We start from the raw sequence: 113085 nt of genomic DNA, 5'->3' as shown, positions 1-113085 counted from the left end.
ACAGACTTATATGAAGAATTTTAATCAGACACCAAACAATTCCATATATGCAACTTTATCGTGGAGTAGTTTGTTATTATTCTGCAAATGATACAATGTGGCTTATTGGTTAGGAAACATTAATAATTTATTAATTAATTACAGATCATTAATGCAATTAATTAGTGACAGATAGTGTTTGTGTTGTGAAAAAGTGAGGTGTGAAGAAGATCCCATAGCAAATCAAACTGGTCAAGAACAGGGGGAAAAATATGGAGATGAATATATGGGAAAACTCATGAAATTGTGAAAAATTAAAACAAGAAAAGAACATGTGAAAAAATAAAGAGATGAGTTTGAGCATGAACATGAACATGAACATGAACAAAGGAACAAGAAACTAATTTGAGGACACATGCACAAATTAAAATCTCCATCACACACATCAAATTTGGACAACAAAAGGGGGTAACTATAGGAATTTCAAATCAACACAAGACACCATGTATAATAAAATTGAAAATTATTGGGTATGTATGTTTGGTAAATGTTGAAAATTAAAATAACATAACATCATGCATGTTTTATAAGTGTTGAAAATTAAAATAACAGAACATGTAGTATGTATGTTGGGAACTGATTAAGTTTATATATTCAATCCAATCCACTCCACGGTATCCACCAAACGATTCATTCTCACTCTCCTAATAGTCCTCAAATGTCATCATTCAACAACAGTGATAACAAAAATTTCAGGGAAAAACTTACAATGAAAATAGTTCAATCACAAATTTTTTTAGCTATTATTTCAAAACAAAAAAATGTTAAAACAATTATTATAGTAATTTATGCATCGATTCCCATTTCACTTATCCAGATACATATAATCATCTACTAACTACTTTCAATTTAGGTGTCAAAGACTTATTGGAACATATTCACAATTTACTAGTAATAGTACTAACATATAGAGAATAGGTGTCAAGACTTATTAGGTACTTTACTACACGAAACAAGACACCCATGTAACAAAAATGAAGGACATGCAAATTAATAAAAACAGACATCTTAAACAGTAGTAATAAGTGTATGCATAATCTGAAAAATGCAATGCAAATTATGCTATATTGCCAGTTGAATGACAATACAATTATAAAAACAATTGACACTTTTTTAAAAACTATGTTTCCAAAGAAAACATTAGAGCGAGCATCCACATCCGTGCTATTGCCAACGAGCATGGATGTGGGCCCGACCCCACTTTTACTCCCTGCTCTTAGGCAAGAGCACAACACCCACATCCATTCTCTTCCGCAAGGACAAGCACAAGGGTCCCACCATTCTATTATTCAATTTAAATAAAAACATTTCCACAAAATTAAAATACACTAAAATTACACGAAATAATATTACAAATTATAAAAAAATAAAAATTACATAATTAAAATCATAAAATTTAAAAACTACATAATTAAAATCCTAAAAATTAAAAATTACATAATTATAATCCTAAAAATATAAATTATATAATTAAGCCTAAAAATATCCCCGTGGAAGACTATTCATCCGACTCTACCCCCAATATTCTTTGGAGACCCCGTATCATTGCCACATGCGATCGAAGTTGCTCGGGGGTCATATTTGACCTATCGGCCAAATTGAATTGAGCCAAAATCTCCCACAACGAGTTGGTGGGGGGTTGAGGTGGCACATAGGGAGCGGGAGCGGGAGAGGGGGCGGATTGAGTCACGGCGCGACGGCGGTTGGCCGCCGCCTTCTTCCTTCCTTGCGGCCGGCGTTGGGAACCGCTCGGGCCGGCGTCGGGGCCACCTAGCTCCGGCAAGTTGGCTAGCCACATCTTCGGAGCCGGCGTCGGATAGGGATATCGACCTCGACCGTTTGGAGGAGGAGATAGAGGAGGATGATACGCCTCCCCTATACTTCGGATGCGACCGCATCTTTTGTCAAATGTTGAGGTACTTGAACGGCTTGTAGTTGATGGATTGGTAGGTAGCCAACGCGACACTGATGATGTCGACCTCGCTTCGGCCGCTCCCCGCCGACCGCTCTTCCTGGAGGTAATACCCTTGGAACTTTTGGATTTCTTCGTTGGCTCTATATATGGCATTGCACACCATACTCTCGTTGTGCTTGATTGTTCCAGCCGGCCGGTTTTGATTGTAACGGCGACAGATGCGCCACCAATAATGGTCACCGAATTGGTTCGTGCCAACCTCCGGATCTTCGGAGATTGACAAGAACGCTTTGAATAATTGCTACATCTCCCCCGGAGTGTACGGGGTGCAGACACCGCGAGGAGGAAGAGGAGGAGTTTGAGAGTGGCCGCTCCCACCCGCTCTAGGCATGGATGGCTCGGGTGTCCACCCATATTGCCCTTCGGGGGCATCTTGGTCATCGATCGGGTAAGGCCGGTAGCCACCCGGAACTTGCGAACATTGGGTTTGATGAGGGGCCGAATATTCAGCTTCCGCACTAGGAAATGGTTGTGAACCGAACCAATCGGAGTTCCAACCGTGGGAGCCAGAGGGGTTGATCGTCGGGGCCAGACATTGTTTTGTTTTAAGAGTGAAAGAAAGATTGAGAATTGAGAATGGAAATGAGAGAATTTAGATGAGAATTGTGTAGTGTGGTGTGAATTTTTTGGTGTGGAAGCGAGGGTATTCATAGATGAAAATGTGTATTTGGGGGGGGGAATTGAAAAATAAATCAAAAGTGGGTAGAAAACGGATATAATTTTTTGGGAAGTGGAAAAATATTTTTTTATTTTTAATCGGATTTTTTAATTAAAATCCGATTTTTTAAAAAAATTCAAATTGCCAACGGATATGCAGTTGGCCAATGGAAGGTTGCCACGTACGCTGCTCACTGGCACGGACGTGCTCGATGCATCGAGCAGCGCCGCGCCAGCGGCAAGAGCGCAGCGGCGGACAGCGGTGCCGTGCCGCAGGCACGGACGGACGTCGTCCTGCTCACCACTGCGGATGCTCTTAGTACAAGACCAAAGCATACATATTTCCATTGACATGAAATTTTGAATACAGCTTCTAAGACTGCATATCAAAATAGGATTTTGAATTACTACTTATTTGTTAATATGACTGTTACCTAATTGTAGGATTTTAATGAATGCTATCAAAATAGGACATACACAAATAAAGTGAATGAAAAATACAGTCTTCTTATTTTAGGCCTTTAGAGCATCCACATTCGTGCTCTTGCCAACGAGCACTGATGTGGGCCCGGACCCACTTTTACTCCGTGCTCTTAGGCAAGAGCACAACACCCACATCCGTGCTCTTGCGCAAGGACGAGCTCAAGGGTCCCACCATTCTATTACTCAATTTAAATAAAAATGTTTACACAATATTAAAATGCATTAAAAATAACCGGAATAATATTACAAATTACAAAAAATTAAAAATTACATAATTAAAATCCTAAAAATTAAAAAAAAAACCCCACTACTCGTGGCCGAATTTTGCCCAAATATGTTTGATTAGGTCTTCTTGTAGCTCAATATGGGCTCGGGTATCGCGCATTGTTTTTCTTATTTCGATCCTCTCGCTCACCGTAGTATGCACACCTCGGCGTGGGGAGACCTCGCAGTTGAGCTTCCGGCTTCATTCTCGTCGTAAAAATTAACCGTCATCGGTCCTTCGTCAGCTATAATCATGTTGTACAAGATAATACACGTGTACATGATGTCGGCAATATTCTGGTTCTTCGCGCTCCGCTTCCGCAATGAGATTGGTGAAATCCATTTGAGGGTTTGAGTGAGAGAGGAAGATGTAGATAAATTGTATGAAAAAATATGAATGAGAGATGATTTGATGTGAAAAATGGATGATGAATGTGTGTATTTATAGATAATTTTGGGAATAAAAAATTTTTAAAAAATCAAAAAATTCCAAAAAACGGTAATAAAACGGCAATATTTTTTGGAATCTGAAAATATATTTTTTACTATTTTTTATTTTTTTTTAAATTGAATTTCCAACGGATAAATCTGTTGGCCAATCAGAAAGTGCCACGTCAGCTGCTCGCTGGCACGGACGTGCTCGATGCATCGAGCAGCGCCGTGCCAGCGGCTAGAGCGCAGCGGCACGGATGGACGGACGCTCGCTACTCACCGCTGCGGATGCTGTTACCATTTTGGAATATGATTATATGAAGTAATTTGAATTTTAGTTTACTATATCTATGAATCACTTTGAAATATTTACATATATTAATTCGTGGGAATATTTTGCCAATGAAAATACAAATCATATTTAAATATTTAAATCAATGCATACATACCTTAAGAAAAAACAAGTGCCTTTAATTCGTTACTATAATAAGCAAGCATTCTATGGTCACCAAAGTGTGTATTACTTTCTAATGTAATTTCAATTCTATTGGAGTAGTACTATTTGTAGATAGTTGTATAGAGTCTTGTGACTTTTCTGACAATATTTATCATGATTTAAAAATGTAATATTAATTTTTTTTACTAATAGTCTTTTTTACTCGTAGATATAGATCTAGTATTGTAAATCAGACCCGGTTTGACCAGTAATGCCGTTCGTCTATACGAATCAAAAGTTGTCAATTCTTATTGGAGAAATGAATACAAAGAGCAGAAAATAAGAGAGAAGAGCAAATTATATATGATTTCTAACAGGAGAAGGTGAGAAATAGGAATTAAAATATGGAGAAGAACAGAAAATAAGAGAGAAGAGCAAAATATATATGATTTCTAACAGGAGAAGGTGAGAAATAGGAATTAAAATATGGAGTAGAAAAATAAAAGACAAGACTAACATCTATCAATGTGAAGTAGAGAACATTTCTATGCGAAACTAAAAAGTGTAGGTGTATTAATTTTGATTTTCTTGAACTTTACAGTTTCATTGTAAAATGAAAAAGTGGTGCACTAGAATTATTGATTATGATAGGGTCGTCCTATCACAAAATAAAACAGACCACTACATTCCCTTAACTTAAATCACATGAATTAGGTTTGTAATCTACTGAAATAATGTTAGGATATTGAGCAAATGGAAAAGGAAAACCCCTATAGGAAAATAAGAAATATAGTATATATATGAGTCATATTATATATAGTGGATTTATACAAACACATATTTCTATATTGGGAGATACGGAGTACTGATCATTAATTCAATAGCTAAAATGAAACACGAATAAATCAGTTTGAAATTCAGTATACCAAACTTGTTCTCACTTTTCCACATCTTTCTATATGTTAATTTAAACACTAGAGGACACATAATTTGATTCGATTAATTTTGCAATATTAAAAGTATCTTATACAAATACATGACAGAATTAAACTATGAAAACATATTAAGTACTGCATAAAGCTAAAGATCCATTTTTCATGGTGTGAGCCAAAATATCCCAACGTTTACTTAATTAACTCCAGAAATTTATTCAAGTACTCCACTCATTCCTAAAAAACAAACAATTGAAACGTTACAAGTTTAAATGCACAATTTATAAAGTTAGAAAGAGATTCAAAGAAAAAGTGATTAGAATATTATTACCGGAGAATGAACCCATCTCATTAGAGATAAAACAATTTTCTTAAATAGATTGGTCAATTCTTAAGGGAAATCCCAAAATGACAAATGCAGTTTATTTTTTGAGGGAACATCTTTTTAGGTCCATGAACTCTGTCAAAGTATCATTTTAGGTCCGTGAACTTTGAAAATATCATTTTAGGTCCGTCAACTATAAGTTAATATCATTTGAGGTATTTTGAATTTTTTCCAGACAAAAATGCCTTTAAGGCCTTCAAAGGGTAATTTGGACAATTCTTTCGCCACTCATCTTGCATCAGAGACCTTGAGTCCAACAATTTTTAATGGCAAATTTTTATATTTAAATTCAATTTGGATGTTATTGATCTCCATTCTGAAATTCATATAAATAATACTCTGAATGACAATCCAAATTAATAGTTGTCTAATTTCAAAACAAATAAACTAAATATAATTCACAAATCACCTATAGTGAGTTCTTAAATTGTAGTTTAGATTGAAAAAATAAAATAAAGTATCAAGTCTCAAGTCTCAATTTCACTATCCCTAAATAATTGGTCATCTAATAATTTAAATATTAACACATATTTTTTACGGAAAATTATAATTATATTTAAATTCAATTTGGATGGTAATTGAATTAAATAGTAGTAAAAAAATTGTTGGACTCTAGGTCTTTGACACAAGATAAGTGGCGAAAGAATTGTCCAAATTGCCCTTTGAAGACCTTAAGGGCATTTTGGTCCAAAAAATGTTCAAAATACCCCAAATCATATTAACTTGTAGTTGACGGACCTAAAATGATACTTTGTCAAAGTTCGTGGACCTAAAAAGATGTTTTTTTGGGGGGTTGGAGGGGTATACATCAAATAATGAAGTAAATTAAGTTGAATAGTGTTCATTTATTATTTAATTTAGTAATATCTAGCTATAATTCAAAATATATTTCAATGAGTCACACCATTTTACTCTAGTAATATCCAAACATTTACTCTAGTGTAAAGGTTTGGTGGTCCAGACATATATCTTAACGAGATCCATAATTGATAAATCTCTAAATTGGACCTGCTAACAATGTTGCTTCTTCTGGGCTAACGTTGCAAGATTTTCCAATATCAATGGCCATTCTATTGGCGAAACAATCGCCATCAACTTCAAATAAAAGTGAATTCCGACATTCGATTATTTCTTCAATTGGAGTATTCTCTCCGGCACATATGGCCTCGAGAACCTCATCAACACAATACTTTGGAATGTTTTTGTAGCCATCGGGTCCTGCGGGAGTATATGACTTCGATTCATCGATGATTGTTGTACATATTACAAGGAATATCACCAACTTAAACATGGATCGCAACTCTGGCAGTTAGTGGACCGCTACATCTATCTATTATTTCTTCGTATGGACCGTTTGGTCCTGCACATATCACCTCACGAACCGTATCAACACAATACTGCAACAAGTTTTTGTAGCAATCGGGTCCGGGCGGAGTATATGAGTTCGATTCATGTATAATTGTTGCACATATTAGAAGGACAGTCACTATCTTGATCATGGATTTGAACTTCATTATAAATCTTTCCTTTTCACAATTGTTCAACTATAATTTTTATTAATCTTTATATGAACATACTAGTTTAGATGGATCTGTTACTATATTAATGTTAGATACATAAATTTTTTTATGTTACTAAATCAATATTAAAAATTAAATATGAATTTAAGTTTGCAGTCAAGAAGACATAACGTTTAGCGTCGTTACAATTAACGCAAACTAGAAAGTTTCAATAGTTATCATAATAAGCATACACATAATATTTTACAAGTAAAAAATCAAACAAATTAAAGTCCGTCAATATACGAGATAGGCTCACATTCATTTCCCAATTTAGAATTTCATAAATAAAGTAGTACTTTTTGTTTTTTGTCTGAGATTGGTAAATGTTTAAATTATACTACTTAAATTCAGTCACATGTCTACCTAATAATTTGAACACAAAAATTGATCCGATGCAAAATATCAAATGAAAATTTGAACTCAAAATGAAAAAGTGGTCCACTCAAAAAATGGTGGAGTGAGAGAATTTCGCTACATAAAATTTGCCAATTAGTGACGGATATTTCCATCACTAAACAGTGAAATTCCTTCACTTTACAAATTAGTGTCAGATCAAGTTCAGCAGATCCGTCACTAATAAATTGTCAGCAAAAAACTTTAGTGACGGATTTTCCGTCACTAAATTTACAGTGACGGAAACCGTAGGTGACTACTTCGCATTAGTGACGGAAAATCTGTCACTAATTATTGACTGACACTTTTTCGTCACTAACTCTGTCACTAGTTGTTCAGCTATTGAATGTTGTCACTAATTCCGTCACTATTTTGAGCTTTGTTCTTTAGTGTAATTTAGTAGTAACTCTTCCACAAGGGATGATTTTGTTAGAACCAAGAAATAGGTCATTAGCCATCCTACTTATAATTCGTTAACCCATGCCTAATAATGTACTTATAAACCTAACTTTACTAAAAGTGAGATAAACTACACATTTGGATACCTCATTCTCCAAATTCAAATGCCCTGCTCAATACATATATTCACCTAATCACCCATGCCTAATAATTATAAACCTAATCACCGTAATAATTAAATTAATTGTAGTTTGGTAAATAGAATTTTTTTATGAAATGTGAAAACATAAATTTCAATGTACATAGAATACATGATTATCATATCATGTAAGACAATTATTAGTCCAAGAACAAAACACACATAATTCCATTGACATGAAATTTTGAATACAGCTGCTGAGACTGCATAACGAATTTCAAATTGATCATCTCTTCAAATTGATCATCAACAAGATGTCTTAAATAACAAGAAAATGAATAGGTGGAGATTTCAATGTTTATATGCCATGAACCTAAGAAAGTTCCATCATGTGCATTTTATTAGACACTATATGCGTATGCTATCAATACTGAATGTCGAGCTCATTTATGTTATTTAATATTTATAATCAATTTAGCTCCTAATCAAACATCATTGATTAAGTTAAGTAGACGTGACACACTGACACTCCTGGTTAATTTATGCCATAATTGCAATAAATACCTATCTTTTCTAATGAATATATATGTGCACGTCAGTATCACAGAAAAAATAATCAATTTTTTATTATAAAAAGCTAGCATAGAAATTATTTATATGAGTCTTACCTAATCGTAGGGTTTTAATTAATGTTATCTAAATAAGACATCACGCAAATAAAATGAATGGAAAATACAGTCTTCTTATTTTAGGCATTAATTTACCCTTTCGGAATATGATTATATGAAGTAATTTGAATTTTAGTTTACTATATCTATGAATCATTGATAAGTGGTATTCTAGGCCTTGGTTACGGGTCAGTATAAGGTGCAAAATTGATTATATCTGTAAAACAGTTGCTCAAAGTGTGCAGGTTAAGTGTTCTACCCAGTAGGGAAGTTTCGGAATGTTCAGGTGAAAAAGGGAGCCAGCATGATCTCATACTGATCAGTATTTGTGCTGAAACGGCTTGAGATGGAGAAGACGGATAGCTTGGACGGATTACCCACAATTAAGGGCAAAGAAGTCAACTTGCAATGAGGATTTACCCTAAAATCAAGGGTAAGCCTTCCTATAAAAAGAAGCCAAGAATGAGAGAGAAGGGATTCACTCATTCACCACCATTTTTAGGTAGAGAGTTCTCTCGGTAATTCCAGTCTTTCAGCCGTGTCCCGCTTCTTACCTGCCGCAGCCATGATCACCTGACGCCCAGATGTTCCCAGAGTTCCAGTCATCGTCCGTTCCAGCCAGCAAGACCGTAGCTTAGAGATTCCATCGCCCGGAGTGGCAAAACACTTTTATTTGCTTTCGCAGTTTAATTTTCCTTGTTTTCCTTACGTTGGATCTTTGTTGCTTTTGGATATTTTCTGCTTTTGAAGTACTTGTTGAAGATCCGAACGTGTTTATGCTATGAAGTTGATTTCCGTCCCGTTTATTGTGTTGCTTTCTTTTCCTTCCTTGTCTAGTTAGCTTAGATCTAAAGTTTCTCGGTGTTTTAAGTGTTGAATCTCTCATTTCTGTTTTACGTAGCAAGTTTCTCTAGGATAGTATAAGCTGGTATTGTTTGATTGGGAAGTGGATCGTTGCATGCAAAGCTTAGTTCTAATTTCCGAATCGTTCTTCCATGTTGACCAGTATGCAGAAGTCCAGTTCCAGTGTTTGATTTCAGAATTTGATTTCGTGGTTTTAGATCTGTGTTCGTGAGTTGATAATCAGTGTTTTCCGTGTTGAATCTGGAATTGTTATCTGAATTTTGGATGTGTTTGTTGAAGAAGATGGTGTCTATTTCAATTGGAGGGGACCACTTTTGCTTTTTAGATGCTTTTTACCTTTTGTCCTTCACCTTCAGTTTGTACTATGCAGACCTGTCAGCCTAGTCATCACAACTTCCACTACCCTCTGAATATTCCGTTTAGCCCAAAATAGAAACCCGGTACTTTTCGAATATTTTCTGTTACAAAAATGTCTCCCCATTTCACGTACACAGTTACATTCAAAATGTCTTTCGCACCGTCTGACCAGTAAAACACCACCTTTAAGTTCTCGCCTAGGTAGAGACTCAACCCAAGCGTGGTAGCTAACCACACCTTTCCAAATATCACCGCGGTAGTTTTAAACGCACCATCTCTGTGGGATTCGACCCTTATCACCACTATACTGATCAGTAGGAGTGGGTTGAGGAATCTTTGAAACCAGGGTCTAGGCTTAGTTAGGATCTCTATCCTGACCAGTAGAATATATCCTTGCTTGAACGACACCTACGCACCCTTTGGTCCTTTTTCAATCATTTTAAAATATTTACACATATTGTCACGACCGCATTTTCTAAGGATAGAAAACACGGTTGATCGCGACTAGGGGAGGACTAAAGAAGCGGGGGAAGAAAGGGGAAAAACAACACAACTCGACCATAGCTCCAAACAAATGTGAAAAGCTCGAAATAAAATCAGAGTTTTGAATAAAATAGACCTGAGTCTTTTAAGATGCACAACGAAAGCAAATGAACGCGGTTCCATGTATGAAGACATGAACCTCCGAGAGTCAAAATCTGACTGAATTAAATGTCTTGCCTCAATAGCACTTTCTTCACCACTTCGCTGCTCATCCTGCACATTTAGAAATATATGCAGAGCTGAGTACAAAAGTACTCAGTGAACACATTGCCGAAATACAAATATACTTTTGAAAATATTGTCAAGCCATCATCACAGTAACACCCAGGGGTTTTATTTAAAAGACCTGAGCTTACTAAAAATCTTTATTCGACTGCGCAGTCTAAGTTCTTTCCATTCTTTGCCATATCTAATCACATTGTGCCGTGGAGATGGTGTTCTCCCACGGTCACCTTACATTCATGTGCCGGGAAGGTGGCCACCTTCCTCGGTCACCTGCTCTGCCCAACATGTCAGAGGTAGCTTGTGTACACTAGTCCGAGCGGGGACACCACCCTCACTGGGACCCGAATTCGACTTATATCATCATTCATAATTCCTTTGGCCTTAGCCAAACAGATAGGCATCATACACAAAACATTTATGGCAAGACAACATCTTTAAAAATCACGAACATGTGTTCGTGTTTTCATATAATACGATTTGTATTTTTAGTATAAGAAAGCTCACCTTGAATGTTTAGTTCCCTTAGCTTGAATCTTTCGTTCCGACTTTACTTGTGGACGTACCCTTTTGAAAATATCACAATATAATAATACACTAATTAGACTCAAGGACAAAACTACTTAAATTAGAATGCATGCACCCTCATTAAAGTCTTTTATCTCGTTTCTCGATTTTCACATATTTTCGATTATTCGGCGGCCGCCCAAGGCGTCGCTTGAGACTCCGGTCGGCCGCTTACGCCCATAATTCCTCCGTTGGCTCCTCGTATTTCCCTCCATGATGTCGAATTAAAATCCCAAAATTATATAAGCGCTTAACCGAATTATCGCAAGTATTCCCCTTTGTTAAGAAAAATTTATATATTCCGGACTTGGGATAAACTATTCATACTTCAAAATTATTTCGGGATTTAATTAAATAATTCGTCACGATTAATTATCAGCCCAAAGATTTATTTAAAAGGCTCAAGACTTAATTATTTTCCCACCTTATATCTCCAACTTAAAATTTTAAAGCCCAAACAATTATTAACTCATCCTTATCTCTCCATTTTATTTAGTAATGCCTAACTAAAAAGAATGGCCCAAATCAAATAAATCATCTTATTTGCTTTATAAGGCCCGATTTTTTTTTAAAACAAACAAAGGCCCAATTCTTAAAAAAAAACAAAAGAGGCCCACTTATACTCCCACCTTCTCCTTCTTCCCTCACACTCTCTCTCTATCTCTATTCACTCTTTTTCCCCAAATTTCACAAAATAGGGAAGACTCCTTCTCTAATTTAGAGTTTCAGCTTCCTCCCCTCCATCATCTTCTCCTTTCCTCTCTCCCCCTTTCTCGGTTCTCCCTCTTCCTCTCTTTCTCCTCTCCATTTTTCATCTCTTTCTCTCTTCTCTTTCTCGGCTATGCTCACGCCGGCGCTACCGCCACCGCTGCTGTACGCGTGGCGGCTCGACGTCGCAGCCCTCCACCTCCCTCTCTCGATTTCCACCGCCATCACATCATCGCTGCTCCACCGCCTCAGCCCCCCTTCTCTCTCCCGAATCTGTCGCCTCCTCGCCGGACTCCCGAAAGGTAAGGGTTGATTTATTGTTCTTCCCTTTTATTTCAATTTCTAAAAGTTTATAATCTTAGATCTAAGAGTTTTGGAAATTAATTTGTGAAGGTTGTGAAATTAGTGACGTATCGAGGTGGGGGCTGTCCTTGGTTGTCTCCAGGCTGCAGAGAATCTGTCTCCGGCAGATTTATATTTTAGTCTAAGATAAGTACCTGAGTTCTTTGCTAGAAATTGCTTTCTATATTCTTTGCTATAGTTGTTAAGTTCGTATTTGGCAGAGGCTAAATCTTGCCTATATGCATATGTTGAAAGAAGAAAAAAATATGTTGTTGTTACTTACCTTCATATGTGATGCATAAACTTTGCTGAAATTTCCACTACGATGTGAACGTCCTCTTCCTTTGCCTTCCTGCTTTGTTGGAAGTATTTTGGGAGGAGGGTATTGTTTGGTACTTGGCGGGGTAGTGAAAGTGATGAACAATATGTTCTTGCTGGTATGTATATGTGAGTAGCAAGTGGTCTGACATGATCCTCCAAATATTCTCTTGTCGGAGAATTGATGATTGTTCTGACATTTCATTTAATGCCGTATCAATTGTTGCTGAAAATTTGATCCTCAGGATCGGATCTGCCTACCCCTTTCTTTTATATTTATTTGTTTTATTAAATTTTATTATTTGTATATTTATTTACTTATTTGTTTAACTTGGTGTAGGAAAAACCCCGTTTAAGCTCGTGGCTTTGGTGTAGGAAAACAAATAACATCCATAGTCTTCCCTGATGATGTACCGGACTTTCTTGGAGTACGAGCACGACCGTTGAACGGGCTGCGTGAACTTTTCCCCAATTGTAAGGATTTGATAAATTTGTATAATAGTAATTTAGCGGACTTCGAAGAAATGTCGGACATTATAATTTTTTTTTTTTTGGTGTTACTTTTTTTTTTACTTGAAATATTCGTTCGAGAACGAAGCAACGATTATTTATAATTCCAAGATCAATTATTATACATGAAAACGGCAGATTTCGAATACTACAACGATTACTTATTATTTATCTTTAGGCTAATAATAATAAGGTACGAAAGTTCGAGTTGTTACACATATCGACAATGAAAATACAAACCACATTTAAATATTTAAATCTATGCCTGCATACTTAAGAAATAAAAAAAAGGTGCATTTAATTCGTTACTATAATAAGCAAGCATTCATTTGATCTGTATACCTAGGTCACCAAAGTGGGTATCACTTTCTAGTGTAATTTCAGTTCTATTGGAGTAGTACTATTATTTGTAGATGGTTGTATAGTTTCTTGTGATTTTTCTGACAATTTATATCATGATTTAGAAATTTAATCTTAAATTTTTTTTACCAATGGTCTTTTCTACTATGTGTGTGCCCTTGTAGATATAGACTATTTACTGTGTTGCTAAAGTCCAGTTTTGTAAATCGGACCCGGTTTGACAGGTAATGCAGTTCGTCTAGAAATCAAAAGTTGTCGATTCTAACATGAGAAATTACTACGAAGGACATAAAATAAGAGAGAAGAAGAAATTATATGAGAAATGGGAATAAAAAATTGAGTAGAAAAAGTAATAGACAAGACTACATCTATCAATATGAAGTAGTAGAACATTTCTATGCGAAACTAAAAAGTGTAGGTGTATAAATGTTGATTTTCTTGAACTTTAAGTTTCATTGTAAAATGAAAAAGTAGTGCACTGGATTTATTGATTATGATAATAAAGCAAACGACTACATTCCCTTAACTAAAATCACATTAATTGGTTTGTAGTGTTCTGAAATAATGTTACAATATTAAGCAAATAAAGTGAAAATGAAAAACCCCTATATTATACGTATATGTATAGTGGATTTATACAAACACATATTTCTATATTGGGAGATATAATTCAATAGCTAAAATGAAACACGAATAAATCAATTTGAAATTCAGTATACCGACCTTGCCCCACTTTAATTTTTTAGTGAACTACGTCAAAAGTCCCTAACGTTTTCAGAAGTTGCGTTGCATGCCCCTAACAAAAAAAATATCGACATTCAACCCTAACCTTAAACGTAATCACATATCGTGTATTTGTAGCCATTTTTCGGACCAAAAAGTCAAAATCCCTTCAGGGGCATTTTAGTAACCTTACCTTTAACGTGGGGACATCCACTGTAGACCTACTCTGGCATCACGCACAGTAAGGTTGGTTGAATTGTTTGCCCAATTCCTCCATTTAGCATTTTTTTCGATGTATCATACATAGTGAGCTATTGGAAATTTAACAATATTTTGTGGTATACATCACAATCTTAAAAACTTATCAAGTCTCTATAGATCATTTTAATTTGTATTGACTGTGTACCATGTAAAGATGATTTCATGGGCATTTTGGTCATTTTACATATGTACAATGAATACCTTATATAGTTGGAGTTGGTAATAGTAGTATTTTAATATAGGCAATAGGAGATCTTGAGCCAAGGATTTAATTTGGTTCCAGTCTTAATAATACAGTATTAATCAGGATTGGACCACCATCCACATTTTCTCTACCTTTCCCTTTAATGCCTTATTCTGTTTCCTAAAGAAGTTTCTGATAAGAAATAAATAAGGGGGAAGAAAAGAAAAATGTTTTGAATTTTCTAAATTTAAGGCCTCTTTTAATCAAGAAAAGGATTTTACAAAATGAAAAAATATTGTCCGTTGGAACCTAATTAATCACACAAGAGTTTAGAAAAAAATCATATCCAACCATATGGTTATAAGCTTTATCAAATTTTCATATGTGAAACAATCTGAAATGAAATTTTACCCTCTCTATTTGAAATTTAGGAGGTATTGTTTAGTTGTGTAAGTGGAGTTGGTAATAAAGTAGATTTTTACCATAAATAGAAATGACTCAGGTATGTTGAGACACCCCAAAGTGGTATACAAGTCTAATATTTTGGGACGGAGTAACATGGACAAAAGGGAATATTCTCTTTTCTAGGCAGTGAGCGAATTAAAATTCTCCCTATATCTATATGATAGTGTCATGTAAATAAATAAGTATATCTAGCATTATTATATGAATATAATAATTTTTAAAATAAGAAACTTGACTTATTATTTTTATGGTAGGCCAAATGTTGATGAATAAATAGCTTTTTTGACCTTTATAAATAGGTTTCAAATTAATTATCGAACTGATCTCTAACAAAATATTGTTATTTTAATTCACTAAATACCGTCAATAAAATATTTCAGATTTTTCATGAAAAATATATAAATATAAATTTGAAATATCACAAGAATCAAATATTTAAAATAATAGTATCTTAAAAATATGATTTTAGTAAACATACCTGTATAAGAAACATGATTCTAAAAAAATAAAAACATAGCCCCAAAAATTAAGGTGGAAGCATAATGACATCAATGACATCATGCACAGTAACCGCGACAGCATGCAGGGCAGGGCCAACGTCAAATAGTTCATGGAACTGACTGAAATGCCCTTTTAGGGCTAAAGGGCAATATAGTCAAGAAAAACACGATAGGTGATTACGTTTAAGGTTAGGGTTGTCTGACGATATTTTTTTGTTAGGGGCCTGCAACGCAACTTCTGGAAACGTTAGGGACTTTTGGCGTAGTTCACTCTTAATTTTTTTCCCCGTCTTTCTATACGTTAATTTGAATTTTCAGACATAGTTAATTGAAGTACTCTATCCATTCCTAAAAAATAGACAACAATTGAAACGATACGAGTTTTAATGCACAATTGATAAAGTAAGAGATTGATTGAAAGAAAAAAATGATTAAAATATTGTTAGTGGAGAATGAGACTCATTTCATTATATATATTTCCAATTGACAATTTTGTTCAACTATAATTTTTTATTACTCTTTGGCCATGTTTGGTTGGTGGGAAAGTAAAGTTGGCAAGGAAAATGATTCTTGGGAAAATGAATCCCGGGAATATGATTCCTGATAACTTTACTTTCTTGTGTTTGGAAAATATCAAGATTTTAAAGTTTATATTTGATTTAAACACTAAACTAAAAATATACTTATCAGTTTTTATTTATAAAAAATAATAATACATATTATTTAATAAATTTTTAATTACAAATGATAATAATTATATTATTTTATTTATTATTACGATGGATAGTTTAAATATGGATTATACATCATAATATATAATAATATAATAATAAATAAGATTATTATTATTATTATTATTATTATTATTATTATATTTACTAAATTTTTAATTGAATAAATTTTATAATTTAAAATTTTATTACAATTTATTGTTAATTACTAATTTATAGAGTAATAATTATTATATAATTATATAATTATAATTATATTTAATTATTAAATAAATTATTATTATTATGATAATAAAATTAAATATAAATATTAATAATATAGTTATAATTATGATAATTTGAATTATAGTTATTTATTATCCTGAAATTAAGTATGATTTATATTTTTAAATTATTTTTAAAATATTGTAATAAATGATCATGATGATGAAACTATACTATATTGCATTAAATATGTAAGAATCCTAAAACTGGGAAAAAGAATAACTAAGAAAGGTTAGGATTCAGAATCCTGGAAAGTTGTACTAACTTTCCTTGTTTCAGGATTTTGATTACTTTCCCTGTTTGATTAAAAATGGAAACAAACACTGGAATTTAAAATTTAAGGAATCAGATTACTTTCCCAGACAGAATCCTGGTAACCAAACATGGCGTTTAGGTAAACATACTGTTTTAGATGGATTTGTTACTAAATTAATATTAATGTATAAATTTTATCGGTTACTAAATTAATGCTGAAAATTAAATATGCATTTAAGTTTGCATTCAAGACATAACGATTGGAGTCATTACAATTAACACAAACTAAAAATATTTCTTTAAATTGTGTTTTGCCATTAAAGTGTTCAAACATTTTTCTGCCAAACTCAATTGGAGTAGTTGTGTTTTGGGGTATAATACAGCTCATTTCTCTGCCAAACTCCAATCAGTTTTTTGCAGTAATTGTATTTTGGAGTATATCACACTAGCTTTTACTGTCATCGTTCTTTTCAAGAAAACTAACAAAGACATCGGCATCTTTTAACTTTTATAAAATGGAAAAACAGACATATATGAAGAATTTTAATCAGACACCAAACAATTCCATATACTGCAAATGATACAATGTGGGCTTATTGAAAATATGTGGATCATGTTCAACAAAAAGAAAAATGGTCTTGGTATAGTCATAAAAAATTCCACAATTATTCATGTTAAGATAGAATTAATTTGGAGAAAAGCCATCCCAATTCACAAAACTGGACAGCTCTCAGTATTTCCCTCTCCATGAAAACCACTTGAGTTTCAACTGATACCACAAAGGAGAAACCCCCAACACACCTTGTGCCAATCTTGGATCAAACACATCAAACTGCACACGGCTTAAAGAATCGAGGATCACCTGCGTTGGCACAGCAGGAAGCAGTACCGGATGAGCCTCACGGGGCACTGTCTTAGCCAACGCACGAGCTTTCTGCATATGCGCATTGGCTACAGATGCCATCTCAAAGACAGCATTGCACAGCTCCTCGCGAGAATCCATACGGATTTCGGATTGTCCACTCTGATTCACCAGCAACCCATGTTTCTCTGCTATCTCAGCGGGTATGTAAGAAAAGTGGCGGTTCCGGCTGGCATGATACGGCAAGGATTTGATAAGCAATGCGAGGCCACTTGCCTTGCCGATGTGTGACGCAGCATGGTCTGCTGCAGTGGACTTAATACCGCTTGCTTCGAGCGTCGAGTATAAGATGGTTGACATGGTGTCCTCGCCATATCTTTCTAATTCTTCCATGGTTTGTGGAATATCAGCAGGCTCTCTTCGGGCATCAGTGATCCTAGCTTCGACTGATCTCTTCAACCAGATCTTGCTAGCTTTGTTTTGGGATGCCATGGAAGCAAGCGCCTGCGCTACTGGATGCTCGATTAACTTGTTGGAGAAGATCTTGTCGATGGCTTCTTGCCACCAAAGCAACCGCATCAGCCCAATTCTGGGGTCAGAAGCCACATCCATTGCTCTCGCTGTCTCAACATTAAACGCCCGGAGGGCGAAGGCGGATTTACGCACATTTGGTGGAAGCTCGAGAAGGCACAGGTAGTGGTGGTAATCATAGTTTCGTACTTGTTGAACGCAGTAGGAGAGAGCTGCTCGTACACCACTTGAACTGGAAGCACTGCTCATTGATGTCTGATGTCAGATGTCAAGTTCTCATCAGGGGGTGCTTTACAGAAGCTGTTACGCTGAAGGCATTCAAGCAAATTATTATTGAATATTAAGAAATGATAGGTTTCATTGACAATCAAAGGCAGTCATGAGATTTCGGTTTAGAAAGATACGAGGCAGGGCAAGAAGCAGTCAGGACTATTAGACAGCCGAACCCCTAGCAAGAAATATCACCTTCTTTTCAGTATTGCAATGTTAGGAGGAATTTTTCAGAATTTTAACACTTAATTAGTAATTTCACATGACTTTTAAAATGATGCAAGTGCAATTTCGAATTTCGATTTTTTGCTGGAGTTTCACATGCAATTGTTCATTTTTCATATATGTCAACATACAACTACTATGTGGAATTCTAACTTGCAAAAGTAGTCAGCAATTTTTATGACTCCATACAATATACAACAAAAAATGACATGATCCATATAACATTCAAAATCATATAACTAATACAAAAGGCACATGATACTTAAATGATCACAAAAATAGTTGCAGATTGTTATGAAAAAAGACAAGTATACACAAACAACAAGATGAACACACAGATTTTCATAGAAACCAAGATTGATAAAAGTCACCGGCAAAGGAGAGTTTCACCATGAGTCGAAAAACAAGACATAAATCATCAAATAATGTATAATGCTAGAACCTAGATTAAGTCCTGGTCTATTTATACAGGTCCATAACGCAGGGGCCTTCCCCAACCGCGTTGCAGAAAAAGGTCTCTCGGACTCAATCCAAACAAATCGGGTCAGTAACAACAACAATAATCCTTCTACAGCTACTACCACACTTACAAATTCAACATAACAGGGCATTTATTCAACAGTTAAAGGGGGGAAATGCTACCAAAAGCTTAAATTAGATTAAGACTTCATGGATCTTCAAAAGCAACCAAGTAAAATGTCAAGCAAAGACATGTTATCTACAGGAACAACTCTGAATAAAAAATGGGCATTTAGGCAACAAATATATTTGCTGCATAACAATTACTACAAAATTGCAGTTTTTTCTCCAATAAATGTGAATTCAGCTATAGTAATTTCTTTGTTCTGGTATCATTTTGGGTGAAAGGTCAGCTAATCCATTTTCCTCTACAAATTCATATAGAAAAACCTAAAATGCAGTAACAATTTTGCTCCAAACCAGTCATGCTTGCGTTTTTGAGCTAGTTTTGAATAGTAGAATCGCATATTGGGGTTTCTTTGTTCCAAACGCAGTCAATTTGCTTAGTTTTTGAATTATTGAATACAAGTCCCAAATGCTTTGTGGATAAAAAGATAAGAGAAGGAAAGAGAAATACCGTATTGAAGAAGACGAGGAGAAATCTGGTTTAGAAGAAGAGCGGCGGCGCTGCTCGGATCCGATTTTAAGGACTATTTTCTGACTTGCTCAAAGAAGACGAAAGCTTTAATTGCAAATTTCTTTAGTTTTTCTTTTCGAAGCAAAATTGTGATTTAGGTTAAAATGTTAAATAATATCGTAATCAACTAATCATTAACTCATTTAATCTCGATTTTTTAGCGTAGGGGTAAGGTGGAATCCAAAATTCAGGGTAAGAGTACCGTATGTTTTTCAAAAAATTAAATTAAATTAAATTAAATTCAAATATACAATGAGCATATAAAATTCATTAACTGTAAATTTAAATAGACTAAATAGTGGTAACACAAGTTTTAAAATATAATTAGTAAAATAAAGAGATTAAGAGAACAAGTAGTTCATGTATTATTATTAAAAAATTAGACTATCTCACTAAAAAATATAATGATTAAAAAATAGACAGAAACTAATTTTGATGAACGACCTAAAATAGAAAAAATGACTATTTTTTATGAACGGAGTTAGTAATAAGGTGGAACGTGTATTAGGAGGAAAGTTATGCACTTGAAGTTGATTGTATTAAATTAGGGGTTAATTTTCAACAAGATACTAAATTTGGCAGAACACGAATATAAACAAAAATTAATGGTTTGGGTCAAGCTTTATTAGGTTTGTATCCTCGTTGAATTGAGTCGTTAAAAATCGGATAATTTTGGGTTTCGGGTAACTCCTTAAAAATAATGTTACTATCATTATTTTTAATTTAAAAAAATACTTATATGTTAGTGTTTTCTCTATGTTCTTGTAAATCAGTTTTAAAACTATGTAGATCAGTTTTTATCGTAGAATATGAGGTTTTAATCATATAATCATGTTCATATCATTTCGTATTGGTATTGTGTCATGTCAATTCATATTATTTCGTATTGTTAATGTGCATCGTGTGTTATTGTGGCATGTCAATCCATATTATTTCGTATTGCTAATGTGTATCGTGTGTTATTATGGCATGTCAATTCATATTATTTGGTATTGCTAATGTGAATATGTGTCTTACTTAAATTGATGATGTAATGGATTAGTGATATTATTGTTGGTTATACGGTATAATTACACTATTCATATACAAAATATATAATTAGTGATATTATTTGTTGGTTATACGGTATAATTATACACAAAAAAAAGTAGAATTTGGGTGAGAGAGTTTCTAACTCTCGACCTCGGGATCACTGAAAAAGCTATGAGACCTACGCGCTAGCCAACTGCGCCACCACCCCACGTGTTTATCTTCTGAATAAAACTCTATTTATAAAATACAAACAATATTGTAAAAATAATTAATAACATCATTATACTATTGAAATATGAAATTATTCCGACCTGGTTACTAGCTCGACTAACTTGACATGTTGATTATTTTAATAGACATTATCTTAGTTCTATTTTTCCTCAAAATAATCCTACAACCTTTAGCATTCAAGAGAAGTAGAGAGTTTTTGAAAGTATTAATGACATGAGTGGAACATGATCGATGTGTCCATTTCAGGCAAGAATCCGAAACTATTGAACACATCCTTTTATGCTGCAAAACGTCGAGCAAATTATTATGATATCGTTGTTGTATATATGACATGCTCTCAAGCCTTGGATTGGTACTAAATATTAAATCAATTAAATCAACATCAACTATTAATTTGATGACTATATTTTAAAATTATTATTTGTTTTTCTAAAAGATAATCAATAGTCGTTCTAATTTACTTTTGCATGCGAAGATTTGAAATTCAAACTTATTGAATATAGGAGAAGTATTTTAGTACTAACTAAATTTTGCACCCTCGTCATCGTCGTGGCTATTTTATTTATTGGTCTACTTTTTACTAATATTTATGTTTGTTTTTAACTATTGCAATCGATGTTGCACGTTGACATATGTGTCCTATGAGAATCTTGTAGGTTAGGTTCGATTTTATGATTTTCATTTTTTTTCAAATATAAATAAATTACTAATTAATAAGTCCCTAGATAAATCATGCTAAAATCAAATTTATCCATATAAATTTCAAAATTTAAAGAAAAATTATTTTACAACAAAAAGTTTTTAGCGGCATCTTTCTCTCACAAACAAATAATGACATTTTCTGAGAGCTAACGTCGTATCTGTTCCACTGCAATAAATGAATCAATTGGAAAACTTATCATTTCAAATTCAATATTAAAAATGCAATACTTAAATGATTTCCAAAATTATATAGTAGGATGATTAGTTACAAATTATTTACGAAGTAAATTAAACTACTCCTATTTTTTAAAATTTCAAAACCAGGAGCATTAAATTCGTTAACCTGAAATATATACTACTCCTACATGGGGGACTAGTAAGACACTTTAGACAATAAGAAGCTTTAAGACATATAACATTATAAATTAAAAAATAATGTAAAATGGAAAATACAATTCAATAGTACTAATTACAATATACACCAAGTAAGTCAGATTGTGAAATTAACTACTCTGATTTTAGTCAAACTTTTTTGACAGAAGCAGATTGAAATGTCTCACTTGTCGGTGTTGATCTTTGCTCAAAACTAATTTCGACTACAAACTGCAAATAAAATTTGTGGTAGGCTAAAATTAAGTCCAATGACTTGTCATCAGTTGGCATAGTCATGTCACAATTCATATTGAATTTACAATTGGTAATAAGAATGTACAATATTTATTAAAAATGTTATTGTCACGAATTTACATATATCGCTTTAATCTTTTTTGTAGATGATTCATCTTTACACCAACATGTTTTTATTTTGTGTAAGAGTACTAACCCGATGTTGGATATATAAAATCGTAATAACATGATTATCGTTATACAATGTAATTAGGGTTGATGATTTAGTTAAGTAATCGAGAATCGAACTGAATTGTTTCGCTTATGGTGGGACAAATAACTGATTTAGCGGTTTCAGTTCGGTCTCGGTTCGGCATTTCTGGGTGCATCGGTCATACTCAGAAACAGAAGCTAAATTTTAATTATTTTTATGTTTTTAATTAATTTTAATTTTTAATTATAAATATAATCTTACAAATAAATATCACAAGAATAAGAATGGTCAAACGATATAGTCATTGACGCACTAGCCGTAGACCCGAATTAGACTCTCTCCAATGCATTTTGATTGGAATCAACCTAATACGGAGTATAATTAATTTTTATAATTTAGTTCCTATACCAACCGACCGGCTAGTATAGGAACTAAATTTTAAACGGTTTAGACTCCCTCCGGTTTCATAATTGATGGCTCCAAATTGCCAAGCAAAAAGATTGATCGATTTGGTTAGGAATCTGACCGACAAAATAAGTAGGCCTAAGTGTAATATGTCAAAGTTCGGCCATGAATTATTACTCACTTTAAAAGTAGTTCAAAATATATTAATGTCAATCAGTTTTTATACTTCATTCATCCCACAAAAATACGGACATTTTTTTCACCCGTGCCATAAAACTATCTTATTTTTATTTATAGAAAGTTTTTCCAAATTCGTTACACATATACATGAATTTATTTATCACTTATACCACTAGGGCCAAACACTAATAATAATGTAGGTCTTATTATTCAGAAACACTATTTACTTATCCTTCTTCCATTTTCTTCTTTAACAAATGTGAATTAATTCTCGTGCCCGACCCAGATGTCCTTTTTTTAAGGATGGAGGGGTATAACTTTTCATTTAATGAACATTACCAAAAAAAATTGTAATGTGATCGAATATTTTAGAGATATGAGAAAAAAGGAAATCTAAATTGGACACAAAATTTATTTGTTTCACTTTCTATTAATTGCATATAAAAAGACAATTAACTGTATAGTAGTATGATTCTTTTAGTGATGAGTACGATTTAGGAAATCTAAATTGGACACAAAATTTAATTTTTTCACTTTCTATTAATTGCATATAAAAAGACAATTAACTGTATAGTAGTATGATTCTTTTAGTGATGAGTACGATTTAATTTATGACTGTAATTTAATTTTATTTGAAAATTTTAAAATCAAATATCGACCTTTTAAGTACGATTAAAGGTCATTAATTAGAAATGAATTTTGACAAGAGGAATATGTAGTTAGTCAAGAATAAGGGAACATCATTGAAAATGGCCTTTCACCGGCATTTCTCCATTTAAACTATTTTCCTCAATCTCCCCATCCTAGAATCTCCAATCCCAGCACACACACACGCACACACAGTTTTGACATTTACACACCTTTTGAAAACCAATCAAAATCCAATCTTTCTCTCTCTAGCATTTCAAAGACTAGATTTTTACAGAGTGGAGTGCGAGAGAGAAGGGAAATCTTGAAGCCCATTTGCTGAAAAGGAATGGAAGGTGGTGGTGGTGGTGGGGCGGCGGCGGTTCTTGGGTGGAGGGGGTTGGTGAGGTGGAATGACGAGGTTGCCCTTTTGATGGAAAACTGTAACACTATGAATCTGAGGTGTTTATGGGGTTTTTCATAGGTGATGGAGAAAGAAATGCTTCCTTTTTTTGCTGGTTGAAGGCAAACAGGATGGAGCCAGGCATTTTTACAGTTTTTTGTTCTCTAAAATATTGGAAATTGAAAAAAAGGAGACTCTTTTATGGAGTTTATGTATTATTGGCCCTCTTTCTTCTCTTTTTTTCCTATTTTAAACTTGCTTTTATTGGCTAATCTAATGAGGAGAAAAAGAGTTCATTTGGAAGTTTTAACATTTTCTTGGAGGGTGCTAATGAGGAGATAGAAGGTTTTGCCAATGCAGAGTGGAAGAATTTGGAAATGAAGCATTTTGGGATTTGGTGGTATACATAGATTTTGTGTATTTATCTCAAGAAAAAGGAGAATAGAAAGTACTGTACTTGAATTGAAATGATGGTTATGATTAATTGATGATGATGGTATCTTGTTTATGCTTTCATTTTTCATGTCCCCTTTCCTAATTCATGTTGTTGGTTATTTTAGCTACTTCCTTCTGATAATGTTGGCCTTTGATCATCCAATTTCCTTTTATTTTCTTTGCCTTTTGAGTAAAGGAAGAGTGCTTCTGCTTCTTCAACAAATGCAAATGTAATCTTAGTTTCCAAATGTTTTCATTTAGGCCTCTATGATTTATTGAAAGGCTTCATCTTAATCTTTAGTTTTGATATTTGAAGCAATGGCTGCAACAGATGGTTTTCTGTCAATGAGCAAGGTTTGGATTTATTGTTAAAGAATCAAACCGAAGGATGCTTTAGTTTAAGGGCTTATGAAGGCATAAATTCACTTCTTTCCACTTGAAGGTTGGGAGTCGTTTTTCTCTATGATCGCACGGATAATAGAGGAGAACGAATCTGGCTAATGTCTGTTTTATGCTAATCAGTTGGCCGGGGCATTGTGATGCCGTCTGCAGTCTCCATTGTCGACAACTTCACCTATTAGGTGAAATTCATTTGCCAATCATATTATGTGATGCTCAATCTTGCATATCTTGATCAGATGATTATTAATATTTTGAGCTTGCATTCATATTTCTTGGTTCTATGGCCAAATCAATATCATATGATCTGTTTTGTTCAAGCTGCATCATTGTTTTCTATATACACATCTTAGAAAATGACCAAATCGAACTTGAGTCATCGAGAGTACTTGAATTTTTGCTGCAAATCAAGATCTTTGAACACATATTTCTGGAATTTGGTTACGTTTTGAGGTCTCGAGCTCTCTAGCCGTGCTAGTTGATGATTTGTTTTACTTTCTTGAAATAGCAAGAAACTTGTTCTGCAATAGTAATTTATGATCATAGATTCATACACACACAGAATGTGTATATATTGTGTGTATAGATGGATCAGCAAACATCTGCTTTGTACATGATGCCTCATTAAGGAGTTCTATAAAGGTATCCAACTAAAATTTTACTATGGCATTAATGCAGTGAAAATTTATGAGCTAGTTTTCTACTATGGATCAAAGATGTTTTATCTGCTCATATTTAATTTTTTTTCTGCTGTAATTTGAAGTAGTAACTGTGTACAATTTGGTATCAGTTTTCATCAGCTCTGCCACAAAAAAAAAGGACTCTATTAATTCTTCTGTTATTATAGTTCATTGTTCTGTACAATTGTTACAGCTACGAATAAGAATGCAGGTAAATGTCTAATTCCACTTTTTGCCTCCTGCAGTTTGTGGAATTAATTATTTTTTGTATTCTCTCTTTTTTTATGGTTGTGGGGTAATAAAATAATAATAATAATAATAATAATAATAATAATAATTGTTATTATTATTATTAGTAGTAGTAGTAGTATAATCTTGGAATATGGAATTTTGAAAAGAAGTGTTTTCTTGACCTAAAGTAATTATTGGGATCATGACTTGACAAAGATGAGCTCTTATTTTTCTCCTAAAAATAAACGGGATGTGAGAATCCATAATTTTTAATTTTAGAAATATAAAAACGATTAAATTTATAAAAACTTTGATAGAATTAGTTAGTTAAAAAAAAGGAATAGAATCAATATGATTTATAAAGATAAAGTTGATAAATTTCAAAATTTGGATTAGATTTGATGAAACAATGATGGTCATGATAAATTTGATCATTAACCATTACCAAATACTAAATTTAAGCAGATGAATCCATTTCCAAGACTATATATATTGTACTATTATTATTAAAATAGCAAGAAGTGTGTAAAGAAAAAAAAAGATATACTAATATCTTTAGATTTTCTCCCCAAAAGAAAAGAAAAAACAAAAACAAGATCCAGTTCATTTATCCTCTTATATTTCTTTAGTTTTATTTTTTAAATTCTTTCACAAGTTGAACCTTGGAAATAAACTACAAAAGGATAGATAATAAAGAAAAAAGAAGGTTCAAATCTTCAATTACTAAATGAAGAAATAAACAGCCGTGGTCCAGGAATTTAGGTATACCTTGATTGAATTTATTGTAGGTGTACGTTTTGTGAAAAAAATTAAATTAAATAGATTTAGTTATTTCCAATAATTATATTCAAATAGCAAAGACGAACACAACTAAGTTAGATGGTTTTGAAATTCTATACGCATAATAAATTTATACAACATTATTACATGAAACACAAACATCAAAAATAGATGCAAACAATGGTCATAACAAACTTTGGCAAATGGCAATCAACTTACCTTATCAATCTTCAATCTTTTCAAACGCGTCCTAGTTTACGAACCAGGTCCTTTTCGATTTCGCCTCGTTTCTTCATCATCAACGTGTACTTATCAACGAGTTCTTGATCACCGGCCTGCGCTGAAAGCTTGCAGTTGAGAGAGGTCTGCTCCAATCTGTCTGCATACATGCTTCTGATAGGAACGAAAGCTCCCTTATCGTTGCACAACCATCCGTGCGCAGCCCTCAACGCTGCCCCCAACGAAGCTGAGTCTGCCAGGAACAATGTGATCACCTCAATGTTCAGTTCAGTGCATCTGTCCTAATTAAATCCTAATTGTGAATAATAAAATAATTATTTGTCAGTAAATACATGATCTTTCGATCCGAAAATCCAAATTTCTCTTATTTTTCCTAATTAAATGTAAGCATTACCTGGCCTTTGAACTGTATACACATTGCACCCAAAAAGGGAAGCTATCAAGCTCAGTATGCACTCGTTTGCAGATGCTCCACCGGTGGCGATTATTCTCCTTGGAGGAGAAGGCATCCCGATTCTTTCTGCATGAGCACGCATGGAGAGTAACTGCCCCTCGATCAACGCTCAAACCTGGAAAGTTGTAACTGTAGATATAGAGCTTCTCAGTTAATAGATGCAATCGAATTAGTGTCACCGGATGGATGCCAACCTCGGAAGGAGGATCAAACTCCGCAACACTGAACACCTTTATTCCAGAGAGAGGGTCGTTAATGTTTTCAAGAACGTAACGATGCTCACCAACTGCATTGCAACATGAAAATAGTGAGCAGCAAAAAATTGATAAATATACAGAAAAATAAACTAACTTGGAAGTGGTGGAAGAATTTCATGCTCCTTGTAGTAAAAGCCTATCTTCCCATCTGTAGCTTGAAACGAGATTAGAACTGAAAAAACCGAAACATTGTCACTTTGATATGGTAGTAGCATACTTTACTAACCATTCAGAGGCGGTGTTTGGTTCAGACATGTATTGAAAAGTTCCCATGATTCTTGGGCACACCTATTACGAATGTCTATCAAATCGTAGTCACATTATCAGGACGGACCTCCAACATAGATTTCTCATGAATGTAAGCACCGGATATGAGATTGGTACCTTCACGGGTCAAGGACCCGTTCTTATACACCAACATTACCATATAGTCTTCTGTATCCACCGGATTGGGAAATGTGTGCCCGTCAAGGCTGGGCTTATGTTCTGTGGCTATCCCGAATACCTGACATATTGTTTAATCTATGTTTTAATGTTCATACATATCTAAAAGGAAAAAAAGAGCCCTACGCTCGATGGTTGACTTACAGTATCGCTAGTGCCGAGACTTATAGCCAGATCTCCGGGAGTATTAAGAGTCATCAACCCTAAGGATATAGCAAAAAAAGAAACAATGCATCACACAGAGACAGACAGAAAATTATTATTAGAATTGTTGGAACAATTCTAGAAACAGATTGTTCAATTGAGAAGATATGGAATCATCCCAAATACATTTCTTCAACTTCTTTGGTCATATTATATTACGCAATTATACCATAGAACGGAAATGAAAACAATCAACGAACATATAACAGGAAGCAAAGAGTCCATAGGCATCAATCAGATATTCATTTTCGACGATTCAATATCTTTTGATTACTGTCAGGTAGAAATTAAACACATACTCTGTCAAATGTTTGAAAAGTTGATAAGACTTGAAAACCAACAAATATTTTCACTAAACCTAAAACACATTTAAGAACATAAACACTTGCATTGATTTAGTTATGTTGAGGTAAATATTCGATTTTTCAATGTAGAACATAGAAAGGGATTACTGTGTTACGGTTTGTTAGCATAATTTAATCACGATGATCGTCTCTTTAGCCAAGAAAATTTAAATCAGTTATGGGTAAACCCGCCTGCCAAGCTATTCGGATTGTCCCGGACCATTGAACAGCAATACAACTACTCTTGAAACGATATCTGAAAGCAATACAGAAAATCACCATAATTAAGCCAGTGGATATAAGTATCAAGGCTCGCGAATGCCTCAACCTCTCAAATCAAAATGACTAATTTTATCATTCAGCTTATCACGAGGGATGCTCTTTACACTATGGGAAAGCATATGTATAGCCATATTCAAATTACAAGACCTAAGTAAGCTAAAAATCAATCTTGATTTTAGAAATTGTTGTCTTCAATCTTTATATAGACAAAGTATTAAGGACTATTGAGTAGACTGTGAATAGTAGAGTTTCCAACTTTTGCACGAAATAGTTCGATAAGAAACCAGCAACAGCATGCTGGTGCTAAATCGCCAAGTTTCTTCTCCAAACCCGGGGCTACGGCCTGAAAAATCAAAAAACACCAACATTAACAAACTACCAATAGCTTTAACATCACGAAAATATGATGAGAAATCGATCACATCGTGCATGACACAAACCTCCAACGCTATCTTAGACCAAGACTTTGATTTAATATCTATTAGGTTCATTCCCGCCTCATCCGTATGGTCTATACAAGCATAACCCCCAATCAAAAACGAGGCCATGAAGGAGCTAACAAGCGACACCCTCTCTGTATTCTCATAAACATCAGGCCATGTCTCAACTATCTTCCGAATTTGTGGTCCCGCATACCTCTCATGAGCACACGAACCAGTGAGCTTGGACAGCTTCAATGCACCTCCAACCACTTCCTCAATAGCCCTGCACTGTCGCGTGGTGCTACAGTCCATCCAAACAGGCGATTCCTCAGCCGAAAACGCACCACCAAGCAGCCACAACCCTTCCGAAATCAAACTGTGATTTCTCAAGCTTTTGCAGTATGAGGTCCAACGCCTCCACCCACATCAAAGGAGGCGAAACGATCCTCCCATCGACCACAGGGTCCCGATGAACACCACCCTTAGTTTTGTAATGGGGCAATTCATCATCATAATTCACAACCTCTGTAGCAAATATTTTGAGGTTTTGATCTAATACAGTTTCCTTCAGCGACCTAAACAAGAAATCAACACCATATATTCAACCTTTGCATTCATCATTCCAAATTCATTAACAAAATTGACAACCACTGCAGCAAACATGTTTAAATTTTTGACCTAATAAATGAATTAATGCAACAAATAATCAAAGATTCAATTTTTCCACAAGTTTCTTCATCATCATCAAAGTTTCTGCAATTTTACAAGCAACAGAATATACCGTTTTAAACAGGTGCAAGTGCTAAAGTAGAGATGCATAAACAAATAGTACTAATAAAACTAGTGTAAAGCTGGGAAATCAGTAGCTAAATTTTTCGCTGCATAAATTAGGTGGTGATTAAGATTTTAAGGGAAGAATTGACTCACTGAGTGGAACAGTCAAAACCAAGAAACAGAGAGTGCAGAGGGAGAGAAGAATACTCCATTATAATCTCAGGTGAATCAAATGCTTCAATTTCAATCAAATTCAAATGCATATATTCTCAAAAAAATAAATTAATTGCTGATTACCCTTCTTAATATTTCTACGTATTTGTTGGTTTAATTATTAGATTAGTTTTTTTTTCATGAAATTGTTAGACTAGGTTGTCTATGTACGTATGTTTTTTTTATCAAATTGTTAATATTATTAGGATTTAATAAACTTTAATTAAAAATTACAATATTTTTCAATTACACAATCATCTAATTTGGAATATAATAAATGTGACTGGCATCTGGTTGAAACATGAAAGGAATATGTAGCTTGTTTGAAAGAAAGTTCTAGTAAAAGTAAAATAAATCCTTATTTAACATGACGTACTGTATTTTATTACGGTTTTAGAGCATTTAGTTTTAGATGTACCGAGTAATTTTTTAAAAAAAGTCGAAATATTTGAACACTCATTTTAAAATCAAATTTATACTCTTAACTAAAGTTACCGATGTCCGTAGTCTTAGCGAATGTTTGATAGGATTGATTTCATATTGTAAAAGGTTCAAGAATTTATGTGTAAAAATAGTTAAGTCAACATACGTCGGGACACATTTCAAAAATTCATACACAATGTTAAAATAATTCTAGTGTATTTTAAATATTTATCATAAGACTATATCTGATGTTTGTGTTGCGAGTGAAACAAAGAAATAAGAAAAGGACATAACTGTAACAATAATATCATCATAAAAAAAATCTCTGTTACTGAAATAAATCACAAAGAGAAACCAGCATATATACAAGTAGGATTATCGGAAAAAGTTCATCAAAATCCCAATGTTTTAAAAGAGAAACCAGCATATAACTAACTCACGTGAATCCAATGTTTTAAAAACCGGACCCGCTTTCACAATCGCCCGAGCTTTTGCACAAGGTGATTCTCGATTTCTACTCTCTTCTTCATCAACAAACCATACTTGGAGACGAGGTCGTGGCCACCAGCAGCAACGGCAAGTTGGCAGTTGAGAGAGGTCTTTTCCAACTTGCCCGAATACATGGACGAAATCGGAACAAAACTGCCCTTCTTGCTGCACAACCAACCATGAGCAGCCCTTAAAGCAGCTCCCATAGAAGCTGAATCTGAACAAGACATTCCACAATCGAATATCAACACCCATCACCATAATTCAATATTGATAAAGTGGAAAGAGAAAATTGAACAAGAACTTGCCTGAGCTTTGGATTTTATATACGTTGCACCCGAAAACTGAAGCTACTTCCTTGAGAATGCTGTCATTTGCCGATGCTCCACCAGTTGCAATTATGCATTTCGGAGGTGAAGGTAGTCCGAATCTCTCAGCATGAGCTCTCATAGAGAGGAACTGACCTTCAACTAATGCTCGAACCTGAAAAGAAGCCTCGGTTAAGTGTGTGTTTGCGTGTTACTCCATATGTCTGTTAAGAGGTAGTAGATTTTAATCCACCAACCTCAGAGGCAGCATCAAATTCCGTAACCTCAGTTTCTTTCACCCCGTCTAATGTATCTCCTTTGAAGTTCTCAAGAACATAGCGATGGAACCCAACTGCAATTACAGGCCATCATGTGTGCATGTTTGATGGAAAATATGACACCTATACTAAGTCGAGTATGCTAACCTGGTAACGGGGGAATAATTTCATGGTCTTTGTAATAAAATCCCAACTTTCCACCTGAAAAAAGTAGGCATTATAATCATCTCACTAATACAAAATTTGAGTTAGTAGGCATGAATTAGATGCACTCACCATTTAGAGGTTGTGTCCGCTGCAAATATTCGCTGAAAACATCCCAAGATTTATCCGCACACTTGTTCCTTATCTCTGCCATGGTTAAAGCAAAAAACTCAATGTACGCCTCATTATACTTTCAGGAAAGATAGCATTGTGTTAGTGTTTGTTCTTACCTTCACGGGTCAAGGAGCCATTCTTATAGCATAGCATAACCATGTAGCCTTTTGTATCCACTGGATTAGGAAAAACGTGGCCTTCTAAGCATGCCTTGTGCTCGTTAGTAATGGCAAAAACCTATAGCAAAAGCAGGATCGATCAAGCTCTACCCAAATGCATTCTTGAATGTCATATATCCAAACTCTTTAAAACTCTGCATTCTAATGCCCGATATATAAACACTAAATTGTCGTATGCATGAACAAAACCAAGTCAAAAGGAGTGTGAAGAAGCTTCTGATTTAGATTGGTAAAAAATAGCTTTATCTTTCTTATTCACTAATTTCACAGTATGAAGACCCGAGATAATGGACAAAAACGGAAAAAATCAATGTTAGGAATATCATAAGCGGAAAAGGGAACACGAGCAAGTTAACTTACAGTGTCACTGGTGCCAAGACTGATTGCCAAATCCCCAGGACTGTTGAGAGTCAAACCTGACAGAGTAAACAAACACAATTTGTCGATTAATTCCACAGTTCAACCCACAATAAAACTATAAACTATTATTACTATCAGCTTCATCAATTCATCGGGTAGTACCCTGAAACAAATAGTACAGCTCAACAAATAACTAGGAATCGACAAACTGATGCAGTGTAATCGGGCAAGTAATGAAAGGTCAGAGCAAGTAATATGGAGTATTCATTAGGAGTGACTTATATTTTACAAGGAAGAATACATACACGAAAAAACATATACCTGCTAGGCTGTTAGGATTATCACCAGACCACTGAATGACTAGACAGTTTTTGTCGAAATGATACCTGAAAGAATTTTATGAACAGGCATATCAGATCAAAAATATTGAAAAAGAAATGCATATTAGGCATTGAAATAGCCACCATCGAGATTAGGATTCCACCCACCTCTCCACAAAGTAAGAAGCGATTTGACCAGCAACATCGTATGCAGGCGCCAACTTCCCTAGTTTTTCCTCCAAACTCGGTGCTGTGGCCTAAGAAAATCGAAGATTTAACACTGACTAGAAGCTAGCTGCATAAAATTGACCTGAAAACTTCACAAAATCACATAATGCAGCAAAAGAGACCTCCAAAATTTTCTTCGACCAAGCTCTCTCCTTAATGTCCATCAAATTCATCCCAGCTCCATCAGTGTGATCGATAGCAGCATAGCTCCCAATAAGAAGCGAAGCCATGAAGGAGCTAACCAAAGAGATTCTCTCTGTACTCTTATAAGCCTCAGGCTGCGTCTCAAATATTCTCCTAATCTGTGGGCCGGTGAACCTCTCATAAGCACGCGAGCCAGTGAGGCTCGACAGCTCCATGGCGCCACCCACAGCTTTCTCAATGGCCCTACATTGCTCCGTGGTGCTACTGTCCATCCATATAGGCGACTCCTTCACCGAGAAGGCGTCACCAAGCTGATCCGCCAATTGCTTTTTCGGGTCCAGGGATGACAACACCCTCGAGCTTCCGGTTTTCCAATACACACTGCCGTGCTGCTGCCCACTGCCGGAGACAGCAACGATTTTCCCAAAATCGAGCCCCGATTTGTGGAGCCTCTCAAGGATTAGGTCTAATGCCTCCACCCACATTATGGTGGGAGAAACGATTCTACCATTAACACTAGGGTCTCGATAAACACCATCTTTAGTCTTGTAATGCGATAATTCAGAATCAAAATTGACAATTTCCTGAGCTACAATGTTTAAGCTTGCATCCAAAACGGTTGCTTTCATTGACCTACATGGCACCATGATCATCGATTTCATCTCAATTTTAAATCAACATTTTATATTCAACAACAGCATATCAATTTCAAAGGAAGCCCTATTATTGAAACAATAAGCAATTTTATGATCATCAGAGTGTTAATCACCATATGAAATTCGCTAATTTCAAAAAATTAATGATTCCAGAAGAGAAAATAAAAATATAATTCAGACTTACTGAGTGGAGCTATCGAATCCAAGAGAAAATGAGCCTTGTGGGAGAGAGAAATCGTCCATCACTGAGAGAAGAAGAAGAAGATTGGGAGACTGCCGTCAAACAGAGAGACCAAAAAAAATTTATTTTTGAAATCCGAAAAAAACTTTGAAATGAATAAATATATGTGACATTGATTTTGGATAAGAAATTGATTAGATAAAGATGATGACACGGATTTGCGAGATAATCGGATTTAAATCCTCAAACATCCAAAGGAATTATCTACAATCTCATAAATTATTTGTCATATTATAATAGTATATGTATTTATAAAAATATACTAGATGATTAGAAATTACTACTCATTCATATTTATTTTGTAATTTTGAAATTTATCCAGATGACAACCAAGTGACAAACCTTATTTGACATTTAAAATATTTCATAAATTCATGGATATTTTGATGAATAATTAATGTACAAATCTTGGTATTTACTTTCATTGGAAGTGAAACATATACAAGTCTATCAGGAATAGATGAGTTCATGTATATTATTTATTATTAATATTTCCTTTGTTTTGTCGTTGTGAGAGTACAAATTATAATATATGTTGTTGTGAAACCTCCGCATTTTTATCTTTTAATTGGTTTTTTTATTGGATTGATTATGCATATATGTTGTTGTGAAACCATCATTAACTCTAAACAAAGTATATCACTTAATTTCATGATCGCAATCACCATTTAATTTTTATTATAGTTTAATATTTTAACCCTATATCTCTATTTCACAAATAAGATCGTAATATTGGGCAACTCATTAAAAATGTGACTATCAACAATCTAATGTGACATCCAACAACCTAGGTTTATGAATAAGTGAAAAATTGATTATCCAACAACCTAGGTATATGAATACATGTGAATCATGTCAAATGATTGAAATAATAGAGCTTGCAAACTTCATTCACATATATATAAGGACTTGACAATCAACAAGTAAATCATCCAAAATCTTGAGAGAAAATACATACATATATTTGAAGAATCATGGCAGGCCAACCATGCAAGCTTGTGGCTCAGGTGGCGTTTAAGGCCGGAGGCGATGTGTTTCATCATCTGATGTCGAAAAATCCCAAACACTTCGCCAAAGTCTGCCCTTCCAAGGAGAGTTCGGTACTTGTGGCTCAGTTATTCAATGAAAATACGTCCTTGGTAACTATATGCTTTCTCAAATTTTTGTAATTTATTTGATTCAGTCATATTAATTTCCGTTTTGACAATTATGGGACAACTGAAAAAGATAAACAAATTATGATTTTATATTTTAATTTCAAAATTTATAGTACTAATATCGTTTAAGTGACAATTATTTTTTAAAGAATAAAAACTTATAATCAGTCTTAATCTCGATCGATACACGCAGATGGGAAAGAGCAAAGATCAAAACAAGTTATAGAAGTAAATGATGAGAAGAAACAAGTAAAATTCAAAGTGATTGAAGGAGATGTTTTGGAGCTTTACAAAAACATGGTGATAAGCTATGATGTTGAGACCAAAGGAGGCATAGATTTCGTAACTCGGACTATAGAGTATGAGCTGCTCAAACCAGATAATCCACCTCCAGTAGGGCTCTTGAATTTAGGACTTGAATTATCTAAACAAGTGGAGGTTCATATTTTTGGATAAAGTAATTTCACCAAGTTAATCTATATAAAGTAAAAGTAACAACTATAGATATGTGATGCTAAAAAATGTGTGTGTGTGTGTAGTGAATAAAGCATTAGTGAATGAAATAATTAATATGTGTGTTCTTGAGGTTTTATTGTTCACTCTTTCATATTTGTGACATTATTACTTCAGTTTTTAGTGTATTATAGGAAATTAGGATTTTAAGATGAACTTAACAATTTAAAATGAAATTTTGAAAATGAACTAGGCCAATTTAAAATCCGAACTTTCTATAGTGAAACAACAAAATAACAATGATCTTATGTGTTCTCTTATAATGACCTACTAATTCTTTTTAGTTTTGCATTCTGCGTTTAGAATAAGTTGTGTTGATCACATACCATGTTAACAATCCATAAGCATCACCAAAAATAAAAATACCACTACGTAATATCGTTATTAGAAAAAGTGCCAACGAAAGTTGTAGGGAAATAACACAAGAAAATCACATCGGACAATAATCACCTAGTGCAGTACAACGAAAAGAACACAAGAAAAGCACTGGAAAACGGTTAGAGTGCCTCTTCCAAGGAAAACGATGCAATATGAAACCTCGATGCGATCACGCATGAAAACTTCATCACACAACCTTCAACAAAGAACAAACAATTCAAGCATCACGGGTTCAATGAAGTTTGTTGGTCCATGAAGCTAGATCAAGCACAAATCGGTATCTAACATAGTTTCTCTCCATCCTCTCAAACGTCTCGTTAACATATTTAGCATTCACCACCTCGAAATGTAGAGGTCGAGGGGATGAAGAGCAGGGACCGTGTCAAGGATATAGTCGAGGCTGTCGACAACCATCGCAGCCTCGTCAGAGCTGACTAGGTAGGCGTCGGCGTGCTGATGCTCCATCGCCTCCTCTCTCTTCTTATCGGAGGAGCTTATCACTGTCACGTGATGCCCCATCGCCTTCGCTATCATGACACCGAGGTGACCCACTCCGCCCAGCCCGAGGATTCCTCCTCTCACAATTCCACTGCGGTTCATGAACTGTTTCAGTGGACTGTATGCTGTCACGCCGGCGCATAATAGTGGAGCAACCTGTGCCGGTGATAGCTTTTCAGGTATTTTTATTGCAAATCTGTTGAATGACACGAAATTTTAGATGAATTTAAATGTAATTGAATATTTTAATTAACAGAGAGGAAATAATATTTTATTATATAAAGAAATGATATTGGGTTTAAATGTTCAAATCATTACCTAATAATGATATTTAAATTTTACCGCGCAGCTGGTTCGCGTTCATAGTTATTTTAGGCACCGTCTTTTACTTACTTAATTAATTAATTAAATTAAATTAACTGTTGTCAGTCTCATTTAAGTTAATGCATATTTAATGGTATTTATTATATTGATTAATCTCCTTCACAATTTGGTTTCAGTCTCTTGATAAAAACCAGAACTCATTTTTTGTTCATTTTCACATCATTTCAGTCAAATTCTGAGAAGGAATGGCTTATGCTGCAGTTGTTTCACTCTCACAGACCATAGATATCTTCCTTGATTATCATCAAAATTCCATTTCCCTTCAATTGAAAGACGCAATCACCTCCCTTCATAAACACTCTGTTTTCCTGCAATCGTTTTTCGATGAATTCCCACACAAAACCAACCCCTGGGAAGAAATCATCAGCGAGGCGACATACATGGCAGAAAGGATCATCGAGCTTCAATTATCGGATTCATTGCTCGAATCGAGTGCTGGATCGTCGAGATCTAAGCTTGAACAGAGGAGACATCAACTCCCTTACGGTTTTAATGAGCTGAAAAGAGCAACAGAGCAAATCCAGTCGATCGTTGACGAATTAAAAGGCGAGAGACGCGTGGATGGTCCCGACGACGAGCTAATCGAAATAATTTCTCGACTCCGTGAAGGGTGGACGAAAACGATCGCAATTTACGGAGAGGAAGGCGTGGGGAAAACCACTCTGGCCAGAAGCGCTTACAATGATCCATCAATTGCTGAGCATTTTGACGTCCGTGCTTGGGCCACAGTATCCAGCGAATACGATCGGCCGCGAGTGATTCGAGACCTTCTCCGATCCATGAATGTCGAGAGTTCATCTAATGATGAGGATGAACTGACGCAGACTTTATTGGAGAATGTAAGGGGGAAGAGGTATCTCATTGTGTTTGATGATATTAGGGATTTCAGAGATAGGGAAAAATTAGGGATTTTGCCCAAAGAAGGGAATGGAAGTCGAATATTGTTAACCACGAGATTGTTTATAGGTTCTAAGTTTGTAGATCTTTTTCACAAGATGAGTTTTATGGATGAGGATAATGCTTGGAACCTGCTTGAAGAAAAGATATTCAAAGGGGATCCTTGTCCTTCTCAATTGGTGTCTGCCGGGAAGATGATTGCCAGAAGCTGCAGATGGGTTCTGATGGAGTACGTACTAAACAAGCCCAACAGCAGTAAAGCCCAAGACAGAGTATCAGTTCGGCATGACTAAAGAGTATCAGTCCGGCGTGACTAAAGAGTTCAGTTCGGTACAACCAAAGAGTTCGGCCCCAGCCTACAGCTCGGTGAAAGCCAACTCATCAAGCTCTGCTCTCAGGTCGGCATCAAGCTATACTCTCAGATCGGCAAAAGCTGCTCGGCAATAATTCAGCAGTTCGGTCTCAGTATTCGACCGAACTAGGAGATAGTGGACTCATACAAGATTTCCACCTCCACTACACCGACGATCTATTTAGTGGTGTCAAGCAGTCATTAACTCATGCAGGATAGTGGACCCATGCAAGGTCGCCACGATCTCCACGACATCCACTACCTAATAAATGCTGCATGCCACGATCTTAGTTCACTGTATAAATAGAACCTAGGTCAGATAGATAAGGTCTTCTGCTTCTTCTTTTAAACTCTAAAAAAGCTCTCTAGAGAGAATATCATAAAGCAGGCCAGTGTTGTAAGCTGTAATTCGCAGATCAAGCAATACAAACCTGCCCCCATTTCTCCCCGTGGACGTAGATTTACCTCAGTAAATCGAACCACGTAAAACCTCTGTGTCGTAATTTATTTTTACGTGCATTAATTACCATCGAAAATTCGCCGCTTCATCACTGGCGCCGTCTGTGGGAAACGAAGAACCAAATTTGTGATAAAGCGAGTTTTTGATCCTCTTCTACCAAAAAAAAAAAAAAAAAAAAAAAAAATGCATACCAGATCACATAACACCCGTGCCTCCGTCCGTGATAACCATGAGGAAGCTAATCCAGCAGCCCATAGGCCTGGAAAGCAGCCTCGTGAAAAATCTACTTCCAGTTCTCACGGAGAAGGAGCAAGCCGCTCAAAAGGTCCACACACCGAGTCTTCCCAGCAGCCTGATTTGAACAAGGCTGTCAAGCTGTTCTTGGCCGAGAAGCAGGAGGAGTTCTTAACCTTCCTGCAGAAGAGCCAACAGTCGGAGAAGACAACGGCGGATTCTCCCTCCTCATCCAGACATGAAAGTCACTACCGCAGTAGTGACGTGTCTTCCAGGAGAAAGAATCCTCAACCCCGACATGTTCCTCCTCGGTACCGGAACCACAGGAGAACTCCATCTCCTCCGTACCGAAGAGATGTCGGGTTCGCCATGTACGGAGCATTAAAGACTCCATTCTCGGACGACATCACCCGGACTCCTTTGCCGCGGAACTACCGGACACCGTCAATGACTTATGACGGGCTAGAGGATCCTCATGACTTCTTGGGACGCTATCAATATAATATGGCGAACCAGGGTCTCAATGAGGTCCACATGTGCAAGCTGTTCCCCGAGTTGCTCATCGGGAACGCCAGAAGGTGGTTCGACAGCCTTCCTCAAGGCAGCATCAGATCCTACCGAGATCTCATGGATGCTTTCCACAGGAGGTTCTTTCAGAAAGCGGAAGCCCGAATCACTTCGGCTCAGCTGCTTTCTATACGTCAAGGTCGCGACGAAAAGATCAGCGATTTCCTGACGAGATTCCATAAGGAATGCCTACAAGTAGATAATCTCAATGATCTACTTGTCATCTCGGCATTCCAAAATGGAATCCTGCCCGGAGCTCTCTACAGAAAGCTCGTGGAGTGCGGTCCGCAAACAGCTCAAGAAATGTGGGACATTGCGGACCAGTTTTCTCGTGCGGATGAGGCAGACCGTCGAAAACGGTCGTTAGACAGCTCATCCCAAGGAGACAAAAGGAAGCCCGATCAAAGCGACCAGGTGCTTCCTCGCCGAACTCCTTTTGAAAGAATTCAAAGGGCACCAGTACAAGGCAGATTGGGACCACGTCTCCATCCTGAGAAGCCGCCCGCTCAGTTCGTACCATTAAACAAGTCAAGAGCGGAAATTTTCGAACTACATTCCGATATGTTCGAAAAACCAAAGCGGATGACGAAATCAGCCGCACGGCGACTTCAGGATCAATATTGCTCCTTCCATCAAACCCACGGTCACGATACCGAGGAGTGCCGAGATTTGGCTGCAGGTATTGACGTTCTTGTGAAAACAGGAACGTTAAAAAAATACCAAAGCAAGCAGCCGAAAAAGAACAAAAGGCAGAGAAGTGCGAACTGCAATCCTCAGGATCCGAAAAGACATGAGGATCCCGAAGACGACGACGAGCCGCAATACGATGGAGTAATCCTGACTATTGATGCTCTCCCAGCCGGGAAGACTAAGTCGTCCCTAAAAGCAGAACGCAGAGGTTCCAATCAAGAGGAACCAACACATAAAAGGCTGAAGAAAGACGAAGTGATTACATTTTCAGATGCCGATCCCGTCCCAGCCATCTCTCCTCACCAAGACGCTATTGTCATCCAAGCCGGGGTGGCAAACAAACTGGTCCACAGAGTATTTGTGGATACAGGAGCGTCAGTCAGCATTCTTTTTAAAGAATGTTTCGATAAAATGGAAGTGGATCCAGCTCGGCTCAGTCCGGCTCCACTTCCTCTGAAAAGTTTCGCCCAGGAGGACACCCGCCCTGAAGGTATTATCAGCCTTCCGATCACGGTGGGAAAAGCGCCTACAAGCTCCAATACGATGATCGAGTTCTTTGTGGTGAAAGCTCGGTCTCCGTACAACATCATCCTGGGGAGGGACTGGCTCAAGACAGTTCGGGCCGTTTGCTCTACTTATCACCTCACCATCAAGATTCCCACTAAAAATGGGATAGCGGTCATCCGAGGTGATCAAAAGAGAGCAAAAGAATGTCTGCAGATTGCGCTAAAAAGTGCCGAACAATCAGTTCGGCACCATCAAGCATAGCAATCACAGCAACCGGAGTCGGAGGCAAGCGAGATGACCGAAGTCACTTCAGAGCCGAACTCAATGACCGTTCAGTTATACGAAGATGATCCATCCAGAACGGTCAACGTCGGCTTCGCAGGAACGCCTCTACTCCGGGAAAAGACCATTCAGCTCCTCAAGGAGTACAAAGATGTCTTTGCATGGTCTCCGTTGGACATGACCGGAGTGCCCCCCGAGGTAATCACTCATCGGTTAAATATTGATCCTTCAATCCGGCCAGTAAAACAGAAGCAAAGACTCTTTGCGGCAGAAAGAAGCCAAGTCATCCATGACGAAGTCCGCCAATTACTAAAAGCGGATGTACTATTCGAGGTGAAATATCCTTCTTGGGTGGCCAATCCTGTGATGATCAAGAAAAAAGGAGGAGGATGGCGGATGTGCATAGATTTTACCGATCTAAACAAGCACTGTCCAAAAGATTGCTATCCCCTTCCGAATATAGATAAAAAAGTAGAAGCTTTGATCGGCTTCGAAATTTTCTGTTTTCTTGATTTATACAAAGGATATCACCAAGTGTTGATGGATGAGAGTGACGCTCCGAAAACAGCTTTCATCACCGATTTCGGCATTTTCGCTTATAAAAAGATGCCATTCGGTTTAAAGAATGCCGGAGCCACTTATCAAAGGATGGTAGACAAGCTTTTTCGGCACCTAATCGGGAAACAGGTTGAAGTGTATGTCGACGACATAGTTGTCAAAAGCAAAAGCACTTCGGAGTACGAAGACAACCTCAAATCCACTCTCGACGTGCTCCGGAAAGCCAACCTCAAACTCAACCCCCAAAAATGTACCTTTTTGGTAGATTCAGGAAAATTTCTGGGTTGTTGGGTTTCAAAGGACGGACTCAAGGCAAACCCTTCAAAAGTCCAAGTCATTCAAAACATGGCAATGCCGAAGTCCATACATGACGTGCAAAGGCTAACCGGATGTCTAGCCGCACTGAATCGATTCCTTTCCCAAGCAGCCGAAAAGCAACTGCCGTTCTTCAAAGTGTTGAAAAAAGCACCAAAGTTCGAGTGGGGAGCCGAGCAGAAAAAGGCCTTTGACGAGCTCAAAAGTTATCTAGCCGAGCTTCCTATTCTCTCTGCTCCAACCGAAGCCGAAGTAATATTCTTATACTTAGCGGCATCAGATCAAACCATCAGCGCGGTGCTTGTACGAGAAGAAGGCCTAAAGCAGTTTCCCATCTACTTTACAAGCCGAGCATTAAGAGGTCCAGAAACAAGGTATCAACCTCTGGAAAAAATTGCTCTGGCGTTAGTAAATGCAGCAAGGAGACTGCGGCCATACTTCTATGCTCACAAGGTATGTGTCTTAACCGATCTGCCTCTTCGGCAAGTTTTGACCAAGCCAGAAGCATCAGGCAGAATCGCCAAATGGGCCATAGAGCTGGGAGAACACTCGATCGAGTACCTACCTCGGAAAGCCATCAAGGGACAAGCCTTGGCAGATTTTCTTACAGAGGCCAAGTTCGATCAAGCAATCCCTGTCATTGCCGAACAGAAAAAGTCTGCCAATGCCGAACTTGCACAGCCCTTGGAATCCGAAGTAGAGCCGCCAGACTGCTGGAGCGGATTCGTAGATGGAGCTTCAAACAAGATGGGAAGTGGAGCTGGTATTTTACTCGTCGCTCCCGACGGACACGAGGTAACCTACTCACTTCGGTTCCTATTCCCCACTACTAATAATGAAGCCGAGTACGAAGCCCTCCTGGCCGGACTTCAGTTAGCGCAAAGTCTGCTCGTCAAATCTCTCAAAGTCCATTGTGATTCACAAGTCATAGTAAATCACATGTTGGGTACCAGTGAAGCCCGTGACGAGAGAATGAAGAAGTATTTGGACAAAGCGCAAAGCATCAGCCGAAGTTTCTCCTATTTTCGGATAATCCGCGTTCCCAGAGCGGAAAATAGCCGAGCAGATACCTTAAGTAAGTTGGCCTCAGATCCGAGCTCAAAGGCGGAAGAATTAATGCATCGAAGCATTGATGAAGCCGAGGTACATTCGATATCCAGCTCGCCGAACTGGATGACGCCGATCTTGCAATATCTGGATCAAGGACAATTGCCCGAAGATAAGAGAGAAGCTCGGAAGATCACGTGCCGAGCACTTCGGTACGAACTTCATGAAGGAGTCCTCTTTAGAAAGTCTTACCTCCAGCCGTTATTGCGGTGCGTAGGACCAGAAGAGACGGACTACATCCTCAGAGAAGTTCATGAAGGGTCGTGCGGTAGCCACATCGGAGCTAGAGCTTTAGCTAAAAAAGTTCTAAGATGGGGATATTATTGGCCAACCTTGGTACAAGAAGCAGTGCAGCTCGTCAAGACATGCCCGAAGTGCCAAATCCATGCAAATATCCCAAGAATGCCGCAGACCGATCTATCCACTATGCAAAGCCCTTGGCCTTTCATGCAATGGGGCATAGACATAGTGGGACCACTTCCTCAAGCTCCTCGGCAAATGAAGTTCCTAGTCGTTGCCGTGGATTACTTTACGAAGTGGGTAGAAGCTGAACCATTAGCTACGATAACGAGCTCGAAGGCATTGGATTTCGTCTGGAAGAACATAGTGTGCCGATTTGGCATACCCCACATCCTCATCTCGGATAACGGGACTCAGTTCACCGACAAGACGTTCAAGAATTGGTGCCAAGAGCTGAATATTCAACAGCGGTTCACTTCGGTCTCTCATCCACAAGCAAACGGACAAACGGAGGTAACAAATCGTATCCTGGTGAAAGGGTTAAAAGCTCGGTTAGAACAAGCCAAAGGACAATGGGTAGAAAATCTCCCTCAAGTCCTATGGTCCTACCGAACTACACCCACAACCTCCAATGGTGAAACTCCATACAGTCTGGTGTACGGCACTGAAGCCGTAATTCCGGTGGAGATCGGCGTACCCAGTCCCCGAACTCTAAATTTCTCCTCAGAAATGAATGACGACGGACTGAGAGCCGAGCTAGATCTTGCCGAAGAAAGAAGAGAATTGGCATGCATAAAAGCAGCCAAGTACAAGGAGCAAGTAGCCCGGTATTACAACCAAAGGGTGAAGAAGCTGCAATTTCAAGTGGGAGATCTCGTCCTGAGAAACAACGAAGTAAGCCGAGCAGAAAAGCTGGGCAAACTCGAACCCACATGGGAAGGTCCGTATCGGGTATCAGAAGTCCTCGGCAAAGGGTCTTACAAATTGGCTCACATGTCAGGAGAACAGGTACCCCGAACATGGCACATTTCCAACCTCAAAAAGTTCCATTTGTAAGAGACAGTCCGGTCAGTCAGTCTTGAGTCCTGTTTGCTCAATGTGCTTTATTTGGTTTACTTGGTCTTTATTTGTCTCTGTGCGTTTTGTTTGTGTGTTTTGTCTGTCTCTGTGCGTGTCGTCTCTTACAAATGTTACTGAGGTATCTTGTTCTTCGAAGACTGATCCCCTTCTTAGAACATATACAAGCTAAACAATTGTGAGTCAAAGCTTCTAAAGAGGATACAAGACCACAATTCAGCTTAAACAAGCAGTTCGTCTGAAACGAGCTGCAACAAGCCCACGATTGTGCGTCAAAGCTTCTAAAGAGGATACAAGACCACAATTCAGCTTAAACAAGCACTTCGTCTGAAACGAACTGCAACAAAAGTCCAATTCTCGCGATAAAACTTGCCTGAATTAGGACTAGGGAAAGTCCGATCCACGCGATAAAACTCGCCGAATTAGGACAAGGGAAAGTCCGATCCCCAAATTAGGACAAGGGAAAGTCCGATCCCCAAATTAGGACAACGGAAAGTCCGATCCGAGCGATAAAACTCGCCAAATTAGGACACAAACCAAGTCCGGTCAAAGAAGAGTTCACTTCATGAGACCGTGGACAAACATCAACTTACCCCATACTTTTTTCCAGAATGCCGAAGTGATTCACTTCGCTTTTCGGGGGGGGTAGTGATGGAGTACGTACTAAACAAGCCCAACAGCAGTAAAGCCCAAGACAGAGTATCAGTTCGGCATGACTAAAGAGTATCAGTCCGGCGTGACTAAAGAGTTCAGTTCGGTACAACCAAAGAGTTCGGCCCCAGCCTACAGCTCGGTGAAAGCCAACTCATCAAGCTCTGCTCTCAGGTCGGCATCAAGCTATACTCTCAGATCGGCAAAAGCTGCTCGGCAATAATTCAGCAGTTCGGTCTCAGTATTCGACCGAACTAGGAGATAGTGGACTCATACAAGATTTCCACCTCCACTACACCGACGATCTATTTAGTGGTGTCAAGCAGTCATTAACTCATGCAGGATAGTGGACCCATGCAAGGTCGCCACGATCTCCACGACATCCACTACCTAATAAATGCTGCATGCCACGATCTTAGTTCACTGTATAAATAGAACCTAGGTCAGATAGATAAGGTCTTCTGCTTCTTCTTTTAAACTCTAAAAAAGCTCTCTAGAGAGAATATCATAAAGCAGGCCAGTGTTGTAAGCTGTAATTCGCAGATCAAGCAATACAAACCTGCCCCCATTTCTCCCCGTGGACGTAGATTTACCTCAGTAAATCGAACCACGTAAAACCTCTGTGTCGTAATTTATTTTTACGTGCATTAATTACCATCGAAAATTCGCCGCTTCATCAGGTTCCATGGCTTATTGAGGTGGTTTGTGGAGTACTCGCTGCTGCTGACCAAACTGAAGCTGCGTGGGAAGATATTTCAGAAAACATCAGGTTTGCTGCGTTTGACTATGGTAACAGACATTCTCGTATACGATCCCTAGGTTATACATACTTGCCTCATCATTTAAGGCCGTGTTTGTTATACTTGGGAATCTGTCGGAAGATTCATGTTTCGAAACTTGTTAAAATGTGGGCTGCTGAGGGTTTTCTGAATGAAACTGAATGTAAAAGTGTTGAAGAGACAGGGGAAGAGTATGTGCAGGATCTTGTTCGGAGAAATCTTGTTTCGGTCTGCAGTAGAAAGTCTAATGGCAGAATCAAGAGTATCGAAATAGAAGATTTTTTCATGTTTGATTTGTGCGTAAAGCAAGGCCGTGTAGATAGTTTCAGTTTTCGTGCTGATAGCGGATTTCGCAGTAGTAACTGGCTTAAGGAACTGAAGTCGTGCCGCGGTCGTGTGAGTTGCCGTGTTGATGAGTTCTATAAATGTCCTAATTTCCTGAAAGGTGTGTATGGCTCTACTATCCGAACTTTGATGTTATACATGTCGAAGAGTCAACGAGGGTTTGGATTGTCGATAGGAAATGTTAGACTGCTGAGAATACTGGATTTGTCAAATGCTCGCCACTATGATTTGCCAAAGGGAGTGTTTGAGCTTTTTCATCTCAGATACCTAGCGTTTTATTGTGGGTTCAGTATTTCGAAAGCCATTTCAGACCTTGTGAATCTTCAAACCTTGATTATTTGTCCAAGGGAAAGTGACAGTATCTTTGCCGAATTTCCAGATGGGATTTGGAGAATGCCACAATTGAGGCATCTCCTCGTATCTTCTTTCAAGTTACCCACTCACAAAGACGCGACTTCTGCTCTGGTGAACCTGCAGACGCTCTGTAGAGTAGTAAATTTCATATGCTCGAGAGATAACCTCAAAATGGTACCAAATTTGAAAAAGCTGACTCTGCTCTATAGCTTGAGAGACATGGTGGAGGATTATGAGCTCCACAATCTTATACATCTACAGAAGCTTGAAACTCTCAAGATAGAGATGGATTGGTCTTCTGGAGAACAGCTGAAGAGCATGAGGTGTGCTTTTCCTCCAACATTGCACAAGTTGAGTTTGAGTAGTGTGAGACTTGGCTGGGATGATATAAGAACTGTTGGCTTGTTGCCTAATCTTCAAGTGCTTAAGCTAAGAAAGCACGCTTGCACTGGCGACACGTGGGAAACGAGTGAAGGAGGATTCTCTCAGCTTACCTATCTGCTGATTGACGAATCCAATCTGGAGAATTGGTTAACTCAAACCTCTCATTTCCCAAAACTCAGGTCTTTGTTGTTGCGGTGTTGTTTGCGTTTGTTAGAGGTCCCGAACGATATTGGACAAGTTCCCTCACTCGAATTGATTGAATTGGATGGGCAGAACAACTCTCTATTGCGCTCAGCCAATATGATTCAAAAGGATCGGCATAGTTTGGGAGATGATCGCCTTCAAGTTCATGTTGTTTGAAAGGTACAAAGTCTTCCGTTTTCGAACTATTATTAACACGGGTTTGCTTGCTGTTTTGAAAATCACAAACTTTGGTTGGCCCTGTCAATACTTGAGTTTCAAATTGGGGGAATAAGGCATATCTTTGGATTGTGATTTGTTATGTGATGTTTAATTTTCATCGATGTTGTGTGATATCAAGAGAACCAAAACTCTCTCCTGCTGATTTTTGTATTTAAATAATGTGGTATCAGTTGAAATTCACGTGGTTTTCAATAAGTTAGTACTATCATTTAAATGACAATTAGTAAAGAATAAAAACTTATGATTTGTCTTAATCTCGATACACGCAGATGGGAAAGAGCAAAGATCAAAACAAGTTATAGAAGTAAATGATGAGAAGAAACAAGTAAAATTCAAAGTGATTGAAGGAGATGTTTTGAAGCTTTACAAAAACATGGTGATAAGCTATGATGTTGAGACCAAAGGAGGCATAGATTTCGCAACTCGGACTATAGAGTATGAGCTCCTCAAACCAGATAATCCACATCCAGTGGGGCTCTTGAATTTTGGACTTGAATTATCTATTTATGTAAAGTAAAAGTAACATATAGTATAAATTTGATGATGCTATATTGTATGTGCATGTGTATGTTTGTAGTGAATAAAGCATCGGTGAATGAATTCAAATGAGTGTTTTTGAGGTTTTTATTGTTCACTCTTTATGTATATTATTCTTATTTTGTGTCATTATTACTTTGATCTTAGTTCATTATAAAAAAATTGGATTTTAAGATGAATTAAGCAATCTAAAATTGAACTAGTCAATTTAAAATCCGTATAATGAAACTACGAGGTAACAATGACCTTGGGTGTTCTCTTATAATAACCTACTATTTCTTTTTCGTTTTGCATTGTGCTTTTAAAATTAATTATGTGTTGATCACATATATACCATGTTCTCCCAAAGACTATATTTTAATATTATGATAATAGAAGAAAAGAAACTCTTCATTGCAACATGGATAAAAACTCAAAGAAGAGAAATTGGATTCGGATTCATTCTGATGGAAAAATAAAATTGTACTAGCTGAACCAACGTGATAATTATAATTTGATTTTACTTAGTTTCTCTCTTATTCGCATTTCTTAATTAGATTTGAGATTAAATCAATGTCTCAGCTTAGGCCCAGAAAATCAATATTAATCAAATCACATTATTTATTTATAATATATATCCCAATAGCAAAACAACTAGATATGCTCAAATATATATTTATATTTTAGGAGTATAAGTCTAGGGCACAATTTTTTATAGGCATATATATTTTCCATAGTCATCTTGGAGCTGCCGGCGAGGATCGTTTTTCCCATTCTTCTTGGATAGATCAAAGCCTCGTGGGGTAAGCATTATATGAACTTTAACATGTTGCAATTTTGTAATGATATTACATTGAATATCGAGTGGAAAGATTTATTATCATGTGTGAACTGCAGATGATGCATGAAGATAGAATCACCGATTTGCCGAGTGATATTCTCGTATCTATAATCTCTCGATTAACAATCCATGAAGCGACTTCTACTAGTATACTTTCATCTCGTTGGCGACATCTTCATGCCTACAACACTCATCTCAATTTCACAAAATATGCAATCGGTGAAATGGATCGAATCATTTACAGGAGTCAGTATGACCTAGATAGAGTAGTCAATCATGTCTTGAATTCACATAGAGGCAGTCGGATAAAAGAGTTTACGTTTGACCTTCATAGATGTGGTGTGTTTTATGAGATTGAGAGGTACTTCGAGTTTGCCCTAACTAGGAAAGCCGAAATGATTCATATTTCACCAGGCCGTCTTACATTTCGTAGACTTCCAGATAGGAATGGTCTTGAATGTCTTAAAGATCTATCTCTAATTAGCATTGAAATGAGTGATCAATACTTTCAGTTTGTGGTCTCCAATTGTCCTATTCTAGAATGTTTGACAGTTAAAAATTGTAGCAAGTTGGAAAATGTGGCAATAGTTGGCCCCTCCAAATTGAAGCGTTTGAACTTGTCTTTTCTTTCGGGAATTAGATCCATGGTGATTCGCAACGCTATTAGTTTGGTTTCTCTGACATGCTTTGAATGCAGAAGAGAATGTAGTGTGCAACTAAGTAATATCCCGAAGCTTACGAAACTCAATCTTAGAGACAGTCGTTATAGTCGAACTCAAGTTGAGTTCATTTCCCAAATGCCATATTGCATACGCGACCAACTCCAACTACTGCGCCTCTCATATGCGTACTATTCATCTTCAGATCTGTGCAAGGTAATGATGTTTTTTTTTTTGACGTTTTTTCCAAATATTAATGCATGTGATATTAATTTGCAGTTGAATCTTGAGTTGTTGAATAATTCGTGGCTTCAATTCGTAAATATGAAATATCTAGAATTGGTGATAGATAAGACGACCATACATGACTACTATTATGTTTCACGATATGCTTGTCGTTGGGTTGCAGCATGTACTTCATTAGAAAAACTCGTAATAAAGGTAAGTATTAATTTAGGTATATATATATATATATATGTTGATGCAATAGTCATTATATTTGATCATGTTATAATATTTGTTGGTAGTTTGTACCCTGGAAGATGTCGGACACGACTGGGGAAGTTGAATTCGATGCAAAAACATATGACCATCGTCGTAGGTGTGATTTGTCTGAAAAGTATTTGGAAATTTTGGGATATTCGAAATCTAAGTCAGAACGGGAAATGATTTTATACATCATCGATAATGCTACGTCTCTTCAAAAATTGATCATTGACAAGAATTGTCTCACAAATATTTGCAATATTCGGTTTTTCCGTGGGTACTGGAAATGGGTTGGATCAATTATTCTACTTCTATATTACTTCGACGCTCGTGCGTTCCATCATTGTATTGCATCAGTTGCGCCGCAAATTTTCCTTAATATTTGTTTATTGACCTTTTTTATTGTCGTCATTATATTTCAGTGATAGATATTGATTTTTATTAGTTTTTTTTGTACCTTCATTTAAATGCAATTACATTTGGGATGGTTTGTGTTGGATTATGAGATTTATGCCTTTATATTTTGCATTTTTATTCTAAAACGAGAAAACACACATACAGGGAAAAAAGACATGAAAATATTTGAATGATGTGAGTAATGTTGTTGTTTTGGATATTGTTGTTTTGGATAGACCAAAAGAAAACCGTAGTAATCTTAAATGGGACAGAATTAAAACATTACTTAAATTTATCTCAATATCCAAACAAAATTCAAATAGCTAATCAAATTGAGACAAATGTCTCCAAATCATTGGTAGACAGTAGTGAAGAGGAACGACCTCAATCTCCAATAGACATGGTCGACCAACTCTAGCTATCAAGGTCATTTACAAAAACATTTAATTCATATTTCGTCGTTTTTTATGATTTATCGGTTTTTAACTTATTAGTTTTAACCGTTGATTGGAGTGGTATGCAGCTCAAAGATAGTAGTAAATGCTTTTAATATTTTACTTATTTGTTATTATAAGCACCTATGGAGTTTACTTTTTTGTTCATATAACATTGTTGAATATTAAGTATTTTGTGTGAATCGTTTTGTAAAAATCAATATCATCACAACACAATGAGATATAGGAAAATTATTATTTCAAAATTTCAAACTGGAAATTGATCAAATATAGCTCATATATCCCAAAACAAACTTCTGATTACATCTTGCCTAAAACTCAAGAACACACTCTAGTGAATAATTATCTTACTTTGACTCAACTTGTATGTTGAGATGTAAAAAAAAGCGTACGTGTGCAATAAAATAGTGGAACTCAGGAAATGAATCATATTTTAGTTTCAGAAAAATATAAGTGAATTGAGTTAGTGAAATGTGGTATTCAGTTATCAAAATTACTAAAAGCTTAATTAATGAGACAATTAATTTCAAATAGATGAAAAATAAAATATGAAACAATTATTCTTAAAAATAAATAATTTTGGAAGAATGAATCCATTCCTTAGGTGACAAATAAAACCACCTAAGACATATAAGCATGTGTTTCTCCATTAGTGAAGAGTGAGAAGGTATAATGTGACATTTTCAAACAAGAATGTATGCCAAAATGTGGTGTATGTGATGAAGTGGCATCCCATGATGGGTGGATGGGCATGCCTTGGCCATGACAATGATGATGACAGCACGATTGCGTAGGAGCAAAGAGGCAACATGATTATAGCATCATAATGTGGAAGATGATGCATTGTGATTATGACAATTTCCCAACAAAAGCTAATGTATGTCATATCATTTTTGTTAAGCATCATTTAATGTTCAAGGGTGGGAGCATGCAAGCAATGATGACCGATTCATATACATAAATTATCGTTTTTGTTGCTCAACTTTTTATGTCAAGGGATTATATGAGTTTTAACTTGGCATATTGTAAAAGATTTGAACTTGTCTTGGATTACTAGCTTTTGTTTCCATGGATCCCTCCTAATTATATTGAATGCATATAACCTTATTTACATGTTAGCTAAAAACAATGTCACGTCAAAAAACAAAAATCATGAGTTGAATACAATACGAAATGTTGTCGTCAGTATTACAAGATAGGGGCGATGCGATAATAATAGTTGGGGCCCTAATATTGATATGCATGTATCCTTAATCGTTAACATTCAAAAAAGAACACTGAAAGATTTTTTGATATAATAAAAATACGCTCAATCTATCAAAGATAGTGAGTAATAGTTTAAATATATAAATATATATACCTATAGGATCTTGTTAGGTTGAGATTTTTGGGCCTAATTGAGAACTAAGATGCATTTTCAGCCACTCATTCAGAATTTTCGCGCGATGTCAACTACCGAGACATTATGTCAACTAGGGGGCATAATTGTCATTTTCGCGCGATGTCAACTATAGAGACATTATGTCAACTGCGATGTCAACAACAAACGTTATTTATGTCAACTACGATGTCAACAACAAACGTTATTTATGCCAACTATTATGTCAAAAGCAGCATTTTACAAATAATTAATGTCAACAATAAATATTTTCATGTCGACGACCTATATTATTTATGTCAACAACAACATTTTACATATAATTAATGTCAACAACAATGTTTTACATATAATTTATGTCAACAACATTTTTCATAAAATTTATGTCAACAACAAACGTTATTATGTCAACGGGCTATATAATTCATGTCGAGAATAAATATTTTTATGTCAACGACCTATATAATTAAAGTCAACAGCAACGTTTTACATATAATTAATGTCAACAGCAACATTTTACGTATAAAGTATGTCAATAACAACATTTTACATATAATTGACATTGTATATATGTAGTTGACAATTGTATATATGTAGTTGACATGTATTATATATGTAATTGATACGGATTGTATATATAGTTGACATTACATATGTGTAGTTGTTATAAATTTTATATGTAGTTCACATGGATTATATATATAATTGACATTGTTTTCGTACTCAACAACAAACATTTTCATGTCAACAACTTATATAATTTATGTCAACAATAATATTTTAGGCAATATCACAAGCCCCTTATCTAAACAACTCACAAATTCCAGCAACACAATCGAATTAAAAACTGCATCCATATATTTAACAAATTAATCGTGATTGTTGGACGTCAAATAAATCATGTTCTCAAATTCATCTACATATTTAACAAATTCATCTACAAGTTCAAAGCGGGACCCACAAACCTGAAGAGAATCCATCCCGAATCACGATGAAGATGGAAGCGTAGGCGAATTTGTTGAGCCAAAACAGCAACCCCTTCTCGCCGACATACAGCCCCACCGCTTTCTCACTCAAGCTCATCGATTCCCAATCCTTTGGCGCTTGCTTTTTCGCTGCCGCTCTGCCGCCGCCGCCATCGCCTTCCTCCTTCGCCTTGAGCTGCATTTGAATCGGATTTCTACGATCTCCGCCTTCCAATTCACTGCCGCTCTGCCGCTCATGAACGTATCTAACATGCACTCAAAACACAACCAAGCAAAATCGAACCAGAAAATGCCCAATTAAAACCTCAATTCCCAAAATCGAAATTGAACCGAGCACCGGAGATCGCCAATTTACCTTGTCAAGCCTCTCGCCACCGAGATTCGTGCTTTTGAGCGCCTTCTTCCCGGCAACAATGCAGTACCGCAGGTAATCCTCCAGCCTCCGGTCGCTCTTGTCGTCGATGTAGCCCTCCGCGTGGAAGCCCCTGATCTGGCCGCTGAACCGCGTAGGGAACTTGGAGGCGTCGAAGCGGTCTATGTGGGTAATGCCGCTCTCCGGCCAGCAGCATCTGGGTGAAAATTGGGTGATCATCTGGGTGAAAATTGAGCATTTCAAGTTTGGGTTTTTGGAGATGAACCCCGCTGCATCTGACGGCGATCAAGGGGACCATTCTACCCTTTTGTAATAAATTAATTCAAAAATAAAATCTATGTGGCATTTTCTAGACCACTCATTATGAAAAAATGAGTGGCTGATAATGCATCTTAATTATCTTTTAGGCCCAAAAATCTCAATTGATCACAACCATATACCTATATATATATATAATATTTATGTTATATTTATAGGGTTATTATTATGTATATAAAACCCTTTTATTTATAGCAGGTTGGATCCTCCATTTTCAGTCTCATCTACAAGTAATGTCTTTTGTCAAATTCACCAACAAGGTTCCAAGAAATGAAGATAATGTTGCTCATGATTTTATAATTTGTCTTTGATTTGGTTGTCAATGTGTTATAAATTTGAATATTAGAATGACTGTATGGAGTTTAATTGTTTTATACTCCCTCCGTCCCGCACTACTTGCACTTATTTTCTTTCTGGGCGTCCCAAGTTATTTGCACTCTTTCCATTTTTAGTAACAATTTATACCTACAGCCGTAATTGTTGACTTTTTGAAGTAGTTGAACAATAGAATTATTTTTTTAATATTTTAGGTATAATATATTATTTTTCCGGTATAACGGTATGTCGTATCGAAGTTCGGTATACCGCAAAAGTACGGTATACCGGAATGCGGTACGGTATACCTAAATCATGGTATGGTAACGGTATCAAAAACTATCATACCGAATTTCCGGTATACCGAACTCCGGTCTACCGAAAAATTCGATACGGTATCGGTATGGTGTTTTGTCATACCGTAACTTTCAATACGGTATGACACTCCAAGTACGGTATACCGTACCGGACCACCCCTTCCCCTAGTAGTATATATATTTTTTATGTTAAATATAACTATATTTAGATGTCGCAATCAGAATGCGGCAAAAAGGTTGGAAAAGTAGGTTTATTGTCTCCCAAACTGAGCCGACGACTTCCAACTTTGTCTCCTCTTTGCCTATTTCCACTCTCCCACACCCATTCACCCATCTTTTAATTAATGTTTCAATCGTCTCATTATTTATGATACTTATAATGACTCACTTTTCTTTTTAATAGTGTGTTACAGCAAGCAAGGTGGATTCATTTTTTCAAAAATAGAAATACTATTAAAATAACGTCTTCTATTTATAATTGTGTGAGTAATAAAAGCTTTTAAGAATGAGATGAGTCAATTATACAAGACTGCCTAAAAATAATCGGTTGAAGTATTATATTTTAGTACCCAAACATAACTTGGGTTTTTCCATGTAGTTATGCTTTAAAATGATTGTTCCTTTAATAATTAAAAGTCTCAAATGCAATAAAAACATTTAATGTTTTTAGCAAAAGTGGCAGCAATTATTATTTCACCTGAAGAAAAAAATTGTCTCACTCTTCTTGTCTTCTTCAACAAGTTTATATCATTTTATATATGCTCTTATAAAAATACAACTCATTCGATGAATAAAAGTTAAAAAATTCATAATCATCGCTCTCATTTAAGCCCCATGTTATTATGTTAACCTTTTTTATTTTATATATTATAATATTTCAAGTACATCATTAATTGTACAAATTATATCAGTTTTAATGTGCTAAAATTAAACTGATAGTATAAAACAAAACAAATTTACATAGAGTCATAGATATAATAAGAATGATCTCGTTGACGATATTCACATACAATATGTAACATATTATTCGTGCTCATTAGTTATTTTGTTCGAACTAAGTAGTTCAATTCTCATACCATAGTAACCGTACACGATAATTTCTTTAAAAAACAATTTCCCAAAAAGAATTGATATGGGTACCAATAATAAAGCCAGAGATTAAGGACATTAAAATAAATTCTATAAATAAAAATAATACTACTTGGGTTTTGGTATTTTTTGTAGCGGGTTACAGCATCTGACAGCATTTTTGTGGGCTCCATTACAAATCATATTTTGCTAATTATCATATTATACAGTAGATTATACTAATCATTAAAAAAAATATCATATGCTATTTTTTGTAGAGTTATCATATGCTTTTTAAAATGGGGGAATCATCATTTTGATAATTATGTTTTGTTTGGTACAAATATGATGACGGGATCTGAATAAATTTGTTTTAAAATTTTAATAATGTTGAGTAGTTATATTTGTTTTTATCAGTTTTTATATAATACATATACCATTGAACTAAGTGAATGATAAAATCTTTATTTGAACTAAAAATTAGGTAGTCCTAAATTATTATGAATGTTGTGGTGTAATTTTCCAAGTTAACCGTGACGACACCACTTTCTTAAATCTTAAGCATGTCACAAGAAAAACGTCTTAGTTAAAGTGAGATAAATAGAATATATGAAAGCGAACAGACATTTCACTTTCGTCACACATTTTTTCTACACATTATCTAAATATGCATGGAATCAATACAAGACTTTATATTAATATTACGATTAAATTACGTTATGCAATTATAAAAAGGTAGTTATTAGTATTATTATTATTATTATTATTATTATTATTATGTTAAAGTTTGTCTTTTCCATATTTAGGAAAATTGTATAATTTCACCTTTCCCTCAATTCCCACTTTTTTTCGAAACACATTTGTTAATTTATTAAGCGAAGAGTCTAATTCTGTCTCCCACACCAAAACCAACTTTTCTCTCTCTATCAACCATGGAAGAACCATAGTTTTTCTGCGAATTTCTTCTGCAAATCTCAACTTCGAGCCTCTCTTCCGCTAATTTTCTGGTAAATTCCTTACTTTTGAAGCGACTGAGTACACGAGCTGCTTGAATTTTTGGGGTTTTATCACCTGCTAGCTATGGAACTATGTTACTGCTTGCTATACCACTATTTCTGGAGAAATTTTCTGGATTTTGTGTTATAGCGTGTTGCTAAATATGCTCATTTCTCCAATTTCATGTCTATGTTGTGATTTTTTATTTTTGCGGTTAGTTCATCTCCATGGAATGAGCTCTTAAATATATTTGAATCGTTTAATTGTGAAACTAGTAGTAAAAGCAATTGTTAACAGTTGATAAGATAGCCTCTGCGAGCTTTCGTTGTTCGATTTCTCTAAAGTGTTCGGTTTCCTGCTTAATCTATGTTATGCATGAGGGTGTTGGCATGACTGTAGAGCTAAAATTTTCTGCTATGGTCTCATAGATTGAAATTGTAGGATTAGACTGTGAAATTACTATCATTTTAAGTAAATTCGAGCTTAGGTTATGCCAGGGTTGGATTTAGAGGTTTTGTGTTGCATAATTCAGTGTCTATTTGAGCTTGAATGAATCTAATTCTGATAAAGGCTTGCATTTAGTTTGGTTGCCGGATATGTGTGATACCTACCTAAACAATTTTGTTCTACAAGTTTTCAGATTTTCTTTAAACCAGTTTGGTTTTCATAGCTTTACTGAGTTAAGAACTGGACTGTATCCTAAATCTTGATGTCTGCACCTCTTCTCGGTGTTGGTGGGGACGAGTACCAAAGCAACATTACCCTGCTGGCTTCTCCAACCTCCTTAGAAAGTGTCTGCCAAAATGGATCAGAACTCAAGGAGCGTAACTACATGGGGCTGTCTGACTGTTCATCAGTTGGTAGCTTGGCAATATCCAGCACCTCAGACTACAGTGGCCGTGGTCTGAACTTAAAGGCCACAGAACTAAGGCTTGGGCCCCCGGGATCCCTGTCACTGGGGAGGGGTTCAGAGGGTTGTCCTGAGAGTTCCACAGCAGTCGATGAGAAGCTGCTGTTTCCTCTTCATCCCTTGAAGTCACTGGTTACAGGAAATAAACGAGTGTTTTCTGATGCTATGAATGGAACCTCGAAGGTAAATGGTGAAGCGTTTTACCCTTTTTTTTCTTTTCCTTGATTAGTATTGTAAATCCGAAACATGTCATGTAGGGGAAACATGTCCTCGCTTCGGAATTTGATACTATGCTCTCTCCTAGACCTTCCTCGAACCCAAGTATCAAAGCCTCGAACGAAGTCTCTGCAGCCCAACAAACTAAGGTGAAAGAAGCAGTTTACAAAGCTGCTACAAATAACGATGCTAGTGCCCCTGCTACCAAGTAAGTCCTAATTATAAGCAATTACTGGTTCGTCTCTAATGGTATTCACTAGATGCCTAACAGATGTTAGGAAAAGTACTGGATAATTTGGCTTTAAGATGGTGAATTTTGTGATTTCATTTTCGCGATCTTATACTCACTCGTCTCATGCCAGGGCACAAGTTGTTGGCTGGCCACCTGTCAGACAGTTCAGAAAGAATACTCTGGCAACTACCTCAAAGAACAATGAAGAGGTAGATGGTAATGCACCAAATGGCGCATCCTTTGTGAAAGTGAGTATGGATGGTGCTCCATACCTAAGGAAGGTCGACCTCAGAACTTACTCTGCCTACCAGGGACTCTCATCTGCTCTGGAGAAGATGTTCAGCTGCTTTACGATAGGTGAGTTATGTTGCTGCATACGATTCTTTACTAGTTAAAGATTTAAGTTCTTTCTAGAAGCAAAAGTCACTGCCATTGTATGATGCAGGCCAGTATGGTTCCCATGGTGCTCCTGGGGCGGAGATGATGAGTGAGAGCAAAATGAAGGACTTGCTAAACGGATCTGAATATGTTCTAACTTACGAGGATAAAGATGGCGATTGGATGCTTGTTGGTGATGTTCCATGGGAGTAAGATCCAGTGGCCTTGTTTCTATTCGTTTAATTGGCATTGATCTGCTAATTTTATTAATACTTATATATTGATGATTTTAATTTGATAGTTCTGAACATTATTTCATGACTTTTTACCTTTTAAATCAATTGCACAAGATGCATATTTCATGTTGGTTAGTTATTTTGAATGAATTTCTGAAGTTTGCACTATAATGTTTTTAGTGCTTCTACTCATTGTGTGTCGTAGATTGATAAAAATTGCAATGTCGACGTCATTTAAAGACTAAATAAAAGTTGTGGTCATAAACTACCATTAGCACTTTAGTTTATTACAATTGCTATGGAAGATACTGCAGAAAGTAGGTCTGAAATGCATTTTCCTTTTCGTTTAGTTTCTTACTGGAGCACTGCAGAGTTTAATTACTGAGTATTCCTACAACTATGGTCAGGTAGGTTCAGCTAAGTAAGATTAGCTGAACATCGTTGATAGTTTTTCCATCAGGGGAATGAAAACCTGTGCTGTGGTGAACTTAACGAAGCTTAGGGAGCCATACCATGGATACTGTTCTTGATCATTGATTGGAGAAGCCTAAACTATGATTCTGGTTGTTTGATTGTCGAGACCTAAGATACTGTTCTGGTTATTTTTTGCATTAAGTTTCATGCTTTCCCTATTAATGACATGAAATATGTTTCGAAAGATACTGATATCTTTTAGTAATTTGTGTAATATGGCATCACTCTGCTTTGCTTACAGGATGTTTATTGACACATGTAAGAGGCTGAGGATCATGAAGAGTTCAGATGCAATTGGGCTAGGTGAGTTCATTTCTTGTTCATAGTTTGATAGAATCTTGCTCTGTTCAACTTTTCTCATATTCATGGATGTTTTCAAGATCAATTAGTCATCAATCAGAAATCATGTTGTATTTCTAGATATTCATGCCAATTAGTGTGTATAACTATGAAAATCTGTAGTGGATAGTCCCTCGTGATGAAATTTTAAATATCCGTCAGTGTCTTAGACGAATTATTTTTAAATATCTGATATATGTCCAAATTGTCAGTCAGAAATTTTCTGAGAAATTCACTTGGGGGTGTCTTTATGTTGTATAGTTTGATCTGTTGTGTATAAAATTCTAGTAGTTAGGTTAGTTTTTAAAGGACACATTCGGTTTACTCATTTGCGTATGATTGATCATAAATATTGTTGATTGTCGAAGAAAACATAACCTCAGTAAGAACCAAGTAATGTAATTGAACAAGTAGAAGCATTTTACAGTAGCTCCTCACTTAAACATGATGTTTCTATGACATTGACAAACTTACGTGCAGCTCCGAGGGCGGTCCAAAAAAATCAAGGCAAGAAATGATGCTTGTGGTGCAATGATCTGTTCTGGTTCAGCAGTATGTGATGATATTGGACAAGTTTGTAACTCGTTGTAGGGTTCTTGTCAATGCACGGTGACAACGATATTCAAAGAAGGACTCTTGTTGTAGGGGATCGATTATAATGAGGTTTTTTCCCCGGTTGTAAAGCATAGTGTCTCATGCTCTATGGCAGAAGAAGGACTCTTGTTTATCAGCCTTGCTGCTGTGGCAACAGCTTCTCCCCAGAAGGATTTAGGCATTCCAGAACTGATTAACATGCACCTAACTCTTTCCAATATGGTCCTATTCATTCTCTCTGCAACCCCATTTTGTTGGGGGTTGCTTGGGATCGTTTTGTGCCTTCTTATCCCCTTGCTCCTGCAGTAATCTTCAAATTCATGGCTGAGAAACTCCAGCCCGTTGTCTGTTCTGAGATATTTCAACGAGCTTCCCCTTTCTCTTTCAACTTCAGCATGCCAGAATCTGAAATTCTTGAATGTATCAGACTTTTCTTTGATAACATATACCCACAACTTCCTTGAGAAGTCATCTATGATTGACAAGAAATATCTACCACCTCCCATAGTTGCTGGATTGGCTGGCCCCCAAAGGTCAGAATGGGCATAGTCCAATGGAGCCTTTGAGCAGTGTAGTCCCTTTGAATATGGCAACTTCTTGCTCTTACTCAGGACACATTCTTCACACAGTTGCAATCTTTCTTGATCATTGCTGATGTTGATCAATCCCCTTTTTACAAGCTCTCTAATGCCTCCTTCACTTAGATGACCAAGCCTTGAGTGCCACATTTTCAAATCTGCAGTCTGCACCGAATCTAAGGATCCACTCACCACTTGAGCCTCCATGTAATATAGGTTATTTCTTCTTGTTGCAGTGAAAATGACCACACCATTTCTTGCAATCTTCATCATTCCTCTACTGGAAATGGTAGAGTACCCTTTTGTTTCCAGCATTCCTAGAGAAATTATATTTCTCTTGATCTCTGGGATGAATCTGACTTCCTGCAGAATACTCATACTCCCATCAGCAAGTCTCAATCTGATATTACCCATGCCTTCAATCTTACATGTCTGATTGTTGCCCAGCAATACGGATCCATCCATTTCTTGTAGTTCTTCAAACCATTCTCTGACTGGACATAGGTGAAAAGTGCAACCTGAGTCTATTATCCATGAGCTCCTATCATCCTTATCCATGACATTCATGATGTGAGCTATTTCAATTCCTTCAACACAATCAGAGCTGTGCTGATCCTTCTCTTCCTCAGCTTGCTTCTTCTTCCATGAAAAACAGTTTTTCTTGATATGGCCGGGCTTCTTGCAATAATGACACGATCTGGTTTCTTTTTCCTTAGAATCGTTCGCCATCTTTGCGTGATTATCCTGAAATTTCTGCACTCCAGTTTTCTTCCTTGGAAACTTCTTGCCCTTGAATGACTTTACATTCAAACTTTCTGCCTGCTGCTCATGTGGTCCAGTCTTTTGGTTCAGCCTCTGCAATTCTTTGCATTTCAGTGCCGATTGAACTTCTTCCAACGAAATGGTGGCCTCCCTTCCATAGAGCATGGCATCCTTCAATTGATCAAAACTTCTTGGCAACGCATTCAGTAGGATGATGGCCTTATCCTCATCATCCATCTTTACATCTATGTTTTCAAGATCGTCGATGGCCTTATTGAACTCTTCAATCTGCTCACCGATCCCTCTTTCTTCCACAATTCTGTATGAATATAACCTCTGTTTCATGTATAATCGGTTGGCGAGTGATTTAGTCATGTAGAGCGACTCGAGCTTTAACCACACACCAGCTGCAGTGGTTTCCTTAGCCACCTCTCGAAGCACCTTATCGCCAAGGTTTAAGATAATGGCGCTATGAGCTCGCTCCATCAGATCTGCCTTCTTGGCAGCCTCTTTGATGTCAGCTTCTGCACTCGTCTCTTCTTTAGGATCGGCCTCTGGATCCTTCTTGCAGAAGTCCGCTTTCAAGGCCTCTGCCAACCCTTGTTGAACCAACATGGCTCTCATCTTCAATCTCCACAAACCGAAGTCATTCTTCCCCGAGAATTTCTCTGCTTCATACCGCGAGATGGCCATTCGTCCTCACAAAAGGATTCGATTCCCTTTTCCCACAGACGGCGCCAAGTTGTGAAGACGTAAAGGAGTAAAGAAAACACACGAACAAGAGGATTACGTGGTTCGACGTAAGTCTACATCCACGGACGAAGTTGAGCCGGTTGTGTTATTGATCAAGATCGAAACAGGGTTACAAACTCAAGCTAGAAACTCGACTAGCTAAACAACTCTCAAGACTAAGAATGAAGCTATGAACTCAAGTGAAAACTACACAAGTCTCAAACTCTTTTATCTCTCTTGATTGATTCTCTCTCTGTTTCTGAATGTTGTTATATTCTGAATGCATGAGTGCTCTCCACGGTTTAAGTATGATTAGGCTGACTCGTAGCTGCTCTCCCCATTCTCAACCGACGCGGTTATAACCGCTACGTGAGCTGGCCGCTCATTAACAGAATTTCCAACTACATCTAATTCTTCAACCATACGTAACAAATTCTCCACCTTGGTTGAACGAATCAGACACAAACCAGCTCTCATCATCGATTCATACACCTAATGTCTGCAGAGATTTACCAACTCCAAGCAGTATTTGAACTTGGATGTCGGTAATGCCTTTGTAAGCATGTCCGCCGCATTTTCTTCTGTGCTGACTTTCACTATCTTCACTCCACCCTTTTCAATCTCATCTCGTATGAAATGAAGTTTCACGTCTATGTGCTTTGTTCTCTCGTGAAAGACTTGATGCTTCGTCAAGCAAATAGCACTGCTGCTGTCGCATAACACACTAACGCACCTCTGTTTTATGCCAAACTCCTCAACCATACCCCTCAGCCAATAGCTTTCTTTGACTGCTTCAGTTAAGGCCATATATTCTGCCTCCGTGGTCGAGAGTGCCACTACTGGCTGCAATGTTGATTTCCAGCTCACTGCCGATCCAAATAACGTGAACACATAGCCGGTTTGAGATTTTCTATTATCCAAGTTAGCCGCAAAGTCCGAATCACAATATCCCATTAGAGCATCCTCTCTATCCGACTTCTTTGCCTTGTAAAGAATCCCATATTGCTCAGTACCCTTCAAATACCTCAAGATCCATTTAAGAGCTAACCAATGATCTCTTCCCGGATACGACATGTACCTGCTAGCTACGCTGATCGCATGGGCTACATCAGGCCGAGTACAAACCATTGTGTACATTATGCTTCCTACTATATTTGCATAAGGAATCAAACTCATTTCTTTCTCCTCCTCTGCATTCTTTGGACACTGATCCTTCGAGAGTTTGGAGCTGAGAGATATTGGAGTTGATGCCTCCCTTCCTCTCTCCATTTGAAATTTCTGGACAACTCTTTCAATGTAATCCTGCTGATGCAACCATAATAGCTTCTTCTCTTTATTTCTTACAATATACATACCAAGAATCCGCCTTGCATCTCCAAGATCCTTCATCTCAAAAGCCCTTTTCAGCTCCAGCTTCACCTTCTCAACCTCTGATCTCTTTGGTCCGGCTAAGAGCATATCGTCAACGTACAAAAAGAGATATGTCACTGCATCACTTCCCTTATTTCTGACATAAACACAGTTATCGTACTTACATCTGTTGAATCCCATTCTCTGCATGTTCTGATCAAATTTCTTATACCACTGGCGGCTGCTTTGTTTCAACCCGTATATGCTCTTTTTTAGCAAACATACTCTCTGACTCTGCCTCTTATCCACAAACCCCTCGGGCTGCTGCATATAGATCCGTTCCTCCAAATCCCCATGTAGGAAAGCGGTCTTAACATCCAATTGCTGCAATTCCCATCCATTCTGATTGGCCACTGCAAGAAGAATGCGAATAGAACTATGCTTTACAACCGGGGAAAAAACCTCATTATAATCGATCCCCTCTTGTTGGTTGAATCCTCTAGCAACCAACCTTGCTTTGAACCTTATTTTTGATCTCTGTGGTGTTGTCTCCACCTTTTTCTTGTAGACCCATTTGCAAGTAATAGGCTTCTGCCCAGCTACCGCATCAACAAGAATCCATGTACCATTTCTGATGAGAGAATCAATCTCATCCCTCATTGCCACCAGCCACTGCACTCTTTCTTTACTGAGCATTGCCTCTCTATAAGTTGCTGGCTCGGAATACTCAATGTTTTCTGCCACACAAAGGGCAAACAGAACATACTCAGCTTCACTATATTTTGAAGAAGGCTTAGGAATTCTCCTAGCCCTATCCCTGACCAACTGGTATCCATCATCCCTTGTGGAGCTACTAGAAACACCACCATCTCCCACATCTCCAGAACTTGTGTCTTCTCGAACCTGTGATGTCTCCTGCTGTCCTTGCTGATCCAAACCATCACTGGATTCAGATTCAGGACTTGGTTGCTCTAGCTCCACCTGGACCCTTGCATCATCATTGCTACTGTCAGTATCATTGTTCTTCTGTTTTTCAAGAAAAGGCATCTTGTGTTCCTCAAAAATCACATCCCTACTGAGTATCACTTTCTGCTTTCCAGGTTCAAGGCACCATAGTCTAAATCCTTTTACTCCCCTTTGGTATCCCAACATGGCACATCTCAGAGCTCTAGGCTCTAGTTTGCTTTGCCTTACATGAGCATAAGCCATACACCCGAATGGCCTTAATCTGGAGTAATCACCTTTCCTCCCATACCACCTCACATCTGGTGTCTCATGCTCTATGGCAGAAGAAGGACTCTTGTTTATCAGCCTTGCTGCTGTGGCAACAGCTTCTCCCCAGAAGGATTTAGGCATTCCAGAACTGATTAACATGCACCTAACTCTTTCCAATATGGTCCTATTCATTCTCTCTGCAACCCCATTTTGTTGGGGGTTGCTTGGGATCGTTTTGTGCCTTCTTATCCCCTTGCTCCTGCAGTAATCTTCAAATTCATGGCTGAGAAACTCCAGCCCGTTGTCTGTTCTGAGATATTTCAACGAGCTTCCCCTTTCTGTTTCAACTTCAGCATGCCAGAATGTGAAATTCTTGAATGTATCAGACTTTTCTTTGATAACATATACCCACAACTTCCTTGAGAAGTCATCTATGATTGACAAGAAATATCTACCACCTCCCATAGTTGCTGGATTGGCTGGCCCCCAAAGGTCAGAATGGGCATAGTCCAATGGAGCCTTTGAGCTGTGTAGTCCCTTTGAATATGGCAACTTCTTGCTCTTACTCAGGACACATTCTTCACACAGTTGCAATCTTTCTTGATCATTGCTGATGTTGATCAATCCCCTTTTTACAAGCTCTCTAATGCCTCCTTCACTTAGATGACCAAGCCTTGAGTGCCACATTTTCAAATCTGCAGTCTGCACCGAATCTAAGGATCCACTCACCACTTGAGCCTCCATGTAATATAGGTTATTTCTTCTTGTTGCAGTGAAAATGACCACACCATTTCTTGCAATCTTCATCATTCCTCTACTGGAAATGGTAGAGTACCCTTTTGTTTCCAGCATTCCTAGAGAAATTATATTTCTCTTGATCTCTGGGATGAATCTGACTTCCTGCAGAATACTCATACTCCCATCAGCAAGTCTCAATCTGATATTACCCATGCCTTCAATCTTACATGTCTGATTGTTGCCCAGCAATACGGATCCATCCATTTCTTGTAGTTCTTCAAACCATTCTCTGACTGGACATAGGTGAAAAGTGCAACCTGAGTCTATTATCCATGAGCTCCTATCATCCTTATCCATGACATTCATGATGTGAGCTATTTCAATTCCTTCAACACAATCAGAGCTGTGCTGATCCTTCTCTTCCTCAGCTTGCTTCTTCTTCCATGAAAAACAGTTTTTCTTGATATGGCCGGGCTTCTTGCAATAATGACACGATCTGGTTTCTTTTTCCTTAGAATCGTTCGCCATCTTTGCGTGATTATCCTGAAATTTCTGCACTCCAGTTTTCTTCCTTGGAAACTTCTTGCCCTTGAATGACTTTACATTCAAACTTTCTGCCTGCTGCTCATGTGGTCCAGTCTTTTGGTTCAGCCTCTGCAATTCTTTGCATTTCAGTGCCGATTGAACTTCTTCCAACGAAATGGTGGCCTCCCTTCCATAGAGCATGGCATCCTTCAATTGATCAAAACTTCTTGGCAACGCATTCAGTAGGATGATGGCCTTATCCTCATCATCCATCTTTACATCTATGTTTTCAAGATCGTCGATGGCCTTATTGAACTCTTCAATCTGCTCACCGATCCCTCTTTCTTCCACAATTCTGTATGAATATAACCTCTGTTTCATGTATAATCGGTTGGCGAGTGATTTAGTCATGTAGAGCGACTCGAGCTTTAACCACACACCAGCTGCAGTGGTTTCCTTAGCCACCTCTCGAAGCACCTTATCGCCAAGGTTTAAGATAATGGCGCTATGAGCTCGCTCCATCAGATCTGCCTTCTTGGCAGCCTCTTTGATGTCAGCTTCTGCACTCGTCTCTTCTTTAGGATCGGCCTCTGGATCCTTCTTGCAGAAGTCCGCTTTCAAGGCCTCTGCCAACCCTTGTTGAACCAACATGGCTCTCATCTTCAATCTCCACAAACCGAAGTCATTCTTCCCCGAGAATTTCTCTGCTTCATACCGCGAGATGGCCATTCGTCCTCACAAAAGGATTCGATTCCCTTTTCCCACAGACGGCGCCAAGTTGTGAAGACGTAAAGGAGTAAAGAAAACACACGAACAAGAGGATTACGTGGTTCGACGTAAGTCTACATCCACGGACGAAGTTGAGCCGGTTGTGTTATTGATCAAGATCGAAACAGGGTTACAAACTCAAGCTAGAAACTCGACTAGCTAAACAACTCTCAAGACTAAGAATGAAGCTATGAACTCAAGTGAAAACTACACAAGTCTCAAACTCTTTTATCTCTCTTGATTGATTCTCTCTCTGTTTCTGAATGTTGTTATATTCTGAATGCATGAGTGCTCTCCACGGTTTAAGTATGATTAGGCTGACTCGTAGCTGCTCTCCCCATTCTCAACCGACGCGGTTATAACCGCTACGTGAGCTGGCCGCTCATTAACAGAATTTCCAACTACATCTAATTCTTCAACCATACGTAACACAAACAATTCAAGCATCACAAGTTCAATGAAGTTTGTTAGTCCATGAAGCTAGATCAAGCACAATCGGTATCTCACATCGTTTCTCTCCATCCTCTCAAACGCCTCGTTAACATATTCAGCATTCACCACCTCGATCAAACTCACCAATCCCTTCTCCGTCCACAAATTAAGCAACTCTTCCATATCCTTCATGCTCCCCATCAAACTCCCCTCCATCCTTCTTCCCTGTACAAGGGCAGTTTGGTAAAATAGATTACTTGAAGTTAATCACAGTGTTTTCTAGAAAAATGTCCTTATTTAATGAAAACATAGGTAAAACTTTTCCAAAAGTTGCTGACGAATCATTTTGTTGTCGTATCATATTTATTTAAAAAGTGCATACCGAGAATGAGATGCGAAGCGATAAAGTCAAGTGGGCGAGGAGGTGCCACCACTAACAACATCCTCCCTTGCGCTTTGAGAAGCGAAATGTAGATGTCGAGGGGATGAAGAGCAGGGACCGTGTCAAGGATATAGTCGAGGCTGTCGACAGCTTCTGCCATCGCAGCCTCGTCAGAGCTGACTAGATAGGCGTCGGCGTGAAGATGCTCCATCGCCTCCTCTCTCTTCTTATCAGAGGAGCTTATCATCGTCACGTGATGCCCCATCGCCTTCGCTATCATGACACCGAGGTGACCCACTCCGCCCAGCCCGAGGATTCCTCCTCTCACAATTCCACTACGGTTCATGAACTGTTTCAATGGACTGTATGCTGTCACGCCGGCGCATAGTAGTGGAGCAGCATGCGCCGGTGATAGCTTTTCAGGTATTTTTACTGCAAATCTATTGAATGACCCGAAATTTTAGATGAATTTAAATGTAATTGAATTATTTTAATTAACAGAGAGGAAATAATATTTTATTATATAAAGAAATGATATTTGGTTCAAATGTTCAAATCATTACGTAATAATGATATTTAAATTTTAGGCACCGTCTTTTACTTTATTAATTAATTAAATTAACTGTTGTCAGTCTCATTTAATTTAATGCATATTTAATGCTATTTATTATATTGATTAATCTCCTTCATAATTTGGTTTCAGTCTCTTGATAAAAACCAGAACTCTTTTTTTGTTCATTTTCACATCATTTCAGTCAAATTCTGAGAAGGAATGGCATATGCTGCAGTTGTTTCACTCTCACAGACCATAGATATCTTCCTTGATTATCATCAAAATTCCATTTCCCCTCAATTGAAAGACGCAATCACCTCCCTTCATAAACACTCTGTTTTCCTGCAATCGTTTTTCGATGAATTCCCACACAAAACCAACCCCTGGGAAGAAATCATCAACGAGGCGACATACATGGCAGAAAGGATCATCGAGCTTCAATTAACTGATTCATTGCTCGAATCGAGTGCTGGATCGTCGAGATCTAAGCTTGAACAGATGAGACATCAACACCCTTACGGTTTTAATGAGCTGAAAAGAGCAACAGAGCAAATCCAGTCGATCGTTGACGAATTAAAAGGCGAGAGACGCGTGGATGGTCCCGACGACGAGCTAATCGAAATAATTTCTCGACTCCGTGAAGGGTGGACGGAAACGATCGCAATTTACGGAGAGGAAGGCGTGGGGAAAACCACTCTTGCCAGAAGCGCTTACAATGATCCATCAATTGCTGAGCATTTTGACGTCCGCGCTTGGGCCACAGTATCCAGCGAATACGATCGGCCGCGAGTGATTCGAGACCTTCTCCGATCCATGAATGTCGAGAGTTCATCTAATGATGAGGATGAACTGACGCAAACTTTATTGGAGAATGTAAGGGGGAAGAGGTATCTCATTGTGCTTGATGATATTAGGGATTTCAGAGATAGGGCAAAATTAGGGATTTTGCCCAAAGAAGGGAATGGAAGTCGAATATTGTTAACCACGAGATTGTTTATAGGTTCTAAGTTTGTAGATCTTTTTCACAAGATGAGTTTTATGGATGAGGATAATGCTTGGAACCTGCTTGAAGAAAAGATATTCAAAGGGGATCCTTGTCCTTCTCAATTGGTGTCTGCCGGGAAGATGATTGCCAGAAGCTGCAGATGGGTTCCATGGCTTATTGAGGTGGTTTGTGGAGTACTCGCTGCTGCTGACCCAACTGAAGCTGCGTGGGAAGATATTTCAGAAAACATCAGGTTTGCTGCGTTTGACTATGGTAACAGACATTCTCGTATACTATCCCTAGGTTATACATACTTGCCTCATCATTTAAGGCCGTGTTTGTTATACTTGGGAATCTGTCGGAAGATACATGTTTCGAAACTTGTTAAAATATGGGCTGCTGAGGGTTTTCTGAATGAAACTGAATGTAAAAGTGTTGAAGAGACAGGGGAAGAGTATGTGCAGGATCTTGTTCGGAGAAATCTTGTTTCGGTCTGCAGTAGAAAGTCTAATGGCAGAATCAAGAGTATCGAAATAGAAGATTTTTTCATGTTTGATTTGTGCGTAAAGCAAGGCCGTGTAGATAGTTTCAGTTTTCGTGTTGATAGCGGATTTCGCAGTAGTAACTGGCTTAAGGAACTGAAGTCATGCTGCGGTCGTGTGAGTTGCCGTATTGATGAGTTCTATAAATGTCCTAATTTCCTGAAAGGTGCGTATGGCTCTACTATCCGAACTTTGATGTTATACATGTCGAAGAGTCAGCCAGGGTTTAGATTGTCGATGGGAAATGTTAGACTGCTGAGAATACTGGATTTGTCAAATGCTCGCCACTATGATTTGCCAAAGGGAGTATTTGAGCTTTGTCATCTCAGATACCTAGCGTTTTATTGTGGGTTCAGTATTTCGAAAGCCATTTCAAACCTTGTAAATCTTCAAACCTTGATCATTTGTCCAAGGGAAAGTGACAGTATCTTTGCCGAATTTCCAGATGGGATTTGGAGAATGCCACAATTGAGGCATCTCCTCGTATCTTCTTTCAAGTTACCCACTCACAGCTACGTGACTTCTGCTCTGGTGAACCTGCAGACGCTTTCTAGAGTAGTAAATTTCATATGCTCGAGAGAGAACCTCAAAATGGTACCAAATTTGAAAAAGCTGACTCTGTTCTATAGCTGTAGAGACATGGTGGAGGATTATGAGCTCCACAGTCTTATATATCTGCAGAATCTTGAAACTCTCAAGATAGAGATGGATTGGTCTTTTCGAGAACAGCTGAAGAGCATGAGGTGTGCTTTTCCTCCAACATTGCACAAGTTGAGTTTGAGTAGTGTGAGACTTGGCTGGGATGATATGAGAACTGTTGGCTTGTTGCCTAATCTTCAAGTGCTTAAGCTAAGAAAGCACGCTTGCACTGGCGACACGTGGGAAACGAGTGAAGGAGGATTCTCTCAGCTTACCTATCTGCTGATTGACGAATCCAATCTGGAGAATTGGTTAACTCAAACCTCTCATTTCCCAAAACTCAGGTCTTTGTTGTTGCGGTGTTGTTTGCGTTTGTTAGAGGTCCCAAACGATATTGGACAAGTTCCCTCACTCGAATTGATTGAATTGGATGGGCAGAACAACTCTCTATTGCGCTCAGCCAATATGATTCAAAAGGATCGGCATAGTTTGGGAGATGATCGCCTTCAAGTTCATGTTGTTTGAAAGGTACAAAGTCATTCCGTTTTCGAACTGTTATTAACACGGGTTTGCTTGCTGTTTTGAAAATCACAAACTTTGGTTTGCCCTGTCAATACTTGAGTTTCAAATTGGGGGAATAAGGCATATCTTTGGATTGTGACTTGGTATGTGATATTTAATTTTCATCGATGTTGTGTGATATCAAGAGAACCAAAACTCTCTCCTGCTGATTTTTGTATTTAAATAATGTGGTATCAGTTGAAATTCACGTGGTTTTCAATAAGTTAGTACTATCATTTAAATGACAATTAGTAAAGAATAAAAACTTATGATTTGTCTTAATCTCGATACACGCAGATGGGAAAGAGCAAAGATCAAAACAAGTTATAGAAGTAAATGATGAGAAGAAACAAGTAAAATTCAAAGTGATTGAAGGAGATGTTTTGAAGCTTTACAAAAACATGGTGATAAGCTATGATGTTGAGACCAAAGGAGGCATAGATTTCGCAACTCGGACTATAGAGTATGAGCTCCTCAAACCAGATAATCCACATCCAGTGGGGCTCTTGAATTTTGGACTTGAATTATCTATTTATGTAAAGTAAAAGTAACATATAGTATAAATTTGATGATGCTATATTGTATGTGCATGTGTATGTTTGTAGTGAATAAAGCATCGGTGAATGAATTCAAATGAGTGTTTTTGAGGTTTTTATTGTTCACTCTTTATGTATATTATTCTTATTTTGTGTCATTATTACTTTGATCTTAGTTCATTATAAAAAAATTGGATTTTAAGATGAATTAAGCAATCTAAAATTGAACTAGTCAATTTAAAATCCGTATAATGAAACTACGAGGTAACAATGACCTTGGGTGTTCTCTTATAATAACCTACTATTTCTTTTTCGTTTTGCATTGTGCTTTTAAAATTAATTATGTGTTGATCACATATATACCATGTTCTCCCAAAGACTATATTTTAATATTATGATAATAGAAGAAAAGAAACTCTTCATTGCAACATGGATAAAAACTCAAAGAAGAGAAATTGGATTCGGATTCATTCTGATGGAAAAATAAAATTGTACTAGCTGAACCAACGTGATAATTATAATTTGATTTTACTTAGTTTCTCTCTTATTCGCATTTCTTAATTAGATTTGAGATTAAATCAATGTCTCAGCTTAGGCCCAGAAAATCAATATTAATCAAATCACATTATTTATTTATAATATATATCCCAATAGCAAAACAACTAGATATGCTCAAATATATATTTATATTTTAGGAGTATAAGTCTAGGGCACAATTTTTTATAGGCATATATATTTTCCATAGTCATCTTGGAGCTGCCGGCGAGGATCGAATCACTTATTATCACGTTTTTCCCATTCTTCTTGGATAGATCAAAGCCTCGTGGGGTAAGCATTATATGAACTTTAACATGTTGCAATTTTGTAATGATATTACATTGAATATCGAGTGGAAAGATTTATTATCATGTGTGAACTGCAGATGATGCATGAAGATAGAATCACCGATTTGCCGAGTGATATTCTCGTATCTATAATCTCTCGATTAACAATCCATGAAGCGACTTCTACTAGTATACTTTCATCTCGTTGGCGACATCTTCATGCCTACAACACCCATCTCAATTTCACAAAATATGCAATCGGTGAAATGGATCGAATCATTTACAGGAGTCAGTATGACCTAGATAGAGTAGTCAATCATGTCTTGAATTCACATAGAGGCAGTCGGATAAAAGAGTTTACGTTTGACCTTCATAGATGTGGTGTGTTTTATGAGATTGAGAGGTACTTCGAGTTTGCCCTAACTAGGAAAGCCGAAATGATTCATATTTCACCAGGCCGTCTTACATTTCATAGACTTCCGGATAGGAATGGTCTTGAATGTCTTAAAGATCTATCTCTAATTAGCATTGAAATGACTGATCAATACTTTCAGTTTGTGGTCTCCAATTGTCCTATTCTAGAATGTTTGACAGTTAAAAATTGTAGCAAGTTGGAAAATGTGGCAATAGTTGGCCCCTCCAAACTGAAGCGTTTGAACTTGTCTTTTCTTTCGGGAATTAGATCCATGGTGATTCGCAACGCTATTAGTTTGGTTTCTCTGACATGCTTTGAATGCAGAAGAGAATGTAGTGTGCAACTTAGTAATATCCCGAAGCTTACGAAACTCAATCTTAGAGACAGTCGTTATAGTCGAACTCAGGTTGAGTTCATTTCCCAAATGCCATATTGCATACGCGACCAACTCCAACTACTGCGCCTCTCATATGCGTACTATTCATCTTCAGATCTGTGCAAGGTAATGATGTTTTTTTTTTTGACGTTTTTTCCAAATATTAATGCATGTGATATTAATTTGCAGTTGAATCTTGAGTTGTTGAATAATTCATGGCTTCAATTCGTAAATATAAAACATCTAGAATTGGTGATAGATAAGACGACCATTCATGACTACTATTATGTTTCACGATATGCTTGTCGTTGGGTTGAAGCATGTACTTCATTAGAAAAACTCGTAATAAAGGTAAGTATTAATTTAGGTATATATATATATATATGTTGATGCAATAGTCATTATATTTGATCATGTTATAATATTTGTTGGTAGTTTGTACCCTGGAAGATGTCGGACACGACTGGGGAAGTTGAATTCGATGCAAAAACATATGACCATCGTCGTAGGTGTGATTTGTCTGAAAAGTATTTGGAAATTTTGGGATATTCGAAATCTAAGTCAGAACGGGAAATGATTTTATACATCATCGATAATGCTACGTCTCTTCAAAAATTGATCATTGACAAGAATTGTCTCACAAATATTTGCAATATTCGGTTTTTCCGTGGGTACTGGAAATGGGTTGGATCAATTATTCTACTTCTATATTACTTCGACGCTCGTGCGTTCCATCATTGTATTGCATCAGTTGCGCCGCAAATTTTCCTTAATATTTGTTTATTGACCTTTTTTATTGTCGTCATTATATTTCAGTGATAGATATTGATTTTTATTAGTTTTTTTTGTACCTTCATTTAAATGCAATTACATTTGGGATGGTTTGTGTTGGATTATGAGATTTATGCCTTTATATTTTGCATTTTTATTCCAAAACGAGAAAACACACATACAGGGAAAAAAGACATGAAAATATTTGAATGATGTAAGTAATGTTGTTGTTTTGGATAGACCAAAAGAAAACCGTAGTAATCTTAAATGGGACAGAATATAAAACATTACTTAAATTTATCTCAATATCCAAACAAAATTCAAATAGCTAATCAAATTGAGACAAATGTCTCCAATAGACATGGTCGACCAACTCTAGCTATCAAGGTCATTTACAAAAACATTTAATTCATATTTCGTCGTTTTTTATGATTAATCGGTTTATAACTTATTAGTTTTAACCGTTGATTGGAGTTGTACGCAGCTCAAAGATAGTAGTAAATGCTTTTAATATTTTACTTATTTGTTATTATAAGCACCTATGGAGTTTACTTTTTTGTTCATATAACATTGTTGAATATTAAGTATCTTGTGTGAATCGTTTTGTAAAAATCAATATCAACACAACGAGATATAGGAAAATTATTATTTCGAAATTTCAAACTGGAAATTGATCAAATATAGCTCATATATCCCAAAACAAATTTCTGATTACATCTTGCCTAAAACTCAAGAACACACTCTAGTGAATAATTATCTTACTTTGACTCAACTTGTATGTTAAGAAATGTAAAAAAAAAAGTGTACGTGTGCAATAAAATAGTGGAACTCAGGAAGTGAATCATATTTTAGTTTCAGAAAAATATAAGTGAATTGAGTTAGTGAAATGTGGTATTCATTTATCAAAATTACTGAAAGCTTAATTAATGAGACAATTAATTTCAAATAGATGAAAAATAAAATATGAAACAATTATTCTTAAAAATAAATAATTTTGGAAGAATGAATCCATTCCTTAGGTGACAAATAAAACCACCTAAGACTAGGGCTGGGGAAAAATACCGAAATACCGAAATACCGGCCTTATCGTACCGAAAAAATATCGAAAATACCGAATTTTTGGTATACCGTGACTTTCGGTACGGTATGATACCTTACCGAAAAATTTCGGTAAGGTAACGGTATGGATTTTCAAATACCGCGGTATACCGCTGCATACCGAAATTCGGTATATACCGTAAATTAAGGTATATACCACAAAAATATAAGCACAATTATATATAAAATATATTTTATATATTTTTAAATTATAAAATCTATTGTGAAATATAAATATAATTATGAATAAATTATATTTAATTTATTTTTAAAATTATAAAATATAAATACTATTCTAAAAACTCTAATTTTCTATTTTAATTGATGTTGAAAGTCAGGTATACCGAACTTCGGTATGGTATACCGAAAATGAGGTACGGTATCGATATGGAAATTCGTCATACCGAAAATAAGGTATACCGAAAACTTTGGTAAGGTAAATGTATGATTTTTTCGCATACCGTATTTACGGTAAGGTATACGGTATGGTGATTTCGGTAAGATATACCGTACCTACCCACCCCTACCTAAGACATATAAGCATGTGTTTCTCCATTAGTGAAGAGTGAGAAGGTATAATGTGACATTTTCAACCAAGAATGTACGCCAAAATGTGGTGTATGTGATGAAGTGGCATCCCATGATGGGTGGATGGGCATGCCTTGGCCATGACAATGATGATGACAGCACGATTGCTTAGGAGCAAAGAGGCAACATGATTATAGCATCATAATGTGGAAGATGATGCATTGTGATTATGACAATTTCCCAACAAAAGCTAATGTGTGTCATATCATTTTTGTTAAGCATCATTTAATGTTCAAGGGTGGGAGCATGCAAGCTATGATGACCGATTCATATACATAAATTATCGTTTTTGTTGCTCAACTTTTTATGTCAAGGGATTATATGAGTTTTAACTTGGCATATTGTAAAAGATTTTGAACTTGTCTTGGATTACTAGCTTTTGTTTCCATGGATCCCTACTAATTATATTAAATGCATATAACTTTATTTACATGTTAGCTAAAAACAATGTCAAGTCAAAAAAACAAAAATCATGAGTTGAATACAATACGAAATGTTGTCATCAGTATTAAAAGATAGAGGCGATGCGATAATAATAGTTGGGTCCCTAATATTGATATGCATGTACCCTTAATAGTTAAACATTTAAAAAAGAACACATGAAAGATTTTTTGATATAATAAAAAATACGCTCAATCTATCAAAGATAGTGAGTAATAGTTTAACAAATTAACCAATAAACTCTGCCAAAAACAAAAAAAAAAAAACAAACAAACCCCATCTAAACGCATAGGCAAAAACAACATTCTACGAGCCCTTGAAAGATTGAGGACATCCCCAATAAAACCAAAAGCACTAGAGAAAAATTAGCAAAAACACAAAACAACATACTAACACCATAAACTACAAAACCATGCAAAACCAAAATGATGGGGTACGAACTAAACAACTAAACCCTAATGGCGAGCCCAATAGCAGTGACGGCCCATTAGCCCAAAACCCAAGAAAGAGTATCAGTTCGGCACGACCAAAGAGTTCAGTTCGGTTCGGCACAACCAAAGAGTTCGGTCGCAGCCTACAGCTCGGTAAAAGCCAACCAATCAAGCTCTACTCTCAGATCGGCAAAAGAACCAATCAAGCTCTACTCTCAGATCGGCCAAAGCTGATCGGCAAAGTTCAGCAGTTCGGTCTCAGTATTCGACCGAACAAGGAGATAGTGGACCCATGCAGGACCTCCACGACCTCCACTACACCCACGATCTATTTAGTGGTATGAAGCAGTTGTCAACCTGCAAGCCACGATCTTGGATAGTGGACCCAGCAGGACCTCCACGACCTCCACTACACCCACGATCTATTTAGTGGTATGAAGCAGTTGTCAACCTGGAAGCCACGATCTTGGTTCACATGTATAAATAGAACTTAGATCAGATAGACAAGGTTAAGCTCTCTAGATATCGAATCTCATATAGCAAGTCAGTATTGTAAGCTGTAATCCAGATCAAGCAATACAAATTTGCCCTCCTTTCTTCCCGTGGACGTAGATTTACCTCAGTAAATCGAACCACGTAACTTTCTGTGTCGTGATCTATATTTATTACCTGCATTTATTACCATCAAAAATTCGCCCAATCATCACTGGCGCCGTCTGTGGGAACCAGAGAACCAAATCTGTGATAAAAGCGAGTTTTTGATCCTCTTCCACCAAAAAAATGCATACCAGATCACATAATACCCGTGCTTCCGTCCGTGGTAACCATGAGGAAGCTAGTCCAGCCCGTAGGTCTGGAAAACAGCCTCGTGAGAAATCTGTCTCCAGTCCTCACGGTGAAGGAACAAGCCACTCCAGAAGTCGTCGCACCGAGTCTTCCCAGCAGCCCGATTTGAACGAGGCTGTCAAGTTGTTTTTAGCCGAGAAGCAGGATGAATTCTTAACATTCCTGCAAACAGGCCAAAAGCCGGAGACGAAAACGGCGGATTCTCCCTCTCCATCCAGACATGAAAGTCACTACCGCAGTAGTGTCGCATCTCCCCGGAGAAAGAATCCTCACCACCGACATGTTCCTCTTCCTCCTCGTTACCGGAATCACAGGAGAACTCCATCTCCACCATACCGAAGAGATGTCGGGTTCGCCATGTATGGAGCGCTGAAGACTCCATTCTCGGATGATATCACCCGAACTCCGTTGCCGCAGAATTACCGAACTCCGTCAATGACTTATGACGGGTTAGTGGATCCTCATGATTTCTTGGGACGCTATCAGTATAATATGGCGAACCAAGGTCTCAATGAGGTTCACATGTGTAAGCTGTTTCCCGAGCTGCTCATCGGGAACGCAAGGAGGTGGTTTGATAGCCTCCCTCAAGGCAGCATTAGATCTTACAGAGATCTAATGGATGCTTTTCATAGGAGATTCTTCCAGAAAGCGGAAGCCCGAATCACTTCGGCTCAGCTGCTTTCTATTCGTCAAGGTCGCGATGAAAAAATTAGCGACTTCATGACGAGGTTCCACAAGGAATGCCTACAAGTAGATGATCTCAATGATCTACTTGTCATTTTGGCATTCCAAAATGGAATACTGCCAGGAGCTCTCTACAGGAAGCTCGTTGAATGCAGTCCGCAAACAGCTCAAGAGATGTGGGACATTGCGGACCAGTTTTCTCGTGCCGATGAGGCAGACCGTCGAAAACGGTCTTTAGACAGCTCATTTAGAGGAGACAAAAAGAAGCCCGATCATAGCGATCAGAGGCTTCCTCGCCGAACTCCTTTTGAAAGAATTCAAAGGGCACCGGTACAAGGCAGATTGGGACCACGTCTCGATCTTGAGAAACCGCCCGCTCAGTTCGTACCATTGAACAAGTCGAGAGCGGAAATTTTCGAACTGCATTCCGATATGTTCGAAAAGCCAAAGCGGATGACGAAATCGGCCGCGCGCCGAAGTCAGAATAATTATTGCTCCTTCCATCAAGACCACGGTCACGATACCGAGGAGTGCCGACATTTGGCTGCAGGTATTGATGTTCTTGTGAAAACAGGGACGTTAAAAAAATACCAAAGCAAGCAGCCGAAAAAGAACAAGAAGCAGAGAGGTGCGAACTGTGCTCCTCAGGATCCGAAAAGGCAACAGGATCCCGAAGACGATGACGAGCCGCAATATGATGGAGTAATCCAGACTATTGACGCTCTCCCAGCCGGGAAGACTAAATCGTCCCTGAAGTCAGAGCGCAGAGGCTTCAATCGAGAGGAGCCAACGCATAAAAGGCTGAAGCAGGACGAAGTGATTACATTTTCAGATGCCGATCCCGTCCCGGCCATCTCTCCTCATCAAGACGCCATTGTCATTCAAGCCGGAGTGGCAAACAAACTGATCCACAGAGTGTTCGTGGATACAGGAGCGTCAGTTAGCATTCTTTTTAAAGAATGTTTCGATAAACTGGAAGTGGATCCAGCTCGGCTCAGTCCGGCTCCGCTTCCTCTGAAAAGTTTCGCCCAGGAGGACACCCGCCCTGAAGGTATTATCAGCCTTCCGATTACGGTGGGAAGAGCGCCTACAAGCTCCAGTACGATGATCGAGTTCTTTGTGGTAAAAGCTCAGTCCCCGTACAACATTATACTGGGAAGAGACTGGCTCAACACAGTTCAGGCCATTTGCTCTACTTATCACCTCACCATCAAGATCCCCACTAAAGGAGGGATAGCGGTCATCCGAGGTGATCAAAAGAGAGCAAAAGAGTGTTTGCAGATTGCGCTTAAAAGTGCCGAGCAATCAGATCGGCACCATCAAGCATAGCAATCACAGCAGCCGGAGTCAGAGGCAGGCGAAATGACCGAAGTCACACCGGAGCCGAACTCGATGGAAGTTCGGTTATATGAAGATGATCCATCCAGAACGGTGAAGATCGGTTTCGCGGGAACACCTCTACTCCGGGAAAAGACCATCCAGCTCCTCAAAGAGTACAAAGACGTCTTTGCGTGGTCGCCGTTGGACATGACCGGAGTGCCCCCCGAGGTAATTACACATCGGTTAAATATTGATCCTTCAGTCCGGCCTATAAAGCAGAAGCAAAGACTCTTTGCGGCAGAAAGAAGTCAAGTCATCCATGACGAAGTCCGCCAATTACTAAAAGCGGATGTGTTATTTGAAGTGAACAAGTTTTAATGGATGAGAGTGATGCTTCAAAAACGGCTTTCATTACTGACTTCGGCATTTTTGCTTACAAAAAGATGCCATTCGGTTTAAAGAATGCCGGAGCCACATATCAAAGGATGATTGACAAGCTATTTCGGCACCTAATCGGAAAAGAGGTTGAAGTGTATGTTGACGACATAGTCGTTAAAAGCAGAAGCACTTCGGAGTACGAAGACAATCTCAAGTCCACTCTCGACGTGCTCCGAAAAGCCAACCTCAAACTCAATCCCCAAAAATGTACCTTTTTGGTAGATTCGGGAAAGTTTCTAGGTTGTTGGGTTTCAAAGGAAGGACTCGAGGCAAATCCGCTAAAAGTTCAAGTTGTTCAGAACATGGCAACGCCGAAGTCCATACATGATGTGCAAAGGCTAACTGGATGTCTAGCCGCACTGAATAGATTCCTTTCCCAAGCAGCCGAAAAGCAAATGCCGTTCTTCAATGTGTTGAAGAAGGCACCAAAGTTTGAGTGGGGAGTCGAGCAGAAAAAGGCTTTTGACGAGCTCAAAAGTTATTTAGCCGAGCTTCCTATTCTCTCTGCTCCAACAGATGCCGAAGTGATATTCTTATACTTAGCGGCATCAGATCAAACCATTAGCGCGGTGCTTGTACGAGAAGAAGGCCTAAAGCAGCTTCCCATCTACTTTACAAGCCGAGCATTAAGAGGTCCAGAAACAAGGTATCAACCTCTGGAAAAAATTGCTCTGGCATTAGTAAATGCAGCAAGGAGACTGCGGCCATATTTCTATGCTCACAAGATATGCGTCTTAACCGATCTTCCACTTCGGCAAGTTTTGACTAAGCCTGAAGCATCAGGCAGAATTGCCAAGTGGGCCATAGAGCTGGGAGAACACTCAATAGAATATCTACCTCGGAAAGCCATCAAGGGACAAGCCTTGGCAGATTTTCTTGCAGAGGCAAAGTTCGATCAAGCAATCCCTGTTATTGCCGAACAGAAAAATCCTGCCAATGACGAACTAACACAGCCCCAGGAATCCGAAGTAGAACCGCCGGACTGCTGGAGTGGATTCGTAGATGGAGCTTCGAATAAGACGGGAAGTGGAGCTGGTATTCTACTTATCGCTCCCGACGGACACGAGGTAACTTATTCACTTCGGTTCTTATTCCCAACTACTAATAACGAAGCCGAATACGAAGCCCTCCTTGCCGGACTTCAATTAGCGCAAAGTCTATTTGTCAAATCTCTCAAAATCCATTGTGATTCACAAGTCATAGTGAATCACATGCTGGGTACAAGTGAAGCCCGAGATGAGAGGATGAAAAAATACTTGGACAAAGCGCAAAGCATTAGCCGAAGTTTCTCTTATTTTCGGATAATCCGCATTCCCAGAGCGGAAAACAGCCGAGCAGATACTTTAAGTAAGTTGGCCTCATATCCGAGCTCAAAGGTGGAGGAATTACTACACCGAAGCATTGATGAAGCTGAGGTACATTCAGTAACCAGCTCGCCGAACTGGATGACGCCGATCTTACAGTATCTAGATCAAGGACAACTGCCCGAGGATAAGAGAGAAGCTCGGAAAATCACATGCCGAGCACTTCGGTATGAACTTCATGAAGGAGTCCTATACAGAAAGTCCTACCTTCAACCGTTATTGCGATGTGTAGGACCAGAAGAGACGGACTACATCCTTAGAGAAGTTCATGAAGGATCTTGCGGTAGCCACATCGGAGCTAGAGCTTTAGCTAAAAAAGTTCTGAGATGGGGATATTATTGGCCAACTTTGGTACAAGAAGCAGTGCAGCTCGTCAAGACATGTACGAAGTGCCAAATCCATGCAAATATCCCAAGGATGCCGCAGACCGATCTATGTGCTATGCAAAGCCCTTGGCCTTTTATGCAATGGGGCATAGACATAGTAGGACCACTACCACAAGCTCCTCGGCAAATGAAATTCCTTATCGTTGCCGTGGATTACTTCACGAAGTGGGTGGAGGCTGAACCATTAGCTACGATAACGAGCTCGAAGGCATTGGATTTTGTCTGGAAGAACATAGTTTGCCGATTTGGCATACCCCATATCCTCATTTCGGATAATGGGACTCAGTTCACCGACAAGACATTCAAGAATTGGTGCCAAGAGCTGAATATTCAACAGCGGTTCACTTCGGTCTCTCACCCACAAGCAAACGGACAAACGGAAGTAACAAACCGTATTCTGGTGAAAGGGTTAAAAGCTCGGTTAGAACAAGCCAAAGGACAATGGGTAGAAAATCTTCCTCAAGTCCTATGGTCTTACCGAACTACACCAAAAACCTCAAACGGTGAAACTCCGTACAGTCTGGTGTACGGCACTGAAGCCGTGATTCCGGTTGAGATCGGCATACCCAGTCCCCGAACTCTTAATTTCTCAGCAGAACTGAATGAGGACGGACTGAGAGCCGAACTAGATCTTGCCGAAGAAAGAAGAGAATTGGCCTGCATAAAAGCAGCCAAGTACAAGGAGCAAGTAGCCCGGTATTATAACCAAAGGGTGAAAAAGCTGCAATTTCAAGTGGGAGATCTCGTCTTGAGAAACAATGAAGTAAGCCGAGCAGAAAAGCTGGGCAAACTCGAACCCACATGGGAAGGTCCATATCGGGTGTCAGAAGTCCTCGGCAAAGGGTCTTATAAATTGACTCACATGTCAGGAGAACAAGTACCCCGAACATGGCACATTTCCAACCTCAAGAAGTTCCATTTGTAAGAGACAGTCCGGTCAGTCAGTCTTGTGTCTAGTTCGGTCCTAGGGGTATGTGCTTTCTTTGTTTTTTACTTGTTTAAAACCTTTTTCGTCTTTTTTATTTGTCTTTATGTGCGTTGTCTCTCTATGTGCGTGTCGTCTCTTACAAATGTTACTGAGGTATCTTGTTCTTTAAAGGCTGATCCCCTTTTTAGAACATGTATTAAAGACAATTGTGAGTCCAAGCTTCTCAGGAAGATACAAGACTCCACAATTCAGCTTAAGAAACAAGCAGTTCGTCTGAAACGAACTGCAAAAAGGGAAAGTCCGATCCGAGCGATAAAACTCGCCAAATTAGGACAAAGGGAAAGTCCGATCCGATCGATAAAACTCGCCAAATTAGGACAAAGGGAAAGTCCGATCCAAGCGATAAAACTCGCCAAATTAGGACACAAACCAAGTCCGGTCAAAGAAGATTTTACTTCATAAGACCACTTCGGTTAACAAAGGGAAAGTCCGATCCAAGCGATAAAACTCGTCAAATTAGGACACAAACCAAGTCCGGTCAAAGAAGTTTATTTCATAAGACCGAGGACTAAGTCCGGTCAAGGAAGTTTACTTCATAAGACCAAGGACGAGTCCGGTCAAAGAAGTTCACTTCATAAGACCAAAGACGAGTCTGGTCAAAGAAGTTTACTTCATAAGACCGAGGACGAGCCCGGTCAAAGAAGTTTACTTCATAAGACCGAGGACGAGTACAATAAATGAAATAAAAAATCGCTGAACTGTAAGTACGCAGTGATAGAAGCGAAATAAAATCGCTGAACTGTAAGTACGCAGTGATAGAAGCGAAATGAAAAAAAAAAAAAAAAAAAAATTCATTTATTAAGTCTTGTTCGGCATACAACTCCGCTGCCCTACGAGAAGGCGTTACGCTATTACAAAGGACTATTCTACTGTCCACGGTTGCTAAAGTTGAGCCACCTATTCAAAAATGCCGAAGTGATTCACTTCGCTTTTCGGGGGGGGGTAGTGATGGGGTACGAACTAAACAACTAAACCCTAATGGCGAGCCCAATAGCAGTGACGACCCATTAGCCCAAAACCCAAGAAAGAGTATCAGTTCGGCACGACCAAAGAGTTCAGTTCGGTTCGGCACAACCAAAGAGTTCGGTCGCAGCCTACAGCTCGGTAAAAGCCAACCAATCAAGCTCTACTCTCAGATCGGCAAAAGAACCAATCAAGCTCTACTCTCAGATCGGCCAAAGCTGATCGGCAAAGTTCAGCAGTTCGGTCTCAGTATTCGACCGAACAAGGAGATAGTGGACCCATGCAGGACCTCCACGACCTCCACTACACCCACGATCTATTTAGTGGTATGAAGCAGTTGTCAACCTGCAAGCCACGATCTTGGATAGTGGACCCAGCAGGACCTCCACGACCTCCACTACACCCACGATCTATTTAGTGGTATGAAGCAGTTGTCAACCTGGAAGCCACGATCTTGGTTCACATGTATAAATAGAACTTAGATCAGATAGACAAGGTTAAGCTCTCTAGATATCGAATCTCATATAGCAAGTCAGTATTGTAAGCTGTAATCCAGATCAAGCAATACAAATTTGCCCTCCTTTCTTCCCGTGGACGTAGATTTACCTCAGTAAATCGAACCACGTAACTTTCTGTGTCGTGATCTATATTTATTACCTGCATTTATTACCATCAAAAATTCGCCCAATCATCACAAAACTAAAAGTTGGACTTTTATTCTTTTATTTTCTATTCCTATGTTTGACATTTCTTTTTTTTTTTCCAAATTAATCTTTTTGCAAGAATTTTTCATTAATTATTTCTCTAATCTCAGCTGCCTAATAGTCCTCCAATCGCTAATAATGGCTCTTCATTCTCATCAATATGGTAAGGGCAAAAAATGATTTCGGACAAATTCAACAAAAATAACAAAAGAAATGAATCAAAAAATTATGTGCACGACACCAGCCTCTAGCTCACATACTCGCGCGGACTCCCCATCGGGATCCGGACCAATTACCTCCACATTTGTTTCCAACAAATATTAACTATAACTATATTTAATAGTAGTAGTCAGTGGTGGACAATTATACCGAAATACCGGACTTATCGTACCGAAAAAATACCAAAAATACCGACGCTTCGGTATACCGTTGATTATTAAATATATAAATATATATATACCGGGCCTTGTTAGGTTGAAATTTTTTGGCCTAATTGAGAACTAAGATGCATTTTCAGCCACTATATCAACTAGGGGGCATAATTGTCATTTTCACGAGATGTCAACTACGGAGACATTATGTCAACTGCGATGTCAACAGCAAATGTTATTTATGTCAACTACGATGTCAACAACAAACGTTATTTATGTCAACTATTATGTCAAAAGCAACATTTTACAAATAATTAATGTCAACAACAAATATTTTGATGTCAACGACCTATATTATTTATGTCAACAACAACGTTTTACATATAATTAATGTCAGCAACAATGTTTTACATATAATTTATGTCAACAACATTTTTCATAAAAATTATGTCAACGGCCTATATAATTCATGTCAACAACAAACGTTTTTGTGTCAACGAGCTATATAATTCATGTCGAGAATAAACATTTTCATGTCAACGACCTATATAATTAAAGTCAACAGCAACGTTTTGCATATAATTAATGTCAACAACAACATTTTACGTATAAATTATGTATTGACATTTTACATATAATTGACATTGTATATATGTAGTTGACAATTGTATATATGTAATTGACATGGATTGTACATATAGTTGACATTACATGTGTGTAGTTGATATAAATTTTATATGTAGTTGACATGGATTATATATATAATTGACATTGTTTTCGTACTCAACAACAAACATTTTCATGTCAACAACTTATATAATTTATGTCAACAATAATATTTTAGGCAATATCACAAACACCTTATCTAAACAACTCACAAATTCCAGCAACACAATCGAATTAAAAACTACATCCATATATTTCACAAATTAATCGTGATTGTTGGACGTCAAATAAATCGCCTTCTCAAATTCATCTACGTATTTCATAAATCCATCTACAAGTTCAAAGCGGGACCCACAAACCAGAAGAGAATCCATCCCCCAATCACGATGAAGATGGAAGCGTAGGCGAATTTGTTGAGCCAAAACAGCAGCCCTTTCTCGCCGACATACAGCCCCACCGCCTTCTCACTCAAGCTCATCGATTCTCAATCCTTCGGCGCTTGCTATTTCGCTGTCGCTCTGCCTCCGCCGCCGTCGCCTTCCTCCTCCGCCTTGAGCTGCATTTGAATCGGATTTCTACGGTCTCCGCCTTCCAATTCAAATTTCAATCAATGATGCTAAGCAATTCGATCAGCATTCATCTAATTCAATCAATCAACTATTCATGAACGAATCTAACATGCACTCAAAACACAACCAAGCAGAATCGAACCAGAAAACGCCCAATTAAAACCGCAATTCCCAAAACCGAAACCGAATCGAGCACCGGAGATCGCCAATTTACCTTGTCCAGCCTCTCGCCGCCGAGATCCGCGCTCTCTAGTGCCTTCTTCCCGGCAACAATGCAGTACCGCAGGCAATCGTCCAGCCTCCGATCGCTCTTGCCGTCGATGTAGCCCTCCGCGTGGAAGCCCCCGATCTGGCCGCCGAACTGCGTAGGGAATTTGGAGGCGTCGAAGTGGTCTATGTGGGTGACGCCGCTCTCGCCGGCCAGCAGCATCTGGGTGAAAATTGGGTGATCGTCTAGGTGAAAATTGAGGATTTCAAGTTTGGGTTTTTGGAGATGAACCCCGCTGCATCTGACGGCAATCAAGGGGACCATTCTACCCTTTTGTAATAAATTAATTCAAAAATAAAATCTATATGGCATTTTCTAGACCACTCATTATGAAAAAATGAGTGACTGATAATGCATCTTAATTCTCAATTAGGCCCAAAAATGTCAATTGATCACAACCATATACCTATATATATAATATTTATGTTATATTTATAGGATTATACAGTATGACACTTAAAGTACGGTATACCGTACCAGACCACCCCTAATAGTAGTATATATATTTTTATGTTAAATATAACTATATTTAGATGTCGCAATCAGAATGCGGCAAAGAGGTTGGAAAAGTAGGTTTATTGTCTCCCAAACTGAGCCGACGACTTCCCACTTTGTCTCCTCTTTGCATATTTCCACTCTCCCACACACATTCACCCATCTCTTAATTAATTTTTCAATCGTCTCATTATTTATGACATTATATTTTTCTTGGATATGAATATTTAAAATAGTAGTTAAAAAATATTTTTTTTGTCTCAATTAAAATGACTCACTTTTCTTTAATAGTGTGTTACATCAAGCAAGGTGGATTCATTTTTTCAAAAATAGAAATACTATTAAAATAACGTCTTCTATTTATAATTGTGAGTAATAAAAGCGTTTAAGAATGAGATGAGTCAATTATACAAGACCTGCCTAAAAATAATCGGTTGAAGTATTATATTTTAGTACCCAAACATATCTTGGGTTGTCCTTGGCTTCAAACAAAAGTGGAATTAGAGGAGTCCAAACCAAATAAGTGGGGTGTCATTATTAAGTCCCCAAATTATATAAATCACGCCTCTTATACTTTCGCAACTCTCAGGGATATGTTATTGTGTAACTTATGTTAAACCTAACTTATAAATTACTTGTAACATAAATTGTTTTCCTTTTTTGGATGTACTCATAATTTATTTTTCTGTCCCAATAGATATTTGTAGTAATACCTACGGGTTAGATATTATTGGACTTATACAAAAAGAAAAATAATAAACATCAAACAAGGACATATGCTCCATAACTGACAAATGCTATGACAATAATTTCTAAACAATGAGAGAAATATATCTAGAATCGAAATTTTATGGAGAAGTTATATTAATTGTACATACTATATGCCACGACTCAAGGTGAAGAGACGTTTATGCTATTTTTCCATGTAACGTTATGCTTTAAAATGATTGTTCCTTTAATAATTAAAAGTCTCAAATGCAATAAAAACATTTAATGTTTTTAGCAAAAGTGGCAGCAATTATTATTTCACCTGAAGAAAAAAATTGTCTCACTCTTCTAGTCTTCTTCAACAAGTTTATATCATTTTATATATGCTCTTATAAAAATCCAACTCATTCGATGAATTAAAGTTAAAAAATTCGTAATCATCGCTCTCATTTAAGTCACATGTTATTATGTTAACCTTTTTTATTTTTTATATTATAATATTTCAAGTACATCATTAATTGTACAAATTATATCAATTTTAATGTGCTAAAATTAAACTGATAGTATAAAACAAAACAAATTTACATAGAGTCATAGATATAATAAGAATGATCTCGTTGACGATATTCACATACAATATGTAACATATTATTCGTGCTCATTAGTTATTTTGTTCGAACTAAGTAGTTCAATTCTCATACCATAGTAACCGTACACGATAATTTCTTTAAAAAACAATTTTCCCAAAAAGAATTGATATGGGTACCAATAATAAAGCCAGAGATTAAGGACATTAAAATAAATTCTATAAATAAAAATAATACGTACTACTTAGAGCATGCGCAGCGGTGGCGTCCGTCGCCACCGTCGTCCGCGCCGCTGGCACGGACGCCATCCGCCGCCGCTGCGCTCGCGCCGATGGCACGGCGCTGCTCGATGTATCGAGCACGTCCGTGCCAGCGGACGCACACGTGGCGCGCTCCCATTCGTCAACGGCATAGCTGTTGTGTTTAAACATTTTTTATTTTATTTTTTTTTAAAATCGGTTTTTTATTAAAAAAACCGATAAAAAAAATTTCACTTCCCCAAAAAAATATATCCGTTTATAACCGTTTTTTACACCTTTTTAATTTTTTTTATTTTTTTTACCCAAAAATACACACTTTCATCTTTAAATACCCCCAATTTCACCCCAAAAATTCACATCAAACTACACAACTCTCATCAATATCCATTCTCATCTCCATTCTCTCATATCCATTTTCATCTTCATTCTCTCATACCCTACAACATCACTATGTCCGGCCAAGACGATAACCCTTCGGGCTCCCACGGTTGGAACCCCGAATGGTTCGGTTCACAACCGTTTCCTAGTCCGGAAACGGAATATTCGGCCCCTCCTCTCACCCAAGATTCGGGCGTTCCGGGTGGCTACCGGCCATACCCAATCGACGATCAAGGTGCCTCCGATGGGCGCTACGGGTGGACACCGGAGCCTAGGATTTTATTTGTAATTTGTAATATTTATTGTGGTTTTTAAATGGATTTTAATATTATGGAAATGTTTTTGTTTAATTGAATTTTATATTAATTGTGCTCGTCCTTGCGGAAGAGCACAGTTGTGGGTGTTGTGCTCTTGCCAGAGAGTAGGTATGAATAGTACCGTCCGGGCCCACAACCGTGCCACTGGCAAGAGCACGGTTGTGGATGCTCTTAGGTTTTGGTATTTTTTGTAGTGGGTTACAGCATCTGACAGCATTTTTGTGGGCTCCATTACAAATCATATTTTGCTATTATCATATTATACAGTAGATTATACTAATCATTAAAAAAAATATCATATGCTATTTTTTGTAGAGTTATCATATGCTTTTTAAAATGGGGGAATCATCATTTTGATAATTATGTTTTGTTTGGTACAAATATGATGACGGGATCTGAATAAATTTGTTTTAAGATTTTAATAATGTTGAGTAGTTATATTTGTTTTTATCAGTCTTTATATAATACATATGCCATTGAACTAAGTGAATGATAAAATCTTTATTTGAACTAAAAATTAGGTAGTCCTAAATTATTATGAATGTTGTAGTGTAATTTTTCCAAGTTAACCGTGACGTTGTATTTCAGCGCCAGATTTAAGAAAAGTGTATAGTAATTTAATTGAAAAGCGAAGATATTAGATAAATGAATAAAAATAATGTAAGAGAGATTAAAAAAGTTCATAAACTATTCATTATATCTTTAAAGTTCATTGACCATTTATGTGCAATTCAAACCTCAAAGTTCAGATACCATTAATATAGTTCATTCTTCTTTTTATCAATTGAATATAATTGAATGTATTTAAATTTAGTTTATTTTAATCTATCGATTATTTTAAATTTTCTTCAGTTATCTACTTTCACTAATCTACTTTTTTTCATATCTTCTTTAGTTTACTAAACACTACTTTCTTAAATTTTAAGCATATCACAAGAAAAACGTCTTAGTTAAAGTGAGACAAATGAAATATATGAAAGCGAACTGACATTTCACTTTCGTCACACATTTTTTCTTCACATTATCTAAATATGCATGGAATCAATACGAGACTTTATATTAATATTACGATTAAATTACGTTATGCAATTATAAAAAGGTAGTTTTTATTATTATTATTATTATTATTATTATTATTATTATTATTATGTTAAAGTTTGTCTTTTCCATATTTAGGAAAATTGTATAATTTCACCTTTCCCTCAATTCCCACTTTTTTTCGAAACACATTTGTTAATTTATTAAGCAAAGAGTCTAATTCTGTCTCCCACACCAAAACCAACTTTTCTCTCTCTATCAACCATGGAAGAACCATAGTTTTTCTGCGAATTTCTTCTGCAAATCTCAACTTCGAGCCTCTCTTCCGCTAATTTTCTGGTAAATTCCTTACTTTTGAAGCGACTGAGTACACGAGCTGCTTGAATTTTTGGGGTTTTATCACCTGCTAGCTATGGAACTATGTTACTGCTTGCTATACCACTATTTCTGGAGAAATTTTCTGGATTTTGTGTTATAGCGTGTTGCTAAATATGCTCATTTCTCCAATTTCATGTCTATGTTGTGATTTTTTATTTTTGCGGTTAGTTCATCTCCATGGAATGAGCTCTTAAATATATTTGAATCGTTTAATTGTGAAACTAGTAGTAAAAGCAATTGTTAACAGTTGATAAGATAGCCTCTGCGAGCTTTCGTTGTTCGATTTCTCTAAAGTGTTCGGTTTCCTGCTTAATCTATGTTATGCATGAGGGTGTTGGCATGACTGTAGAGCTAAAATTTTCTGCTATGGTCTCATAGATTGAAATTGTAGGATTAGACTGTGAAATTACTATCATTTTAAGTAAATCCGAGCTTAGGTTATGCCAGGGTTGGATTTAGAGGTTTTGTGTTGCATAATTCAGTGTCTATTTGAGCTTGAATGAATCTAATTCTGATAAAGGCTTGCATTTAGTTTGGTTGCCGGATATGTGTGATACCTACCTAAACAATTTTGTTCTACAAGTTTTCAGATTTTCTTTAAACCAGTTTGGTTTTCATAGCTTTACTGAGTTAAGAACTGGACTGTATCCTAAATCTTGATGTCTGCACCTCTTCTCGGTGTTGGTGGGGACGAGTACCAAAGCAACATTACCCTGCTGGCTTCTCCAACCTCCTTAGAAAGTGTCTGCCAAAATGGATCAGAACTCAAGGAGCGTAACTACATGGGGCTGTCTGACTGTTCATCAGTTGGTAGCTTGGCAATATCCAGCACCTCAGACTACAGTGGCCGTGGTCTGAACTTAAAGGCCACAGAACTAAGGCTTGGGCCCCCGGGATCCCTGTCTCTGGGGAGGGGTTCAGAGGGTTGTCCTGAGAGTTCCACAGCAGTCGATGAGAAGCTGCTGTTTCCTCTTCATCCCTTGAAGTCACTGGTTACAGGAAATAAACGAGTGTTTTCTGATGCTATGAATGGAACCTCGAAGGTAAATGGTGAAGCGTTTTACCCCTTTTTTTTTCTTTTCCTTGATTAGTATTGTAAATCCGAAACATGTCATGTAGGGGAAACATGTCCTCGCTTCGGAATTTGATACTATGCTCTCTCCTAGACCTTCCTCGAACCCAAGTATCAAAGCCTCGAACGAAGTCTCTGCAGCCCAACAAACTAAGGTGAAAGAAGCAGTTTACAAAGCTGCTACAAATAACGATGCTAGTGCCCCTGCTACCAAGTAAGTCCTAATTATAAGCAATTACTGGTTCGTCTCTAATGGTATTCACTAGATGCCTAACAGATGTTAGGAAAAGTACTGGATAATTTGGCTTTAAGATGGTGAATTTTGTGATTTCATTTCGCGATCTTATACTCACTCGTCTCATGCCAGGGCACAAGTTGTTGGCTGGCCACCTGTCAGACAGTTCAGAAAGAATACTCTGGCAACTACCTCAAAGAACAATGAAGAGGTAGATGGTAATGCACCAAATGGCGCATCCTTTGTGAAAGTGAGTATGGATGGTGCTCCATACCTAAGGAAGGTCGACCTCAGAACTTACTCTGCCTACCAGGGACTCTCATCTGCTCTGGAGAAGATGTTCAGCTGCTTTACGATAGGTGAGTTATGTTGCTGCATGGGTCGATTCTTTACTAGTTAAAGATTTAAGTTCTTTCTAGAAGCAAAAGTCACTGCCATTGTATGATGCAGGCCAGTATGGTTCCCATGGTGCTCCTGGGGCGGAGATGATGAGTGAGAGCAAAATGAAGGACTTGCTAAACGGATCTGAATATGTTCTAACTTACGAGGATAAAGATGGCGATTGGATGCTTGTTGGTGATGTTCCATGGGAGTAAGATCCAGTGGCCTTGTTTCTATTCGTTTAATTGGCATTGATCTGCTAATTTTATTAATACTTATATATTGATGATTTTAATTTGATAGTTCTGAACATTATTTCATGACTTTTTACCTTTTAAATCAATTGCACAAGATGCATATTTCATGTTGGTTAGTTATTTTGAATGAATTTCTGAAGTTTGCACTATAATGTTTTTAGTGCTTCTACTCATTGTGTGTCGTAGATTGATAAAAATTGCAATGTCGACGTCATTTAAAGACTAAATAAAAGTTGTGGTCATAAACTACCATTAGCACTTTAGTTTATTACAATTGCTATGGAAGATACTGCAGAAAGTAGGTCTGAAATGCATTTTCCTTTTCGTTTAGTTTCTTACTGGAGCACTGCAGAGTTTAATTACTGAGTATTCCTACAACTATGGTCAGGTAGGTTCAGCTAAGTAAGATTAGCTGAACATCGTTGATAGTTTTTCCATCAGGGGAATGAAAACCTGTGCTGTGGTGAACTTAACGAAGCTTAGGGAGCCATACCATGGATACTGTTCTTGATCATTGATTGGAGAAGCCTAAAATATGATTCTGGTTGTTTGATTGTCGAGACCTAAGATACTGTTCTGGTTATTTTTTGCATAAAGTTTCATGCTTTCCCTATTAATGACATGAAATATGTTTCGAAAGATACTGATATCTTTTAGTAATTTGTGTAATATGGCATCACTCTGCTTTGCTTACAGGATGTTTATTGACACATGTAAGAGGCTGAGGATCATGAAGAGTTCAGATGCAATTGGGCTAGGTGAGTTCATTTCTTGTTCATAGTTTGATAAAATCTTGCTCTGTTCAACTTTTCTCATATGCATGGATGTTTTCAAGATCAATTAGTCATCAATCAGAAATCATGTTGTATTTCTAGATATTCATGCCAATTAGTGTGTATAACTATGAAAATCTGTAGTGGATAGTCCCTCGTGATGAAATTTTAAATATCCGTCAGTGTCTTAAACGAATTATTTTTAAATATCTGATATATGTCCAAATTGTCAGTCAGAAATTTTCTGAGAAATTCACTTGGGGGTGTCTTTATGTTGTATAGTTTGATCTGTTGCGTATAAAATTCTAGTAGTTAGGTTAGTTTTTAAAGGACACATTCGGTTTACTCATTTGCGTATGATTGATCATAAATATTGTTGATTGTCGAAGAAAACATAACCTCAGTAAGAACCAAGTAATGTAATTGAACAAGTAGAAGCATTTTACAGTAGCTCCTCACTTAAACATGATGTTTCTATGACACTGACAAACTTACGTGCAGCTCCGAGGGCGGTCCAAAAAAATCAAGGCAAGAAATGATGCTTGTGGTGCAATGATCTGTTCTGGTTCAGCAGTATGTGATGATATTCGACAAGTTTGTAACTCGTTGTAGGGTTCTTGTCAATGCACGGTGAGCCATATATATTGTTAGTATATGGACAGCGGATCGTCGGCAGGTGCTTTATCTCGTTGTTATATTGCGTCGCTACAAAATTTAATGTGATGTGATACTTTACTTATTGTGTGGTATAGAATGTAGATGTTTTCTTGTGTAAACTGCATCTCTTTTTTGAACTTAATTATGTGTGCAATTCAAAGGCCGTTGGTGTTAGCCAAATTCTTTCGAGTTTGGATCGGCTAGAGTAGTTCAAGATTAACTTATCCCGAGATACTCGATATTGAATTGACCCCATATTAAGTTCGGCACAAGGAAAGACTAAGATTCGAAAGCCAAGACTAGTCCTACGTGACCTTGTTCCGCGGTTAACCGTCAGACTTTATCGATTCAATCGGACAATATTGATAAGATTAAAATTTAACGGATACTATGTATTATCTCTATTAAGTAAACTGACTATAAATATTTCAAATTCCGAATGGTGTAGTTATGTACTTATGTACTTTGAACTTGTGCATATTATGGTTATTTATTGATGGAATTGAATTTTTCGAGATGATGTGAGGTTTCAATACAAGAGCTAAAGTTTTATTAATAGGAAATTAATTTGGGAAACGGACCTGAAAGCCCGCTAAATGCCATTTAATTTCAATATAACTCACTTAAGAAACTAAGCAATTTATTACTAATACTAGTGATTAGACAATGGGAAATGATTTTTTGACATTATAGTTTAGAGTTTGGACCCATCACACATGTGAGCTAAGGTTCAATTAATCACGATTGTTTCCACATCAGTTGTATACAATTCTTATCCAAGGCAAACACACTCCAAATATTCGAAATATATCGATATCATTGGTATACCGAAATATATTGAAAATCAATCGTATTGAATTATCGGTATATACCGTTACCGAAATATATTATAAATCAATGCGTATTGAAATTATATTTTTCGGTATACAGGTATATGAAATTGTATGATACATAAGTATATCGTACCGAACTTTGGTAATATCGATACGGTAACGGTATTGATATTATCCATACCGAAAGTTTGGTATACCGAAACTTTTGATAAGATAACGGTATGAAATTCTTTTATACCGATATTTTCGATATGATATACTCCATCTGTCCCATAAAAAATGAAGCGTTTTCTTTTTTGGCTGGTCCAATTTAAATGGAACGTTTCCTAAAATGGAAATAACTTTATCTCTACTTTTTCATCTCTCTTTATTAACTCACAAAACAACACTGTATAAAATCACGTACCGATTACCAAATGTTGCATATTTAATAGGAGGAAGGGAGTATGATACAACATATTGTATCGACTCAGCCATAATAATGAGCATATATATGAAAGAGAATTTCAACAATCGAATAAGAGATAAAAACAAGGTGGAAATGGAATATGAATTTATAAAAAAATGATACTCCAGTAAATTTTTCAGAAAAATATAGTGAACTTATATTTGAAAATTGTACTACTATGAAATGTAAGACATTGAACACGAAATTTCAAAACTGATAAGTTCTCTCTAAATCCTATTTTTTTTGTAGATAATTATATCTTAACAAGGTAATTATTGATTTTTTTTATAATTTTCAATAGATATGACATTAAGTTCTTGATTAATAATGTTATTAAGTATACAATAACCTCGTTATACATTATATGCCCCAACCTATTTCATTACGCCTTAATTATAGGTATTTCCATATATATAATTTGACAGATTTTTTTGGTAGTGGACAAATTCACCCATGTAATGCAATACTTTCAATAACATAATGCAAATCGTATTGTTAAAATCTAAGCCATCTAATTGAAGATCCTTTGAACCATATTAATGATATGCTATTACTATAAGTGAAGAAAAACACTAGTATTCTTCTATCAACAATTCCTTATCTGTTTCAGTCATTTCATATCTATGTTTTTCCAAAAATTTCAAAAAGGAATAGACTTAACTAGATTTTGATTAAATGGAATTTCAAGCTCTAATTAATGTCAAAAATACAAAAAAAAATGACAGGGGCAAAATCGTCACATAAGCGGATAAGGGGTAGATTCGTAATTGTCGCCACAGTAAAAAACTGATGAAATCAAGGCTGTCAACAGCTGTCATCCTTACCTCCAACCCCACGGCGATGAAGAAGACTGCTACAAACTCTTTTTCCTCCTCTGCCGCCATTGCCCTAGCTCCTCCTCCTTGAATCAGCTAATTCCACACACATTCACATCAGCTGGATCCATGGATCCCTGCCCTTTCGTCAGATTGACGGTGGGGCATTTGGCGCTCAAGTTCCCTGTCGCTGTCAAGCCTGCTCGCGCCGCCGTCCACCCCTCCTCCTCGCCGTGTTTCTGCAAAATCAAGCTCAAAACCTCCCCGTCCAGACCGCAGTCGTCTCCTACATTCCGCCGGAGAACAGCACCTTCCCCGACGCCGCCTCTCAGTCTCCGGCGGCCACATTCCACCTCACGAAAACAGATCTCGACAGGCTCACCGGAAAATCCTCTCTCTTCTCCACCTCGAAGACGCCGCAGCTCAAAATCTCGGTATACTCCGGCCGCGGCGGCGCCACGTGCGGACTCAGCTCCGGGAGGCTGCTGGGGACAATATCCGTGCCGCTGGATTTGGTAGCTGCGGAATCTAGGGCGGCGGTATTCCATAACGGGTGGATTAGTATGGGGAAGAAGACGAAGAAGGCTGCGCAGTTTCACCTTGACGTTCGGGCCGAGCCCGATCCGAGATTCGTGTTCCAGTTCGACGGATCTCCCGAATGCAGCCCGCAGGTTTTCCAAATTCGCGGCAATACTCGGCAGCCTGTTTTCACCTGCAAGTTCAGTTTACGCGCAGCTGACCGGAATCAACGCTCCAGGTGAATAATTTGCTCGCGAATTTCATTCGAATTTAACTTTCTCTGCCCTAATTATCGAAATTCTGTGGTTGAATTGAATAATTTCAAATCTAGGGTTATAAAAAAGTTGTTTCTGATATCTCTCTATTCAAATAGTCTAGAAAGTATTTCTGCCGTTGCCTGTAGAAAATCCCCCGATTCACGCATTCATCTCCAGAAATCCCTAATTCGATATGTACTTGATGATTTAGAATGTATATATGATTAAATTAACAGTAGATTATGGTGTTGATTGATAGGTCAGTGCCATTAGAGGCTAGTTGTAGTGGTGCAAGAGGTTGGTTGAGTTCGTTTGGCAGTGAAAGAGAAAGGCCTGGTAAAGAAAGAAAAGGATGGTCCATCACCGTCCACGATCTCTCCGGTTCACCGGTCGCAGTCGCCTCTATGGTGACCCCGTTCGTCGCCTCCCCCGGTTCAGACCGCGTGAGCCGCTCCAACCCCGGCTGCTGGCTCATCCTACGCCCAGGTGACGGGACGCTGAAGCCATGGGGCCGCCTCGAGGCGTGGCGCGAGCGCGGCTCCGCCGACGGGCTCGGCTACCGGTTCGAGCTGATTCCTGACTCGGCCTCCTCCGGCATCGTCCTAGCCGAGTCCAACCTCAGCTGCAGCAAGGGAGGGAAATTCGTGATAGATTTGAACGGAAACGGAAATGGTTCCAACGCCTCGACACCGAAAAGCACCGCAACGTCGCCCGGCTGCAGCCCCCGCAGCAGCGGCGACTTCGGTTACGGGCTGTGGCCTTACTGTATGTACCGAGGGTTTGTGATGTTGGCCACGGTGGAAGGGGAGGGGGGAAGCGGGAAGAAGGCGGGGGCACCTCCACTGGTGGAGGTGGGGGTGCAGCAAGTGAGCTGCACGGAGGATGCGGCGGCGTTTGTGGCGCTGTCGGCGGCATTGGACTTGAGCAGGGATGCTTGCAGGCTTTTCTCTCAGAAGCTGAGGAAGGAGCTGTGCCCTCCGCCGCCGCAAGATATGCTGTTTTGACTGGTTATGGTGGGAATTTGTTTAGGACTAACCAAGAAGAGTAGGAGAAATGTATAGAAAGGGGGAGGTAAGGAAAGGAAGGCCCGCTGTGTTTTTTGTTTAGTGTGAGGCTTTTTTCTTGCCATTCTTGTTTCTTCGAATTTGTATGATAACTCATCATACAATGTTTTGTTAGTTTTAGTTAGGTTAATGATATTCATCTTTGATGAATCTTGATTGTAGATTTTAAGTTGTTGTGGGTCTCTTTGGCTATGTGTTTTTGGTATGGATTTGCATTGTGAAAAACAGTTTTGGTTTTACTCAACTTGGGATCTGCAAGATTTCAATTCGATGGAAATCAAGCAACTTTGTATTTTGGCATGAGTTGGTGTATTCTTGTTAGTTGGGAGATGTCAATAGATTAGAATAAATTTTTAAAATTAACTTTTTCCTAATTTTAAATGTCAATAGTTTTGTGACGGTAGTAGTCTTGAGCTTTGGATTCTTTTTTTGTCCTCCGATTTATATTAAATTACATAATATATGATGCTGATTTTAGTCTAAGAGACAAAAAGAACACATGTCGAAATAGTAAAAATATTAGGCAAATTATATTGCAAGTGGAGTGGAATGCCCTTTTTATTAGGTATAGTGTGTTGAAGTGAAAAATGGTGGGTCATGAATAATAATTTTGTAAATATCTGGAGAAAATGTGAATAAAAAATTGGTCTCAAACGAGTGTATATTAGTAATTTATTTGAATACTCCAAACAAAAATTTGTGAGAGCAAATCTGGAATCTTACAATAGGATTAAATAAGGGATCGTAGTAGTATCCAATGATGGATTGGCGAGCATAATTTTTTAAACTGAGGCCTGTTTAACTATGCAAATAATGAATAATGAATTAGACAATTAGAAACTGTTAACTCCAAATGGAAGATAGCTGTAATGCTTTAAACAATTGGGTGGGAGTTGAATTTTTAAATCCATACTTATCAGTCAACTATCATATTGTCCTTGCTTTAATTGAATAATTTACAAAATTTAATTAAATTGTTTTTCTTTGTCTGATGCAAAGTGACATTCATATTGAACTTGTAGGACCGGAGGAAATGAAATGGTTCCCAAATAGAATTCTTGTACATGTTGATAACACTATATTGTTATTGTCATTTCAAGAATTGATACTGACAAATATAATGTGTAGCCTATTCCAATGTTATATACTCCCCTCCGTTCCACAAGAACTCTTTCCTTTTTAGTCTGTAACAAAAAAATATGCATTTTTTAATTTGAAAATTCTTTTATCTCTAACGAGGTGAGACCTATTCCCTACTAACAATACTTTAATTACTTTTTCTCTCTACGGCTCTCTTACTTTACCAATTTTGTATTAAAATTCATGCTGAATTCAAAGTGCATATTATTTGGGGACGGAGTGAATATATTAATAAATCTACCGAACCGAAAATATTCTTTGCACTAATTTATCCTAGGAAAATTTTTGGGAAATTGACCTTGTGTATTTTTTTATTTTCTCTAAATATTTTGTAAACCTAAGATTTTATATTCGTTAACTTTTGCCAGCTATTTATTCCATAAATTTTCGTTCCTTTATGGGCCAGACAGAGTACAACAACTCCTTGTCTTTTTAGCATTGGGCTTTATTAAGCCCAATAGATTCCTTTTTTTAAATCATAGTATTAGTAAATTTAATACTACTACTACTATACAAAAATGTTTAAAACATTTTATTTAATCTTTCGAAGCATATAAGCAATTTTTATATTTGAAAGTTTATGCATGATTTGAGAGAGCAATATCTTGTTTTTGTGGTCTCCACATCTTGGGAAAATGAGTTGTGGAAAAGACATTGAACCAAACGTGTATACTGCCCCAACAAATATTTTACATTTACATATCAATATTCATTCAATTTCAACAGTATATAGTGCTACTTTGTTGTTTGTCAATTTCTTGCGTTGAGTATTTATTTGTATGAAAAAATAGTGCTACGTATAGAATGCAACTGTTTAAACTGGAAATCTTGTACACGATTAAAAATTTGGAGGAAATTATAATTAAAGAGGACTATGTTGTTTGTCAAGAAGAGTTCCAAATCACATATGAACCATCATGCCTCTGGTTTTGCCAATTTAAATAAATCCAAAATACTTGTTATAGTGCTCCGTGTGATAGGCATGTTTCATATTGAACTAAATATAAACAAAGGCAATAGGAAAGCAATGGCATGGTTTCTAAACAAGAGTGATGATACATCTTCATTTTCAGTTAACAGCAGGGGCTTTACCAGCAAAGAAGCCAACAGTTGTGTGGTAAATCAGATATCCCGACAGGAAATAGCTGAACGCATAGATAAAGGATAGAAATGTGGCCAAATACAGAGGCTTGTTATCGAGGTTGAACGCACAGAGATAGCAAAGAGTGCAAGTAGCAATGTCCAAACTCCAAGCGTGCGCCCATGAACTTCAGTCACTACAATGCCATAGAAAAGATGATCAAAACACAATTGTAGGAAAAATCAAGTAACAGAATCTTGTTTTAAATGCCAGCAATGGTAAAGAAAATATATATACATATGAAAAGATGCATGTATTCACATAGTCTTTAGGTATACATACAACTCACTCATCTTTTATTTTTAAACTTGGTTGCTCAATGTCATAACATGTGTAGTTAAGCATAACTTGAGATTGATCAAAAGCAATGAAATCTAACAGAACTTGAATCTTACAGGAAATAAAGCTACGCTGTTAAACAGACGGCCATGGTTTAGGAGAACTCAGCCTATTTTGGTTACATAGACAAGTAGTTGTAAACCGTTTGTGGGAACAAAGGCGAACTAACTGGTGATGGAAACACGAAACCATTTAATAGCTCATGAATCTCCTCAGAGGATCTATTCTACAGTCTTCTACTCGACCAGATCTTTAATAAGTTCATCTCTTTACACATGTGTGGATACCAAATCTTCAAATAAAGTGTTCTCCCTCTGTTGAATTTCAGGATATAAATTGCTATCACCTCAAAAGAAATAGGAAACCACAAAAACCAGATATTGCTCTCTCAAATTTTGCATAAACTTTAAAAGGAAAAATTAACAAAACCTTTGTATATCATTACGTATAGTTTAAATGTAGATCCACTATGCTTAACTCTAAATCAGATATAGCCAACAACATATAATTCCAAGTGCAATCCTCAGCTAAAATTCGAAAACAAAATACTAATAAAACAGAGTCCCAAATCTCCACCATTATATTTTACACAGATATATTCACAATAAAATCGCTACCAAAAATCATGAAAGTGCGATCAAGAAATAACACTATCCCTTTAATTATGAACAATGCAGCATGTATAGCATAGGAGGAAGAACATTTATTTGAAGATCAGAAACTGACACACATATGTTTAAAGATAATCGTTTCAAGATCCTATGAAGAGAGAGATACAAACAAAGTTTTGACAGAGCATAATGTGTAAGCCAAATCAGTCCAGAAACTTACAAAGGCGCTTGTTCATAAATGAATTGAAAGAAAAAAGTGGAGCTAGTATTGTCATCGAACCAACAGTTGGATGAGTGTCTCGCCTTTTGTCGTTCTAGTCTTTGGACAGAGTTGCAAATCATCATCGTTGCATATTAAAATCTCATCACCATCTTCATCCATGTATTTCAAATTGAAACTACCCATCTCCAGATTTAGTCTCTTCGCCACTTCTTTCAGTCTCTTCGCCACTTCTTCACTAAGCTTTGCCAATCCTAATGATGACAGAGACAACTCAAATTTTATTATATCTTCTTTATACTTCACCTTTACAATCACCTTTCCTGTGTTTATTTGTGTCACATTATCCAATGGATCAAGGTTGCTGCTTGATGGCAACATGTCTTGCTCAACAATGGATGAATTTTTCTTTTGTTTTATATTATTTTCCCACCTCGGAATGTCAAGTTCCCTGCATGCGCGCTTAAATGTTGACTTACTGACTGTAAGAACAAGTTAATACACATCATGTAAGTAGATAATAAACATTTAGTTTCACAACAGACTCAACCACTGTTTATAGTACTATATACTTACCACCAACCTCTTTTGCAACATCTTTTAGCTTCTTCCCATAATGTGATTTGAGAACCTCAGCGTCAACATCTTTTAGCTTTTTTCTCTTCTCTCTTTTTGGTGCACTGAAATGTGAATTACCAACGGCCCTTTCTTCTGCATGTTGTTCTTCTTCATTGCATTCTTCTGCGTGTTGTTCTTCTTCCATATGATGATACGCATTCGGTTGTTGTACTTCAGTGAGATGGCACCCCTTTTGATTGTACTGCACACTTTTAAATATGACTGGATACACACATGCATGCTCTAATTCAGAGGAATCAAGCTTGTTTGCATCAGAAAATTCAATAACTTCAACCACCAGTTCTTCTCCTAGTTGCTTTCCACATGCCAGCTTAAATGATCTTAATTTATGCAGTAGTATTGGCAATAGAAGGCTCAAGAAGGACCCAACACACATATGTGTTGCAGGACCTTGGTAGAGAAAGAACTCCATAACATAAACAAGGTTGCCGGTATCTGAACTTTGCAAACAAATTGCAAAACAAACATCACGTCGATCCCTCATGTCATAGTGTGACATGGGGTTGTCAACTATGCTAAACTCACTTAAAGTTGGACAAAAACATGATTTGTTTTCAGATGCCAATACCATCCCAATCATCCCTTTTCTGGCTTGAACATGAATCCGGTGATTAGCCATAGATTCCAACAAATAACGAGTAGACAATTTCAGCTCCATGCAACTCCTATTACTATTAGGAGTACTACCACAGTCTCCCGTAGGGACCCAAACATTTGCCATATAGAGTTGGGGAATGACGTTGGTTAATTTAAGGACATTACGGATTTCTCTCAAAGCTTTTCCCGCACCATTGAAAATCTGATTCAAATAAAACAAATTAACTCGAATAAAGACATGCATGCATGCAAGCATGTTGGTGACAGATTTGCAAAGCTAAAATTGTATTAAAGCATACACTGACAGGTTCATTTGCTAAGAATCCCCGACAATAGTTTATGTGCGAGCGTAGTCTTGTTGCCTGTATTGACAGGTATATTGTTTTCACAACGATTTTATATAATAACAAGTCAAAAATGGCAAGAGATTGTACCTTCATTAGTTTTTCGATGAGTGGAAGGTCAGAATGACAAAATCCTAGGAACTCTAGCACACCCACAATCTTGTAACATCCTTTAACTTTATTCCCAAATACGGGTAAAGCCAAGTATCCTCGATTGCCACAAACCATAGCAAAGTTTCTCTTTGGAAATTCTTCTCTAGTGTAGTAGAAGAGGTCGGGGCTAATTTCAGGATGTTTGAATCTGAAGACACGTCCAGGGGGTCCGAGTTCATCTTGTTTGGCTTTGTCGTCAACAAAATAGTAATTTTCCATACAATGTTTCCTAAAGGAAGCTACACCCTCTGCAAGACAGCCAACAGCATAAGGTTGATCTGAAGTTTTCAGACAACACCTATCATTCTCCATTTTGGGCGCCCAAAATTGGACTATCCAATTATTGTGTTTCCAAGATTTTTTTGCTATTTTTCCCATTAAACCTTCCATCTTCTCCTTGACCAACGACGAGTTACTTTCAACATGTTCTTCGCATACGCTTTGTTCAGCTGGCAAGCAAAAAACCCATCCTTTGTCTGTACCCGCAGAGGAAGGTTTTAGGCAACATGAGTCGACCGTCTTCAAGTATGTTGTCATGTCCAACTCCAAAAGGTTTTGCTTGTTAGACTTGATCAAACTGAAACTATCGATTGACTCGCATTCAGTTGCATCAGGCCTTTCATATTCCTCGAGAAGTGATTTTCCAGATACAAACATTACACTCACACTCTTGAGATTGATCTTCAGTAGCCTTAACAGCAAGCGTAGAGAATGATCATCGCGTGTATACTTTGGTCGAAGAAAAAATTGAATGACGTAGTCCAAGTTATTGTCATTGCTCTGATGAGAAACTGCAATACAATGGGACATCCTAGCCCGTTGGGCATAGTGAGCCATCGAATTTTCAGATATAGTGAGACCACGTAAAGTTGAATGGCACCTGCGAAGATCTATTTGAAGATTGTGATATTCACAAGCTAGAAGATAGACACGCATATCAGCATCGATATCTATCCCCGAATTTAATATCTTAGTTTGAGAATCTATGAAGGATACCATCTCCATGCAGCGTAAGTTGGTGGAGATGTTAGAACATTGCTTGTTACAAGGGATCCAAACTAGTGCCAGATATATTCGCGGGATTGTCTCCATAGCCAATTCAAGTACCTCTGATATATCACTTCCAGGTCGCCTCTGCATAAATTAAGGTTACGAAATGAGAAACTACAGAGGCAAAAGGCTGAAATAGTTCATATTTAATCGAACACCACTATGTTTACCATTATATTTGCAATAGTGGGCTTGTGATTGGATCTCAACCCTGCTGACTGATGTATGCCCGTTTAGTTAGAGTAATGAATTAACATGTTATAAATGACGACTCAGTTGGCAAATCTTATAATTAAAGGTACCTGCAGTTCTCCACCCAGCAGAGATAGTAAATGTCTCATCATATGAACATAATTACATCCTAGAAAGATCTCCAACACACCGTAGAATTGATTTGGGTGGGTGGAATCAAATAGAGGCAGTGCGATGTAAGCTCTGAAACCGCAGCGAGCAGCTTCATCCCGCATCGGAAATTCATGGGTGGAGTATAGACTCAGATCCTGTGTGGATTCGGGTAGCATGTTCCGATACACCCGTCCCACGCCTCCAAGCTGCTGCTCGTCATCTCCTCCTCCGGCAACATACTGCTGATCGATACATAGCTTCCTCAGCCTACATAATCCCTTGTGTAGACTTCCAACATAAAAAGGGTGGTGTGAACAAGAGAGGTAGTGATGGCTCCCTTCCACTGTCCAAAATTGCATCAAACAATGGGAGTGCGCCACCATCCCATAGCTTGACGATGTAATTATTCTGAGCAGAGATATGATTTTGAGTTGGCTTGATAGTTTCTCTTTCTCTTTCTCTTTCTCATTCTCATACAAAACCCATCCTCCTGCGAATTCCTCATGTATCAAAGGCTCTTCACCCAAATTCTGCTTGAAATCTGTAATTGAAGAATACTCGTCAAGACATCCGTCTCGTATGAGTTCATCATCCATCTCAAACTGAATGATTGAGGGAAAGTGTCTTTGCAATTCAGCTATGAACCAATAGAATAACGATTGTACTATTATTTGTTGTTAGCATTAACAATACTTTTATTTACAAATTCGTATTTTTGACTTGGGGTCTCATTTTCTCAGCAGTTTATAGGCCACATATGCATTATCTCATCACGCCCTGCCTATTAAATATTTCCAGGCCACATATGCATTATCCCATCACATATTTCTTCCATTCCACTCTAACAATCCCAATTTTCCATTTTAATCTATTCCACTTTAAAAGTCGCATTTAGAATATTCTATATAGGAACAGAGCCAGGAATTCTATTTAACCGAGGCAAAAATAAATACATGAAGAAATTATAGTAATTTGAGGTGGAGCATTTATAAAGGAAATTACAAGATTTTACACATTTATTAACAAATTAGTATAAACTAATTATATTCAAGGTAGGGAAATTGCCCCTTATTCCCTCTAAATGGATCCACCCCTGATTTTATAAATGGTAATAGGCACTACATTCCACTAATGAGATAAGTATTGGTGAAAATATGTGATCAGTGGTTCACTAATTTGCAATCCAAAACTAAGACCAATTTTTAACCATTAGATTAGGAGATCTAGTGGTTGATATAATAGCAAGTGGATTATATTTTAAATTTAAATAATTGAATAAAATTAAATGGTATTAATGTCAATTCTCTCTTATTAAAATTATCATAAAATATTAAATTTACATAACTCTCTCAATTTAAATGATTTTTTCCATAAAAATATATCAAATTAAAGGTAATTTTATAAGGTATCTAACGAGATCTCAATTGCATATGTTCCAATGACGTTCGGGTGATGAAATTTGATGATTTTTATTTCAATTTTCGTATATATTGATAAACAGATTTTTTTTATCAAATACATAAAAATTCTCAATGTAATGCATGTCTCAATAAAACTGCGTTGACATTTTCGTGTACTTGTGTTGAAATACTAATGTCATTGTATTTGATATTCGTAATAAACTATATTGATATAAAAAATACAAAAAATATGATATAATAACAGAATGATGATCTTACATATTTTGTCTACTATTTGCTGAAATTCGTAAGATTTAATCACCTCCACTCATTTTAAAAATCTAAGAATAATGATTTGGTCTTAATTTTGGATTATTACGCTATAAAAGGATATTTATACTAAATATGAAAGTTAAGTCAAGTCACTAGATAGACTGATAGAGTAAATCAAATCCATGTCTTTTTACCATTTTCAATTCAGTTCAGATTAATTAGTATTTTTAATTTTTCTTTAAATCAAAGTATATTTAATGTACAAAAATGTTTTAAACATTTTATTTCAATATTTCTAATCATATATGCATATATGAATTAAACAAATATATTTTGGACTTCTAAGAACTTTTTAGATTTTTTACTTTTGTTCGCGTTTAGTTAAACTTGTAAAAGTTTTGAATTGTGGTTATTAATATAGTAAGGCTTTGTTTATTTGTTTTTTTGAAAAATAAAGGATGCTTTCAAATTCTTTGCTCAGGCCATCCACGATAGAAATAGTCCAACAATAGCTCAGTCATAGCCTAGCCACAAACTTCTCCTGTCATATCATCAACACTAAAAATTCACCTGCCACATAATCAAAACAAGCAAATATCCCAACCATAGTCTAGTCATAGCCTAGCCACATCACTCAAAATTATATAAAACAAATAATTAACAATCACATAAAATACGGAATTAAATTTATGACACAGATACGAGAAAATTCAATAATATTATTAAAATTTAAAATGTACATTAATTAAAAAAATTACATAATTAAAAAAAACTAACGCCGTGCAGTCCTCTGCACCCATAACTCTTCAATTAAATCCTTTTGGAGTCGAATATGAGCCTCCGTTTGGCGCATGTCGGCATGTGCTTGGAGGCGGTCGGCTTCATCGTGAGGTACCCCACTCCGTACGTTGGGGGCGGCCACGCCGTGGCTTGGACCGGCTTCATTATCGCCGTTGGCCCAATCAGTCAATTGTACACCTTCATCTTCAACAATCATGTTGTGCATGATAATACATGCGTACATTATATCAGCAATGCAGCCGACATGCCACAAAACGTCCTTGCGCGCCGACTCCTGGAGCACACCAAATGCGCGCTCCACGTCCTTGCGCGCCGACTCCTGTCGTGCCGCAAAGTAGGCATTCCTCTCATCTGATGCGCATCGGTCCGTCTTCACAAAGACGGGCCACCTAGAGTATATCCCGTCCGCCAAGTAGCAGCACATATCATGCCGGTTGTCGTTGGCGACAAAACTGATGGCTGGACCGACACCCTGGCACTGCTCGTTGAAAAGTGGCGACGAGTTGAGGACGTTGAGGTCGTTGTTCGAACCGGCTATCCCAAAATATGCATGCCAAATCCACAACCGGTAATCAGCTATGGCCTCGAGGATCACCGTGAGATTCTTTCCCTTGTAGCCGATCGTGTAGAACCCCTTCCAAGAAGCGGGACAGTTCTTTCACTCTCAATGCATACAATCTATGCTGCCTAACATCCCCGGGAACCCATGTTGTTCCCCGTGCATCCGCAAAAGATCATGGCAGTCTTCGGGGGTAGGGCTTCGAAGGTACTGATCACTGAATATTTCAATCACGCCCAGACAAAAATACTTCATACATTCAAGGGCAGTCGTCTCACCGACGTGGAGGTACTCGTCCCACATGTCTGCCGCGCCTCCGTAGGCCAACTGCCGGATTGCCGCAGTGCACTTTTGAAAAGGTGTGTGGTCGGGTCTGCCAGCCGCATCGTGCCTGAAGCGGAAATACAGATATCGATGTTCCAAAGCGTTAACAATACGCATAAACAGGGCCCTGCTCATCCTAAAACGGGCGCCTGAAATGGTTGGGGTTGAACCGCGGCTCTTGTGCGAAGTAGTCTTCGTATAGGCGCTAATGTGCAGCTACGTGATCACGATCAATCACTTCTCGGCGGTGGACAACTGGGCGAGGGTGAGGTACTGCCGGCTGCAAGGCCCTCTGCATCCATCGATCAATCTCACGATTCGTATAGGCCTCTAGCGCTTTGTTCATTATACGATCGTACTCATCAATATCCCCACCATTTCTCGGTACTCATTTCTCGGTGTTGACTTTGTACAGAAATTAAGATAGAGAGAGTACTCGTTAAAACAAGTGGTGGGAATGAAAATGACGTGCAAAACTCGTATATATAGTGTTTCGAAAATAAAAAAAATAAAAAATCAGCTAGGCGATCCGGACGCTGCAATAGCGCCGAGCGGATCGCCCAGCGCCCCGAAATCGCCGAGCGGATCTAGGCGGTTTTTTATTCCGAAATTGGCTAGGCGGTTGCAGTGGACCGCCTAGCTCACCGCCTAGCCCCGGCGCTCAGCTAGGCGGTTCGCTAGGCGCTATTGCGGATGGCCTTAGTGGAAATTGCGGAAGAAACAAAACAGGACGACGCCGTTTGATGCACTGCGGTGGCTGGTGTGTGTTTTTTCTGTGAATCACATACATCACTCTCTCACTCTAAAAAGCAGCTGAGAGAGAGATGAAGTTACTAGGGTGGTGGCTGATGCTCGTGGGCAGTCTCCGATTAGTTTCGGTGTGGTTCGGATTCTTCGATATATGGGCTCTTCGCCTCGCCGTTTACTCCAAAACCACCAGTATGCTTCCTTCCTTGCTTTTCCATTATTCATCAGTGATTAATGCAATCGATCAAATCATTGATCAATGGAAATTCACAGCGCTCACTATTGTTTGCTAATTGGATTCGATTTGATTTTATTTAAGTAGATATGAAGTTGTCGTGGTATTCCTCCTATTCTATACATGCTACATTGTTCATAATTAAAAGGATCGTGTTATTTCTAGATCGCACTTTCATGATTTTTTGTAGCGATTTTATTGTGAATAAATCTGTGTAAGATACAATGGTGGAGATTTGGGATTCAGTTTTTATCAGTATTTTGTTTTTCAATTTTAGCTGAGGATTGCAATTGGAATTACCGCTATTGGCAGTTGGTCATATCAGATTTAGAGTTTAGGATATTGGATCTAAATTTGAGTATAAGTATTGCTGAACAAGGTTTTAGTAATTTTTGTTTTTGAGAGAGTAATATCTGGTTTTTGTGGTTTTCTATTTATTTTGAGTTAATATCAATTTATTTCCTTATACGTAAACAGAGGGAGAACATTTCTTTGAAAATTTGGAATCCACACACATTTGTGAAAAGATAATCTTCAATGAACTAATTCAAGATCAGGTCCGTGTGATATTCGATAGAATAAATCCTATGAAGACATTCCAGAGATACGGAATGGTTTCGTGTTAATTTGTGTTTCCATCACCAGTTAGGGCACCCGCAACGCGTGCCGCCGGCGTTCCGCGTGCCGTTCCGCCGGAACGGTTTCGCCGCGGAACGCGTTGCGGCGCACCATTCCGCACCCATTCCGTTCCGCGTGCCGACGGCACGGAACGCGGCACGGCTTGTGCCGCCACGCGCTGGGGCGACGTGGCGCTCCCCGCTTCGTGCGTGCTTCCCACTCGCCGGCCCGCGAGTGGGACACGTCATGCTGACGCAATAAATTCATTTTTTTTTTTAAAAATGAATTTTTAAAAAAATATTTTTATTTATAAAAATTATTTTTTATATTTAAAAACAATTTTTACAAATAAATGAATACTAGAAATTCGTATTAGCCCATATATATTTGATGGGCTTGCGAATTTATGAAACTCATTCTTGGTTGTCTCTATTTTATAGAGACATCCTCGAATGTTTTATGTTCCACTTTCGATGTGGGACAAACTCATTCTTGGTTATCTCTATTTTATAGAGACATCCTTGAATGTTTTATGTTCCACTTTCGATGTGGGACAAACTCATTCTTGGTTGTCTCTATTTTATAGAGACATCCTTGAATGTTTTATGTTCCACTTTCGATGTGGGACAAACTCATTCTTGGTTATCTCTATTTTATAGAGACATCCTTGAATGTTTTATGTTCCACTTTCGATTTGGGACAAACTCATTCTTGGTTGTCTCTATTTTATAGAGACATCCTTGAATGTTTTATGTTCCACTTTCGATGTGGGACAAACTCATTCTTGGTTGTCTCTATAAAATTGTATTTTAAATTATGTCATTTTTTATTTTTTTAGGATTTTAATTATGTCTTTTTCTATTTTTTTGAATTTTAAGTTGTAATGTTATTTTAATTTTAATGAAGTGTGTTTATTTAAATCGAATTGGGTTGGAAATAAAAAAAATGAAATTGAATGAATAGTAATTTAAGGAACGGTTAAGGAACGGTTAAGGAACGGAGGGTTGCAGGTTCCGTTCCTTAGTTAAGGAATGGAGTAAAAAAGTACAGTGGGACCCTCAAATAGTGGTTTAAGGAACGGTATAGGAACGGTATAGGAACAGCGTTGTGGATGGCCTTAACTCCCTTTTTGCCCACAAACGGATTACAACTACTTGTCTATGTAACCAAAATAGGGAGTTCTCCTAAACCATGACCGTCCTTTTCAAGGCGTGGCTTTATTTCCTCTAAGATTCAAGTTTTGTTACATTTCATTGATTTTGATCAACATGAAGTAATGTTTAACTACTCATGTTATGTCATTTAGTAACCAAGTTTAGAAATAACAGATGGGTGAGTTGTGTGCAGACCTAAAGACTATGTGGGGATACATGTATCTGTTCATATGCGTATGCTTTTTCTACCATTGTTGGCATTTAAGACAAGATTCCTAAAATTGATTTTTCCTACAATTGTGTTTTGATATCATCTATTATCGTAACTTTGACATCTTTTCTATGGCATTGTAGTGACTGAAGTTCATGGGCGCACGTTTGGAGTTTGGACATTGCTGACTTGCACTCTTTGCTATCTCTGTGCGTTCAACCTCGATAACAAGCCTCTGTATTTGGCCACATTTCTATCCTTCATCTATGCGTTCGGCCATTTCCTGTCGGAGTACCTGATTTACCACACAATGGCTATTGGAAATCTGACAACTGTTGGCATCTTTGCTGGTAAAGCCCCTGTTGATAAATATTGTTAACTGAAAATCAAGATTTATATTTAGAGAGCATGCCATTGCTTTCCTATTGCCTTTGTTTATATTTAGTTCCATATGAAATCCATAACATGCCTATCACACGGGGCACTATATGAAGTATTTTGGATTTATTTTAATTGGCAATACCAGAGGCATGATGGTTCAGATGTGATTAGGATATGCAGTCGTGGTTGTTGTCAACTCGTCTTTCATTCTTATTTGAAACTCAGACAGACTTCAGAATGCCATTGCCTACTCCTATTAATCTTATAGAGAGCTTCTTATAACTTTTAGTAACAAATAAATTATCTATGATTATCTTTGAGGTTTCAGCATTGTTAGACGAAAAACTGTCGATAGTCCAGTCTTGTTTTCTGGGTGGATGCCAACATCACAGGCACATTCATGTATTCTAAGTCCGATATTTTTCATTTTCACCATGCAAACAGGATATTGACGCCTGTTTGCACGAGTTCACTTATCGCACTCTCTTTTCTTCAGGAACATCAATTATTTTGATGCTGTTGCAGTGGAATTCACATCAACCAGCCAAAGCTAAGCCTCAGTGAGATAGATCATTGATTCATCAATGCTTCGTTTGGGCAAAGGTAATCTAATTATTCTTTCGAAAACATTGCATACCATCTGTAGTGATATTCATCACCCTATCTGTAACAATTTTTGGGCTGTTCTTTTTTTGTATTCTGTCCATGAATCTCTGCACAAATCAGCTCCTTACTGTATGATTTTCTGTTGATTAATCTCAGGAAATTTTTATTTAATTAAAGCTCTTGTCAATGTTAACCCTTAGAAAATAGTTTAAATTTTGATAAATCTGCATGATATGAGTATTTGGTTGGATCTTCCAATGTATTCGACACAAATTGCTTCATCATTAGATATAAAATTTTAATAACTAAAAAATGAAATACAAGCTGAAATAAAACTCCTTAAAATTTATTACTATTAATTTACGTTTTTTTTTAAATTTACATGTTTTTTAAATTTTTTTATCGTTAACTTAACTCAATTCACATATGTCAATTCATGTGATAATTAACATTATCAATGGGTAATCAATGTGAAGTATGTAACCATTGGATATTAAATAGGAATACTGTAGTTGTAGTTAACTTCTTTTTATAGTATATGGATATAGAGAGAATATTGTATAGCTAGCAACAAAATATAACTACTCAATTGAAACAGTGACAATGATATGCTACGCTATACTTGAAAATTTCAGAAGAAATTCATGCAATGCTATAAAGTTGCGTGAAAATCGGAATTCACATCCTTCTATATTGGATATCCCATCATAGCTTTACCAAACGATTTGTTCAATAATTAGGACACACTATTATTAGCTTTGTTCACGATTTGTTCAAAAATTGGCATACTACTATACAACATAGTTGCAATACAGTGATATTTAATGAATTTTGATTTGTAAATGTAAAATATTTGGTTCAATGTCTTTTCCATGACTCATTTTCCCAAGATGTGGAGTGGCTCCCCATATCTCCTTTATTTATTGGTGGAATAAAACATAAACAGTTTATTTGTGTGGTTTTTTGGATTTGAGACTCAGAGCATCCACAACCGTGCTCTTGCCAACGGCACTGTTGTGGGCCCGAGCGGTACTATTCATGCCTGCTCTCTGGCAAGAGTACAACACCCACAACTGTGCTCTTCCGCAAGGACGAGCACAAGTAATTTAAAATTCAATTAAACAATAATATTTCCATAATATTAAAATTCATTTAAAAACCACAATAAATATTACAAATGACAAATAAAATTAAACATTACATAATTAAAATCCTAAAAATGAAAAATTACATAATTAAAATCCTAAAAATTAAAAATTACATAATTAAAATCCTAAAAATTAAAAAAACCACTACTCGTTGCCGAATTTCGACCACATGTGGTTGATTAGGTCTTCTTGTAGTTGATTGTGGATTCGAGTATCGCGCATTGTGTGTCTTGTCTCGATCCTCTGGCCAACCGTCGTATGCTCGCCTCGGCGTGGGGGAGACCTCGCTGTTGAGCTTCCGGCTTCGTCCTCGTCGTAGAAGCTAGCCGCCCTCGGCCCTTCGTCGGCTATAATCATGTTGTGTAATATAATACACGTGAACATGATGTCGGCGATATTATTCACGTACCACAGCCGAGCTGGGGCCTTCACAATGTTGAATCGAGCTTGAAGGACCCCGAAGGCTCTTTCGACGTCCTTCCGCGCTGACTCTTGACGCTGCGCAAAAAGAACCCGTCTCGGGTCATGCGGGTTGTGGAGCGTCTTCACGAACGTCGACCACCTTGGGTAGATACCATCGGCGAGATAGTAACCCATGCGGTATGTAGTTCCGTTGATGGTGAAGTCGATCGCCGGTGCTACACCATT

General features: G+C 37.5%; 11 protein-coding genes, 3 long non-coding RNA genes and 2 pseudogenes across 24 annotated transcripts; 10 read left to right on the top strand and 6 right to left on the bottom strand.

Annotated features, from left to right (window-relative positions):
• Window positions 1-5176: 5176 nt before the first annotated feature.
• LOC121762706 lies at window positions 5177-10655 on the bottom strand. Its single transcript, XR_006042274.1, has 2 exons — window positions 10605-10655; window positions 5177-5455 (listed from the first exon to the last, which is right to left on the bottom strand). It is a non-coding gene; the product is annotated as an uncharacterized LOC121762706 (long non-coding RNA).
• Window positions 10656-11509: 854 nt separating this feature from the next.
• On the top strand, window positions 11510-13264 carry LOC121762705. Its single transcript, XR_006042273.1, has 2 exons — window positions 11510-12327; window positions 12419-13264. It is a non-coding gene; the product is annotated as an uncharacterized LOC121762705 (long non-coding RNA).
• Window positions 13265-17468: 4204 nt separating this feature from the next.
• LOC121762901 (NADH dehydrogenase (ubiquinone) complex I, assembly factor 6-like) lies at window positions 17469-20072 on the bottom strand. Of its 2 annotated transcripts, none has more exons than XM_042158921.1 (2): window positions 19923-20072; window positions 17469-18639 (listed from the first exon to the last, which is right to left on the bottom strand). In XM_042158921.1, the coding sequence occupies exon 2, from the start codon at window positions 18578-18580 to the stop codon at window positions 17669-17671; it is 912 nt and encodes a 303-aa protein (XP_042014855.1). In that variant the 5' UTR covers window positions 18581-18639; window positions 19923-20072; the 3' UTR covers window positions 17469-17668. The 2 variants fall into 2 exon arrangements, with proteins under 2 accessions (XP_042014855.1, XP_042014857.1); XM_042158923.1 differs by having other exon boundaries at window positions 17469-18631; window positions 19923-20071.
• Window positions 20073-26941: 6869 nt separating this feature from the next.
• On the bottom strand, window positions 26942-30620 carry LOC121760343 (annotated as a pseudogene).
• Window positions 30621-31254: 634 nt separating this feature from the next.
• Window positions 31255-34662, bottom strand: LOC121762344 (xylulose kinase 2-like). The gene is made up of 11 exons (XM_042158192.1): window positions 34429-34662; window positions 33567-34221; window positions 33385-33473; window positions 33218-33282; window positions 32897-32952; window positions 32474-32594; window positions 32316-32390; window positions 32187-32240; window positions 32019-32113; window positions 31762-31936; window positions 31255-31670 (listed from the first exon to the last, which is right to left on the bottom strand). The coding sequence occupies exons 1-11, from the start codon at window positions 34485-34487 to the stop codon at window positions 31438-31440; spliced, it is 1677 nt and encodes a 558-aa protein (XP_042014126.1). The 5' UTR covers window positions 34488-34662; the 3' UTR covers window positions 31255-31437.
• A 797-nt stretch (window positions 34663-35459) lies between these two features.
• On the top strand, window positions 35460-36098 carry LOC121762272 (kirola-like). The gene is made up of 2 exons (XM_042158093.1): window positions 35460-35580; window positions 35836-36098. Exons 1-2 carry the CDS (start codon window positions 35460-35462, stop codon window positions 36096-36098), a joined length of 384 nt encoding a protein of 127 aa, XP_042014027.1.
• A 1502-nt stretch (window positions 36099-37600) lies between these two features.
• LOC121762271 (putative late blight resistance protein homolog R1A-10) lies at window positions 37601-47066 on the top strand. Its single transcript, XM_042158091.1, has 3 exons — window positions 37601-38530; window positions 46033-46941; window positions 47040-47066. Exons 1-3 carry the CDS (start codon window positions 37601-37603, stop codon window positions 47064-47066), a joined length of 1866 nt encoding a protein of 621 aa, XP_042014025.1.
• A 161-nt stretch (window positions 47067-47227) lies between these two features.
• On the top strand, window positions 47228-48260 carry LOC121761400. Its single transcript, XR_006041977.1, has 2 exons — window positions 47228-47577; window positions 47907-48260. It is a non-coding gene; the product is annotated as an uncharacterized LOC121761400 (long non-coding RNA).
• A 662-nt stretch (window positions 48261-48922) lies between these two features.
• Window positions 48923-50221, top strand: LOC121762270 (putative F-box/LRR-repeat protein At5g02930). Its single transcript, XM_042158090.1, has 4 exons — window positions 48923-48956; window positions 49051-49869; window positions 49933-50065; window positions 50181-50221. Exons 2-4 carry the CDS (start codon window positions 49051-49053, stop codon window positions 50219-50221), a joined length of 993 nt encoding a protein of 330 aa, XP_042014024.1. The 5' UTR covers window positions 48923-48956.
• A 6400-nt stretch (window positions 50222-56621) lies between these two features.
• LOC121762011 (auxin-responsive protein IAA9-like) lies at window positions 56622-60209 on the top strand. Of its 3 annotated transcripts, none has more exons than XM_042157741.1 (7): window positions 56622-56752; window positions 57412-57834; window positions 57909-58075; window positions 58230-58456; window positions 58545-58686; window positions 59429-59490; window positions 60007-60209. In XM_042157741.1, exons 2-7 carry the CDS (start codon window positions 57451-57453, stop codon window positions 60042-60044), a joined length of 1020 nt encoding a protein of 339 aa, XP_042013675.1. In that variant the 5' UTR covers window positions 56622-56752; window positions 57412-57450; the 3' UTR covers window positions 60045-60209. The 3 variants fall into 3 exon arrangements, with proteins under 3 accessions (XP_042013675.1, XP_042013673.1, XP_042013674.1); XM_042157739.1 differs by having other exon boundaries at window positions 57382-57834; XM_042157740.1 differs by having other exon boundaries at window positions 57375-57834.
• Window positions 60210-67386: 7177 nt separating this feature from the next.
• LOC121762267 (probable cinnamyl alcohol dehydrogenase) lies at window positions 67387-67948 on the bottom strand. Its single transcript, XM_042158084.1, has 2 exons — window positions 67603-67948; window positions 67387-67445 (listed from the first exon to the last, which is right to left on the bottom strand). The coding sequence occupies exons 1-2, from the start codon at window positions 67946-67948 to the stop codon at window positions 67387-67389; spliced, it is 405 nt and encodes a 134-aa protein (XP_042014018.1).
• On the top strand, window positions 67817-71533 carry LOC121762010 (putative late blight resistance protein homolog R1A-10). Of its 2 annotated transcripts, none has more exons than XM_042157737.1 (3): window positions 67817-68025; window positions 68391-70849; window positions 71180-71533. In XM_042157737.1, the coding sequence occupies exons 1-2, from the start codon at window positions 67947-67949 to the stop codon at window positions 70844-70846; spliced, it is 2535 nt and encodes an 844-aa protein (XP_042013671.1). In that variant the 5' UTR covers window positions 67817-67946; the 3' UTR covers window positions 70847-70849; window positions 71180-71533. The 2 variants fall into 2 exon arrangements, with proteins under 2 accessions (XP_042013671.1, XP_042013672.1); XM_042157738.1 differs by having other exon boundaries at window positions 67887-68025; window positions 68358-70849.
• Window positions 71534-89908: 18375 nt separating this feature from the next.
• On the top strand, window positions 89909-93645 carry LOC121762902 (auxin-responsive protein IAA9-like). Of its 3 annotated transcripts, none has more exons than XM_042158924.1 (7): window positions 89909-90051; window positions 90681-91133; window positions 91210-91376; window positions 91530-91756; window positions 91848-91989; window positions 92732-92793; window positions 93310-93645. In XM_042158924.1, the coding sequence occupies exons 2-7, from the start codon at window positions 90750-90752 to the stop codon at window positions 93345-93347; spliced, it is 1020 nt and encodes a 339-aa protein (XP_042014858.1). In that variant the 5' UTR covers window positions 89909-90051; window positions 90681-90749; the 3' UTR covers window positions 93348-93645. The 3 variants fall into 3 exon arrangements, with proteins under 3 accessions (XP_042014858.1, XP_042014859.1, XP_042014860.1); XM_042158925.1 differs by having other exon boundaries at window positions 90674-91133; XM_042158926.1 differs by having other exon boundaries at window positions 89913-90051; window positions 90711-91133.
• Window positions 93646-95483: 1838 nt separating this feature from the next.
• On the top strand, window positions 95484-97626 carry LOC121762764 (annotated as a pseudogene).
• Window positions 97627-99477: 1851 nt separating this feature from the next.
• Window positions 99478-104666, bottom strand: LOC121761188 (protein NLP6-like). 5 transcript variants are annotated; one of them, XR_006041948.1, is made up of 7 exons: window positions 103938-104663; window positions 103806-103853; window positions 102523-103719; window positions 102388-102450; window positions 101429-102290; window positions 100853-101334; window positions 99478-99818 (listed from the first exon to the last, which is right to left on the bottom strand). XR_006041948.1 is itself a non-coding variant. In XM_042156796.1 (6 exons), the coding sequence occupies exons 1-6, from the start codon at window positions 104574-104576 to the stop codon at window positions 100904-100906; spliced, it is 3240 nt and encodes a 1079-aa protein (XP_042012730.1). In that variant the 5' UTR covers window positions 104577-104663; the 3' UTR covers window positions 100684-100903. The 5 variants fall into 5 exon arrangements, 2 of the variants coding, with proteins under 2 accessions (XP_042012730.1, XP_042012731.1); XR_006041949.1 differs by having other exon boundaries at window positions 102394-102450; XR_006041950.1 differs by lacking the exon at window positions 102388-102450.
• A 3413-nt stretch (window positions 104667-108079) lies between these two features.
• On the top strand, window positions 108080-111460 carry LOC121761189 (ergosterol biosynthetic protein 28-like). Its single transcript, XM_042156798.1, has 3 exons — window positions 108080-108276; window positions 110446-110652; window positions 111180-111460. Exons 1-3 carry the CDS (start codon window positions 108162-108164, stop codon window positions 111245-111247), a joined length of 390 nt encoding a protein of 129 aa, XP_042012732.1. The 5' UTR covers window positions 108080-108161; the 3' UTR covers window positions 111248-111460.
• Window positions 111461-113085: the final 1625 nt, after the last annotated feature.

The sequence above is a fragment of the Salvia splendens genome, chromosome 13 (assembly GCF_004379255.2).
Source record: "Salvia splendens isolate huo1 chromosome 13, SspV2, whole genome shotgun sequence".
NCBI classification, from domain to species: Eukaryota; Viridiplantae; Streptophyta; class Magnoliopsida; order Lamiales; family Lamiaceae; genus Salvia; species Salvia splendens.
The sequence above is the reverse complement of the archived record's forward strand: the minus strand, read 5'-3'. Positions and strand labels throughout refer to the sequence as shown.

Excerpts from the sequence above, each read along its gene's own strand:
- LOC121762901 (XM_042158921.1), bottom strand. The coding sequence starts at position 18,580 with ATGAGCAGTGCTTCCAGTTCAAGTGGTGTACGAGCAGCTCTCTCCTAC.
- LOC121762344 (XM_042158192.1), bottom strand. The coding sequence starts at position 34,487 with ATGGACGATTTCTCTCTCCCACAAGGCTCATTTTCTCTTGGATTCGAT. Across the intron at positions 32,114-32,186 it reads AATTATTCCCCCGTTACCAG|TTGGGTTCCATCGCTATGTT; the intron begins GTTAGCATACTC and ends CTGTAATTGCAG. Across the intron at positions 31,937-32,018 it reads AATTTGATGCTGCCTCTGAG|GTTCGAGCATTAGTTGAAGG; the intron begins GTTGGTGGATTA and ends GCTTCTTTTCAG.
- LOC121762272 (XM_042158093.1), top strand. The coding sequence starts at position 35,460 with ATGGCAGGCCAACCATGCAAGCTTGTGGCTCAGGTGGCGTTTAAGGCC. Across the intron at positions 35,581-35,835 it reads AGTCTGCCCTTCCAAGGAGA|ATGGGAAAGAGCAAAGATCA; the intron begins GTTCGGTACTTG and ends CGATACACGCAG.
- LOC121762271 (XM_042158091.1), top strand. The coding sequence starts at position 37,601 with ATGGCTTATGCTGCAGTTGTTTCACTCTCACAGACCATAGATATCTTC. Across the intron at positions 38,531-46,032 it reads TTGCCAGAAGCTGCAGATGG|GTTCCATGGCTTATTGAGGT; the intron begins GTTCTGATGGAG and ends CCGCTTCATCAG. Across the intron at positions 46,942-47,039 it reads AAGACGCGACTTCTGCTCTG|CTTGAGAGACATGGTGGAGG; the intron begins GTGAACCTGCAG and ends TCTGCTCTATAG.
- LOC121762270 (XM_042158090.1), top strand. The coding sequence starts at position 49,051 with ATGATGCATGAAGATAGAATCACCGATTTGCCGAGTGATATTCTCGTA. Across the intron at positions 49,870-49,932 it reads CATCTTCAGATCTGTGCAAG|TTGAATCTTGAGTTGTTGAA; the intron begins GTAATGATGTTT and ends ATTAATTTGCAG. Across the intron at positions 50,066-50,180 it reads TTGTCGTTGGGTTGCAGCAT|TTTGTACCCTGGAAGATGTC; the intron begins GTACTTCATTAG and ends ATTTGTTGGTAG.
- LOC121762011 (XM_042157741.1), top strand. The coding sequence starts at position 57,451 with ATGTCTGCACCTCTTCTCGGTGTTGGTGGGGACGAGTACCAAAGCAAC. Across the intron at positions 57,835-57,908 it reads CTATGAATGGAACCTCGAAG|GGGAAACATGTCCTCGCTTC; the intron begins GTAAATGGTGAA and ends CATGTCATGTAG. Across the intron at positions 58,687-59,428 it reads GTTGGTGATGTTCCATGGGA|GATGTTTATTGACACATGTA; the intron begins GTAAGATCCAGT and ends CTTTGCTTACAG.
- LOC121762010 (XM_042157737.1), top strand. The coding sequence starts at position 67,947 with ATGAACTGTTTCAATGGACTGTATGCTGTCACGCCGGCGCATAGTAGT. Across the intron at positions 68,026-68,390 it reads CGCCGGTGATAGCTTTTCAG|TTGTTTCACTCTCACAGACC; the intron begins GTATTTTTACTG and ends CATATGCTGCAG.
- LOC121762267 (XM_042158084.1), bottom strand. The coding sequence starts at position 67,948 with ATGAACCGTAGTGGAATTGTGAGAGGAGGAATCCTCGGGCTGGGCGGA. Across the intron at positions 67,446-67,602 it reads CGCTTCGCATCTCATTCTCG|GGAAGAAGGATGGAGGGGAG; the intron begins GTATGCACTTTT and ends GCCCTTGTACAG.
- LOC121762902 (XM_042158924.1), top strand. The coding sequence starts at position 90,750 with ATGTCTGCACCTCTTCTCGGTGTTGGTGGGGACGAGTACCAAAGCAAC. Across the intron at positions 91,377-91,529 it reads GCTAGTGCCCCTGCTACCAA|GGCACAAGTTGTTGGCTGGC; the intron begins GTAAGTCCTAAT and ends GTCTCATGCCAG. Across the intron at positions 91,757-91,847 it reads GTTCAGCTGCTTTACGATAG|GCCAGTATGGTTCCCATGGT; the intron begins GTGAGTTATGTT and ends TGTATGATGCAG.
- LOC121761188 (XM_042156796.1), bottom strand. The coding sequence starts at position 104,576 with ATGGATGATGAACTCATACGAGACGGATGTCTTGACGAGTATTCTTCA. Across the intron at positions 103,854-103,937 it reads TGCTGGGTGGAGAACTGCAG|TCAGCAGGGTTGAGATCCAA; the intron begins GTACCTTTAATT and ends GGCATACATCAG. Across the intron at positions 101,335-101,428 it reads TGTTGCAAAAGAGGTTGGTG|TCAGTAAGTCAACATTTAAG; the intron begins GTAAGTATATAG and ends TTGTTCTTACAG.
- LOC121761189 (XM_042156798.1), top strand. The coding sequence starts at position 108,162 with ATGAAGTTACTAGGGTGGTGGCTGATGCTCGTGGGCAGTCTCCGATTA. Across the intron at positions 108,277-110,445 it reads CGTTTACTCCAAAACCACCA|TGACTGAAGTTCATGGGCGC; the intron begins GTATGCTTCCTT and ends ATGGCATTGTAG. Across the intron at positions 110,653-111,179 it reads AACTGTTGGCATCTTTGCTG|GAACATCAATTATTTTGATG; the intron begins GTAAAGCCCCTG and ends TCTTTTCTTCAG.